Below are 144,179 nucleotides of genomic sequence, written 5' to 3' on the forward strand. Positions count from 1 at the left end.
AGTTGGAGGAATTTAGCTATGCTCGTAGGGTCCTAATTCTACCCTTTCAACAAATAAACGCTATCTGTGTGGCGGGTTGCGTTTCCGTTCTAGTTGCTGAAATGAAGGCGCTACAATCTCTTTAACGACTTTAAACTCACGATTTCGATTTGCAGATTAGTATTGACAAATACATTATTTTCAAAAACAAGTTAAACGACACTATAACAACTTAAAAACAAGGATAAGTCCTATTATTGCTATTATTTGGTATTCTCTTATTTTTTTAATTCCACCACAATCAGCACTGTCACAAAACAGACTGATTTTAGCGAGTGTGATGAGTTATTTGGGTCAATACGATTCCTGAAAGGAGGGTTTTACCCATGAGTCACAGGAAATGTTTCCGGGACGCAGCGCATAATGCTACCCCGCCACCCCTCCCGCATATCACCACACACTCAAGGTCACGCGCACAGCTAAAGTCCTAGAACTGTACTGTACTGTGACTCAGACTGTGACTAGTGCTTCTTTCAAGTGTAGTACCCAACTAGCGCTAGTAGCTGCAGAAGAAGTATGAAGTCAAATTAGAATTACCTTTGAAATTTACAATTTTTGGTGCAAGTTATATTACTAAAATAATCCAAAACACTAAAATATTAAAAAAAAATGTTATAATTTAAATTCTCAAATGCAGGTTTTTTTTTTTGTTCCTGGAAAGAAAACTTGAAATCACAGCATTTCTTTAAGGCTGTTGAAGGCCCTCTCAAAGAGATAGTCTTCAACTCCTCTTGAAAATCGACAAGTTTTAGGACGTTTTACTGTTAGATGGTAAATTGTTAAATAAAATAGGACCAAGATATAAAGGTTATTTTCTTGAAGCGGCAAAGTAACAGTTTTCAGGAATCAAAAGATCTTTATTTCTGGTGCGGTATCAAGAGTGTTAAAGATTTTTAAAATTTTGAAAGATGAAATGTAAAGTGTGATAAATTATTAAGGATGGGAATGTTAAGATTCCATGTGTTTGAAAGTGTTGCCTACAGAATAGTGTAACAGGCCTCCTCCGAAGCACAATTTCGCCATGTTCGACTGGTTTGTGAAACCCCAAAAAATAATTCCTGTCATCAAGGACTGAAAATACGGAAATACGCAAGTTTGAGACTCTACCGGGCACCAAATGAAATTAGACACCTCAGTGAATAAATCGAACAACTCAAATTTTTTACACAAACTATATATATATATATATATATATATATATATATATATATATATATATATATGAAAATTTGGGATTACTTTGAATATGAAGTACACGGAATTTAACATTAGAGGACTTTTGAAGAGTATTATTCACAATTAGGATATTTGAAGCATAACCTGGTTTTACAGATATACAGAATGTAGCAATTTGTGTTTTGGATATTATTAAGAAACAATTTATTTTCTTTCAACCGTTTGAATAACAAAAAAGAATGACAATGTAAGATTTAGGTCATTTCAGATGAGGTCTCGCAGGAAAAGAGAGTAGGCTTGTGTCATCGAAAAACAAACATCAGATATCATAAATGGTTCTGACAAAATGAAACTTCCTCTTAAAAACGCACTTTTAAAATATGTACTTGCGGATTTTATTTTCATATTTATATTGTTTGGGCAAAATTCTTACTAAATATAAGAAAATTAATTCTAAGTGTGTCTTGAAATAGGCGCTAATATTTATCAGGTTACAGTTTCACATTATGCAAAAAAACAGAGATATCAGAGTTCTTTAAATGCACGTTTTACTCTCAAGCCTTTTAAGTAAGCACCTGAAAACAAGTAACCCTCAGGAATACAGCTCTAACCGACCAGTTTACGCCTTCTTTTAAAAGCAAACGTATGTATTTTCGCAGTTGTAACTTTATTACATGGAATGAAATGTGAAGTAGGGAAGTCCATTACACAGTGTAAACAAGGCGGAGAGGTGAGTGGTGGTGAGGGGGGGAAGGAGGGGGTCAGGTGGGCGAGTGACCTGCAGGTCCGCCGCGAGCTATCTACTGATTGTACAATACAACCAGGCCACACCGCACAGCCTCGCTCTGCTACCACCTCCCCGTGCTTCACCCCGGTGCCGAACTTGGCGGGTTTACTAGGGATAGACGAGTGACCTGCAGGTCCGCCGCGAGCTATCTACTGATTGTACAATACAACCAGGCCACACCGCACAGCCTCGCTCTGCTACCACCTCCCCGTGCTTCACCCCGGTGCCGAACTTGGCGGGTTTACTGGGGATAGACGAGTGACCTGCAGGTCCGCCGCGAGCTATCTACTGATTGTACAATACAACCAGGCCACACCGCACAGCCTCGCTCTGCTACCACCTCCCCGTGCTTCACCCCGGTTCGCTCTGCTACCACCTCCCCGTGCTTCACCCCGGTGCCGAACTTGGCGGGTTTACTGGGGATAGACGAGTGACCTGCAGGTCCGCCGCGAGCTATCTACTGATTGTACAATACAACCAGGCCACACCGCACAGCCTCGCTCTGCTACCACCTCCCCGTGCTTCACACTGGTGCCGAACTTGGCGGGTTTACTGGGGATAGACGAGTGACCTGCAGGTCCGCCGCGAGCTATCTACTGATTGTACAATACAACCAGGCCACACCGCACAGCCTCGCTCTGCTACCACCTCCCCGTGTTTCACCCTGGTGCCGTACTTGGCGGGTTTACTGGGATTAGGCGAGACAAAATTGTATAATTTATATAAGAATATATTCGACTATATTAATAATAAATAGAGTTTAATTTTGCATGAAGTCAGGTAGTATTTTCGCGAAGGCGTTATTGTGAAAAGTTATTAGCGATAATTAGCTGAGCGTTAGCGAAGCCTATCACTCGAGGGCTAGGAAAAATTAAATATCTGTCTGCCTGTCTGTCTGTCTGTCTGTATGTTTGTTCGCACGATGTCAGTGAATACACTGACCTATGGACTTCAAATTTTACATGAATCTTTTTTTTCTGTGTAGACAAAACTGTGTTCGATGGTGGTGCTTGTCACTCCACGGAATTTGGCTGAGCGTTAGCAAACACATTTTTACACTGTTTTGTGGGGAACAATGATGGCAACGAGAAAATCGCAGAATAACGAGATTTTTAAACTTACTAAATACAATTAGATATCGTTTGACATAGTAACACATGAAGCCTAATTAAATGAGCTAGACTTGAAATTATGCATGCAACCTTAGCGAAGCCTGTTACATGACACGTGATGTGTTGTGCTCCTGCCTTGTTTTAATCACAGCAGGTAAAACAAATTAGTAATAAACAACCATGCATTGACATATTTATGCTATTTGTTTAATTTATTAAGTGTGAATGATATACGCTATAAATTAGACACCAATAGCAATTCGTTCTGTCCGAGTGATTTATACGGAATTGGCATTGTGATCTAGGTTATGTATGTTGATCTATGATAGTAGAGGTGGTAGATTGTATTCGTTCAATACATCGAACAAAAGCGCGCGTCATGGCATACTCGTTTTAACAAAACACGCTGAATTCTCCAAACAGAATATTATTTCATAATAGACTTGTGGCTGCTAAACTGTGGTCAATGTTTTGGAGAAATTAAGTAATAAAACTGGAAGCCGCTGTGTCGCGTTGTTGGACGAGACCCTCACTTTGATATTATGTGCCTTCATCACTTCATTGACATTTCAACAGTCGGTGACTAATTTATACAGTGGTCATTTTGAAAAATGATGTCATTTGTGAGTACCAGTATTTAAACGGGTTGTACATATAAATGGCAGAGTATAATTGAGAATTGATCCAAATGAGAGCATTGACAGGGTAAAGTGAAAATTATTTGCGCATTGAAGTGTAGCTCATTAATTATATAAATCGATTTCAGGCGCGTAGCGTGAAGAAAACTACAATTTGTAAATTATTTCCGATTTCGGTTGTAGTTTTCTACCTTTTTGTTTCCAAAAGAAAAAAACTTATAAAATGTTTTAATAATACTGTACGTGTAACAGTAAATATTAACGTTTTGATGTATATCCTAATAATATTATAAATGCGAAAGTGCCTTTGCTTGTTTTGATTTTACGCGTAAAATATTCAACCGATTTTACTGAAATTGACATGGAAATTTTTACATTCCGAATATTCCAAAAATAATTGATATAAGTTTATTATTGTATAGTTGTATTTCAGTTTAACGTCTGTCGATCGACCACGGTGCACAGTGAAGCAGAAAAATCTCAATATCTGAGTTATATTAATACACTTTCGACAGGGTGTGAAAACAGACAATAATGAAAAATGCATTATGAAAAAAATGAATAAAATGCCATAGTTATTTTGTAGGTTTGATAAAGAAACACGAAGACATTTATAAAATTTCAATGCCCTTTTTCTAATGTTCAGTTTCTCTGAGATAACCTGACCTAAAAGTTGATAATCGTAAATACGCTGTATGGAGGAGGTGGATTCCTAACAATTATGGCGCCTGATTAGGAGTTCCTAAAATAGGAGTTGCAACGCTGAGCGAGGCAGTACTAAACCCCCCCCCCCCACTGTGGGGGTCGCTGCCCCCTTATAATCTCACTTTAGAAGTTACTCAATAATACTTCATATCCAATCTTAAATTCATAAAAAACACAGCTATAACAATTTGATAAAATGACCTACTTAGGCCCTAACCTTTGCAATGGAAAAAAAGAACTTCATGGTTCCATCATTATAACAAAGTTGGACATAGGCAACTTTGTTATGTGGCATATATCCTTCAAAAAAGAATTTCCTTAAAAAAACTTTCCAGATTCTCTACAGTAGAAAAAATGCGACACTAAGGAGGAGACACCACCACTGTCGGTGGTGTCTATTTGCTCAAATAACACATTTTACATTAAACATATATTTTTACAATTTCTTGAGTGATGTTCCCCGTGGGCTTGAAGGGGGAGGGGGAGGTACAAATGTTTCACAGAAGTCTTAGTTTGACTTCTACAATATTTCTATTTTCTTTAGAGGTCGGTCGGATGACGTCAGATACACCCTGTAATTTTCTGTAACAATGCTATGTCCTTATCGTCCTTAAACAGTAGTCAGCTTGTCACAAGTGTTGACTGTCACTGAAGTGGCAGCCGTTAAAAAGATCCAAATATTCGTGGTGGAATGGAGCGATATTATTGAATGCTAAACGACCTCTATTCGTTTTGAACTGATGAAAGGAGAAAGGGTGAAGTACGTGTCGGAGGCAGCACGAGAGTGGAGAGCGTCGCGACGCAACTGCTGAGTGGTGCTGACGCCGTGCCCCGGGCGTCGCCAGCGGTCAGGTAAGCCCCGAGGCCAAGCTATATTGAGTTGCCGCGTTTCTATGGAGATGCCGTGCCTCGGGCCTCTATTTACCCTTTGCCTGCATAATTCCACCCTCTCCCTTGTTTTTAGCTCTCACAGCCTGACGCCTATTGTTCCGCCCCACACGTATTGTTTTTACTTCGATTTCAAGTTACATATGGATGGATCCGCCCCCAGTAATTATCACCTTTTGTGCATCTTCGCTGTCGTAGAATCCGCATTATGCATTGTCTCACTAATGATCATTGCCCACCTCCGCGACAATGGCTATTTATAAATTGTCAAAACCATTATTGTCTAATCAGTGCGGTATTGGGTACATTTCGCATTCATACTTCGTTTTGTTGCTCTGCTAATAATGATGGCGTTACTTTTATCCGGATTCCAGCTCGTTTTTGGAGCGACGAGATACTCATCCATCTCCTACAAAAATATCCTGGGTAATGTTTGTATTTTCAAAATAATCATACTAGAAGTTAACAAAACAAGTATTAAACTCGAATGGACTCGAATAAATTGCAGACGTCTTTATCTGGTACAAAAAAGTGCCTATACTTTTTTTTTGTAAGTTAATACAAAATTTAATGATCGTGCCTATGTAGACGAATATAAGGATAAATTAATATGATGTCAAAAAGCCCCGTTTATCTGCCACTGAACTTCTCACCTTCTACAAAAACTCCAACTGTAAAACAGTCATCTGTGTGTAATTTTTAACATATTGTAACAAAAAAGAAAAGAAAATATATATTAAAATACGTGTTTTACATGTATGCCGTCTCTCTCACTTTGTACCGAATGGACGAAACACATGGGGTTGGATACCGCTGAGGTCGTAGAAATGAATACTTATAGGTCGAGTTGCAAAGTTTACTTATATGTTTAATTGTGGCAAATAAACATAAAAGAACCACTTCTAGATGTTAAAAATTCAATAATGTACTGCCAGGTTGCTGCCAAATAGAGTGATAAAAAACTAAATGATATCATAAAGGCGAGCCTAATCGTTCCAATGTTCTATGGAAATGTTTACATTCAAAATTATATGTCACGTATGAAAAATTTATAATACGGAAATATAAAAATTAGGTTATTAATCCGCCAAGAATTTAGTTCCAAGAACATCGGATGTAACTTATATTAACCAGTAACAAGTAAAATGGTGGCGAAAATAAGTATTATACAAAATACACTAAATAACGGTACAAGTTTGTGCAGTGTGATCCAGAATCTGCAGATTTTAAGCGTTTATCTGTCGTTTCAATTACAGATGTTTATGTACATTAGTGTATCAGGCTTCCGGAATAATACAACGGAGGCACATATCATGTATTACGTAACAGGCTTCACTGACCTACATGCAAGTCTGTAGCTCATTTTATTCTCGAGATGTCTTGAGGACAGATAGGCTGTCATACAATTATACTGGACAAAATTCCCCCTCCTCCACAGCCCACGGTAAACAAAAGAGAAATTGTGCCAGCCTATGCTTCACCGACGCTCAGCCAAATTCCGTAGTTTGTAGTTTGACATTCCCCATCATATAAATCATTCTAGTCTTTGTAGAAATAAGGTTTCGTGCAAATTTTAAAGTCTACTGATGCAATCTAGATATCTTGCCACATAATACTTTCAGAGTTGGACGTTGATTCGGGTTTCATAGCAGCGTTTGAAAATCAAATTCAAACAAACCAAATTACCAAAAGATGGTGTTGTATGTGTTGAGGCTACAATTTGTTAATTTTATATGATTGTACTCAACTGTTTATTGAATTTATTTATTAGGATATTCTTTCATTGCCATCACAGTCGCCCTAAGACCAATGTAAAGATATTCTGTAACACTAAGGCAAATCCCGTGGGGTGACATGCACCATCATCGAACTCAGTGGTGAATGAAGCTTTTTGCAAAATTTCAATTCTATAGGTCAGTTCGTTTTCGAGATATCGTGTGGACAGACAGACATAAGGACAAATTTGAAATCTTTAGCCCCTTTTTAATAGGCTTCGCTAACGCTCAGCAAATTAGTGGAATAAAAACGTACCTATTACAATAAACAAAGTTACAAATAGGTGGTCCTTTCTTAGACGTAACTTGTATTTATAAAACAAAGATAGCAGTTCCCGGTCATGCGTAATAAAGTATTTCATTTCAGCTTCAAATCAGGTCATTTTCCCGTTGGTGGAATGGAAGAAATACGGAAATCCTCATAAGCCATGCCGTAACAAAATTTGTCAAAAACTGCAAGCCTGTGGTGAGGTAAAGTAGAACGTTTTCAGCAGAGCGATAGCTTTTTAAATTTTCATTAGTAATTGATATAAAATAATTTTCAAAATACTTTTAGTCCTATGTTTCTAAAATATTAATTTATCGTTGATCTTTAATTTGAAACATTTCTTATTGGCGGTATGATATTTTTGTGAAATTTAAGGTCGTAAGAATATTGTAAACAATACTAAGACTGTTGCAGCCTTAGTATTGTTAAGTCAACGTAAGTCTTGGAGCCTGTTGCCAAGTACTAAGACATCGCAGAAATGTAGTGGTTAAAATTAGGTATTAAAAATAAAAATTAAGTGCATTTCTAAAACTTCAACACATATACAATACACAGTAGACAATATATATTTATTTGTACATTCTTTGAGAATTATAATGACGTCAAAATGTTTTGGAATTGAGTCAAGAATGGTAAATTCACCAAGATGTTCAAGCTTCCAAATTCCATCGAGATCTTCAGTTTGTGAATTCACCAATGGTGTAAAAAGGGTGCTTCACCAACCACTTCTTCAGCTCCCTCTTGAAAGCGATGCCCTCTTCCTGTAATTTTATTTCTTCAGGCTGGATGTTGAATAACTTAGCTCCCATGTAAGATGGCTTTTAAGAGTAAAGTGCCGTTGTGTGTGTGCTGGTAAATTGAAGTTTGCAGCCCAGCGTGTGTTTATATGTATGCAGGTCTCTGCCTCTTGTCAAGTTGTTACAATGCACATACATTATCACTTGTAGTACATAAAGAGACACTACAGTTACAATATTGAGTTCACAAAAGGTTCTTCGAGAAGTATCTCTGGGCTGTAAGTCTGCCAGAACTCGGATACACTTTTTCTCAAGAACAAGCGGTCTCTGTAAATTTGTCATTCTTGAACTGCCCCATACTGAAATACATTAGCTAAGATGAGAGTCAAAACAGCGTAGTAGGCAGTTGTTGCTGTATTTTTGATCAGTTATCGCCTAATTCTTTCGACAACGTAGAGTCCTGGGGAAAGCTTCTTACAGAGATTGTCAACTTGTGTGGTCCATTTGCCAATCGCTGTACTTACGAGAACATTCCTGCGAATATCATTTACTGATTCATTCCATGTAAGAGAAGAGTTGATTCAAGGCTTTGGACTTGTAAGGCAGTGCGATACCATCAATAGACAACGTGTCAACCGTGGTAGAATCTTTAGTGTCCCGTAAAACTTATATGACAAATTATCGTTGGTTCAGTTTTGTTTTGATTCAGACAAAATCGTTGTTTATCAGTTAATTTAGTTTATATTTGTTTTTAAGTTTACTATACAATCATTTATGTAGCAAACATAAAAATGACTGCTTGCTGAGCTTTATAGGCTTTATGACCTCAACAAGAGCCCTCGCCCTTACCGCTTGAATCTTCATAACTTCTCACAAATAAAATCCACGAATATTACAAAAAAATTTGAAGAAGATTACTTCCACATAGCTCAGGAATAGCCAAAGATAAATAGTAAAATAAACTGATCAATTATTTTGTTAAGCATTTCGCTAATATTCTGACTTTGATATGAAAAAGGGTAGAATAGTATCTGTATGCAAATGTTCAGTTTAGCTCCAGTTCACCTTCCTCTTACGTGCAGCATCTGAAATCTGATGCTGTTGCAGAATTGACTCCTGAGTCTGAAGTCATGTTCGTCTGAAGAAATCCAAAGATAGTTGGATACGAAGAACGAAGAAGCTCAAAAAGAATTCTGCATCGTTTCAACATCAGAAGCACTTATAAAATATAGTACAATCTAGGTGAAGAGGCATTCTCATTGTCTCATCAGGTTACGATGCTTCGATGTTAACTTACACGATCCCAAAGCACGGTGGGGCAACAGTCTTCTACACATAACGCAGCTATGGTGGGAAAAGTTGACTCAATCCTTGGTAAAACGACCGTGACTCCAGATTTCAGAAGTCAAATATACGACAACATCAGATTTCAGATGCTGCGCGTATGCATATGTGAGGAAGGTGAACTGGAGCCAAGCTCAACATTCACATTGAGTATCCATTTGTTTGGAATTTTAAAATGTTTTAATACCACAAGGTAGAAAGAAATACCAAGTATCGTAACAGGCTTCTCTGAGGTTGCATACAAATTTTAAAATATATAGTCCATTTCATTTTTGAGATTTCCTGCGGACACATAGACAGACAGACAATTAATTATACATAAAGAAGTAGACACGAAAACGACACGTCATAGAACTTATTCTTGTAGAAAGTTTCATGGAAATTTATGATTTTATATAAGCGTTTAAACAATAAAAGTCTACAAATCACTATAACATGGTGTTGTGTGTTGGTTAAGCTGCATGTGTTAATACTCGTATATCATATGTTTGAACCTCTTTTTATTTTTTTCTTCTCTTTTAATCCTCAGCGTCTTAGCTATGCCGGCCTCGATGTTTTTTTTCAAAGTACATGATTAGACCGCCCCGGGATTTGAACCCGTGATCTCTTGGTTAGAGAGCCGAGACTATAACCATTAGCCTACGGAGGTATTGAATCTCTTATGAGTGTATTGAATTTTTTTTTAACTTTATTTATTCTGATATTTTCTCGTTGCCATCATGGTTAACCATAGTTCTATACACAGTGTACTTTAACACAAGCCACGCGTATCATTTTGATACACAAAACACTCCTTTGTTTTGTGTCCTGTGCATTAATCCTCAATACAGTGCTCATTAAATATTTAATGCCATTGCCGTGTTGCCATGGCCCGGGAGAGTAACTAAATTACATTAGTTTCTAAAATTAGGTTAAGTTGGTAGCACTGGGTACATATGATAATTTGTATCACGTTGATTAATATTGATTTTATATTGATGTTGAAGTAATGATCAGTTGCTAGGCAATTAAAAACGCTTTATGATGAAGTGTAATCATTCTTCTGAATCATTCTTTGGTCTATACCGTGGTTACAAATTTTTCTGTGTCAAATTTATGCACATGGCCTAAAAACGAAGTTTTTCTGTGTGTAAACTGTAGACATGGTAGTTAAAGTGCAAATGTAATGCTTCTGACCTAAAAGGTAACTCATTTCCGTGGACGAAATAATTCGGATTTTATAGTTTTCACTCAAACTAAAGTAACACGCTGATAAATTACGTACATTTTGTACAATCATACAAAATTCAAGTCTTAATTTACCCCCTTGTTCATTAACTCTCCAAAATTTATCTCCAGTATAAAATGTGAAGGTTTTACAACTCTAACCGAACCTGATATTAACAAGAGTTGAAAGAGGTAGACAGTAAGGCGATCCTTCTTAATTAAAAGTTGTTAATCATCTCAAGTTCCCCACCCTTTGATCTTTGTTACTTTCTTCCCTGACACCTGTCGACTTGACGTTCTTTACCCTGTAAGTGCGAGAGCATACTCCAGCTTATCTGAGACAAATGATCTCGTTGAAAGAGGAACGAGATTGGCAGCAATCTTATAGTTAATAGGGTAAGTGAGATGGAGATATTTAGATTGATCCTTTGATATTTTCAGTTAGTTAAAATGGTACTTTGGTAATAATAATAAATAGTTTTTGAAGAGTTTTTCTTACGGGACCTAACAAATTACATCATTGGAAAGAACAGACTTTATTTGACTTACTGTGATAATTACATGTCATCATGGCGATCGGTTCTTGGAATCTGCCTCCCAAAAGGAAGCGATGTGATAAGGAAGCCATCTCTATCTTTATATACAACTTGTTATTGCGCTATAAATAGGTTTAGATTAGGTTTATAAATATGTGTTACCCTTCATCTAGATTACACTGGATAGATTATGTATATACATATATATAGATACTTATGTGTGTATGTATATATATACACTTATGTGTGTGTATATATACAGGGTGTATATTATGTCTGGAAACACCCAAATATATCCTTTAATAATTTAAATATAAATTTGAAACCTCTTACAATCGTGATAGAGATTGGGCATCTACTTTTTGGAACAATGTTTTGTTATGTCACACCAACGGGGGACGTCCTGCCGAGGGTATCGTGAATATTCTTAATGGAAGCCTATACCTTGTGATACATAATCTTAAAGGTAATAGCTTACTGAATTGAATGCCACAAACCGCATCTCAAAGGAATTATTCTATCAGAAAATAGAGCATTTTTAGTATTGAAAATTTACTGATGTTCAACAATGTAATTTTAACATGGTTCTTGCCACAAAATGTGTTACACTAATTTTTTAGCATTTTTTTAAATGTTCAATTAAAATAAAATAAACAATTTATTTTTAAGCTGGTTTCATTAGTACAAATTTACCAGTTTTTATTACTATAGAGGAGATTGCTTTGATAACTGAAGAAATGTTAGGCAACTCTGTCGAATCATTTTACACAAGATTGGCTCATTGTCAAACCGTAGAAGGAACACAGTTCGAACAATTGCTTTGACACCAAATGCAGGTAAAACGTTTGTTGTAAGACTTTTCTAACAGGATACATTATTTTTATTTGTAATAAGAAATCAATAACATAAGTATTTCCATAATTGTACTGTAATAAAAACTGGCAAATTTGTGCTAATAGAACCAGCTTAAAATGAAATTTTTGTTTTATTTAATTGAACATTTAAAAAAATGCTAAAAAATTAGTGTAACACATTTTGTGGCAAGAACCATGTTAAAATTACATTGTTGAACATCAGTAAATTTTCAATACTAAAAATGCTCTATTTTCTGATAGAATAATTCCTTTGAGATGCGGTTTGTGGCATTCAATTCAGTAAGCTATTACCTTTAAGATTATGTATCACAAGGTATAGGCTTCCATTAAGAATATTCACGATACCCTCGGCAGGACGTCCCCCGTTGGTGTGACATAACAAAACATTGTTCCAAAAAGTAGATGCCCAATCTCTATCACGATTGTAAGAGGTTTCAAATTTATATTTAAATTATTAAAGGATATATTTGGGTGTTTCCAGACATAATATACACCCTGTATATGTACACACACACACATATATATATATATATATATATATATATATATATATATATATATATATATATATATGTATATACACACATAAGTTGATGTGTATTTGCCGTTTCTACCGCACCTTTGGGACAGACCAAAAATCAATGTAAAATACCAAAACGGATCTGTAAAATCCAACAGTAAAACTCGAATGTAAAATAACCGAATCTATACTGTTTTATTGATTATTGTTTACTTCTAAATTTCTAAGCTGTTTAATAAAAAATATTGGAAATCGAATGAAAAATTATAAAAAACTTGAAACATTTCTTCCTATTAGTGTTATTGACATTTGTACAAAATGTTAAAAATATTTAAAGAATAGCTTATAAAATATATAAAAAAAAACTTTAGTGAATTTCTCTAATATAATTCTTAATTAGGTACATCATATGATAAAAATTTCTTAAAAACAACATAACAAATCGCATTTGTAACAGTATTTTGAGAATCCATATTGATAATTAAATCGTTCTTTAAACCAGAAATATTTGTCAAATTCTTCGTTGTATCAATGACATAAATTGGCCTATTTACTATAAATTCTTTGGGATTGTAATACATTTCCATATTTTTGTAGTAAACCTTTTTTAAATCTTTATAAATCCGATACATAATTTTGAAAAGACCTCCGGATAATAAGTACCATTCAATTTTACTCTAATATTTTTTACATTCAAATTATCAAACTTTAAAGGATTTTTTTTCTTGTTTGAGACAGAATCTTTCTGTTTGAAAACCTATAATAACGAACTTAGTATTGAAAATATTTCTATAAATATTTGTGATATTAAACTAATAAGTTCTACCAGAAATACCTTTTTGCTCAATACATTACCAATATAGAAAATTAAAAGTCATATTTTGACCTTTTGTAATTTCATAAATCACAAAACTTATAAAAAACTCATTAATTGTAATTTTTCCATCAATTGGCATGTCATTTCCAGTTCTTGTTTTTAATATTGCATCATCATCTTCAGCTCTTATGAAATTAATGTAAACTCCACCTTTATAGTTTGGAAAATTTACATTTTAAAGAATCCTAAGCCAAAATGTGATAAATTGCCACCGATTCAAACTGTCCAAATTTAAAAGTTGATACAAAACTATTTGAAAATACATCACTTTGAGAATAAGATATGGTTCATTTAATTGTATTTAATTGACCACATTTTTCAATTTCTTCTCTCAATTTATTATGTTTTCTTACTTCAATTTTGGAAAACAAAAATGGTATGAAATTATTAATCTAACATCATTTCAAAATATACTTGACCATCTTGTTTTGTTAAAGTTCCACAAATATAAAACTGAAAATTAGATAAGCAAAAGTTATCTCCAAAATCAATATTAAACTATCTTTTTATTTGGCTTGTTCAAATGTTGCTTATAAATTGGATAAACATTTTTAAACTCTGCCCTTTCAATATAGCCTGGATACTTTTGGCAATCCATAATTTATTTAGAAAACATTCCTAATTTTTTAATAAAATTTAATCACAGTTTTTAAAGAATTTATAGACATTTTTAATAAAAGTTATTTTTTATATCTCACATTTCTATAAGTTTTAATTAAATCACTGTAATGTCCAGCCATCTCTATTTATTAAGAAAAAAATGTTAAATTAAACTTTTGTAAATTGACTTTTTTAGTATTAATGTATTAAGTATTATCTGAGTTTGATGACTATTACATTTTCTCAGCACAATATGGAGTGATGTGAAGGAATACAGATAGTCTTTCAGTGGTGAAAAAAATTACTGGTCTTGGCACTGCCAACTGAATATTAGTAGCTTACCTACAAAAAAAAGCCTTCCTACATGGGAGTGAAGTTTCTGAACCTACTACCAGAGACAATTAAAGGTCCCAATGTAAGCAGTACAAGACGTCTATCGGCTTGGCTTGCAGAGAGACCATTCTACTCAGTTGAAGAATTCATCAATTGGAGATCTTCAGCCATGTTCCAGTGACAACCCGTCCCTGCACAGTTGACCACCACCACACTCGAAACACCATTGCATTAATATAACACTGTAAAACAAAATTGAGGTTACTTGTAACTTCAATTTTGTTATTCCTACTCCTGACGCCTATTCTGTTCTTGATGTATACGAATAAAGTATTCTGATTGATTGATTGATTACCAATTAGTCTGGCTAGAATTCCCATGATTTAATATCCATATAAAACTTCAGGAAACCTTTTGATGTAATTAATCATTTGATTTTTAATTAATTAACACTTACTTAGAAGATTGTACACTCAACTTTCATTTATATTCGTCAGAAAGGAGGTATACTTGTGGCAATTGGTACTAGTACATTAATGTGATCCTCCAGCACATATGAGAACTATAAGGAAATGTAAGTTGAGGTAAAAAGAAAACAAAGGAGTTTGTAAAAAGAATTTATTCAAATCAACAGTCAGTTAACTGTCTATTTAAAAAGACCAGATAATCATCCATGTAATAGTAAACTATTGTATTGACATTGTGTCGGCACATTTGCTGCTATTATTTGATTGCTTAATTTCCATATTTTTCCGGACGTAAAACAAATTTTTTATAGTAATACACCAAAATGTATTTACATAAGTACTACTTCAGAACTAAATGCTAATTCATTAATTCTATATTTTTTAACACAATTGAGTCTGTGAGTGGAAATTCTCGTGATGATAGGAGTAAATTATTATCACAGTTATGATAAACAAAAGAGAAAGAAAAATATATTTTATGGATTATAAGACTTGGGCAAGACATCAAATACTTTTTCATTCTAGCAGGCTAGTTTATCTGTCTATTAATGTCATCACTGTTTGTTTAAAAATGTATAGTGTACTTAACAATAAAATTGAAAAATTTTCAATTAATGTTGTATAAATTTTAAATTTCCACGTCCAATAGAAAGTTTGCACTAAACACTATCAGGTATTTAATAAAATTGTACATTCAAATAAAATATAACCTCAAGTTACTCAAATTACTGTTACAGCGGTTTGGAAATATTTGACTTTCACCGCAACAGTTCATCATTTAATATTTTTGTAGACTTGTATATTTTCTATGATCTGTACCTCCTTTTACGCTTCCAAATTTTTGTTTGTTTTAGCTACAAAATTTTAAAAAATACAAATTTTTTGCCTTCAGTCTCCTAAAATCAAATTTTTAGTAACGTAAAACAAGAAACAACAAGGAAACTACAAGGTTTTTATGGTAGTGCTTTTTGATTATTATAGAACTTGCAATTTCCATAGGGTGTCATAATGATGAGTAGAGAGAGGACAATGCCGGTATTGAACCTTATCTGTAAAAGATAGAACAAATAATGCAGCAAATGTTCTCTGATGACAAAATGTGTAGATTACGAGCTGAAGTGGTATAACACAGGAACTACGACAGACGACTAAATTTTACTTTGTACAGACAAACTTTGATTTAGAATGCTCAAAATAATACTAACAACAGAAATAATAACTTTTAACTAAACTTCCAAACAATTAACATTATTAAATACATTTTAATATTAAGTCATACCTATCTATATCAACGAAATATAAAGTCATGAGATAATAAATTCATATACATGATATTTACACAGGATTTTTATACTACTATAAACACAAAAAAACATTAATTACTCAGCTATGTACAATCTTAAAGAAACTCTTCAACAGTGAAAACAATAAATTGAAAATAATATTGTAAAAATGGAAGAAAGAATAGGCTTTAATATGTGTGATCGTGTTGGCAGATCTACTGTGCTGTTATAATCGGAACAAAACTACAGTAATCAGTGAAATTAATCTACTTAGACCTATGAACACAACATGAGGAGTTCAAATGAAACATGACAAATGAATGAAACTGTTACTTCTATTCCAAACTAAAAATGAAGCTATACATTAGCTTCGGCTTGTTCCTAAATAACAATTAACATAAACAGTTCATATTTTACACCGAACTTGTAAACTAGTGTTTTTAAAAATTTCCTACATCTTATAACTATCTAGTTGTCTTCATCTGATCTCTGATGAACATACAGACTTCTACTTTAGATTAAATGTGATGGTTTTATGATATGGACTTCACCTCAGTATCACAGACACATCATCATGGCTTTTTACCCTGTAAGTAAATACCTGCTGCAAAGAAAGTGGATTTAGATGTTCACAAGACAGTTTAGAAATACAGTACACCCCTAAGTGAAGTGTACTCTTACAGCTGGTTCTTTGTCTAAAAGGAATAAAGTTACATGAGTACTATAATACAAAACGTTAAAGCTGTTGTGTTCGCCACACAAGACGCGTTTATTGCACAGGTAATCGAAGAGGACGCTCTTGACTGTTTAGTTTCTAGGACACCTTCACAGCCGGGATCAGGCTCACACTTTGCGCACAAACAGATACTCTGAGAACTGCTGGCCTTCGACTCCGCCACCGTTGCTGGCCGCCACCTTGAACCCTGCGTTCAGCAGCCTGGTTACTGCCTGGACGCTGTTCAGCTTGCAATAGCCGTTCAGGGGGAAGCGGATCACATGTCGCGTGTCGTGCTGATTCCAGGCTACACTGGACCGAGCATCCAACAGTGCTTGGTTTGTCTCGGGGAAAACCTGCAAAGACATGAAAATATTGAATTAATTTATTTGAAAGCAGTACAATTATAATTCATTAAGAACCGCTATAGTGGTGGATATCAAGATTTTAACCACAAAAGAATTTACACCCTTATTTTTGGTGAAAAGATTATGGGATTTATTTCATTTGTAAGGTACAATTAACTAGCATCCAAAAACTTTACAATGTAATTATTGGGTTTTCATGGAAAAAATTAATACTGGTTTGTATTTTACTGTCCAAAAGTATACATACGTTTACAAGAGAAACAAAAAGCGTTAATTAAATCTTTAAAATTAGACATGTGCCATAATTTTAAGAACAAATATAAAGATAAAATAGTATTTGAATGAAGTTTAACATTAATTTTGTATGAATAACACTCAAGGTTGTTTAATTATTCAGATGACTTTTTCAACTTTAAATTGCACACAAAGAGCAAAATTAAATTTTTTGTAAAAGTATAAAGTAAACTATGCAAAGCAAGCAATTTATTAAACTGTAATGTAATTTTGTATCTTGCTTTTATAAGTTTCATTATGCACCTCACTGATAAGACATGTTGACTTAATGGGGCTCTGATACTGTTAAATTACATGTTGAAAATAAATAAACTTAACAGAAAATGCTATTAAAATCTGAGTACATACTTATATTGTCTAACATCTTGTAAGGCGTAAAGCTTAAAGAGATTGTTATATATTTTTACACTCTTCTATCAATAAAATACACGTGAATGATAAAAAATGACAAAACTTAAGGTTTATATAAGTTAACGAGACATTTTTTGACTATTTAAGGTTTTATAATAACGCAAATGTCATCCTTGCACAAATTAATGATGTTGCTCTAATGCTCAAATCACTTCTACTGATTCAAATGGATTTTATGTGAATTTTAAAATATCAAGCATTTAATTAGTAGGCTATAATGATTTTGGTGTAGGCTACATAAAATTTCCAAACTCCCAAAAACTAAAAAGTTAATAGTTTTTGAATTCGAGTCAATACCACACAGGTTGAAATCTAAAATTCAATCATCTACAAAATTTCTCCTAAATGCACACATTACTGAATGCATGAAGTATTATACTGAATCAGTTAGTACATCTAGTTGTATGATATAGTAATTTAATTACTTATATAGTTCAGTAATCTGATTTCCTAAACCCCCTTCCCGTTTATTTACTTTGAAGTTTGTCTTTCAGTTATTTAGTCCGGACTAGCGAGGGTACTAACCTCGTCCAGCAGACCTCGCTCTCCGGACAACATGATTCGCTCGCCCAGGTCCGGACTGACGTGTAGAGCCACGCACTCGTAGCTCGTGTGTCCTGTCAGTCCTCCTCTATCCTTGTCCTCCCCGTTCCCCTGAGGCGGACAACTCTTCACGACCACCGGGCTCGGGCTCTTCTGTCTCTCCTTCTTCAGCTGCTCCAACTGCCTGCACATCGCTGTCAAACAAACATTTGATGTAAGAACAAACTAAAACTATTTTAGCCACCCAAAGTATCATTCTGTGCACGCTACTCTTTAGAAAAGTATTTAAAAAAATATTTCTAGAAAATATTACTTTTTTCCAAAATTCTAAAATGCAGTTTTTGAATTTGTTTTATTATTCCTACGCGTCCTATGAGGGGGGGTTATAATTTAACCCCCTTGGAATTTGATCAACAGTAATTCATTAATGATTAATGGGTAGCATATTAGTAACTTTAGGAAATAATATATATATATAGTGTAATTGTATATTAATCAACAATTGACGTCATGGTTGAAATTTTAAGAGATACAAAATAACAAAAAAATTAATAGTGTAGGATAAAATAATTATGATTGGAGCAACACAACATAGATAGTTTACAACCTCTTTACGTTAAAAATGTAAACACACAACTCTTAATGCTCATACAGATATCATACAAGTGTTTATTAACTTTCAGTAGGAAATTTAAAACTAGGTGGTCACACTTGTGACAAAAATTATTTAATGTGACAAAGCACTTTAAATAAATTTTGAAGAAGTAAGTAAAGAACTGGACAGGCTGGCAGTTTACGCTCAAACGAGCAGGCTCTGGTTTTTGGTGAATTAACGAAACCTGTTCAATTAAACTTTGTTAAAATTGAAACATTTAAATAGTGGTTTTCAGAATTACAGACCAAAATAATGGTTTTAAGAGATGCATAACGTACCCAAAGCGAACATTTTTTTGAACCGCCCGGTCAAGAATAAAAGATAGGATTGTAATTTAATAAGAACTATTTATAGAGTTCTAGAATTCTAAAATTACATACTTAAAAACAGTGCAGCTACACATCTTATACAAAAATCTGTTCTTAATCAGATCACAAGTTTACAAGTTATGAGTGTTGAAAGTTGCAGGTCTACAGGTTAGTTTGTGGTAACTTTCAAACTCAGGTATTTATACTTTTTGATCCGAGAGAAGTGACGATCTTTTCAAGGGTCTATACAACGGTAGCTAAATAGCCTGTGGAGTTGAGATTTCACAACTTGCTCTACATCTGTTACGAAAGGTGTTCTTACAGATGCCTTCGTTATATTCAGAAGCGACAACATACTGAATCGGGACTCACGTGCAATATCGAAGTACTTGGCTTCCTCCAGTAGCAGGTCAATGTCCGCGAAGTTATCGGGGATGAGGAGCCTCGAGTTGCGCATGAAGTTGAGGATATGCCTGAACATGCCGCCGTCACGGTCGATGAAGTAGTGCTGCTTCAGGGAGTCCAGGACTATGGGGATACTGCCGTTGAACAGCTTGGCGAGCCTGGAGTCAGGGTATCTGAAACAAAAGTAAAATAATGTTAATGGAAGGGTAAAGTATGCTCGTACCACCTTTGATCTATATGTATTCTACTGGCGATATTAATAAATTGTGTGATTGATAAATGAGAAAGCGCTCTCCTCCTAAAAGTGATTCAATCCAGTTTGTGGTGATCGTACTTTTATACACATCCTTTCTTCACATCCAAATCCAGCAGCAACAGCTAAATCCGAAATAGCTAGTTTACATCTTCTAGTTTGAAGGTCAAATTCTTAGGTGAACTTCACTGTAAGTCTAAATGGTTCGTCTTTGCAAATCTTTTAGGCTAAGGATGGATGGAACTCATTAATTATTGATTGCAGGGTTGGAAATACAAGTAGGCCTACACGTTGTCAATGTGCTTCAACATCGCCCTTAAAAACGTAATCCTAATTCAACGACAAACTGTCAGAAAATGTTCGGTATACAGTGGGAAGACACCACCAATGAGTTAATGACCCAGATTCAGATGGAGCAAACTAGGGAATAAATAAGTTAAAGCTATTTTTGGAAAATAAAAACATAGAGAGATACAGGTGTTCAGTTCGCGATGATTAAAGGTGTCAAGAACGGAACCGAGCCGTAAATGCGGGAGACTGGACACAAAGTCGACAAAGGAAGGAGCGGCCAAAGCCTCAGTTTTAAGGCAGTGTGGGAGTGGACATCAACAATAGCACATATCTCACGGAGAGTGATGAATCAGGGCGGCCCACGGCCAGACCGGGCGAGCGGCGGGACCACGCAGGCGGCCTCTGCCCCCGGCAACCCCCGCCCTACCCAGGGTATCATGGCGAGGTGTGATGCCAGATCTGGCACACCGGGCGAGGAATGTCTTCTCCAGATGTCTTTATGGCAGTATCGATACAATGGTTTTATGCGGCGGCCACTCTGTCTTTATCTACTACTAATTGTTGTTCCGCGAATTACGAATTAGATTATCTAATCAACGTAGTTAGTATAGCTAAAAGTATCGTACCGGACGCAGGACCTGTCTCGCGCTACATGCAGTAGCCACTCTGTCTTTATCTACTACTAATTGTTGTTCCGCGAATTACGAATTAGATTATCTAATCAACGTAGTTGACATAGCTAAAAGTATCGTACCAGACGCAGGACCTGTCTCGCGCTACATGCAGTAGCCACTCTGTCTTTATCTACTACTAATTGTTGTTCCGCGAATTACGAATTAGATTATCTAATCAACGTAGTTAGTATAGCTAAAAGTATCGTACCAGACGCAGGACCTGTCTCGCGCTACATGCAGAAGCCATTCTGTCTTTATCTACTACTTGTTGTTTCGCGAATTAGATTATCTAATCAACGTAGTTAGTATAGCTAAAAGTATCGTACCAGACGCAGGACCTGTCTCGCGCTACATGCAGAAGCCATTCTGTCTTTATCTACTACTTGTTGTTTCGCGAATTAGATTATCTAATCAACGTAGTTAGTATAGCTAAAAGTATCGTACCAGACGCAGGACCTGTCTCGCGCTACATGCAGTAGCCACTATGTCTTTATCTACTAATTGTTGTTTCGCGAATTAGATTATCTAATCAACGTAGTTAGTATAGCTAAAAGTGTCGTACCAGACGCAGGACCTGTCTCGCGCTACATGCAGAAGCCACTATGTCTTTATCTACTAATTGTTGTTTCGCGAATTAGATTATCTAATCAACGTAGTTAGTATAGCTAGAAGTGTCGTACCAGACGCAGGACCTGTCTCGCGCTACATGCAGAAGCCACTATTTCTTTATCTACTAATTGTTGTTTCGCGAATTAGATTATCTAATCAACGTAGTTAGTATAGCTAGAAGTGTCGTACCAGACGCAGGACCTGTCTCGCGCTACATGCAGAAGCCACTCTGTCTTTATCTACTAATTGTTGTTTCGCGAATTAGATTATCTAATCAACGTAGTTAGTATAGCTAAAAGTGTCGTACCAGACGCAGGACCTGTCTCGCGCTACATGCAGAAGCCACTCTGTCTTTATCTACTACTAATTGTTGTTCCGCGAATTACGAATTAGATTATCTAATCAACGTAGTTAGTATAGCTAAAAGTATCGTACCAGACGCAGGACCTGTCTCGCGCTACATGCAGAAGCCACTCTGTCTTTATCTACTACTTGTTGTTTCGCGAATTAGATTATCTAATCAACGTAGTTAGTATAGCTAAAAGTATCGTACCAGACGCAGGACCTGTCTCGCGCTACATGCAGTAGCCACTATTTCTTTATCTACTAATTGTTGTTTCGCGAATTAGATTATCTAATCAACGTAGTTAGTATAGCTAGAAGTGTCGTACCAGACGCAGGACCTGTCTCGCGCTACATGCAGTAGCCACTATTTCTTTATCTACTAATTGTTGTTTCGCGAATTAGATTATCTAATCAACGTAGTTAGTATAGCTAGAAGTGTCGTACCAGACGCAGGACCTGTCTCGCGCTACATGCAGTAGCCACTATTTCTTTATCTACTAATTGTTGTTTCGCGAATTAGATTATCTAATCAACGTAGTTAGTATAGCTAGAAGTGTCGTACCAGACGCAGGACCTGTCTCGCGCTACATGCAGTAGCCACTATTTCTTTATCTACTAATTGTTGTTTCGCGAATTAGATTATCTAATCAACGTAGTTAGTATAGCTAGAAGTGTCGTACCAGACGCAGGACCTGTCTCGCGCTACATGCAGTAGCCACTATTTCTTTATCTACTAATTGTTGTTTCGCGAATTAGATTATCTAATCAACGTAGTTAGTATAGCTAGAAGTGTCGTACCAGACGCAGGACCTGTCTCGCGCTACATGCAGTAGCCACTATTTCTTTATCTACTAATTGTTGTTTCGCGAATTAGATTATCTAATCAACGTAGTTAGTATAGCTAGAAGTGTCGTACCAGACGCAGGACCTGTCTCGCGCCACATCCTTTGTGCCACTAAGACGAACAGATTTAACCGTGTCATAACGATGAGTAAAAACAGCCGTTAAAATGTGTAAACCCTAATAACGTAATAACTATCGACGTTATGACAGTTTTTAAGACTATACATGTTAACGGAAAGGTTACTAAAATCGGACAGTAAATAACGTAGATACGTTTAAACTATGAGACTTTTCCTGATCGTTACAACATTTAAAAGCTCAAACCTACATGATTTCTTGATAAATTTTGATGTTTTAAATATCAAAATTGTTGTAGTTAAATTTAGAAACTTTGATTATCTTTTGCATATTTTAATAACCTTATTAGTTGTTATGTTATTAAGCTTTAAGGATTTCAATATTCCGCCATCTTGAAACGTGATATTTTTATCTTATTTTGAGACTGCAAGAACAATAACTGTGCCAATTTTTTTAAAATCTTTACTGTTGTTTGAAATAAAAGTTAAAATGTTAAACACACATATAAGCATTTCTGGTTCATGGTTACGTTAAATATTTTGTTTGCTGTTATTCACAGAATACATTCCCTAAATACTATCGAATAGTTCGTAAACACCCTGTACAAGCTATCTACAAGAGGTTTTAGAAGTAAATATTGGCGATATCTATGTTGATTTAATTCACTGAGTTAGGTTATAAATAATAATACTCTTGTCAGAGGAATTTACTATTTCCCTCAGACGGATTGAGGGGGGCGCCCTCCCCCCCCGGACTCCTTCCCTGAGTACACCGCTGACACTGATTGTTACCCATTTAGTAGCTTAGTGCCCAATTAAGTGAAGCGAGCAGCCGAGCCGCCTTGCAGTAAACCAGTCTCGTACGAGTCAAGTCTACTCGTATGATTTGACATTTAGTGTGAGCGGCGCAGTGTAATGTATAGGCCGTTTATTAGTATTGACATAATTTAGCTTTCAGCGAACAGGTTGGGCCTGGTAATTAAATATGAAATGCGATAATGGACAGCTTAGCGCATTATTTTGGAGAACTGGTTGTGGCGGAGGTTCATATTTTGGACACAGTTTTGTGACTGACGATCGTCATCACAGTCAGTCGTGCATTTTAGCTGAGCCGATGGTCCTTGATCAATATAAATAAACCATTAACTTAAGTGTCACCTAAAAAACCTGTGTTTGTTACTTATTTATTGTAAACAATATTTATGATTTACATTGGACTGTAAAGTAGTAGTTAAATAACAGTTAGTAGTTGTCAACCAGATCTTCATCTTGTCGGAAAGGCTTTTTGCAACTTGCATTATTTCTCGGCATTTTATGAATATGAACTTAACATTTATTTGTTTTGTTTGAGTTTGTTTTAGTTAACCACTGTATCTTATCTTATTTTAGTTATGTAATGGATGTACACAAAAACTGTAACTTTCGACTATATTCAAATAAAAATATTTGGTAATAAAACAAGGTAGGACTACGCCACCACGTGTCGCGTAACAGGATTCGCTGAGGTTGCATGACAAATTTCAAGTCTAGAGCTCATTTTAATCTCGAGATGTCCTGCGGACTATCATACAGAAACATACAGAAAAGACATGTTTATACCCCATATTTCGCTAACGCTCAGCCAGTAACCTTAGTTACAATAGTTTCTGGTTGGATTATAATACTACAGTCGGATACTTCGCTAACGCTCAGCCAGTAACCTTAGTTACAATGGTTTCTGGTTGGATTATAATACTACTACAGTCGGATACTTCGCTAACGCTCAGCCAGTAACCTTAGTTACAATAGTTTCTGGTTGGATTATAATACTACTACAGTCGGATAATTCGCTAACGCTCAGCCAGTAACCTTAGTTACAATAGTTTCTGGTTGGATTATAATAATACAGTCAGACGGTCTCTGTCAAAAACAACCCAAATCTAGATGTCTCAATAAGGTTAGGTCAATGGTAATACTAGACCTGACCGCTCTTGAGCGTTATTTCTACTGTACTATCGCCCTTTTCTAATCAATATTTCAACAATGGTCAGGCTTGAATAATTGTTTAGAATCAATAGTGCAAAATACTTATTGTGCAGCTATATTGGAGATGAAGTTTGACTTAGTTTCATATCCATGCAGGAAAATCACATAATCAACTATCTGCTTTATTAAGCTCAAAGCACTGTGTAAATAATGTTTTAATATATTGTTTTTATACTTTACTATGTATACTGTACGTTAGTATTCTAAGTACAAGTTACATGAACATAATTATGTGACGCTTTCCATGAGTCCTAAAGGACCATTTTGGTTGAGCATACTTAGGGGAAAATTAAAAAATGTGAGATTAACCATGCGCAGGACAAACACTGCCTCTTAGGTTACAATAATTACAACATGATACCAAAAGCCCAGTTATGACGATGTCAGAAGCTATTGACATTGAGCTAGTGGCGGAGCAGATGGTCGCGGGGACGATTCGCAGAAGTGGAGTTCCGCTGATTCGCGGCCGGGGAGTGATCATTAGATCGTCCAGATTTATAGGGCAGTGGCAGTGCAGTGAACTGTCAAGTCCGGATACTGGTAGCGGCACGTGACTGCCTTCACAAGGACTGATCCGACCGGCAATTGAAACATGTCTCAGGGAATTTGCCAAGATCTGTCAATGCGTGACGTACAGTCCACACTGTACTGAGAGTCTGCTTGCCGAGCACTGTACTCTGCGCTAGGCCTCCTATCGGCAATCTATCCTGGATCTACACGACTGTCATCTACAAGTAGGTGACCCTGGCTTCAAAGATATGAAGTTGGGATTAACTGAAATAAGGCCCAATAGAGTAAACAATAAATTCCGTTGATGACTTGAAATTTTCATAAAATTACTATTGGAAAGTCACTTAGTGCCACAAAATAAATTAAAGAAAATAAAATCTCCTATAGTAAGAACTTATACACACAAAGCAATTAGAAAGACAGTTGGATTAACAAGTTTGATTAAATTATTTTATCCTTTATAAAAAATATCGAAAGGGGTTGAATACGCCAAAGTTTTGGCATATTCCAAAAGTACTAAATTTCCCAAGTTTCACAAAAAACGCCTATTGTTGATGATAGTTGTACATAGTAGGAACTTATAAACACAAAGTAATTACAAACACAACTGGATTACCAACTAGTTAAATTATTTAATCATTTGTAAAAAATATCGAAAGGGGTTGAATACGCCAAAGTTTTGGCATATTCCAAAAGTACTAAATTTCCCAAGTTTCACAAAAAGCGCCTATTATTGATGATAGTTGTAAATAATAAGACACAATTTACAAATCATAATTTTCGGAGAAAGCTTGGCTTATATCCGCATTGTTTTCAGACTACAAAGGCAGAGCTCCAACCAAAGACAACTGTTGTCAGTAAACAGCTGTAAGTAAAATCAGCCTCCACCGCGATGAAAGGGTATTGCCGTGTCTCTAATTATCGTACAGAGGCCTCAGTCGGGAGGAAACTGGGAAACACGATACAACGTGTTTGCGGGACTTATTGTTGTCCGGTCAAGTTGGAACAAAGGAACAGGAACCGGCGGTCAGTCTTCAAGGCTTTGTCTGCAGCTGTCCGACCGATGTAGATCAGATGACCGCTACCACAACACGGTCTTACAACTTATAACAGAACACGAGGGAGCCCCAACAAAGAACACGCTCCTGTTACTTGCACGGTCTGTTCACGGAAATTTGCGCAACGTTGTGTTAAACTCAACTTCCAGATCATTGGAACATTTCTCTTGGAACATTTTAATGAGAACTAATAACTTCATATTTTCATTTCTCAGATCTTTGCAGTGCACTTTTTGAGCTTCAAGTGACGCTAAGCCTTGTCAGTAATTATAATATTGCATCGCACGCACGCACCCCCACACACATGAGTGCAGTGGATTGGGACCACCCCAGCACCTGCCGTCTTCTGCCCCATCACCTACTTGCACTTACCGGGGTTTTCAGTAACAACCTAGACTTAAGACTAAACAATACTCTACGACAATTTCATTTTATTTTATGTTGTTTGGATCATTTTTCTCGTTCTGATGTTGACAATCTATGTATTAAAAATGGGTGGATGAACTTAAAACAAATCCAAAACAGCTTTCTACAATGATGGTAAACGATTAGTGTTAATACAAATGTTGGGTAAATGTCATTAAGCTGTGTAAAAATATATAAATATATTTTAGTGAAATAGTTATAATAGTTTCAAAATTGACAATTTTTCAAAAGGTCAACGTACATTTACTCACATCACCAAAGCATTAACATAGCCATTGAGTTATTTTGCGGTATGTTATGATGCAGTGACCTGCACAAAACACGCGGGTTAATGTTATTCAAGTTAACAGTTACGTCCTGGCGGCCATTTTGTGATTTTAGAACTATGTTAAACTTCTAAACACTTTCCTTTATTTAGTTTACAGTACTATTGGGTACGCATCATTTTAAATATATAGGTCCTACTTAAGTGTGCAATCCTAAATTTGTTTATTTTTGTCTATGCTTTCATTAGGTTTTTCTAAAAAATAACCTTGAACTTGTTTGTACTTGATCGTTTGAATATTAGAAAACTATGGACTTTGCAATAAAACCATTTTAATGCGTATCAAACATATATTTAAAATGATACACCACCCGAATTTCTACGAGCAGAAGTAAGATTTTAGATTTTTAAATTTTTTGTTGTTGTATACAAAGTAGAAGTCTAGTAGGTCGTTTCGCCAGCCGGCTCCGAGTGTATATATTCCCTAACCTCCCCTCGTTAGGCGAAACGCTCACGGCGGGACTGTTACTATTTTTACTCTCGTCTAGTCTGTACGAGTAATATACCTACTCCCGTCTTCTGGACCTTCGGTCACTGATTTAGGGCCATTTCCCAGCACTCTCAGCTTCCCGCAACTGTTCCCTTAATCCCTCATCTTACTAGCTTCCCCTTGACAAACTTTTTACCAGAATCATACTTTCCGAAATTTGATCAAATATTTGAAGAGTACATAAAAAGACAGGATAAACGATACTAACCAAGGGAAAATTTGATAAAAAAAACAATAGAGATGTGGTCTGTTTAGTTAGTAACAATAAAGTTGGTTTTGCATAACCATATGGCAATGAAATTACATTATAAATGTTTAACTATATTGGAAAATTAATATAATCCAATGTAATTAATTAGCGATCCTGTGTTCTTTTTAACGAGAGTCACAAGGGAAACTTGCGTTGTGTTATAACGACACGGTCACTTGGAGCATTGAACTTCCAAGTCTAACTCAGGGTGGCCAATGTGTTTCCGAGAGGTGATTGATCAAAAGCTAATATTTGATACAATTTCGGAAATTATGTTTCGAGTAAAAGTTAGTTTGTCTAGTGGGGAAGCTAGTTGGCTAGTTATTATAAGTAAACAGGTGCTGGCGGCTGATTTCTGGGAAATAGCCCTGAGGCATACTACAATGAAACATAAAAACAATCATAAAATACAAAACTATATAATTTAAAATGTATATAGAAATGCACTGTCTCTTACGAAAATATTTATAAATACACTCCGAACTTTTAATCGTTTACGGTATCGGAAACAAAATTTTAGTAATTTCTATTATTTGGCCGCATTGATTCTTTCACAATTTTCGATACAAACACAATGATATGAATGTACATTCTGATACTTTACTGATAGGTACTATCTCTGGCACGTTTTCGTTCGTCCTCATTACCGGGGAGTAGGACCGCCGAAAACCGTGCTAATGCATTTCACGTTATCAGTTTAAAAGACGATAACAGGTATTGTTTCCTTATCTTATCAGTTACTCCGAGTTGCTAGATAAGATAACTGCTAGTGCTTGATCCGGTTGATCATGCTGCTGTTACGTCTAGTACGTGAAATTGATAGAAAGATAAGATATTTCATATCAGTGTGTTTGTATAGAATAATAAATTCCGTCGTAAAATAAATAACTCAAAAACATTGTCATTATTTTACGAATTAGCTACAAATTCAATAGTACCGTTCTTTAAACAAACTTGCATCGCATAAACACTTATTGTAAAAACAGTATTGTGAATGTTTTACTGACACGTACACTCGTACTGTTTTCTTAAGCATTAATATGTTGTTTAAACAACAGACTAGTCGGGCAACAAAACACGGGGTATGTTCTGCTAGTGGTGCATGCATACACAAGGTTTGCCCACTGCGGCAGTACAGGAGCCGGCCAAGTCCAGTATAATACCCGGCACACAGAAACTAATAAACAGGACCTTTGTTGCAGCCTATTCAACTAAATAAACATAATTTGGCACAAACTACAGAGCCATTGTGAGAAGGGGTGGCTAGTTGGCACACTATTAACCCCCTCTCCCCCCCGCCAACCACCCACCCCCCGGTACCACACCCCCTTGCTCATTTTACATGTCCGTGACGTGGGCACAACAGTCCTGGGGGAACATTCACCATTATAGTCGCTTGTACATTGCCGATTGCTGATAAAGAACTTCTGGCCGGACTACAATGGAATCCAATTGGCGGATGTTAACATCGATGTGGCCGTGTGTGTCGATTGAAAACACGTGTTGAAATGTGCACGCTTAAAGATTGGCTGTTGAAATAACAATGTTGCACCTACAAGTACAATTCAACAGACAATAACACAAGTGTCGTCTTTAAAAAATACTCATTAGAATTAATATTTTTTAAATGTATCATGCTCTTGCAAATAATTTAATCGTCTTTCTTTCTAAAAGCAGATAAATTGTAGCTTACAATTGTTAAGGACAAGAGTGATGAACAATATATGTTATAATGTACTTTAATTTATTTTATTTGAACACTTTAAATTAGTGATTAAATTATTTTTTTAAATTAATAACATTAACTAATGACAGGTTTATTACGCCAAACATAGATTGAGTTGTGTTCTTAGTGAGAATAAGTACAGCCTATTATTCCATAAAGACCGAACCAAAAGTGTTTGTATTCGGATGATATGAAGGAAATTTCAATTTACATTGCCATTATTACGCATACTTTTAATATTTTCACGAGATATTACTGTGAATAATATGATACATAGGTATATTGTTCAGTAGCATTTGTTAGTGACACAAGCATTGCGAATGCGCGAGCAATTGTATTCATAACAACACGTAATAAATGTCTCTCTTATAACTTAAATATGTTCATGGGGAACTTGAATCAATGGAAGATATTACTATACATTATCATGCTGCTATAATAAAACAGTTGAGAATATGAAGATGAATAAGATAAGGAAATATAAATTTGAAAAATTGAATAAATAAAGGCAACAAAAATTATGTTTTGGCTAGTTGTAAAGAATTCTGTGTAAAATACATTTAGAAGTGACTTAAAATGATACAAGTCGATGATGTGTAAAACCGATGACTGTTTTTACATTAAACGATGGCCAGGGTCAGGTTGGGGTGGAAAGGCAGTATTAAGTATGCAAGTGTTGCCACCACAGTCGGGGCTGTGAGCAGCTCGGGGCTTTAAGATTGCTCTGCTGTACCTTACGTCTCATTCTAGAGAGAACCTTTACTTACAGATGGTAGCTGGCAGTAGTAGTAGTTATAATATATATGCTGTGTAACACCGATGACTGTTTTCACATTAAACGATGGCCAGGGTCAGGTTGGGGTGGAAAGGCAGTATTAAGTATGCAAGTGTTGCCACCACAGTCGGGGCTGTGAGCAGCTCGGGGCATTAACATTGCTCTGCTGTACCTTACGTCTCATTCTAGAGAGACCTTTACTTACAGATCATAGCTGGCAGTAGTAGTAGTAGTAATATATAATGCTGTGTAACACCGATGACTGTTTTCATATTAAACGATGGCCAGGGTCAGGTTGGGGTGGAAAGGCAGTATTAAGTATGCAAGTGTTGCCACCACAGTCAGGGCTGTGAGCAGCTCGGGGCATTAACATTGCTCTGCTGTACGCAACCCTGGATTCTACAATAGTTAGATTGTTTTCTAATCTACCAATAAAAATGTAAAGAATTGTAAAAAAAAGTTTGAAGCTTATTTATAATATCTTTTAAAATGAACATTTTCATTATTATACGATTATGATAAGTCACATAAGTGGTTTAATACTGTTCTTATGGGCTACAACCAAGATTGCCACTAGTATAGGACTCAAATTTTCGCTATCAACATTTGATAAGGTGTTATGCTAGGCTGACAATTTTTTTTACTGATTCTCTGAATGTCTAGCACGGAACCAGTTATCACAATAGTTTTAACCAAGCGCAGGTGATTATTGTCGTCTAATAAAAATATCGTGCCCACACCGGGATTCGAACCCGAATCCCTCGGGTGATAATCTGATACGCTAACCACTCAGCTATCAAGGACGGCCGAATATCTGTACAGCGTGTAACTAACATTGCTCTGGGTCGATATGCGAGTAATTATGTTAACTAAACATTCAACACCGCAATCGTCAACTGGGTACGAGAAGACATCTGTATTGTTACAAGCGGTAGTGTGTAGACAACACAACACGGGGCCGGGCAACCTTCGCTATACAACTACAAGTTGTCTGTGTGGAAGCATTATTGTACGTGTTTGCCGACCATACCCGGTATTGTTTGCCGTGATTGGCCACATTGTTCTCCCTACTCGCTCATTTGCTCTAGTTCCATAAACGATTGGAATATTTCATGCTGCGTTGTTTAAACTCATATAATTTTTGTTCACCGAATGTACGTGGTTTTGTCCAATTATATTAACAATATATGATTATTTTAATACAAACATTTTTAATACTTCCACAAAATAATTTATTATTAAAAGCACTTTCGTCGGTTAAGGCATCATCAGTTATTATAAACAGAAAACGTGTATAAAATAGGAAAAAAAACATGTGATGACGCAGTTAAAATAAAATTTAAAACTAATAATTTTAAAGATCAGAAAATAACAAAAAAGAAAATTATAAATTATTATGTGGTAAAATACGGTTTGAAATTCGTTATTTTTGAACGGGATTCCTTTTTTTACCAGAGGTAGGAATATGTTACTGAAATTTTTTACAGAAGGTTGGGAAATATATCTTTTAAAACCGTCATACATGCACTATCAAATTTGCTTCTTTTAGTCCAGGAAGATTCTTTAAACATTAAACAATAGTTTATTTGCCACGAATCAAGATTGCAATGATATGTTTTGTACTACAGCTACTTTAATATATTATAATACTCGTACATCCCTTATACTTCCTTTGTATTAAGTGTATGGTAAGTTTCAAATTAAAAACAAATGATAGAAGTAAAAGTACAACTTTTATTAAGACAAAGCAAAGTCTATTATAACTTAGGATTGCTTTTTAAACTAACATACTAAAGACTTGCTTAGTTCAATCAAAAGACTCCCCCAGATTAACGTGCGAGTGGTACAGAACAGAGCGAAGCGAGCGATATCATTGCTAACGATCGTTCGGACTTGCTTAGTGCAATCACAATCCTCTCCCAGATTAACGTGAGAGTGGTACAGAACAGAGCGAAGCGAGCGATATCATTGCTAACGATCGTTCGGACTTGCTTAGTGCAATCACAATCCTCTTCCAGATTAACGTGAGAGTGGTACAGAACAGAGCGAAGCGAGCGATATCATGCTAACGATCGTTCGGACTTGCTTAGTGCAATCACAATCCTCTCCCAGATTAACGTGAGAGTGGTACAGAACAGAGCGAAGCGAGCGATATCATGCTAACGATCGTTCGGACTTGCTTAGTGCAATCACAATCCTCTCCCAGATTAACGTGAGAGTGGTACAGAACAGAGCGAAGCGAGCGATATCATGCTAACGATCGTTCGGACTTGCTTAGTGCAATCACAATCCTCTCCCAGATTAACGTGAGAGTGGTACAGAACAGAGCGAAGCGAGCGATATCATGCTAACGATCGTTCGGACTTGCTTAGTGCAATCACAATCCTCTCCCAGATTAACGTGAGAGTGGTACAGAACAGAGCGAAGCGAGCGATATCATGCTAACGATCGTTCGGACTTGCTTAGTGCAATCACAATCCTCTCCCAGATTAACGTGAGAGTGGTACAGAACAGAGCGAAGCGAGCGATATCATGCTAACGATCGTTCGGACTTGCTTAGTGCAATCACAATCCTCTCCCCATTAACGTGAGAGTGGTACAGAACAGAGCGAAGCGAGCGATATCATTGCTAACGATCGTTCGGACTTGCTTAGTGCAATCACAATCCTCTCCCAGATTAACGTGAGAGTGGTACAGAACAGAGCGAAGCGAGCGATATCATGCTAACGATCGTTCGGACTTGCTTAGTGCAATCACAATCCTCTCCCAGATTAACGTGAGAGTGGTACAGAACAGAGCGAAGCGAGCGATATCATGCTAACGATAGTTCGGACTTGCTTAGTGCAATCACAATCCTCTCCCAGATTAACGTGAGAGTGGTACAGAACAGAGCGAAGCGAGCGATATCATTGCTAACGATCGTATTAATCAACTGATTGGAATTGTATCAAATTGGTACTAATGGTGACGATGTTATCTTCCTCTGACCTCGCATGTAATTAATCCACTTGGCCCAATTTGAACATTCGTGCTCGACGTTCAATTATAAAATTATTTTTATCCTGATTTTGATGTATGAAATGCCAGAGCACATGACACTAATTCGAAATTATAAGAAGAGGATATAGCATACTTCTTTATTTCAGAGGGAATTCTGTACACGCCATAAGCATTTTAAATGATTATATTAAACATTTCTAGGTGGAAACGGTTCAAAATGATTTGCAAATTGTTATCGACCTATTAGAAATCGTGATCTTTCCGTTGGAAAGCCTACGCTAAGCTCCCATTTCACACCAAATGAAGTTCTCTCAGGCGGACATACATAGTTTAGCAGTAGCAAAGTTTTCTTTCTTTATTTTTTTTTATTTCTCACTTTCTCGAAATTTGAAATTGCTGAAACTCGTTTATTCTTCAGTAATGAACGGAAACTTAAACATTTTATTATTACTTTAATTTCCGGTCACTCCAATGTGAGTTTCCGACCATATTTAATCAGAATAAACGAGGTAAACCATAGTGTGTATCAATTAAAGTTTGCAATAAACGATAACCTATTGGCTTTTTTACAGTATCTTGAGATTATCAAGTACAGGGTGAACTTAAATTCCGCCCTTTGCTGATTTAAACGGTTATGTTTTTAATGAGAGGTGCGAAATATTTTTAAAAGTACGAGGTTTACTATTTTGTAATATAACATTTTTCTTTTACGGGAGAGGGTTCCTACAAAGTCGAAATGGAAAGCAATAAACCTCCCTCCCCCCCCCCCCCACCACAATTATTTGATAAATCATAAAATAAGAAATTTTACGGAAGGTGTTGGTCAAGTATCGAATAACATTTAAGGTCTAAATTCAATAACGACCTTAACTTATTCTAATTTTTACTGAAACATTTAATAGGACAAACAATAATAACATGATCAAGTACCGAACCTACTAAAATGTCCACATGATATATTAAATTTTTTATAGTCGGAAAACTTTTCTTTTTAAACATTACTTTAAATATTTTTGGTTAGAGTGGTTAGATCTGTAAAAATTGTTCCACTGTCCCAAAACGTACAATTTTATTTTTTTTTTTTTATGTTACAATACAGATTGCAAACTCAAATTACATTGTAACATTTTAATATATTATTCATTTATATCTTATTACTAGCAATTTACAAAGGAAAATCACTTTAAAAATATACTTTGAAATCGCAGTCCATGCTCTTCATGCCTTCCTACATTTAACAAAAAATAACAAATAAGTAGACCCTATTATAGTACAAATAAATGATCAATAATAGTAAATTACACCATGACATTCAGTAAAATAATAGAAACACTAACGTTAACAATACCGTACATATTTTATTATATATTTTAAATTCCTTACAATTGAACCCAATCGTTTGATTACATTTAAACAGCTTTCTAGCTGTTTAATTGTTGAATTCTTTCAAAGCAGTGTCAGATTGTTGCGGTGAATGAGGTCAAGGTCGGCGACATTATATCAACATGATCGGGCAGAGCGTTGTGCAGCCGTATCACTCACTGTATTTATAGGGGAATTTGTACCTAGATTTGAGTAAACATAATTAGGTTCCTTGCTGTTTTCCCAAAGTTCCATTAAAAAATAATCATTTCAGGGGAGAATGTTGAATTAATATCTGTAACTAGAATCCCAAGATTTCATTGTATCTTTACCCGTTGATAATGAATAAATGAAAACGAAGTGTATGGTCACTGTTACAGGAATAATGTCAAAGTATCGTTTAACCGGTTGGCTGCCGTACCGTAAACCTCTACATTAAAACAGTAATCTGATGGTGAACGAGACAGATATACCAAACGTTACAAGTACCCACACCTACAGCACCAGACGAGGAAGCGAATTCATTCTGCCAGCACACCACACTACAGACGAGGAAGCGACTTCATTCTGCCAGCACACCACACTACAGACGAGGAAGCGACTTCATTCTGCCAGCACACCACACTACCCAGTCAGTACGCTGGAAAACCATCCTACATCGGCCGCAAACTCCACAATGACCTACCACAATTACTGAAGTCACTGAAGGAAAAGCAACTGAAAACACAACTACATAAGTGGGTGATAGACAGACCAGCTTACTCCTTGAAGGAATTCCTCGAACTTGAACTACATCAACAACTTTAATAATTTTATAATATTTTTATTTAATACTTTTTACATAATAACAATTTCACATGTTTTTATTCTAAATAACATTTTTACCAATTTTCCTATAAAAAATACTTCTGTATAATACTAGTTTTTCATCATTTGATATAATAGCTATCTCTTAAGTTCAGACAAACTATTGTATCTAGCTTTATATTTTCATATGACGCCATTGCAATTCCTTGATGAAACTGTAAATAAAGGATACTTTGAATTTGAATTTAAATCGGACATTATAGGAGGTATGGTTATGAGTGGGTTCCGAACCGAACGTAGGTGTCACACAGAGATAGTACCGACCAAACACATCACACATCTGTATACTCGTGCACTCCACTACACACACGTGACGTGCGGCAGACATTCGCTGTTTGGACGCTTTATTTACATCCTCGCTCCAACAATATTTGGGTAATTATGAGAACACGCCAGGCCCATCCCGCAATCCGCTTGCCGCCACTCAAATATTGTTAGTTTTAGCCGGCCGGCCGCTAAACTCGCCTCATTACCGCTATTTTATATAGTTTTTAAGTGTATTTTTGTAACTGTGAACTAATTTACCTTAATATTTCCGTAAAGCATGAGATGATGTCGAAATGTCAAAACAAAAATGCAACAGCAAACTGGAATATTGTCTTAGAACATAGAGGGTGTTCATTTGAAAACTTCAAACTCGTATTAAAAGACTTACAGCCCAAATATCAAAATTCTGTAAACGGGTGTGTATAGTCCGGCTTGGCCGATTTAAATTTCTTTTTTTACCAAAATACAGCATTTTTTATGAGCTTCATATTGAGGTGTCACAAGGTATTAGTTGCCATTTCAAAATTTTGGTTTTGAATACGCGGGGGCATGGGGGTGAGTACCCCCATTTTGAAAATGTTTTTTGTTCCCCCAATTAGTATACTATACACTTCCGTTTACAGAATTTTGATACTTGGGCTATAAGTCTTTTAATACGAGTTTGAAGTTTTCAAATGAACACCCTGTATAAGAAATCAATCTGATCTGAAAGCACACTCCAACAAAATTCATTTACAAAACGTAAAAGCAACTGAGAAGTGTGGAATAATAACGCATCATCTATAACAGGATTAATAACATCTGATCTGCAATCTGATCATATAGCAGATACTCGAGAACCAGTTAAGCCGTAGACTGGAAATTTCAATTAATCTTCAATTCTGTACACCAACTTTGATAATATGCATAACCCTTGATTTGGCGATTTGGCGGAATATCTCGAGAATGAATTAAGGTGTAGATTCAAAATTTCACACAAAATCTTATTCCACAGAATATCTTAAGAATGGGTTATAGATTTGAGATTTTGCATAATACATTAGCGAAGCCTTTTCCGGGCCACTAGGCTACGTTTGGCGTACCTTATTACTGGCGTTTCATCTATTACTTTCGTGTAAATAATACCCAAATAATACGTCTTAAGTAGTGCGTACCACTGGATATATATTAAAGTAGTGAGTTTCATATGTATCTAGTTGTCTTAAGTAGTACGTTTCCTATGAATCCAGAGGTTTTAAGTAGTACGTTTCATATGGATTCAGTGGTCTTAAGTAGTGAGTTTAATAAGAATACAGTTTTTAAAAGTAGTGCGTTTAATATGGATCTGGTGGTCTTAAGTAGTGCGTTTAATATGGATTCAGTGTTCTTAAGTAGTGTGTTTCATATGGATCCAGTGGTCTTAAGTAGTGAGTTTAATATGGATCCAGTAGTCTTAAGTAGTGAGTTTAATATGGATCCAGTAGTCTTAAGTAGTCGGTTCAATATGGATCCGGTGTTCTTAAGTAGTGAGTTTAATATGGATCTAGTAGTCTTAAGTTGTGCGTTTAATATGGATCCAGTGTTCTTAATTAGTGCGTTTCATATCGATCCAGTGTTCTTAAGTAGTGCGTTTTATATGGATCTAGTGTTCTTTATGTAGTGCGTTTCATATCGATCCAGTGATCTTAAATAGTGAGTTTAATACATATCCAGTGTTATTAAGTAGTGCAATTAGTATGGATCCAGTGGTTTTTAGTAGTGCGTTTCATATTGATCCAGTGCGCTCAAGCAAAATCGAGAGCTGTTTATTAGACGACATAGGATCAGAAGGAAGAGGTGAGATCATTAGTGCACTATTTGGTTGACGCGGTCGTGTCCCGTGGTGTGTTTATGGTTAATACATTAGTGCAAGCAGCACCGAGAGAAGAGAGAGACAGAGACAGAGAGAGGAGAGAACCGTCACGACAATAATTCCCACGCTCACACGTATGCTGTACCGGGTACCGGTACCGGTGCAACCACTGGTAAACGGTAACTCGTAGTGGTAATATTGAATATAATGGTAACAGTAATGACCAACCGTTAGTTTCTTTCAAGTTTTCGGTGTTCGAACAACCGTTAGAAATTCACAGTTACTGGTAGTTATGTACATAAAGCAATACAATATATAATATACGAATAGTGAAATTGAAAATACGACAATTAAGAAGTCCCATGACCATTTGTAAATGACCGGTATTCGACACAATGGTTGAACAAACATGACATTAAAGTCAATGGCTAAGCTAAAATAATAGCAAACAAATATATCTAAGGAGGCCTCATAATCTGAAATCCTGATTTTATTGAAATAAACTATTGCCAACAACGAGAAAACGTCTATTGAACAGATAAGTAAATTGCATACAATGGCCGTTCCTTCTAGAGATGCTTTTACACATGATGGCAAATTGATGTGGGCCTAAAAATGGAAATCAAAGCACGCTGTTTAACAATTCAAGTTTTGAAACTGCTGACAATCAAATATGCGAACTGTTTCAGTACTTATTTATATAGAGACGTGAAGTGAGAAAGGCGAAGCACATTAAGTATCCATAATACTGATCCGACAAATTTCATTCATTTCTCAAACTTGGAACAAACTCAAAAAGTGGAAACAATATATAACATTTCATGCAGATCTGCCTGATATACATTGATTTGCATATTTCTTACAAAAACAAGTTGAATATGTAAGAAAGTAATGCAAGAACCAGTCGGTATTTAATGGGTACAAATACGTTCGGCGTCAGCATTACTCGATTTGTCACATATTCTCTACTTAGAGTGATGACATCGGCTTCCTGGACCCGAAGATAGTTGGTAGTGGTACAGTACTTAATTAGATAGAGAGGTATATACATCTTGAAAGTTAAATAGCAGGTTAATTTTAATAAATAAATATTTGTAACGATTATTTTAGTTTACTAAAATAATAACAACGTCCGTTCTCTGTGTAACAATTCTTTAACATCCATTGGAGGTCAGATTCCGTTATATGCCCCCAACGCTTAAACTTTTTTCAATGAACTTAGAACGTTATAAAACGATGTAGTTGAGTAACAGAACTAACATTATGCCCCCAACGCTAATTTTTCATTTACGGATGATTATAATGAATTACAATTGATTACCAGCTAAGAAAAAAGGGTACTTACGTATTATGTCGACCACAACCCTATATTTCTCCAAACACAAAAATTCAACAAAAACAAACATTACCAAACAAAAACTAAACTCTTTATTGAAAAAACACACAAAACTTGTTTTTATTCTTGACCACACTCCGCCACCCAAAATGCGAGTGCCTCCGGTGCTGCCCCGCGCTGATGTCAACTAAAGAAAAACATCCCTCGAGATAGTACCTATCAGTAAAATATCAAATTCTAGAGGGGCTAATCAGAAATATAAATTGAATTGTAATGGAAAGGCAATTATGTACGGTGCAAAAAACTTAAATAATCATGTGATGCCGCGCGACCTGCCGTAATCGGGATTCTCGAGAAAGATAAGATAACAGCGACAACAATACCGATCGCAATACCTGGAAATGCTTGTTGATTGATGGAATGTTAGTTCTGTTACTCAACTACATCGTTTTATAACGTTCTAAGTTCATTGAACAAGTTTAAGCGTTGGGGGCATATAACGGAATCTGGCCTCCATTGGGATATTAATTTTTAGTAGTCTATAAAACTTTCTGAAAGTAGTTGATCTAAAGTATGTGCACGAGGTGTGTTGTCTCCCCCATTTCTTACAATAGTGTTTTATTAATATATGCTTGTATAAGTAATTAGTAGCTAATTTGAAGTAAGTGGTTATTTACTGTAATAGTAACTCAGCTATTAACACTATACTATACTACTCATTACAGCATAATAGCGTATAACTTAACGTAAGGCAATAAACGTCACAACTCAAACAGTTGAGTCGTGGATGCGCAAGAAAAAGACTTACATTACAATTTACTGCTAGACAAAACATCACAAAGTCATAAAGGCAACACACTTCAACAATGCGTTTGCTCAGAAAAACGGGCGACATCCCACTGACATCAACTGCTAAGTTCAGTATTAACAAAGTTCTTTATGTAGTATGTAATAGATGTTATGTTGAAACGTCATAGTATGCATAACGTTCTAGATATGTTATGCATAGAAAACTCGGTTGCGCCACCGTGTTTTAGGATCATGTCAGAAACATAGTAGTGCATTCAATTGTGTACCTAGTGAGGCAATGAAAATTCAGCTAGATTACCCTTGTTCAGGCTAGGAAGAACCTCTGATAGTCATGACGGGAACGAACCCCACCAAATCCAACAGTCATCTCCCGCAGTGGACTAGACCTATAAAATTACCCTTGCACCCCAGAATCTCTAACTGCGCAGCTCTTGGACATCCATAAGGTTGCACAGATTTAAATGACACATCGGTTTTTGATGTGCCCAATGGTAGCTTCAACTGGAAGGTATAAACCAGCCTGTGAAAAAATTATCCCTACTGAGTTTTCTTCGTAATTTTCATGACTCCAGATTCCAGGAGTCAAGACTGTAACAGTATCAGATTTCAGACGCTGCACTAAGAGGAAGGTGAACTGGAGCTAAATTCTACATTCACATTGAATCAACCCCTCCTACCAATAGCTCCATTACGTGCAGATAGCTCTGTTGCTCCACCGTGTCAGAAACATTGTAGTGCATTCAATTGTGTACCTAGTGAGGCAATGTAAATTCACCTAGATCACACTATATTTTGTGGTCCAGAGGTCTCAGATGTCAAAACTGTGCTTAGTCCGTTTTGAGCTTCTTCGTCACTTACATGACTCCAGATTCCAGGAGGAAAGTCTGTGACAGCGCCAGATTTAAAACGCTGCACTAGCAGTAAGGTGAACTGACGTTACACTCAACATTCACGTCATAGTATGGTTCGACAAAAAGATATAGCGCATTAACTGTCGTTTGTTTTATTTGTCCAAGTGGATACGGCCTGACATAGTCCACATTGTTATTCTTGGAGAGACTTTCCAGAACGATGACAGATGAGTACACGGCAAAGCACTCGGCCCAGCGGTGTCCGGCTATCTGCAGCGGCGACTAGCGGCTAGCGGCTAGCGGCGTGCAGAGCGGCAGCTAACTAAGTAGGAGAGCGCGATAACCGACAATGACCGTAATGGATGTGTCGCTTACACCGTGTTCATGGCCAGGACACGTGTTACTTCGCACCGCACATTACATATTCCGTGCACACCTGACCTCGCGGTGACATGTACAGGGTGTTTCAGAACTCCAGTCTGGTGTCTAGCTGTGAAACGGCTAACTGCGGAGGTTTAATTAAACACATTCCTTACCTAATCGACCCTGAAGAATTTGTTTAGATTAACTTCAACTCTGTATAAATACAGGATGTCCTAAAAACAAAGAGAGAGGACTCCATGGATGAAGCTCAATTTGTATTTGTGTGAAACGACGGTATAAATGTATAAAAATTCTGTTTTTGTTTGTTATTATTGCTTATTGCTACTTCTTTGGTGCGAACCAAAATAAAAAAAAGGTTTTTCATACTTCATGACAAGAGCTTTCAAATGATAACAAAATAGCAAGCTTATAATTCTAATTTTAACATACTCGTACACTGATAAAAAGCTACACAATGATGTAAATATTATCCACACAATCGTTTTGCCCTCCGAATTAATAGACGTTTTAAATTATCGTGCATACCTATTGAGTAAGCAGATTTAGTTGTCACACCACGAAAATAATTATTGTCTCCTTTGGTTTCGCCTCGGGAGTAAAACATCTTTCAGGACGAAATCTGGGCTTTACTCCCTACTGGCCTAGTACCTACTAACCTCATAATCCCTTGGCTAGTATGGATTCACTGACCACAAGCCTTAACTTCACATTCACTATGTGTCACCAGAGAACGTATATTACTACAGTATTAACGAGAACGTATATTAATACAGTATTAATTAAATAGGAGCCCCAGAAGGGAAACAAAGGGATTTTGAAACTAAACGTTCAGATATTACTATGTATTTTACTTCTAATTGTGAATATTAAACGGACACGATTTCCTGCTAAATCTCACACAAGCTCCTAGCAACACTAAATCTACGGAAGTTGTTTTAAGTTTCTTTTTTAAACGTTAGAAGTCAGTGGCGTATATACAAAAATATTTGGGGGGTGGGGAAGGGGGCACTGGCATACTTTTTGGTGGTTTAGTAGGTATAAAATACTCTACAAAAATACGGGTTCTGGAACGTTACCTAGGGAATTTTTGAGCTTTCAGAGCTTGTGCCTCTTGAGTCACCCCCCTTATATACGCCCATGTCAGAAGTTAGCTCTGTATTAAAATGTTCTTTAAGAAGAAATATTTTCAAATGTCAACCTTCAAGTCAAACCACAGTTGCTCTTTAATATATATTTTCAGTACAAGAAAAATAGTACACACTGTAAAGTAAATTCTTATTATTGCAACGTAAAATGAACTTCTTTGCTACAACTATTCCTGAAGCATCTTTAGAATATAAAAACTGCTAGTAACTGATGACCTTGAATGACTTTCCTGCCTTGGGTGTGAGATGTTACACGATTAAAGGTTGGGACACGCATAACCGCACCGCGCCCGACACGTCAGTCGGCCGTATGCTGGCCATCATACGGTGAAAGAATTGCAGCGCAGTTTTCAACCTGCAAGTCCATACTTGTCCGCACCGACACCAGACCGTCGTGGGCCGCACCGTGCCCGCACCGTCACCGATATGTGGAGTTTGAATTTTGACGGGCACGGTGCGGTCTACGAGCGGCATCATATGTTGTTTACTGTTGCGTTCTTCTTTTTAAAACTATTTACGTAGTCTACACGTTCTATTTTATTGAATTATTTAGTATAGCCTACTAACTCTACATCCTGTGTTCGCGTACAAAAATCATATTTATTGATAAAAGTAGGCTATTACATTTTCTTACATTAGAGTAAACTAGTCATATTTTCTTATTGTGCATATTTTCTTATTACAAACAAATTTGAAAACCATGTTGTACATTAAGTGATTTTTAAACAACTAAATTCGAACTATTAAAAAAGTCTATAAACATTTTTCATTAATTAAAAAATAACAAGCATGTAATTATTTGAGCAAAAATCTATTTTTCTTTGATGTTTTGAAGTTACTTGATAAATTTATTCCGGTATTTTGTAAGAGTCATATTTAGAATGTCTCTATGACATTTTTTATTTATTATTCTTTTCACTTCAATAAAGTAAATATAAAATGTTTTTTACAATAAGATTTTCAAACAAGAAAAACCCATGTTAAAATAAATAATAATAATACTAAATCATTTATTTCCCCATATAATAACAAACTGAATATTACAAATAAATATTATTGCCAGTGCTTAGTAATAAATAAGACTATGACATAACGTATTTACAATAGCAGTAAATAACAAATAAAAAAATGTTTTCTACTTACTTTATTTCTAATTTATGTACTTAGAGTAATAAAATATAAAAAGTAGGTTACATCCTTTTAGATTTTCTTTTCTTTTCTTAAACCTAATAATTAGGCCAATAGATTTACAAAATAAGGGAAATTTAGGTACCCATAAGAGGCTGTTCCTGTGTTGGGGATACTATATACAAAAAGGGGTAAAAATCGAGCAAGAATGAAATGATAAAAATTAGTTTATTGTAACTTATGTAGTAAATAATGTACTATTACGTTTTTAAGGTTTAAATTTAGTATAACTATTGTGCTGTATTAAACAAAAAAGCATTTATGCATGATTTACAATTCAAATATTAGGCTTTACACATGTAGCATTAAATATTATATTATAAATAATTATTTTATAATGTTCTAACTTTAAATATTATTATAACTTAGCAGACAAGACTAATCATACACTAATTTATTATCTTAAACATATACTCAATATCATTTTGACCAATCAACCATACTCTAATTTTTTTAGAAAATATATTTATGTTTCTACTATTTTTGACTAATTCTGGCAATAAATTATTTGTCCTCGGAGCTATAAAAGAAATAATTTTGTTAAAATTTGTTTTTTGTATGTTCTCCAGTATATATTTTACAAATATTTACTATGTTTTACAAATTATTATAAACGGGCTTGCAACATGGCAAACTCTCTGGCAACACACTATAGCTCTTGGGTTTAATACAAAAAACACCAAATACACTGTTTATAGTGTATTTGACAGAAATTCACTGCAATGAAACACAATGAACAAGAATTATACATTATACATTAAACATATAACCAAGATAATGATATTATTTACAAACTTTACACACTAGCTGATTGTACAAAGCTTTACTGTAGCATTGCAATGTATCATTCACCACAGCTATTAATAAACATAACAACAATGAAATTAACAATTTTCTCAAGCAATACTTAATCTTCCAAATATTTTTTAAGTATCTGTCACTTTGAATTCAAAAGAAACATGCTCTAGTACAAACAGTGAGATTGTTGCGCTCGGACTGCATACGGACATGTGTGGCCCTCACGGTAACCGAGCCGGGCCCGCACCGACAATCGGCCGACTCACGTGTCGGGCACGGTGCGGTTATGTGTGTCCCAACCTTTAGGCCATCGAGTATTGTATGCAGTTAGAAGATACACAATAGAACGTCCACTTGACAATTTACTAAAACCTCAACAACTACCAAAATGCCAGTTAATCATTCTTCTCAGGGCCACCAACCACTATTACCAAAGAAATTAGATTTACCGCAGAAACTAGATCTAAGCGACGGCGCTTGTTTTTTTTTAAAAATAAACAAAAACATGAGACAGCTGTCAATTAACATTGCACATATGTATTCTGTCTGTGTAGGACTATACAAAATGTGTACTGACATATGATTGTTGTCTTCAAACGATACAGAAAACATAACAAATTGCACTGTACTAAAAGCAATGCTAGCTACGACTAATCTTTAGTCTTCCGTTACTTGTAGTGCAGGAAATCCCTGACCAGGACATAGCCCTACAAAAGCTGATCCTTTCACATCGGCTACGTCATCAGTCTTTTTAGGAACTTTGGATGTTGTGGCACCAGTTGGTTCTAGAAATACACCCATTCATTTGAAAGTCACGACATAATTTGTCAAACTTTGGGGGAAATACTTTGGAACAGCTATACCATACTACTGTTTTAGCTTCTAACTCTAAGAAACTTTGAGCTGCATTGCACAAGTGTAACATAGGCTGTACCTGCACTACACGGTGTATTTATCTTTAAAGAATAGAATTAAAGGAAACTCCTTTTTATAATTATGTTGCTTGGGTTGTTTCTGTAATAAGCGATTCAATTGTTATTTCCATATGTCCTAACATCTCAACCCCATCCAGTATCTTTGATTGTGATGTAACATGAACTGGTCTGATTGATAGAGGATCCCCACTATGTGGAAATGTAGATCACGCAGAAGACCTCTCTCTCAGCAATGTGCAACCACAATGGAAGCTGCGTGGAGGAATGGAATAGCTGATGTGCAGCGAACCCATCACCATCAGTAAATCATCAATGTCGTGATTCCGCCGGTTACATCATGTTCTCACCACCTCCAAGGCTCGCGTCTTTGCTGCGGCCCAGCTTAATTCTTCAGGATAAGGTCTCCCCTGGGCAGAATCGGAGAATTTGTAGGTTCTGATGCAGTTCAGTGGTCCGGCTGGCAAGACTTAAAGGTCGGTATCTTATCGAGTTAATATTAAAAATACGTTGGTAATTTAAATAAATGCTGCGTATTAGAAGATTTATAATATTTAAAAATGCTTAAATTCAAGCTGTGCATTAAAACCTACGTGAATTTACGAAAGAGTTCTATGATGTGGAAACGATTTAAAGAGTTCAAATTTCGCTTCTTCGTCGCCGAGATCTCTACAGACAAACATGACTAGATTCCATTAGTCTTTGACTGCGTCAGATTCTAGACGCTGCACTAGGAGGAAGCTCTCAATCTTTCCCACCATGGCTATGTTACGTGTAGAAAACTCAGTTGCTCCAGCGTGCTAAAACATCGTAATGCAGTCAACTGTACAACTGATGTGACAATCAGAATTCATATTAATCTAGATCACACTAAATTTTTTAGTCTAGGTATTTCTAATGCCTAAGCAATGTACAGAGTCCATTTTGAGCTTTAGGGTCTATTCAGACGAACTCCAAGAACATGACTCCAGATTTAAGAAGTCAAGTCCAGATGCTGCACTAAGAGGAAGGTGAACTGGAGCTAAACTCGACATTCACAAATTTAACGTGTGTCCTACAATTTTACAAATCACAATACACACAGGTGTCTGTGCCATAAACATTGTAAAATGTTAATTTGCAGGTAGATATTTGTTTCAGACGACTAGTCTAAACAAATTAATCCATCAATACAAACAAATATTACAACAACAAAATAGTTATAAGATGAGACAAAAAGTATTGAAGTTGGTTCAATTATTTGACAATCATAGACCCAAGTTTACCAAGATCAAACATGCTGTAGTCGAGGCATCTAGCACAAGTATCTATGTGCGTAGACAGACCGCGAAAAGTTAACCAATCTTCCACCGGTGAAAAGACACATGCCCAGTGAGAATCCAGCCCGGTCCCAACACCATACAGAGTGTGAAGATGGAAACTGCCCCGAAACGGCAGTCCAAACTTAATTTTGACAATAGCAGAAAATGATGCAATTTAACTGCTGCAAAATGTACTTAATATAATTTGCTAACCAATAATATTATTCACCCTTACAAACTTGTTCTGTTTTTTGGTATTTGGTATTATCCGAAGGTCAATTTGTCTGTATAAGTAGGTTTACGTATTAAAAATAGAAAAAAATAAATTTTATATTTACGAGCGCTCGCTGTATCTGAGCTTGAATTTAGGTAATGTACCATCTCGAGGGATGTTTTTCTTTTTTTCGCCAGAAGTGAGGCACTAAAGCCCGCACTGATGGCCAGAGGCATTTCCGATGGGTACTTTCCCGGACTCAGATCACGTGCCAGATCGTCCAACGCACTTCTGGAGGAAAATTAAATACATCCCTCGATAAAGTACCCAAATTCAAACTCAGATCACGTGAGCGCTCGTAAAGGGTACCTTTATATTATATTAACTTTGGTACTACTAGTAACATATTTATGATAACCTACTCTAACCTACTTTAACAAGTAGTAGATAGGGACAGAGTGGCCTCTGGATAATACCAAAGTACCCCCGCTGTCACCCCGGACTGCTGAGTGAGAATGTCACACTGTGTTAATACTGCATGCACTGCAGAGTCCACATACTGTACTGGGTTGTGTTGGGTTACATGTACTTCTAACCGTAGCAGATTCATCACCTACGTGCAATAATACTTGCTACATCAAAGATGTGAAGATAGTGGTAGCGATGGATGGACGGAACAAGATGTCAAGTATGTGTTATTGTTGGTGAGGACGAGTTGTAAGCGTGCCGTGCGTGCCGTGTGACACGCGCGTCCGTCTGTGACGCCGGTGTCAGGGGATCTGGAGTGATGCGCGTGAGAACAGACCTCGTGACCCCCAGAAGGGCTCTCACGCGGGCTGGGAATCCCCCGCAGCCCGGCAGATCGCTATCGTAAGGTCCTGGCGAAATGGTACCGTGCAATTTGGGGCCCATTAGAGCCTCCAGATTTATTGACATGACCCTCGACACCCGATTATGCAATGCAACCTTTTGAATCACTGATTTTGACATTACGGATTACCGTCCCGCGCATTTCCCGCATTTGATGTCCACGATCACCGACAGATATGCCGTTTCTGTGCGTCCGGCGCGGGGTGTATCTGGCGGCCGGATCTGTTTACGGCTCACGTCGTATTTTGTACGCTCGAATGTGCACGTTTACGACTTCTTACCTATCGCGGTGATTACTCGCTAGCTACTGAAGGCACTCAACATTGCAGTATACTGCAGTCAGATAACTCGCTCTGTACAAGTACGATCTCTTAATACGGAAACGATAGCGTTTTAAACCCAGGAATTGCTGTGTATGGATTTTAGAGGAGACTTTTTATCGTCGTTTTCTTACTCAATACACATTAACCATCTTCTCCGTGATCTCTAGCAAATCCTTCTGGCTAGATAATAAATTGAGATTGTATAATTTTATATATGGCAAATTCCTGTAAATATTCATAATAACAGCTAGGATTGTAATTTGCCATCTCTGGTTTTTTTAAATTATCAATAAACGCTATTTATTTTACCGGTTTAAGGATGTTTTCAACATTTCCTCTCTGCTAAGATTACTTAATATATTGAGGTTCTGTGATCACCTCTGTTCTGTAATTTCGAAAAGCATGGCTGCCGCTTGGCCGGGTGACCGCTGAGCGATCCTGTCCTTGCAAGCAGTCCGCCTGCCCGGCCATTGGTGATGGTTCGGAAGTCACCTTTTGAGCTATTGGTTCTCAAGTTGTGTTAGCTTTTACTTCGTCTTTACTTTGTAAGGTTTATTTTTTACTTGGTTTTGTAGTCTAAGTGTCTTTGATATTGAAACGAATAACAGTTTTTTGAGCTTCTTCGTCGGTGACTATTTTTTGGATCTCTTCAGACGAAGATGACTTTAAGAGTCAAGACTGTGAAAGCGTCAGATTCTAGACGGTGCACTAAGAGGGAGGTGAACTGGAGATGAACTCAGTATTCACAACATTGTACAGGTACATATAATTGTACCAAGTGTCTGGGCTAATTGAACAGCACAATTAATTTGATCGGATGTTGCCTGGAATAGTGAGATATTCTATGATAATAGCCAGATAAACTAACAATCAATCCAGAGTGGGACCACCATAGTTTAAGTGCCTGTCCTATCTAGTCGTATTACTTACGATTCCTGTTTGGAGTTGCCGAGTGGGAGATTCCCAGCTCTGTGTCATCTGTGGCGCCCGAACAGGTTCCTCGGCCCGGCTAACAGATGGCCCGCGATATTGAAACCTCCCTCTCGCCTCTCTCGCGCGCTCCTCGTGGCGATCTGATAGCGTTGCGAAATGAGATCCGATAGCCGACTCAGGTTAGGTTTGTCAAGGAAGTGAACCCTATAAACAACTCTTGGATTAATTGCGTCCAGCGAAAGCTGTGCCACACTAACGGATGTATCATCTCGATAAGGGCCGCGAAGAAATTCTCATTAAGTTATTATCACTGAAGATACGGAAGTGTTCAAGTGTAACAGGAGAAACGGTTCCAGCGAGTATCGTGTATTGGTTGTTTGTAGAGAAAATGGTCCAAACTAAGTGTTCAGCGTTAAGATAAATATAGTTTTTATCTCTATGGCTTACCATTTGCGATAAGATAGTATTTTAAAACGAAGGGCTGCTGATTAACTGCGAAATTGAGACGATAAGAACCGGCTGTACTGGCGATCAACTTGATTTAACCCGTAAATAAGAATCGTAGAATTATGGAACATTTCCCTCATTTTAAAGAGATGAATAATACACATCTAAACGCCTTTTAGTATTTTCAATATTTTCATTTGTTATTTATAAAAATAATCTCAAACATTTTTGTATTGCCTTGTATGAATACTAAAAAATTATTCTCGTTAAAGAAAAGCTAAAAAAGTGGACGAGTATTCATCATACATTTAAAATGAGAAATCTCCAATCATTTAACGACTAAGAAAAAGGCCGTCAAATATTTTAATATTAATATTGCTCTTATTGTCTTATTAACACAAGGTCGTTACTCTGCAGCTCTGTTGGATTTTGGTTAGGATTTGTTTTATCATATCCTTAAAAACTACATTCCCTGAAGACACGAATAGTAGACAAATTAGATTCTTACTCCAGGAGGACTACGAACATTTAAAACAGGGAATGTAAACAATTTTGTAATCAGCCTCAAATAGAAACGGTTGAAGAAGTTTTGTAAAAAAAGAATATTTTACAGCGTGCGCGTGAGTTGTAGCTTCAGCATGTTTTTGAAGGATCATGTCTCAAGGAAATTTTATTTTTAAATGAATTATATTATATATTGACGAAAATTGTATGTCTTAAAATAAACAATTTCTAAAGGGAATAAATATTTTTAAATGAATAAAACTTTCCCTCCGGCCATTTTTCATAAAACACTTATATCCTTGTATTCAACCGTTTCTATTTGGGCCTGACTATAAATGGCTTAAATTATGTTTCAAAAGCCTTCGATCATATCACTTTATTTAGTTATACAAATAAAAATTACTATATATGTTTAAAGTAAAGGAAGTTTTTCTTAGATATTCATCATCGGCATTTCAGTCAAGCAATGTCTACTTGCTTGGATATAAAATATATATAGGACTGGTGTGATCATTAGGTTATGGATAGGACAAGTAGTCTGCAAGTCTGTAATAAATCGGTCTGTAGAATCAACTCTCCTATCTGATTTGTAGCGCAAACACACACAGTTTGAGGTTAGGTTCCAAACAGTTTCAACGAATGCTGCAAATTCCACCTTGTGATCTTTTAAAAAACAAATAAACAAATGGATAAAAAGCGAGATAATTAGTTATATCGCATTTTAAATAAAACTTCTTCAGGTTACATCCAGCAAACAATCTTAATGCCCATAAAATATTCCAGCAACGTTGACATCCATAATGAGCGACCTTACTGAAGGTAAAGTGGCTACACCGAGGGTATTCATGTTTCTCGACAGCTAATTGCGACAGATTCTAGAGACGTTCCCGGCATGCCGCGCGCGGTCCGCGGGATTTGCATTGCTGACGTGACGGAACCTCATCCCTCATGTGACGGACCACCGCCCGCGTCTGCGAGGTCCTGCGAGGGTACAATCATCTCCACCGGCCACTCGTGTAATGGATCTCGCCTCGGCCCTTGTGTGCGACCATTACGGCAAGTGCGATGATTAATGATGTCCCGCTGTGTCGGTGTCGGTTACTCTCAGAATGGACGCTGTGTTGGGTAAATGTGACGGTAACGCTGGGTCGACCCGAAATGGTGTCCTGGAACCTCGCCACCCAACGGAAATACCAATCGCCTTTGCATAACTGACGAGCGATGACCACTTTCGTGTGGAATCCCTGGCCGGATATCTCGACAATGAGCCGTTGACCTTAAAAGCCTCGTTTGGCAGATGAAACAGCACTAACATTAATTTCGGCGACATCGTTTCAATGATAGGTATGTCCTTCACGCGGCATGCGATGAATGTGATATTGTGGCTCTGTAAAGCGTAGTTTCCACTAATAAACGTGCATCATCATCTAAACAGTAGATCGTATACGTCCTACGTTTTCCCACAAAGTATTATTCGGAATAAACACAGCTATAATTTTAAAACTTGGTTGAATGTACTTGGTGGAGTATACTTAATGGAATATAATTGATGGAGCATACTTGGAGAAGTATACTTGTGGAGTATATTTGATGGATTATAGCCTACTTTAAGCTCCAAAAAGTCCAAGATCGAGATCTGGTTAATGGCATCCTTTTTTAACTTTGTATATAAAGCACAAGGCTGTGATTGACTCATTCAATAATAATCACTAATTCTGTACATCTGGGAAAGTAAAATTTAACATACGAATTTATGTAGTCCTATATTATTAAAAAAGAAAAGTTATAGTTTTCATACATTTCAGTCCAATTAGACCCGCTGTTCCCAAATTAGAAAGAAATCTTCACATGCATTAAAGATGTTAATACAGCCAGGGAATTATTTTCCTGATAAGTAAACAGTTGGTCAACCTGTAACCAACAGATGACACGGTATATGTTTCTCAAATAAGCTGTTACATCAGTTGTCAGGTGCAGTTTTCGAGGTAATGTTTGTTGCATCATAGATATTTCTGAAAGGTGTTTATTCATTATAAACAAATGTTTAGTTTGTTATCAACAAACATTGAAACGTACTTTATATAAGTCTTAATTTGTTCGAGAAGGAATCATTTTGATATAGCGATTAAAAACATCATTATTCTCCAACAGAGCGTTGGGTTTGTTGGGATTGTGTTCTTATACCCAACGAAGTTGGAGAATAATGATATTCTTAATGGCTGTATCAGAATTATCCCTTCTGGAACACAGTAAGATGGAGACAGTGCAGAAGAAGACGACAATAACCTAGATCTTCTTCTTAAAATTCTTCGTTTTCCTGCCGAAGCTTCAGAAATGCGTTTTGTTGATGGAGAATTTGTAAAATTTGCAATACCTTCACTTATTATTATAAATAATGACAGTAATTGTTATGATGAAGGATGTGATAAAAATTAAATTTGTACACACACAGACTAGAGTTGTATACAACATTAAAATAAAATGTTCACATTTGTTATCAATTCTCAATTTCATATTATTCCGATACAAACATGACGCGAAAATACACCAGCTGTATACCAATGATGTTTTACAGCCTATACTGTATTTTAACATATATTGTATAATTATTCACACTTCCTATTATTTATGATTTTCCCTTACTGTTTTTATAAACAAGACCAACAGAAGAACTTACATACGCAGACATTACATAGGATTTGTTATTTTGGTTAGTAGTAGGCTATTGTAAGTTTATGTTTTATATTGGCTAATATTAATACGCGTCAGGAGTGAAATATGGGTGAAAACGTTTTTAGGAAACATACATTATTAATATTAAAGCAGTCACACTTACAATCAATGTAATAATACAATGGCAACTCAAAAATATTCAAATATGTTCCTATTTCATAGTAATTATAAATACTTTGATTTAAAAGGAGGAAATGGAAGATGTATCAGCATTTGTAATGTGGGGGCGAATTAAGGCTTTGTTAAAGAAGATAAGTGAGATCTTCAATCCAAAACTATTACGAGATGTCACCAGGCGCGGGCGATATGGCAACAGCGACGACGCTCCGTGCTACTATTGGCCGGTTCTCAGCGGTCTTCTTTCCTGCTCCCGAGTGTAGTAGTAAATAGGTCGCGCGCTCCGCAATTACGTCAAATTAATCTGGTCGTTACTTGAATACAAGTCTAACCTTGTTAGTTTGTTAGCTAGTCGGCTATTACTCACGCAAATAAATACTGACTGCTTAGTTTCATTTTTGATGAAATTTTAAAATTAAATGTATTTAAGAAGTCAAAACTAGTTAGAAAGTTAAACAATCTTATAAAACCAGCGAGCGTCGTTAACTGCGGGTTTGCACGATAGTTCCAGGCTGGCCAACCTTTGACTTGAGCAAGATGGCCTCAAAGCTAATTGGATTGCTGGTTTCCAAGAGGATAAAGGCGTCAGGATAGTTTAAACGTGGGATGGACATAGCGTAGGAAGCAATTTGGCCCCTACCTAAGCATTTATATTACTAATGTCTGCTAGCTTATTACGTATTCACCTTATCTTCATATCTGTTTATAAGCTCATAACTACGTGTGATTTAAAGAGGCGGTCGGTATAAAGTGGTCGAAATGAAGGTAATCGATAGGCTTATAATAACTGAAACCTTTTTGTATTTTTTGGTGTTTTTCTACAAAGAGATGGACGTAACAGTGACGTCTTGTCGATTTTCTGACCTGACCCGAGATTACGTTCTCCATCCTTTAAATGAGTAATTTCGCCAACAGATAAACGATAAAGGCAACAACTTACTTGGTAAGGGTCTCCAGGGAGGAGGTGTAGATGGTGCCGCCGACGTCGATGTGGACGGGGGCGGTGTAGCGGGAGGCGGCGGCTACGCAGGGGATGCCCGTGATCTTGTGGTTGTAGTTCAGCTGGGGGTGGGAGGGCGGGGTGGGGGTGGGTGACGACGAGTTGGACATGGTCGGTGACGTCGCAGGAGACGTGCTGCAACAATAACATTATATACGTTATCAGATGAACACATTATCCTTTGGATCTCTTTGCAGAAATGAAGGTTAGATATATTTCATTACGGCTTCGAATAAACTAAATCTGTGAATATATTATCCTATTAAAATACATTAATGCCACTAATAATACAATTTACATGTATTGCAATACCATTTAAAATACATTAATATAGTGGTAGCCACAACTTAAAGGACTTCAAAAATGTAATCGGTTTAATGAGCAAAGCCTGCTTACGTCATTCTAAAAATAAACAAGCATGAATGCTGTGTTGCCTTACGTTTACATTTATCTATCCGAAGGCAACAGGAATTTAAAACACTTTTTAAACTGAGGAACACAATCGGTTAATGCAGTTTGGTCACTCCTTTCCACCCAAAAAGGGGAAAAATTTGAAAATAAATGTTTCACCAAACAGATAATTTCTAATCTGAAACAAACTCATCCAAATCTCCTTGGGAAATTTTCAACGCACTAATTTGAGCAGAGAGATAAGTAATGCTTTAATAGATAAAAGTAACCAAATAAATCACAATTGGTCACTTGTAAAGAAAACAGCCAAACAAAAATGACAAAATTAAAAAAATTGAGTACTTTGCTCGGCAAGTGAGACATCCAAGTTTTAAGTTCCAGTGAAGCAAGTACTTTTTGTTAATTTATCTTACAATAAATTAACTAAGGGTAGGGCCAAATAAATACATAATTGTGATTCTGTTTTGAAAAATAATTTTACTTCATAATACATGTATTCATAATTACAATGCTTCAAAATTTGCCAATATTAATTTAAAATAACATATTTCTATAGATATTATTTTACATAACTAATACAGTGTTACATTAAAAACAGTTAAACGATAGTGAATAGAGAAGAAACACAGGAAAATGTGAGTAATTATTATTTATGAAAGCAGTATTATACGAGGTTGTGACAACAGTAATTTATTGTTCTCTTGGACACAAGGTGGATGGGAGCTTGTATAAATTAGCAGGGAAATTCATTAACCCCACGGTGTGATAAGTGGGCAGATACGCAGAGTGCGATATTTATTAATTCGTTGCGTTGCGTTACGTCGCGACCCGCGGTGTGTCGAGCGAGTTTCTCCCGGAGAAATGATGTTGCCGGCGAATATCCGCTCCAATTAATCCCGTGTCGAACATTTAACCGAGTTAAATGTCAGTTGTCCTTGGCGAATGGCACACAAACAGACCTGCAGAGCACACATCGCCTATCGCCAGTCAGGATCTTATCCGCTCAGCACAACAAGTGATCTGTCAGTGTCAGCGCCCAGAGCGGTCTGGGTGGCAAAATGGCAGCCGAAACTTACGTCATCCGTGAAGGGAACGATTTTTCACGAAATAACGCTCCAACTACTGTTCAGATTATTAATCCACAACTTGTTCTCCCATTGCTTCTCAAACTGAGATTCAAAAATAAAGAGATTTAATATTAGCAATTAATGATTGCGGCTAGGCCCATGTAGAATCACACACACGCACACACGCATGCAGACTCCCCACACACAATCATCGGCCCCATATCCGCCCTGTATTCAACTAGTGCACTTCAAATCTAATAAAGGGACTAATATACCGTAAAGATCATAAAGAGAAAAATGGCACCACACCTATATAATTCACACAGGCTACCCGAATTCAAGAGCAGTTGCCCAACTTCAAGAGCAATCTGACTTGTAAGTATATAGAGGATAGTATATAGTAAGTACATAGTGTGATCTCTTAGAGATATTTGAGTTCAAGAACAAGTGATTATTGTTTTTAATGGCAATCTGACTTAACTAACAATATTGGGCCAATGACAAGCCTTCCTGACTTCGAAGCCAGTGAAACTCCAAGGACAATCTGACTTGTAAGTATGTATTGGAAACCAATGTCTTAGAGACAGTGCCGCATTTCCCTATAGGCCCACTAGGCCCAGGCCTAGGGCGCAAAAATTTTAGGGGGCGCATAAATTTTTAAAGTACACAAAAGAAAAAAGTTGCGGGGCCAAGGTCAACTAGGTCCGGGGTGCGACGTTGACTCATCATTCATTGGTTCATTGCTTTTATTTATTCAAAACACTCCTATATATATACTATTGTAATTATCGTTCATCAAAATTACGTAATTAAGAAATTTACTGGATTTCTACGTCAGTGTAATCAGAGTCCTCTGGGGGGGGGGGGGGCGCTCTTTGGTCTGTAGGCCTAGGGGCGCCGAATTTGTAAATGCGGCCCTGCTTAGAGATAATTGAGTTCAAGAGCAAGTGATTATTGTTCTTAATGGCAATCTGACATAAATAACAATATTGGGCCAATGACTAAAGTCTTCCTGACTTCGAAGCCAGTGAACCTCCAAGGACAATCTGACTTGTAAGTATATAGTGGATAGTATATAGTAAGTATATAGTGTGATCTCTTAGAGATAATTGATTTTAAGAGCGTGTGATTTTTTAATGGTAATCTGACATAACTAACAATATTGGGCCAATGACAAGCCTTCCTGACTTCGAAGTCAGTGAACCAACGTCCAGGGACAATCTGACTTGTAAGTACAAGAATCCATTAGGGTTATCTGGATTCCAGATTCCAGGAGGCGTCTGTGACAGCGTCAGATTCCAGACGCTGCACTAACAGGAAGGTGAACTGGAGCTAAACCAAATACTAACAACTTCAAGGATAATGTAACTAATAAAATGCGACCACTCGATTTTGCTTTTTTGGTTTATCATAGTGACAGCAAGCCGTTATCAGCAGATTTAACGGGTATTAGCAGTTTGGATTGGAGGATCTGTTAGTAGAGAAATGTTACTCAGCGCAGCCTGAGCGTTGCTACTATACATCGCGGCGGCGGGAAGGTTTACTATGTTTGTAGATGTTTGTAGACGTTTGTAGCCTCGCGGGGAGCTACCGGGTTATTAGATGGTACGCACCAGGGTCGCGACGCTACCGACAGCGGTATCGCTTTCCTCGCTAATGGGCGAGCTGCAGGGCACACATAACGAGCTTTTAGCCCAGGAATGTGCCTCCGCTGCTATCACGGTCGTGAGGACTACTAGCAGCACGAGCTACTGCTGCTGATGTACGAGCATATGTCATTTCCCGAGAGCACGATCTCGCGGTCGCACAAAAACGTGGCTTCGCAAAATCCTTTTATCCTCAAGGAGCTGTAAATCTTCCCCGTGCCAAGAGCACGGCCCAGTTCTAAGCGAGATCTTAGTCGGGCGTTGCGAGAAAAAGGAAATGTATCAAACGGGTACGTCATTAGATAAATGTAGTGGAGGGAAAGTAAGAAATGTAATTACCTCATTTTAATCTGCGTGGCGGGAAACATGGCTCGTGAAGTCAGATCCTTTGGCTCCAAAACCTCTGCTTCTCGTACTTCACATTTCCTCCTGAAACAACAAATTACCCAAAATTAAAAAAACCATTCTAAGGAATTGTACATACAACAAAGAAATTATAATATGACCTTTATATGCGTTCAGTTGGGCATTTCACTCATTTTCTGAAAATTTAACATTTCTAACAAAGATTAAAATTATACAAAAATATTGCTTTCCACACTTTATTGGAACTAAACTATGGACTGTTGATTGGAAAGGATGATAAACAATTAGTTTAAACTGTTGAAATCGTGGCGATCCGATGATGAAATTTAATTCCAGTTGAAAATATAAATCACTGTTTGAACAATTACACGCTTTACCAACAATAATCGGAATTATTAGATAAACATCAGCTTGATCAGACGTATTGAACTTTAGTTTTAAATTAAAACAATATAATGTTTGCATTTGTTCGGATAAACGTCTAGTGTATTGCGTTGTCTAAATTTTTATGTTATGTAACATTTTAGATGAATCTTGTAACAAAATGGAATCGAGATTAAAAATTTTCGTTTTCAAGAAAACGGTAAAGTGTTATTATGAATTTGCAGACTATGTATTGTGGTGCCTAGAAGTGAAAACATTTGCAGAGTAGTAAAGTGAGTATTACTAGTACATTTCAATGAGAGTTACATAGTTCATTAGCCACCCCGTGTGATGTCTAAGGGTAGACTACTGAGGAGGAGGGGGTGAAGTGGGTGGTGGAGGATCCCCCGGGGGGTTCCTCCATGTTGTTTTAATCGTTCCATGGCTTTGCAAAATTCCTGGAGCAATGGACGTGATATTGAAAACGTTGTACGCCCGGGGTGCCCAACCCCTCACTGCGCGCCCCAAGCGCTCGGCGATATCTTGTCCAAACAACCCCTCTCCCTTCCCTTCCTACAGTCAAATTGCCTTTCCTTCTTTCTACCAACTTTATTCGTTGACCACCGCTCTTTCTTACTCACTTCGCGTACGCCTCGTCTATATATTTTGGAGTGTACCTAACGGCATAATAACGTTTTTAGCGTGAAAAAAATCGCAGTTGCTTAAACAATTTCAAAGAAAAACGATTTTATAAAAAATGTTTTAACGCTAATTGAGTAAAATAATATTCTAAGGATCTAAAATTCTATTTAATTAAAGTAGGATTTTATAACCCATTTGATTTATCCTATAATTATATGCTACCATTTTGCACTCAGAGTAAAGCAGGTGTTTTGTGGGAAAATTACTCACACGAAAATTACAGTCACGAATTAAATAGTAAAGTAAAACAAAGTAAAGTAAAGATTTCTTATTTTACTATGCGAAATTAGGGCTAAGAAGCCCTCTCAAACACTTAACCTGAGGACCAACGGCAAGGTGACTTCCGAACCACCATCAACGGCCGGGCAGGCGGGCTGCTTGCAAGGACAGGATCGCCTCAGCGGTTACCCATCCAAGCAGCAGCCACGCTCGACGTTGCTTCAACCGGTTATCTTGCGATAACCGTTGTACCCGCTACACTACGCCATTGGCAATAGTAGGAGATTACTAGTGAAAATATTTCAATTGAATCTTAAATTCGGCATTCGTAATAGTGGAGGGAAATATGATGGAACACAGAAATTATGCTTCCTAAAACGAAGAAAGTTGGGACATCTGTAGACACATCTTTTCCACTGAAGGGGTTAAGCGGACATCAAGCATAAGCAGCCCTGATGTTAAAAAACACAATTTACATCACAAATGCGGATGAGTATACGGAGCCCTATTTTCCGGACCTTACGTAGAGAAAGCTGACCTTGATGTAGTAAAACTCATGACAGCAGGGCGGTGATGTGTTCTAATATACGAGTATTGAGCAGTAAATAACTAATGGCGTTAGCTGAGGATGTACAACTGCGGTGCGTTGGGCTATAAACCCCCGCGGACATAATCAGTGTAATAAAACTGGCAATTAATGACTTGTACGACTCCCGGCCGTTCAGTCGGGGATGTGTGAGTTAGTTATAAAGTCTGTTACAGCGGGGCAGTAGACAAACACCAGTTTTGTGCAGAAACAGTGTTCGAAATGTGTTTATGTGTGTTTATTCTAGAGTAAACACATTTTCGTCTTACCACGCTTTAAACTGAAACCAGACCGTCAAGTCGTTAAAGGTGCTGTTTCCATTTGGAAATATGAAAACAAAACGTTAAACAAGATTTTGATCACAGCCCTTCCCGGCATCTCTTCTGAAGACAGGAATTTAAAAAGAGGTTGAATAATTCAATGAGGAACAGAAGACATTTGGAGCAGCATTTAGGAGAGCGTCTCATAATCAGGCCTAATGTAAATGGCTCAAGATAAGGGATGAAATTTTACAGTGTAGGATACATACAAAACAAATCGGGAGAAAAAACGTGTTTTATTGATAGTAAATTTAATTTTCCTACGGAAAGTTTTGTTAAAAACAAGTCATATTCCTAAATTGTGTTTAATTAAGCAAATGTAATTTCCGTAAGTGATGAATTTTCAATAGCTATTACTTGGGCCTGATTACAAAATTGCTCAAATTTCCCATTTTAAACGTTTATAACATTCCTGGTTGAGAAACTAAAACAATTTCTTCTTCCTCTACTGTCTCCAGGGAAGTTAACATAAGATAGCTGAAATTTTAAAATAAAACATTCCAAACAAAACTTGGCGTAACAACTGTGGTAAACAATTAATCCATTATAACAGTTAATTAGTTTACTGAGTTTATTAGGCATTTGTAAAGTCCAAATTAGAAAAGGAAATTAAATTAGAGTGCTACGAAATGGTGTAATATTATCTAAAGATTTAAATAAAAATACAGTAGAAAACGTCTTGGATTGAAATACGAGTCCAGGCGTATCTGAAATCGCCAACGATGCGTGGAACGACAGCCATCGTTAATTGCAACTTTGCTACCTAACAAATCACAGAGCGGGACGTCCGGTTCCGTTTACTTTCTTACTCACACGCTAAGCAAACACGGAGTATGGCGTGGGGGAGGGGAGGGGGCTGAAACAACAGGACCTGTAGTTGTTTTACCGAAGCGATCCACCGCGCCCCGCCGCGCCGTCTGGCCAGTCGGATCAACAGAACAGAACAGAACAGACAACTCATCACCGAAATTACACATGATACGTATGCACGGTATCTGACCATAAAGTTAATGATGGGGCCAGTGCAAACACGTACCCAGCACAGTCGGGCTCCGCGGCTATTGTTGCCTGGCAAATATGTCCGGCTGTTTGACGGGAACACGGCCTTGTTAATTTGATGTTTGGTCGGTCCGGCCCGGCTGTGTACCGCACCCGCGTTTAGATTGGCTCTCTAGTTTTGAACGTTTCCGGTCGGACTTTGATAGCGTTCTAGCGGCGTTGCTAAACAAACAGCGTTGATGGATCGACACCATGAGAGTACCGTGCTATAAGAGAAAATATCGATTTGCAGTCGGCACAGGGGAAAATATAATTATCGTACACATATTAATTTTTTTCAGTAATATAAATGTTCCTTGTATCCAATACCAAAAAAGGTATTTTAAAGTCTGCGCTCCTATGTATACGGAAAAAACCTAAACAAAATATATGCCACAAGTTGGTGTCCCGAATTGAATTGATTTCACACCCTTTTGAAGGGCTTCTATGCAAATAAAGGGCTGTCTGGTAAAAACAATAATTATTCTGAGAATAATTTTCCGCAACGGGAAATATACATAATTATATAATATTATATCTAATTTTTGTGTGAAAGCATCACTATTGTGTCTGTATACACACTAACTTTACGCGATAATTGTACTGTACAAGTGCACGAAAATTGACAAACTATTAAAACATTTCACAATGATGTTTTAATACAGAGTAGTGTTAAAATATAAGTGTCATACAAATATTAATTTTTTGGGGTAATATATAATGTTCTTTGTACCCTACACTCAAAGGTTGATCTGAAGTCTGTACTCCTATGTATGTAATTATGTAGGATTAACCACCTGACCAACTTGAAAAAAACCTAAAACAAATATATGCCACAAGCGGATGTCCTGAATTGAATTGATTTCACACCCTTTTGAAAGGCTTGTATACAAATAAAGGGCAGTCTGGTAAAAACAATTATTCTGAGAATCATTTTCCGCATCGGAATAATACGAGTATGTACAAGTTGCACGAAAATTGACAAACTGTTCAAACATTTCACAAAGATGTTTTATAACAGGGTAGTGATATAACTGCCAACGAGATAAAGAACCTAAAATTCGATATTTTCAACCTATTAGCCGGTCTTTTTAAAGCACCATATAGCGTTTTCAACTTGTATTTACACATACTACGATTAGTTTTACATTGTGTCAGGCTAAACAGACTGATCTAAAAAATGATCGTTTATCATTTTTAATCATTTTGATACACTCCTGTTCCCCCCCCCCTCCAAAACTAGAGTGGCTGATAACCAATTTCTTACTTTAGCGATTGGGGGAAATTCCCGTATTGATTTAACGAAAAGGTGTATTGTAATACAACTAAAATTAGCTGTCTACTAGTGGACAACAGCTTTCCAGCTTTCTGAAAATATATTGTGAGAGTAACATTACAACAACATTAACGCTGAAAATACTGAAGAAAAGTGACAATTGAATAAAAGCCGAACCCATAATTTACATTATATTATAACTAGCAGTTACTCGCGGTTTTGCACGCAATTTTGTAGGCTTTACACGTACACGAACACTTCTGTACAATGAAATTTTTACACCGACGTCGATGTTAGGTTTGCCTTGTTGCCACGATCAAGAAATTAACGTCAACACGCGCATAATATTTATGGATATTGTAATCTACTCCGGTCTTAGAATTTTGTATGTGTCATAGTTGATATGCTTTGTTTCCCCGCTCAAGAATATATATATGTACAGGCACAAGTCTAAGGAGCCTACCTCTGTCAAATGACAACTAAGATGGGTTTTATAATAGTCTTTAAATGTATGGTAAAATTGAGATAGTAGTTTTATTTTTGCTATCTGTATTATAGTACTGACCAAGCACTGCATATTTAATATTCGCTAAAATGTACAGTTAAGTTTATTTATACACCTTGATTGTCTTATCTGGATATTTTTTTACTCTGTGCTCAACAGCGGTTGCAGAAAAGGTTGAAATAAGAAGTGTTGTTACTATGTCCATGTAAAATTTCAGTACAATCGGCCCAGTAGTGTTTACGTTACTGAGTAACCCGGACACGAAGACAGACACCATTAGATGTTGATGTGATACATATCACACTGCAGAGCAAATAGTGTCATAAATAACGGATGTTAAGAGTGATACGCGTAAAATCTCAATACGGAATTAAAAGCAAGAATCAATTGAAGTTAAGAGCACTTAAAGAATATCGGTGGACGGGTCATAACCGCGTTTACGAGTCGCGTAAACCTGCAATAAACCGCACCTCAGTTATTTACGTTGCGCAGATCGCGAGTAATTGAAACACGCACAGCAGTGCGCATGCGCTGCGCCCCGAGCTTCTACTGCGCAGTGCGTTGTAGGGTCGGGACCATAACGTCCTAAATTAATAGTGTTTTGTTGGTTACTTCAAAATGAGGTCATATGGTGCAATAGCGGTTGAGTTTTTTTTAACTAGTTTTACATAATATTACTTTCATGGTTGCAATACCGCGTTGCTGTGATAAAAACAATGATCATTTTAAAACATTTTGGTTATAACTCCTCAAGATAATTTTTCTTAGGACATAAAAATACATATTTTTCCTACCATTTCCCAACGGGTTGTATGTGAGCATTTGAAATAGAATTTAGGGGCATCTTATGGTCAGGCCTAAAGCAAAACGGTGGAAGGAAAATTACACGAATTTGATACAATTAGTAACCTTACAAGTATTTGGAATACAGTTGGGGAGTTGTAATTTGTTATCTATAAACATGTTTTAAGTAATATTTTATTAAAAACCTATAGGTATCTAAAACTATTTTTAGTTAATAATTCATTTTTTTAATTAAGTAGCTATAAAGCGTTATATAATTTCAGAAGGCATAGTTCCTACACATACTGTAAGAAATTGAAATTCCTGTCGATCAGGTTACAAACATACCCAATACATCTATCTACTTTAACTTCTTACAATTTGTTGTAGAGGAATGTAAAGAAGTGTTATAAAAAATTGTCTGTCTTCGAGTTGGTCTTAAAGGACTGTAATTATAAAATTAAATACAAATAAAATCTTAGACCAACAAAACGCAAACTGTAGCAGTCTTGCAACTTCTAGAGTGAATGCCGTTAAAGTCTTTTTGAATTATTACAGAAATAACAGATTGTTTTAAAGCAGTATGTATCACATGTTTATAGTATGGCAATGATATGTTATACACACCTAGTTTCATATGTTCAATGCGTTTATATATGTTTTTATCATTGGTCACCTATTACATCTCTGTTAGTATTATTAATACACTGACAAAACGTGTTCAGTAATACTTATTCTTCCCTATTACACTTGGCCCTTACTTATATAGCAGCGCTGTAATTGGGCATCACCATCCAAAAGTTTATATCCCCTAGGTCTAGGGGACATACCTGCTCGCTCCACATTTTAATCTCGATTACTGTACTTGTTGGATTTGCAATATTGGACATTTTTATACATATCGTTGGGCTGCTAAATAATACTTATTTCCATTGTAATTAACATATTATCAAACAAGCAATTTCCAGGCATTAACTTAATTCGTGATGAAACCTCGGGAATTTAATGTTCGGTCATAATGTAATATTTATTATAATCTTGAAGAGTGAGTTTTTAAGCGTACTTCATTTACTAAACAGACAATTTACTTAATGCCAAAGTAATTTGTGGTAGTAAAATTACATGTTGTGGTTAAATACACATGGGAAACTATACAATAGCTAGCATTTTAACATAACATAACATAAATTTATATACAGTTTATCCAATTCTACAAAAAAAACCAATTAAGTCAGAGGATTCCTCTGAAGCAAAATTTAAAAATCGACAGTATATAAAGAAGAATTTGTTTAAAATAACAGAGTTGTTTATTTTTTTATATATTGTACAATTTTTGATTTCAGTGGACGATTAACAAAACGCACGAAAAATGCACACATTCGGACTGTAGTAGTTGAGAACTGTTGAAAAAGGTTTTGGGTCATTCATACGAATAGAATGGAGTTTTCATAACGCTAGCGATTGTGTGCTGAATGGTAGCGCGTCAGTAGTCGTGTGAATAATCGCGGAGGCCACCCGTACACCAGTGAGCTCTACCGTCGCTCAGTAATATACTGCATTATCATTTTATAGCTAGGGGCGACCCTCGCCTCGCGCTCAGCCTCCTATATACTCGCGGCAGTGCAGTGCTGATCCTACAGGGCGTAGTTAGTTCAAACACAGACTAACCGGTTAGTTCATCTGACCGATTGTGAGCTGAATGGTAGCGCGTCAGTAGTCGTGTGAATAATCGCGGAGGCCACCCGTACACCAGTGAGCTCTACCGTCGCGTCGCTCAGTAATATAGGTACTGCATTATCATTTTATAGCTAGGGGCGAGCCTCGCGCTCAGCCTCCTATATACTCGCGGCAGTGCAGTGCTGATCCTACAGGGCGTAGTTAGTTCAAACACAGACTAACCGGTTACTTCATCTGACCGATTGTGTGCTGAATGGTAGCGCGTCAGTAGTCGTGTGAATAATCGCGGAGGCCACCCGTACACCAGTGAGCTCTACCGTCGCGTCGCTCAGTAATATACTGCATTATCATTTTATAGCTAGGGGCGACCCTCGCCTCGCGCTCAGCCTCCTATATACTCGCGGCAGTGCAGTGCTGATCCTACAGGGCGTAGTTAGTTCAAACACAGACTAACCGGTTACTTCATCTGACCGATTGTGTGCTGAATGGTAGCGCGTCAGTAGTCGTGTGAATAATCGCGGAGGCCACCCGTACACCAGTGAGCTCTACCGTCGCTCAGTAATATAGGTACTGCATTATCATTTTATAGCTAGGGGCGACCCTCGCCTCGCGCTCAGCCTCCTATATACTCGCGGCAGTGCAGTGCTGATCCTACAGGGCGTAGTTAATTCAAACACAGACTAACCGGTTAGTTCCTCTGACCGATTGTGAGCTGAATGGTAGTGCGCCAGTAGTCGTGTGAATAAACGCGGAGGCCACCCGTACACCAGTGAGCTCTACCGTCGCTCAGTAATATACTGCATTATCATTTTATAGCTAGGGGCGACCCTCGCCTCGCGCTCAGCCTCCTATATACTCGCGGCAGTGCAGTGCTGATCCTACAGGGCGTAGTTAGTTCAAACACAGACTAACCGGTTAGTTCCTCTGACCGATTGTGAGCTGAATGGTAGTGCGCCAGTAGTCGTGTGAATAAACGCGGAGGCCACCCGTACACCAGTGAGCTCTACCGTCGCTCAGTAATATAGGTACTGCATTATCATTTTATAGCTAGGGGCGACCCTCGCCTCGCGCTCAGCCTCCTATATACTCGCGGCAGTGCAGTGCTGATCCTACAGGGCGTAGTTAGTTCAAACACAGACTAACCGGTTAGTTCATCTGACCGATTGTGTGCTGAATAGTAGTGCGCCAATAGACGTGTGAATAATCGCGGAGGCCACCCGTACACCAGTGAGCTCTACCGTCGCTCAGTAATATACTGCATTATCACTTTATAGCTAGGGGCGACCCTCGCGCTCAGCCTCCTATATACTCGCGGCAGTGCTGTGCTGATCCTAACTGTCACTAATATTATATTCTAAAAATTCTCTTATGGAGTAAAATGCACGACTTGACAGCCAACTAGAAACCTGCCTCTTAAATGGATTAAAATCTAATAATCTCAGGGGATATTATAATAAGGATTCAGGGAGTTTGTTAAAAAATTTTATTTGTAAATATTTATGACTCTTCACATATTTTTCTAGTCTAGGAATAGGCAGGACTAAGTTGTTTACATTTCTTGTTTGATAACTATGCATACCATTAAAACAGAGGAAGTCATTAATATTCTCTTTTACATAAATTAAATTTTGAAAAATGAAAATACAAGGTACAGTCATTATATTATGAGTAGAAAAATAAGCCTTACAACTACCCCCTAAACCCTAAACTAAAAAGGATTCTTATTGCCTTTTTTTGCCATAAAAAAACTCTTTCCGCACCAGTACTACCTCCCCACAAAATATTTGAATACAATAAATGAGCATGAAAAAAACTAAAGTATGACATTTTCATCAACTCTTGGCTTACACAGGTCTTTAACTTTCTCAATAAAAAACAAACACGTGCCAATTTAGAGATTAAGTTGTTTGTATGATCCTCCCATAAAAGCTTCTGATCAATAGTGACACCTAAGAGTTTTATTGGCTTTGTCATTTTACTATCTATCTGCATTTGTCTTAAAGTAAACACTATATGTTCCGTTTTACTTTCATTTATTTTAAGATAGTTAGAATCAAACCATACATTGGCTGTGTTAATTACTCTATTAGTTTGATTGAGCACTTTATTTAAACAATTTCCATTTACTAAGATAGAGGTGTCGTCTGCGTACAGTATGGTACCACAATTTAAATTAACAGGCAAGTCATTAGTATATAGTACAAATAGCAAAGGACCTAGGACAGAACCCTATGGAACTCCAGCAAGAACCTCCTTAGCAGATGAAATCTGATTTCCAACCGATACCATGTGCAATCTGCCACACAGATACGTCTGAAAAAATTGTAATTGCTCGTTATTTATTCCGTAATATTCAAGCTTTTTCAAAAGGACACCATGAGAAATTCTATCGAAGGCCTTGCTGAGGTCTAAAAGGGTCATTCCCACAAGTTAATGATCCTCAATTGATAATGTGTTGTATTGGAATTTTGTTTTATTACTGTACATTTTACTACAATTGTATATTTTATAGTCAAATTTGCTCCGAACGTATTGTATGAGAATACGTAACACAAAATAGTTCAAAATGATTATATGAAGCTAATTATAACACTCTCTAATCCCCCAGTTAACGATAACGTTTTATAAGATTCGATTCTTGTAAAAAATTAAAATTCTAAATAAACCTATTCAAGTACAACAATGGTAAATTTTATCATTATTATCAGCAAATCAATTAGTTTATGGAATCTGTTATATAAGGTTTTAGCGATTTCGTTTCTTATGGTCATTCAATACAGAAAATCCTACCAGAAAGAAGCTTCTATTTAATATTAGGTTAGCACTGAAACGGGAGATAAATTACATTCTCCTAAACGAGGGCTTATTCCTGACCAAAAGTTGTTTTTAAATAATAAAAATTAAAGTGATTATTTAATAGAATAATTTATAAGGCTGAAGGCTGTTCAGTAATATTAACCATATTATTTCTAACACATAAACTCGACTATATTGGTTAAATCACAAGTTACTATAATGGAGTGTACTATAATGAGTAACAGAAGACAACAGATAAGGTAATACATTGATTAAGTCAAACAATAGTGGTCGGTGGGTCAATCATGATTGTGTTTGATGGTGCGATAAAGATTAGGTTTACCCTCGAGTCCGCTACTTTAGCCCCTGTCTAGAACTCAACAATATTGGTTGCATAACAGGTTACTATAATTGAGTAACTAGAGACAGCAGATACGGTAATACATTGATTGAGTCAAACAATAATGGTTGGTGGGTCAATCTTGATTGTGTTTGATGGTGCGATAAAGATTTGGGTTACCCTCGAGTTGAACCGACACCACATCAACGACAGATTAGATAAATGTAGATTATTCTCCTCAAAACTAATCGGGGTTTGCTGTTTTATTTCACTACACGCGTGACAGTTATTAAGATAATATAATACATTATTGTTCATTCACATAATGCAATATTTCGAGCATAGGTATAATGTATGTATAGTTTTAAAATACTATCATCGTTTAATCTTAATCTTAAAATACAAAGATAATTTTCATTGCAGTTAAATATTTCGTGGAACTATCTCAGAACGCTAAAATTGAGAATGTTTGTTTTATTAACATATAATTGAAATCATTGATTACAAACCATTAATGAGGTGGTCCAAGGCACTTCCTGCATTACCTGGAAGGGGGCATGAGACTAAAACAATAGTACGTCAGCATTTTGAAAAAACGACTGAAATTTAGAAATTGAATATTTCATTTTACATAATTTCCAAGTTTATTTACATATACGATAAAAAAGTAACGGTTCCAAGATCAACCACTGCAGGACCCCCACAGACCAAATTATCACATGGACGCGGTTTTTTACGTTTCTTGGACGTTTTATTTATTTAAATTAGTGTTCTCAAGTAGTTTGTAATTTGGCGTAGGAGTTAATAGTAGTCTACGTCCATTCTATTGTATTTAAGGGAAACCTTTTGAATAATTCCTTATAATCCCATGAAGATCCACTACATATATTTCACAAGCTCTAGTAAAGTAACCACCATGTTACAACTGGTATTGTACTGTATTCCCAGAAAAATTTGCTTGTTCGAAAAGCTTTTGATTTAAAAATCTTTCACCAAAAAAGGTGTTTTATTCAAACATGATTTTTTTTAAATCTTAGTTCGAGGTGTATAATTGACTTATTACTTATAGACAATTAGATATTTATAAAATATGCAAATAATCTATAATATAGTTCGAACCATTAAATTTATATTATGTATTAAAATACAATCAACTTCGTAATGGTATAATTTAATACGTCTAAAACAAATTAATTATATATGTAAATTTAATAAAAATCCTAGATTAGGCTTATTTAGAAATTTACTAGATATTTGAAATTTTTAAGAATATTTAATTGAAATTATTAAAATTACAATGTAACTGTCAAGGTATTCAGTTTTTATCTAAACATAATTAGAATCTCGAGTTATTTCGCTATAAGGAACAACTCATATATTAACAAACTGTGTAAATGATAAAATTTAAAATAAAGTAAATAATTAACGTGGTAACATAGTTACACTCTAATATAGAAATCACATGACGTCCCATTGGGCTTCAAGCGACGATTTTATTGTACAATAATTGCGACACATCTCATCAACACAGTCACCCTGGGCACAGAGGGAGGATGTTATGGGGGCGGAGAAAATTCAATACACTTTATAGCACATTAAAAACTACAGTAAACTCAGAAAAGGGAGCGTAATGTTTTAAAAGATTAAAGTAGGACATTATCGGGTTATGATGTAAGTGTACCTTCCAGTCACCTGTTTGTTTGCAAACCACTTAAGAACGTATTCAATGAAAAATCATAACTTCCTTGTAGATAGAGATGTCAAGTGTAGTTAAGCGACGAAGTAGGAACCAGATCTAAGATGATCGACACAGAGGTATAAGTGTCATATACCTGTATACTGGATGGCATGTGGAGCTAGTGTGTTAAGTTGTTTGTACGCTGGGAGATTAGTCAAGTTCGGGATAGCCAATCACCAAGACCACTTCAAAAGTTCACTTTCTAGGTCAAAAACACCATCTTTTCAGCACCTTTAGATTTCGGAACTTCGTTAGCCACAAGTAAGGAGATCTCGACTAGGTTCTATGAGATTGTCATAAGAACTCAAGTAGTGGTCGTAATTGTAGAAGAGTAAGGTAATCTACCCATCTTTCGTGTGTTGGTAGATTATACACGGTAGTGTTGAAAGTTCTTTATTGTATTTTTTTTTATTAGGTAGATTTTGTATACAATGTCAATTGTTTTCATGGTACCACTTACCAAAAACTTCAAAGAACACGCCCTCAGAGTACAAACCCAACGCCCGTTCAAAATGCTACATACGCGGCTTGTAGAAATTATAACTGTCCCAAAAGATTTAAGTTGAAACGTGGTACAAGAATTAACCTTGTAAATATCTCTGCTAAGCTCGTCGGATAGCTTATTACTCCATTTCGCTTCAATGCGGCGGACAGTCAACTATAAAAAATTCCCAACACCGTTATTTATGAACCTACACAAAAAAGAAAAAGGTGTGCAAAAATGCTTTTAACATTTCCTAAACGTTTTGTTACAAACAATATTTTTATATCTTACTCGATTTTAGAGTTATGTAATACACGTAAATCCTACAAGAATAGAATACATTCATAATATAACAGTTGTGACAAAACTGACTTCCGACTGACCTGCAAAGGACTATTTACACTGTCCTTCTTGTTCTTTAAGAGAAGATACTGTCTTTCTTGTTCGTTCTTTATTCTGTCTTCTGTTTTCTTTCCTTTTGAGACCAAACTATACTCACAGCCTGGCTGAAGGTAAGCCCTTCTTCTTCTTCTAAGGGACGGCCTAGTAGGTAGGCCTTCGCTTGCTTCATCCAATCTAAATTTTTCTGGTGTCGCCACTGTTGCCCACCAAACAAGTGGATATCGTTAACAAAACTGAAGAATTGACCAGTGATATCTTCGAACTCAAGGCGCTTGCTTGAGATCCTTAAAATGATCTCAATATTAATGAACAAATATGGCTAAGAGTGTAGCGCCTGTGGACGGATGATGACTCACAACTCGCCTGTAGGTGTAGTAGGTGCAGGTGAGCGAGGGAGAAGGAGGGTGTTCTCACGGGGTCACTCGGAGGGAGGGAACCACCTCAATTAAGGCTGACCCTGCATTAGCATTTCCCCCGGCCATATATAAACTATGACGGCGGCCGGCAGCCTTTTGCGCGACCCTTTCAAAGGAGAAATTAATTAAGTAATGAACCAATAGACGACTGCTAAAACTGAAAATATCTGCGACGAGCGTCCAATTTTACAGGTTGTCCTAGCAGAGTATATCGAGACTGACACAATCCTATGCAACCCAACGTCGATGTTCCAAAACATCACAATTATTGTAAAAGTAATTTAATTAGTCATCGCGAAACGTTGCAGTTTGATGACGTCGACTGTCATCGCGCTCGCCGGCTTTGTGTTTGTTTTCTCCTGGAAATTTGTTTTCTGAAAGCACGGAAAGGCTTTGTTTTTGACAAATTTAATTTTCAATAATAACTAGTCCACTACCATACAACGTCAGAGGACAGGGGTTTGAGTTTAATGGCGATCCATTTTAAAAACACGCGATGGTGACATTTCAAACGTTTTTGAAGAAGTGTGTTAATTGTAATTTCTCTAAAACAACGTTATATTAATTTAATTTATTATGTACACAATAATTATGTACGCATAAAAAGAGTATTTTTTCAAAAAGTTTTTTCAATATGGTAAAGAAAATTGTGTGGAGTTGGAACATTGGGAAAGAATCAAAAGTATTGATGTATAAATCTTATTTCCAACCAATTTTATTATATGGAGCAGAGACGTGGACGTGGACTAAAAAATGATTTAAGCAGATTGCAAGCTGCAGAAATGAGATTTTTAAGAGGGATAGAGAAGACTACAAGAAGAGATAGAATAAGGAACGAAATAACTAGAGAAAGATTGAAGGTAGTTTCACTGCAAGAGACAATGGAAGGAAGAAGAATACAGTGGATGGGGCATGTGAAGAGGATGGGAGATAATAGAATGCCTAGAATAGCACTGGAGAAGGAGGAAGGAGGAAGAAGACCAAGAGGAAGACCGAGAGGAAGATGGGAGGACCAAGTGTGGAAAGACATAGAGAGAAGGGGACTACAGAAAATACAGGTGGATGAAGAGGAGACCTGGAACGATAGACTAAAGTGGAGGAGGCTGTGTATGACGACCCGTGAGAACGGAAACGTCTGACGATGATGATGATGAAAAAGAGTATTCTAAAAATATGAGTGCAATTACATCACTGAATAGTCTAAATTACTTCTCTGTATTTTGAAATTTGATCTTTGCCTTCGATGTTTTCCAATTCGTGTCCGACGAGCGCAGGTAAATATATGCAAAGCTTTTGACAATGCGTAGCGCAGTGTGTACATTTAAAACAATGGCACTTCATCAGAAATGAAAATATCACACTTTTATCCGGAGCGAGCAATGAATATGAAACTTAATATTTACTGGCAAACATTCCGCTACAAATTCATTTGTCTTCACCAAATAGATTGCACTTAGTTTACACGAAATTGTTAAATAAAGGGTAATATAACATTTGTATGTACCTTTTTCTCTCAACAATAATTAATTGTCTTCATTTTGTTACGTAGATGGCAAATTATAGAGGATATATGATAGCTTACTCCCTTTTAAGAAATCTGAAGCACCTTTTCTGGAAATATAATTAAGAGCGGCCAACAAATCTGGGTAGTCTTAAACATTCAAGTTGTATTTGTCTACATCCAAATGCATTAGTTTCTTCGGGTAGAACATATAATGAAAATATTAACAAGACACACAGAAAAGCAGTTATTAATTTGTTGTCACTGACTGTTTAAATAAAATTAATTTATGTATCAAAACTTCCAGTATGTTTGAAAATCTAGGTCTGATTCAGTCACAGATATAAAAAGAAATGTTTTTTTTAGGTCAATTTTTTTTTTAGGTCTGTAGGTGCAGTAGTTCAAAGGGTGGGGGCGTAATCGACTCAACATTTTCGAAACAGCCACTCCCTGCAAAACATTATCTGAGAGAAAAATCCAATAATTGTGGTACAATTTTTTGTACAACATAGTGAACCGCTTAAATAAAGTTTCCTTGTTCTAAACAAAATTCAAATATTGTTATGGTGTGGCAGTCATTTATTAGTCCTGCGAAAGTCTTTATCTTTATCACTATGTCCAGACGAAACGCCTACACCTACTTATGATATCGGTCGTAAAAATTGAGAAGTAATAATTATTGACGCAATATATATTTTTTTTAAGGAGAGGCCGATCCCCTTTTAAGCCTTATTCTGTCCGTCCTCATTGACCACTGGTCTGTGCGAGGATCTTATCAAACAGAATAAGGGGGAGAGTCGATACAGTACAAGGTTGATTGTACTGATAAAAAGTGCAACGGTCACATACAGGATTTGAACTCATACCCAAAGTCCAACGACTTAGACCGCTCGGCTATCGGAACTCCCAACACACATTATGGCTACGAGATTGACTTTTCATATCAAAAGTGAAGCCTTCAAGTTTTAACTAGACGATTGGAAGTCTAGTTACCACCCCAGTAACACCGACTCGAATCCCGTTTGGGCATGGAATTTTTGCGCAGTAACACAAAATCATCTGAGCCTAACCTCAAGTATTATGGAACGGTTCCGGGCTAGAGCGTTATATAACTACACATACAAATTTTGAACGATCATTATGATTTTTCCATTTGCCATCGTTCAGTTATACAAAAAAATCAGTAAAACTACGTTTCGAAATTTGCAATCTCATCCCTTCCTCAGGTGAATAACTAACCGAACACCTAATTAGAAACTAAGTTAAGATAAATAAATCATACCAGAGCTTTCTGAATGACTGAATAACTCAATAATGACAACCCCCATGTTGTGTGTTACCTGCATTCAACATAACTAAAGTTTGCATTTGTATTTGTTTTCTGTTGTAACTGTTACTACACCTGCCTGTATTATTTTGCGTAGAAATGTCACGTTAAACTTGTATCATACGTGAATCTCTGCTGCAGTTTTATATAATATCTTATCTGACTCCCAAACTCCAAAAACTATGTAATAGTATTAATATTTTTGATTGATTAAATTCAAGTATTATCTTCCTCCTAAATAAAAAAAAAAATGAGAAGTCTTTATTTCGTACATTTTGAAACAACTTTCGACAGTTAGTTTAAACGATTAAAAGCACAACACTAATAATTTAAATTTAATTACATAATACAGTTCATAATAGGTCTGCAATCACCGACCAACCACATAGAACTGACCAGAGGCCAATAGTAAATGGCGATCGTCACGGCAGAGACAAGATAGCGGCAAAAAGGGAGGAAACGGAGGTGAACCTTCTAGATGAACTTCTTAAAAAAATACTGTGACTCTGCGTTGGTTTATTGCAATTCTCTAATCTGTTTGATACTTAATGTTTCCTTGTTAGTTCATTATCTACAATCGGTAACCAAATTAGCCTAATTAGGATTGATCGGTTGGTCTACCGACCAATCCACACGCAATCAATCATCCATCGTCAAAAAAATTTTAAACAAACTGTCGTAAGTTGTTTCAAAATGTACGAAATAAAGACTTCCATTTTTGTTATTAGAAGGAAGATAATACTTGAATTTAATCAATCAAAATTATTATAATACCATTACATAGTTTTTGGAGTTTGGGAGTCAGATAAGATAATATTTCAAACTGCAGCAGAGATTCACATATGATACAAGTTTAACGTGACATTTCTACGCAAAATAATACAGGCAGGTGTAGTAACAGTTACAACACAAAACAAATACATTCATAAATACTGAGCAAAGAACTTCACTGTGCATTGGTCTCGCTTTCAAGCAGCGCGTCCATTGGTATAATTACCGCTCGGGATTTATTGTATGGGAGGACCACGGTGACGCAAGTATTAAATGTCACTAGGGCGACCAGAGTGGACCGGTCACTACCGGCTACCGGTGCGGCCGGTGACCGGTGACCGTGGTGTCAACTGACTACTAGCTTGCTGCTAAACGAAAATCGCTGTCTGATCGCGTCGCAATGCACCATTAATATGTTCCGGTGCAACGCACACCAGACTATCGCCTGCTTGACATGCTAATGGTTATAGCACGGGGCCGATACATCTGGATTGATACATTATGCGGGAATGGTTTGCTTTATTTTTAGCGCCCCGGGAACGCTCCCGTGTAAACCGAACCTGTCCCGGTTCTAAGCAGAACGGTAGTGTTCCATCCAAACCATTTAACAACGCAGACACCGTCTACAATACCTGTGGATCCTATTGGTTCAAACTGCTTTAACTCTGCAAACACGTCAAGAATTTGGCTAGAAATATGATCTTGGAAGTTGAGAGAAAAGGTTGACCTGGTTTCCTTGCAGAACTCTAGAGCAACAGACTTTTCTCAAATGTGTCCATAATTTGTGGCCCGGGGGAGGAGGCCAGTGCTCGGAGATGTTTATATACTCGGTGCACGACCCAGGGTGATCAGGTGGATGTAGCAGACAAGTGGGCAGACAAAGTGGCCCGGGGAGGAGGCGAGTGCTCGGAGGTGTTTATATACTCGGTGCACGACCCAGGGTGATCAGGCGGATGTAGCAGACAAGTGGGCAGACAAAGTGGCCCGGGGGAGGAGGCGAGTGCTCGGAGGTGTTTATATACTCGGTGCACGACCCAGGGTGATCAGGCGGATGTAGCAGACAAGTGGGCAGACAAAGTGGCCCGGGGGAGGAGGCGAGTGCTCGGAGGTGTTTATATACTCGGTGCACGACCCAGGGTGATCAGGCGGATTTAGTAGACAAGTGGGCAGAAAAAGTGGCCCGGGGAAGGAGGCGAGTGCTCGGAGGAGTTTATATACTCGGTGCACGACCCAGGGTGATCAGGCGGATGTAGCAGACAAGTGGGCAGACAAAGTGGCCCGGGGGAGGAGGCGAGTGCTCGGAGGTGTTTATATACTCGGTGCACGACCCAGGGTGATCAGGCGGATTTAGTAGACAAGTGGGCAGACAAAGTGGTCCGGGGGAGACGTACATACGTAGCTGCCGGTGTGTGTGCGTGTGAGTGTGCAGGTAAATCTGTCGACCAACTCAGACCCCGGGTTCGTTACTCGCGGGAACAATGTGGCTTGATTATTGCGCGCCATTTGCATCATAAAGGTAACCAGTAATTGGGCGACGCCATTGTGTGCAAAGACTTTAGAATATGTAAACGTGCATCAAGCCACGCCACGCCGTTCGTATCTATTTGGGAGGCTGGCGTGGCGCGGCTTATACAATTTTTGAGCGAGGTGAGATGGTGATTTTCCAATGGTGGAGATTCACTTTTATAATAAAATCCGAATTAAAATGGCATTAGTTAACTGCGGCATTTCATAAATCATTTATCTTTCATTTATAATAAATTATAATATAAACCATCTAAAATAATGTTCTTACTTTATCTACATAATATGGTCATCAGTCACTCATTAATTAATTTCAATCAGCTCCATATTAGTTCACATCAATCTCCTATTCATAATATAATCTAATTGAGTTTAAAACACCATAAGTATTACTCATTATAACCGGCAAACACAATGAATGTTTAAATTATTTAATGATTTTATGTAAATTTTTCAAAATGTATCTGGTTTATTGAATATAGTGATGCGTTACTCTAAAACCAACAAAAAGTCCTCAAGGTAAAACTAGATACATTGTTCCGTACTTCCTCTTACATCTTCCTTCTTCTCATATAACAATAAACATTACGGATTGCATGAGACGATGAATTAAATTTTCATGCAGATAGTGGTATACAGTTATGAACTGATTATACAAAGAATAAAGTATTTTAACAGTTACATGAATTGTGTTTTACAGTATTTAACATTACAATTTATTATACATAAGATCACGTCGTCACTTGATAGCCATACCTCGTATGTCATCATGTGTGTTATTCTGCAACACAATGCTTCAATGGCATATGGAGAAGATTATTTGGGGGGTGGGGAGTATAAATTAATACTCTGTACTGACATGACCTTGTCCTGTTATAAGTCAAATTAACATAAAATGTGGTGTAAATGTATACATATGTACTTGTCCATCAACTCTCAGCATCACCACCCGTGTCCTGCCGAGCGACGATAATGCTGGACCTCCACGTCGCAGTGTCGGCCAGAAACTTACACGGGCAATGAAGTAAAATATACATATGTACTTGTCCTTCAACTCTCAGCATCACCACCCGTGTCCTGCCGAACGACGATACTGCTGGACCTCCACGTCGCAGTGTCGGCCAGAAACGTACACGGGCAATGAAGTAAAATATACATATGTACTTGTCCTTCAACTCTCAGCATCACCACCCGTGTCCTGCAAAGCGACGATACTGCTGGACCTCCACGTCGCGGTGTCGGCCAGAAACGTACACGGGCAATGAAGTAAAATATACATATGTACTTGTCCTTCAACTCTCAGCATCACCACCGGTGTCCTGCCGAGCGACGATAATGCTGGACCTCCACGTCGCGGTGTCGGCTACAAACTTACACGGGAAATGAAGTAAAATATACATATGTACTTGTCCTTCAACTGTAAGGATCACAACCCGTGTCCTGCCAAGCGACGATACTGCTGGACCTCCACGTCGCGGTGTCAATATACATATGTACTTGTCCTTCAACTCTAAGGATCACAACCCGTGTCCTGCAAAGCGACGATACTGCTGGACCTCCACGTCGCGGTGTCAATATACATATGTACTTGTCCTTCAACTCTAAGGATCACAACCCGTGTCCTGCCAAGCGACGATACTGCTGGACCTCCACGTCGCGGTGTCAATATACATATGTACTTGTCCTTCAACTCTAAGGATCACAACCCGTGTCCTGCAAAGCGACGATACTGCTGGACCTCCACGTCGCGGTGTCGGCTACAACTTACACGGGAAATGAAGTAAAATATACATATGTACTTGTCCTTCAACTCTCAGCATCACCACCCGTGTCCTGCCGAGCGACGATACTGCTGGACCTCCACGTCGCGGTGTCGGCTACAAATTACACGGGAAATGAAGTAAAATATACATATGTACTTGTCCTTCAACTCTAAGGATCACAACCCTTGTCCTGCCAAGCGACGATACTGCTGGACCTCCACGTCGCGGTGTCAATATACATATGTACTTGTCCTTCAACTCTAAGGATCACAACCAGTGTCCTGCCAAGCGACGATACTGCTGGACCTCCACGTCGCGGTGTCAATATACATATGTACTTGTCCTTCAACTCTAAGGATCACAACCCGTGTCCTGCCAAGCGACGATACTGCTGGACCTCCACGTCGCGGTGTCAATATACATATGTACTTGTCCTTCAACTCTAAGGATCACAACTCGTGTCCTGCCAAGCGACGATACTGCTGGACCTCCACGTCGCGGTGTCAATATACATATGTACTTGTCCTTCAACTCTAAGGATCACAACCCGTGTCCTGCCAAGCGACGATACTGCTGGACCTCCACGTCGCAGTGTCAATATACATATGTACTTGTCCTTCAACTCTAAGGATCACAACCCTTGTCCTGCCAAGCGACGATACTGCTGGACCTCCACGTCGCGGTGTCAATATACATATGTACTTGTCCTTCAACTCTAAGGATCACAACCCGTGTCCTGCCAAGCGACGATACTGCTGGACCTCCACGTCGCGGTGTCAATATACATATGTACTTGTCCTTCAACTCTAAGGATCACAACTCGTGTCCTGCCAAGCGACGATACTGCTGGACCTCCACGTCGCGGTGTCAATATACATATGTACTTGTCCTTCAACTCTAAGGATCACAACCCGTGTCCTGCCAAGCGACGATACTGCTGGACCTCCACGTCGCGGTGTCAATATACATATGTACTTGTCCTTCAACTCTAAGGATCACAACCCGTGTCCTGCCAAGCGATGATACTGCTGGACCTCCACGTCGCGGTGTCAATATACATATGTACTTGTCCTTCAACTCTAAGGATCACAACCCGTGTCCTGCAAAGCGACGATACTGCTGGACCTCCACGTCGCGGTGTCGGCCGGAACGTACAAGTAAAATACGAGAGGCCGAGCTTGAATACAACATATTCAGATGAAATATAGCCGAGTGTCCGTCGGTGATGTGAATTTATAATGTTGACGCGGGGACAAAGCCAGATAGTATCGGCGGCCACCGCGAACCATTGTGTGCTAACTCTCCACCCTGACAACGGCACCTTAAATCGCCCGGTGAAAGTACGGGGTGGGCTACATCGTATATCGGAACCGCCTGCAGGTGTGCCCACGGCGAGGCCCGGGGCAGTGGTCGCGGACAATGGGCGTGGGCCCGGGGCCTCGCCCCCGTCCACTGTCACCCGCACCGCCTCGTCTCGCCGATCGTATGCAAAACAGGAGTTGAAGACCGCTCACCCACCGGCGGGCGACAGGCGCGGTAATCCTACGACTGAAGGGATTGCTCTCGCCGTGCGGTCTGCGCGGGAGGGGAGGGGCGCCGGCAATTCATTCTCATTCAAGATTTGAAACAGATGGTTGCTATTTAGCATTACTGAAGTACGTCAACAGATTTTTACAAGATTGTTTCAGCAAAACCTCGCCTTTAAGTCTTTTCTCAATCATAATACGACTCAGTATCACTTCATCTGTGGTAGCGCCTTCACCTTTATACGGCCAAATAGCCTAAATTCGCAAATATTCATAGTTTACAAATGTCTTCAGTTTTAAACTGAAATGGTGTGTTTTGTTTAGTAAAGGGCCAAGCCTTAACATAATGTAGAGCCAAAAAGATTCTTAATGAAAACAGCTTACTTAAGTTTATCTTAAATTTATTACTTATTGATTCGCCAAAAAATTGTACATGAACATTATTTAGGATATTTCTTGCCGCAGAGTGAAGGAGATCTCATACGTTAAAATGAACTGACAGGATGAAAGCCGGAAGTAGCAGAACCGCACCAGCTACGCAGCCTCATCCAGACCCTGATCCACAGCCGGTTATCCCTCTTCTCGTCTAGTTGGCGGATGTAGCGGGTACCGGAGAAGTGAGGCGCCCGGGGCACTCCGGTAGCCGGCTCCTCCTGCCGTGCCTTTCTTATTGCCGCGTCTCATTAGTCCACTTGGGCCGCGTCAGCTAGCTACTAACAGCTGATCTCCTTGTCGGGGGGTCGTGGAGATCGTCATCACAGCCTGTCGGCTTGGAGTTTACACGGCGACTCCAGAGACCAGTGTAAGACAAGGAGCACAAACGATCTAGAGACGTGGGGAATTCGTATTCTGGAAACTAAACACCTTTTAAAAAGGAAAATCAACAAGAATTCCAAAAAAGAAGTCCAATGAATCTGTATTTTGTGATAGAGACCTAAATCCTCCCTAAGTTGAATACTCCCTAATATAAACTTGACGGATGAAACGGATTCACTTGGCTTCTGTTAGAATCCACCCATTAATTCTACAAGATTCTTAGTACAACCATTATCCTGTTTAATGAAAGATGACTAGCATAGACTTTTCATCATTTGGGTTCTGGAGGAATCCACCCATCAATTCTACAAGATTCTTAGTACAAGCATTATCCTGTGCAGTGAGTGAAAGATGACTCAAAGACTTCTTCAGATGGTAATGGTAATTACTGTTGCATAAACAGATCGCAGGCGCTGTTAGTACATCAAGTACGTGTATTCAGTTCTGGCGCAGGCGCACCCTCAACGACTTCCGACTGAAAGGTGAAACGCTTGTTCTTCACCGAACGCACATCATCTACCCGACAGCCTCCTCCCACTTCGCCCCGTTTCCACGGGCCGACCGGCCAAAAGAGCTGAAAGCATTTATTGATCGTTTTATTGTCCGGTGACGGAACAATGCCGATAGAAGTCGAAGGCTCAATAAGCGGACACCGGGTCGGAATGTGGGCGGGATACGGCGGCCAATCTGTCAGCTGGTCAATGGAAGTCCCAGTCATCACCAGCTGGGCCGGGGCTGGTAGACGCTGAGGCTTCTGCGACGCTTAACTGAGTAGAGGGCATGACTGAACACTTCTGGCAGGCGTATTGTTTGTTGCTACGTTCATTCTTGGATTCTTGATAGATGATTTTATGCTGAGTAAATGTACTAAAATAGTTTAGAGTCGAAATAGTAAAAAGGTGAGGATGTCAACATCTTCTCCAACTAAGGTTGCGTTAAAGCTCAGATAATGCAGAAATTAGTTGGTGACAAGCTTAAGATCCTTAGCAATCCTGTAGTACTAAAAAGCTCGCTACTTGTCCTAATGAAAAATTCGAGCATAGCTCACGAAGAAAGGACATAGTGAAGGAAACGGGATTTTCCGGACATCTACCATCGTTCAGTGAAACAAAAAATCAGTGACATTACGTTTCGATATCTGCATTCTGATCTCTTTTTTCAGGTAAATAACTAACCTAACACATAATTCACATATATGGATTGAACAAAGACGTAACCCTTACAAATATACATATGTTAATAAGAGTAGTTTTGTTTCAGCGAATGTCTTCCGAGGCCTGGAATAGATGTGAATCGGTTGCTCCTTCTGGTATGTCCAATATACTCACCAGAATCGTAGTTGTTTTAGGAAGAGCCGGTACATTTCGTCTTTGCTCTGTTTGTCCCAACGGTCTGCACAAGGATCCGATGAAATTCAGTAAGATTGATTCGGGATTTGAAGGTACGCAACCTGCAACCCTGACTCAAAAGTTCGACACCTAAGACGATGCGGCAACCGGCACTCCCACTAACGCTAATTACTACCTATTAGTTAACTTAATATACTAACAATTACTAGCCGTACTTAATTATTAAGATTGAGCCCGGCGTTTCCATATGGCCTCTCATGAATGTTTAATGACTCGCTCTATCATCGAGTCGGTCACCGACGGTATTGTCATTGCCCAATCAGTCCGCCAGATATATGGCACCGTGTGCTGTGCTGAGTCAGACTCGGCTAGCTGTGGGCGCGACACAGCTGTCCTTACCGGGACTGTCACCACGAGATGTCCCTGTGTCGTGTCCGTGCCCGACACGAGACGTAGGTGTGAGGCCTCACGTGTGCACCGACTTGACTGATCGACACTGTCACTGACAATAACATGAATTATTGCACCTCTAATGTTACAACGTGCCCACCTTACAAGGCAGATAATGTCCGGTAATTCGTGACTGGAAGTAACATATGGTAGCCGAGAGAGAAGTGATTAATCTGTCATTCGTTGCTCAATTTTTCACTTATGTACTATCCAAGTATCATCCTTCTCCTTTTTCATCTTTGCATTTCTTTTGTTATTCGGTAAGACCCAAAACTGACAGTCCTGCTCACTTATCTCCAACACTCATTGCGCCTATAGCCTACACTAGATAATTAGCACACACATAATTGGTCCTTCACTATGATTCGGAATTATTTATATTTAGTCCAAGCTTCAATTTTGCCAATGGCGCAGTGTAGCGGGTACGACGGTTATCGCAAGATAACCCAGAAGCAACGTCGAGCGTGGCTGCTGCTTGGATGACCGCTGAGCGATCCTGTCCTTATAAGCAGCCCGCCTGCCCGGCCATTAGCGGTGGTTCGGAAGTCACCTTTGAGCCGTTGGTCCCCAGGTTAAGTGTTATAGAGGGCTTCTTAGACCTAACTTCACCAGGTAAAGTTATCTTTACTTTACTTTTATTTCAAATTATCAAAATCTCTAATTTTAACGGTAATATTATGGAATATCAAAGATATAAAAGGAATTTCTAGCACACAACGGCGGAGTAGGTTTTTTGTAGGGGTTTCCTCCAATTGCAGCGTCTGGAATCTGATGCTGTCACAGACTTGACTCCTGAAATCTAGAATCATGTTCGTTTAAAGAGATCCACACATAAAGTACTCCGGCAAGAAAACTCGGTTGCTCCACCGTGCTTAGAGATCGTGTCTATCCTATCGTAGTGCACTCATTTGTACATCTGATGAGAAAATGAGAATTGCTCTTCATCTTTATTACACTTTATTTTGTGGACTCTTTGATGCCGAAACGAAATAAGGAGTTCATTTTGAGCTTTATCATTGCAGAATTTTCTTTATCCGTTCAGACGAACATTATTCTAGATTTTAGGAGTCAAGTCTGTAAAGGCGTGAGATCCCAGATGCTGCACTTAGAGAAAGGTGAATTGTTGCTTAACTTAACAATCACACTAATAATTGTATTACAAAAATAATAAATATGATAAAACATTACACATCTGGAATCTATTATTCAGTCAGTATATTTTTGACCCCTATCTGATATTAGTGTAATTAACTGTTTAAAAATGTTCAAAACAGATAGTCAGCAAGCAAACATTCGCCAAGTGTAAATATGCCTTGTTGACGATTGAGAGACTAAACAGGCATTCACCATCAATGGCAATATTTCCCAACTTGGAAATTATGCGATTTTGTTATCCCGCACTGAGGTAATATTGCAGTGTAGCCAACGTTATAATATTACCACAATGCGTGTTACTGCATTTTACCAATACTGTATTCATGTTGCATGAGGAGATTAAACATCTAAACCACTAAGCTTATGATTAAAATTAAATTATGTTTTGTTACAATTTATATACATAGTATATGGATTCACACAGAAACATTAGCACTATGTACATTGTTATAAATTTAACCTTCTTTGTTTGAAGGATTACAGTTATCAATTCACAAACTGTATTTGTATAGTTTTCTCTTATATTTAGTAGGTCTTTTAGCAACGCATCTAGGAATATAAATTAATGAATAGGTCTGAATTAAATCAAAGATGATTTAGTACAAATTAAATTTGTTGTCCTCTATTAAAAATAATATACCTTAGTCTATATTTGATTTAATAGTCGTGTGAAATTTAATGTTTTCGCTCAATAACAATAATAACTTAATATTGCATTAATCAATTCACGTGCTGTATCAGTATAGTTTACTCTCATATTTAGCAGGTCTTTTAGCAATGCTATGCATCTAGGAATATAAATTAATGAGTAGGTTTGAACTAAAATCAAAGATGATTTAGTACAAATTAAATTTGTTGTTGCCTATTAAAAATAATATACCTTAGTCTATATTTGTTTGTAATAGAGTGTTTGGTGCAAATATTACTAGATTATCAATTACTAAATTGACATACATTCTTGTGCTATATAGGGGCAGTCAACTATAGGCTAGTTATTTATTTTTTATTTCAATTTTAAGATACGGTTTTCAGTGTTGTTATGAGAATGTTTATTTTTGTCATAACGTTATATTTTTTATAATAAACAAGTGCATACCGACAAGATATGGACTTCCCACCACGCACAAGTCTCTGAGGTCCCATCCGGGGCCAATCTTTTTTCTTTTTTTTTTTTGAAATTTTCAAGATTAATTTTATTATGATTCGATTTAATAGTCAAGTGTAATTTAATGTTTTCTCTTCGTAAGGACCTTGTAGGCTGACTTGGATCTAGAATACAGAATAATCTGTACGAGCACTTGTGCCTGGCGGGAAACACGAGTGAACACTGCGAGAAAATATTCAACTGGAACTCCGCCTGCAGTGATGTAGGTTTCTAAATGTTAGCCCTTCATTTGGTATAAAATAAGAGTGGAATGTTAGTGAGCAAGGATGTTTGAGCAGCAAACAGTCGGCACAGCGGCCGAGTAAATACACCTGTATTGTTCACAGATCAGCGCCAGCACGTGTTACTCTACATCCTGCGGTCGCTGTTTGAATAATGAGCGAAAATTCTGTTCATATTTAAACAGCAGGAACCCCTGAGACAAAATAAACCGCGCGGGTACCGCGCTGGGCGCGCAGAGCAGAGCCCGGTATTTGTTTAACAGGCGGTAGTTTCTCCGACCTGGCGGTATTGCTCTGTACAACTCGTCCGGCTATTATCTCAGATCCTGTAACTGGATCTCACAAGGGGGATGTGTAAGTTACTTAAGCACGAAGAGTTTAAAAACAGAATTAATTCGTTAATAGTAAACTAGTCTGTTTACAATAAAATTACAGTTGGCCTTAAATAATTCAAAACGTTTTAATTCGAAATTTAGGATAATTTAACGTTCCTCCCGGTTCCTTGACATTCATATGCAATAATAAAAAATTGTAAAACAATAATATATTTACATTTACCGTTGAACTTAGACGATGTGACAATTTTAAATTCGGAATGTTTACACCCCCCCCCCCCCCGAAACAACTAGTCTGTATTAATCAAAACCTTGGTAAGTACGAAAATTTATTGGTCCCTAGAATTTTGAACTATTTAATTTGCACTGTACAAATACATGCTATGAGTACAGACAAGGGATATGTGTAAATTACTTAAAAACTAAGATGTTAAAACAGGATCCAATTCGATCACAGTAAACGAGTCTGTTTACAATTAATTACAGTTGGTCTTAAGTAATTCATAACATTTTTAATTCGAAATTTCGGATAAATTTTACTTCTCTCGTGACTCTTTAACGTTCGCAAACAATAATAATGAATTTTTCATAATTAAACAAAACATTAATTTATTTACAATTACTGTTGTACTTAGATAATATGTCAATTTTAAATTCGGAATGTTGCACGATCCCCCTGTCACTTTCTTACAGAACAGCAACAGTCTGTATTAATCAAAACATTGGTTAATATGAACTTTTATTGGTCACTTGAATTCCGAACTTTTCAATTTTCAATGTACAAATACATGGCAGGAGTACACAGACAAAGGAAGATGTGTAAATTAATTTAAAAAAGTAAGATATTTAAAACAGGATCCAATTCATTCACAGAAAATTAACCTAATTCCAATTACAGCTGACCTTAAATAATTCAAACTTTTATCATTGTAAATTTTGAATAATTTCATCTTTTCTCCCGATTCTTTAACAATTATATACAGTAATAATAAATTGTACATAGTAAACAAATAATTTATGTACAATTACTCTCGTTCTTGGATAATACGAACATTTTTAATTTCGAAATGTTAGACGATCCCACCGTTACTTGACATTCAAATACAACGACAATAGTCCATCTATATTATTACAAATTTCTAGTAGTTAAAATTGTTACTGGTCCCTTGAATTTTGAATTATTTAATCCCCACCGTATAGATAGATACATGATAGGAGTACGCGATATGTTTAACAGGCTTCACTGAGGTTGCAACGCAACATTTACTACCTATTGTATACATGCAGCCAGTTAGACATGAAAAAAATTAAATTTGTACACCCCCTCCCCTCCCGCATACAAATAGAAATTCTGCCAGCCTACTGATAGGCTTCAATGACGCTCAGCCAAATACCCTTGCACCATTACACAACTCCTTTTTGTGTATGTAGAAATGTTAAGTCTGCAGGTGAAATGTCTCTAGTGATGTATATTACCACATGATACATTAACATTTTTTTTTCATAAGAATAGTTAAATAATAAAAGTTTCCGTCAGCTAGGGAGCGTACTAGAACGGAAGGGTGCGTTGAAATAAAATATTATCACCGATTAGTAAAACACTTTCCACTGTATAATTTCTTTTTGTTTTGATCTACAAATAAAATGCACGTGTTGAAATCTCATACGGATTGTACTCAGTTTGTTTACAAATTTATTTAATCGTTTCCACCAGGGTTGCCCATAAGACCAATGTAAAATTATTAACTAACGCTCAACCATATCGTATGGAGTGATATGTTGCCATATTATCCAATTTAGTGTACATACAGATTGTTTCATGAAAGATTTCCACTTAAAGGTAAGTTCGCTCTCGATATATTGTATGGACAGACAGACAGACTGAAATTTTTCTAGTTCCTCGAGTAATAGGCTTCGCTAACGCTCAGCCAATAAACCAAATATCTTCTTGAAATGGTTTAACAATTTGATTAATGGCCACCGTAGTAAAGTAATTTTGAGAACTTCTGGTAAATAATCACTATATTTACCCCGTTAAATTCCACTGTTGTCATACCAAATTAATATTCATATATTTGAATAACGTATATTACGGGTGGTTGTTTCTTGGATCTCTTTCTCAAAACAATTTTACTTTTTCATGTGTTTTAGGTAGATTTAATATACAAAATAAGCCTATTGCTACTGTTGTCATGGTAGCACTTATCAAAAATGTCTGAACAACTTCAAAGAACACGACCCCCGAACCCAAAATACCACCCCCCGTTGAAAAGTTTACATATTATATGCTACATAACACATCTTTTGGAAACAATAATTTTCCAAAAAAAATGCTGAAACTCAGTACAAACATTGTTGTTATAAATATCTTGCCTAAGCTATTTGGCTAATTCGTTTTCGTTTCAAAATGGCGGCCATTCAAGTGGTAGCAAAATTCATGTATTTATAAACCTAGTAGTGTTCTGGAATGCTAACAAAATTTGTTACATATTTTTTTCTTTTCAACACATTTCAAGATATTGAGTACAAGTAAATCCAACAAGAATAAATTAATAACACTTCAGTTGTCACACAATCTACCAACTTTTTCCGGCTGAGCCGGGAGGACTTTAAAACCGCAAACGTCCCTGCAGTGTGGCACCACTTGACGGTAATGAGGGGGTAAATAATTACTGTGGCTAGCGCAATACAGTTCAGGCCTGGGCACGGCGGGGGTGCCGCGGCGCTAGTGACGTCACTGACGCGATGGCACCGAGCGTAATTAAATTAAAGTTAGAAAGGAGGAGGGCGCCACGGGCGGCTACTGTGTGGTGTGTGTGCACAGTCGGGACAACGTCATCACACGTGCACTGGGCGCAAGAGCGTGTGTGTGCCCATATGTCCAGCAGTATATCACAACACCAGCAGGGATCCTACAGTTGTGTCTTAGAGCTAACCTATAAATTATAATGAATTGAGTAGGGAATAAATACTACTAAATGTAAATAATACAATACTTTTCAAACTTACTTATTTTTTGTTCGAGGCCTTTCGAAACCAAAGGTTTCATCATCAGGCGACTCCACAAATAAATATTTACATTATTTTTATTACAATCAAAATACCATATGGTGTAAATATGCAAATACAAAAATGTTGACAATATTTCAGCCAGTATGAAAAATTAGATATAACTAAAGTGTAATTTGTGAATAAATTGAGAAGAAAAAACTGGAATTTAGTAGAGAATGTTATTATTATAACTGCTTGATCCAGCAATTGGTAAAAAATCACTCTCTCTTTCATTGTAAGAATTATAAAATACCCTTTTAAAGGGCCAAAATATTCTGGCGCCTTTATGAATTTTTACATTAATAGTATTTTTATATCCGAGTTAAATTCTAAAAAATCTTCCAAAAAGACTTTATTTGATCTGTATGAAATAATAAATACACGTAGAAAATAAATCTTCTTTAGGGTTGCATACTTTTAGATTTTAAATTGCCCTATTTCACAAAACCACTCACTATTTCTAGTAAATCTACTCGTATATGCTTTGCAACGACGTCAATGAATGTTACATTTTCTGAAGACCATTATCTACATTTGTTAACTTCAATTAATACCGTAAACATATCTACATTGAAAACCGAAATACCGACGAATTGTGAGCCTTAGTTTTGAAAACTGGATTATGTGCCATTTTCAGAGTATCTGATGTCATAATGTAAGGATATTTAATCTTACAGAAATATGTTTACAGAACGATAACAAAATTAAGTTTAAGATACTTTTTTTAGGTTAGCACACTTAAAACCAACCGTAAGTCAGCTAAATATGATGATATAACTCATCACACCCTTAAAGTAATGAGGTATCCGATAGTGAAACAACTAAGTATTGAGCTGGAAAAATATGATTTGAGACTAATATTGTCGTTTCCATATCTGTAACCCTTTCGATACTCGCTATTTTTCTACTTCACCAAAACTGGAATAGCTGACAATAGCTTTCTTTCTTGCAAAAATTTCTTTATAGATTTCAAGAAGCATGCTATTGAACACACTCCTACACTATTAGAAACTTACAGAAATTTTTGAAATAGAAACCAAAAGATACATTATTATTGCAAAGTAACAATACTGTTACAATATATGAGGAGCAGCCAACTGCCTGTAGATTGATTAATTATTACATAATAGCAGTGGTAGGTTATAGTTTTTCATTTTTATTGCAACTTACCTAGCTATTTCTTTATGATCATAGGTTATTTATAGACAATCCGACCACTCGCCATTACAAAAGAATTTTGATAACAAAGGTAAATTCTAAGCGAAATCTAGCCAATATATTTTCAATGTCAACGAATCTCGTAGATTCAATCGACAACGCAAAAAGCACTAATATCGCGAGTCTGTGCGCTGTTTAATTGAACGTGAAAGCACTGCACAACCGATCTTCATGCCAAGTCACATTTCAATTTCAGTACGGCTGACAATGATGAGTACCCTTGCCCCTATACAGGGCTAATGTGACATGGATGGATAGAGGAGAATGAAGAAGAGCACGGACTCCACCGCCTTCTACGGCATGGCCGGGCAATCGCGTGGGAAGCTCATCAAATTGTCTTCCGATCGGTCTCCGACTTTTTTTACCTAGCTATACCTGCAATACTACCTATTAGCCTGAAGGATTGCATCGGTGAATAACCCGTACGTTGGTGAGAACTGAAGTGGAAAACGTCTGTTTCAGGATAATGTATAGTTAAGACCAAGTTGTTGCTATTTTAACATAGATTTTGTATACAAATATTAGGAGAGGATCACTGGGTTGAATAATAAAATTCGATCTTATCTAAATTCTGAAACAGCGGACTTTTGTTAAACCAAAAAATTGCATCCAGCAAAGGTTTGTATCGGCGAGTAACCAGCGGATTGGTGAAGTGGAAAACGTCTGTTACAGGAAAATGTTTAGTTAAAACTAAAGTACTGCTATGGTAACATAGATTTTGTACAAAAAAGATAAATCAAGTTTAGGAGAGGATCACTGGGTTGAATAATCAAATTTCATCTTATCTAAATTCTGAAACAGCGGACTTTTGTTAAACCAAAAAAATTGCATCCAGCAAAAGGATTGTATCGGCGAGTAACCAGCGGATTGGTGAAGTGGAAAACGTCTGTTACAGGAAAATGTTTAGTTAAAACTAAAGTATTGCTATGGTAACATAGATTTTGCATAAACACAATCAACCAAAATTAGGGAAAGGATCACTGGGTTGAATAATCAAATTTCATCTTATCTAAATTCTGAAACAGCGGACTTTTGTTAAACCAAAAAATTGCATCCAGAAAAGGATTGTATCGGCGAGTAACCAGCGGATTGGTGACACCTGAAGTGGAAAACGTCTGTTTCAGGATAACGTTTAGTTAAGACCAAGTTGTTGCTATGGTATCACGGATTTTTCATAAAAAAAATAAATCAAAATTAGGAAAAGGATAACTGAGTTGAATAATTTCTTCTTACTTAAATTCTGAAACAGCGGAATTTTGTTAAAACCGCATCCAGTAAAGGATTGTATCGACGAGTAACCAGTATATTGGTGGACCTGAAGTGGAAAACGTCTGTTTCAGGAAAATTTTTAATTAAGACTAAAGTATTGTTATGGTGACATGGATTTAGCATAAAAATAAAGAATCAAAATTAGGGGATTGATCACTGCGTTGAATAATCAAATTCCGTCTTAATTGAATTCTGAAACAGCGGGCTTTACTGATCCCTACTACTGCATCCGTCCATTCAAGAATTTCAGTCTCAAGACTAATGCTTCTAAATACAATTTTTAAGGTCTTAAGGTTTTGGTAGAAGATGTACGGAGTGTACTGTTTGAAATTCGCCAGAAAGTACCTTGATTCCGGGGGATGACTTGGCCACGTCGATCGCGTTTACTCACAAGTCATGTTTTGAGGTCCATGGCCACATACTTTCCTGTCCAGGTTGTGATGGCGGCGTAATATGGAGAGCTTGTACAAGCCATCATTATTCATGGGAGCATTTCACTTTGCATTTCAATCACTTCAAAAAAAGCTATTCGCGTAATTGCACACTTAAAACTCGAGTCACCTAAAGCCTTGCTAAACCATTATTTATTAATCATTATTAATTTTTGCATTACAGTCCACTAATTAATAATAATCAATCACGTAGATGCTTTCCATCGTTTGTTGACAATGAGTAATATTTGTTATATAGATATATCGCTTCTAAATTTGCATTATGCTGTGTGTAATGAATTTGTTTCCGTGGATAAATGGAACAAAATAGAAAAAATTGCATTATTCTATAAGTCACATTAGATCTGGTGCACTTATGTCTTTGCAGATTAACTTATCTGCATAAGCAAATAAATCGATATTTGCGTTATACACATTGGCACAATTTGTACTCATTCGATATACGTTATCGATTCATAATTTATATCGATTTAAGCAAAAGAAATATTGGTCACGTAAAATCTTTATAGGCAATCTGGTACTTTTAATTTCTTTATCGATACGAGTATCGATTTCTTATATAAACCGACTTGTAATGCACAGTTCGGAAGGCGTTACTCTCGGAGTAATTATTACTCGCAATCAAAAGACCGACGATCGATAGTCACCCCGGGACTCGACTTTCAGTTCAATCACATTAGATCGATTCCCGTCGCGAATGTAACAGTCGAAAGAAACTCCACTCTCTGTGTGGTCCGAATCGAAAGAATCCATTTAGGGTCGAATTAGAATCTCGACAAAATTTACGGATCGGAAAAAATGTTATTTCCCGCGTTACCGGGCAAACGCGACCTTTTCCATTTACAATTAAAACCGGCCAAATTGAAACAATCAACAGCGAATTTCAAAGGGCGGCACAAACGAGGTCACCACCCGCATTAAATGGTGTAATAGAATTGTTAGCCGCGGAACTAGAGAATTATACATGGACGTGCGCTCGGGGCAAACAAAATGGCGGACAAGCTGAGTGCCCGGGGCGGACTACAATTAAACAGCGAGCATATAACCCAGCTGATTTATATAGGCCGAGCTGTGCTCGAGGCGAGCCGCCGGGGGTGAGCTTTTAATTACCTGCCCTGGGCTGTGCCCGTGTCATTAGCGACTGTGCTGCCATCTATTTTGTTTCACCGGAATTATCGCCGATACTGTGTATTTTGTGTTCCGGACACTCTCTGTATTTCCAGAGGTACAAACAAAAATGTTTGCTTTAAAAATATCTAGTTACTTTGTACCCGACTTGTTATTCTACTGGATGGACAAAGCGGAGCGCCCCGGGGAGCCTCGGATACAAGATACAATTTTAGGACCGAGTTTTCCAATTTGTCGTATTTTATGATTAAATGTGAATCGCCATTTCTGCGTAAGACCGAGCTGTGTTTGTCTTGAAAACAGAAAAAGTGCGCAGAGTCAGTTGACGAAATTACGATATTATACACAGTGAATTATTATTTTTGGCAGATGAATCAATACTGATTGGACACGATTGTATTAGACCAACATTTACGTAGTCCCATACCTAATACAAATCAAGAACGATTATTTTCGTCACTTTTTTTCCGACATTAAATTTACAAATACCAGACATTTTCCAGTTAAGTTATAATAATTGATAACGTGTTTTGTTACGGAATTGTTTATTTATAACAGTTAACTTAATTCCTTGCAGTTTTAGAACCAGAGTTTTTGCAAAACTAGTTTAGATGATATTAAACTTACTGAAAATAGTAGTTTGTTTGAAGTTTGTCTTTGACGGTGGAAGGATTGTGAAGGAAACAGGATTTTTCCAGACATTTGCCATCGTTCTTCAAAATTCTTATTTTTGTATCACTGGACGATGGCAAATGTCCGGAAAAATCCTGTTTCCTTCAAAATAGTACATTTACAGTGATTAACATTAAGATGAATGCATCCGGTGTTCGAAGGCAGCAAAAACTAAATACGAGTTGGCATGTGAAACGAGTAGGTGTTTTCAATAGAGTTTAATTATACTTTCGCAAATATATTCGGTACTTTGTTATTATACGGAGACCACGCTGTCCATATCTATTACTTTTTGTTACTCAATATAAGTAGGTACCTATGTATTATGGATTGAAAACGTTAAAGTTAACCTTTACGAGCTCTCAAAGCTTGAATTTAGGTAATATCTTGAGGGAATATTAAATTCTTTTTGCGCCAGAAATGTGGGGTGGAGCCCGTCACAGATGCCCGCACTGGTGGCTAGGGGCATTTCCGATTGGCGATTCTCCGACGTCAGATCACGTTGGACGATCTGGCACGTGATCTGAGGTCAGGGAAGTAGCGATCGGAAATGCCCCTGGATTTGGCAGCACCCCGCTTTCTGGCGAACAAAATACCTCGTGATAGCACCCAAATTCAATCTCAGATCACGCGAGTGCTCTTGACATTATCTTTAAATTTGCTACTACTACGAACATATTTATGTTAATCCAATCTAAGCTTAATTAGTAATACACAGGGGAAAATTGGCCACAGTACTACATTTTTAAACCACGTAAGAAAACAATTTTTTTTATTCAACTTTGAAATTGGAGAGCTCGAAAGTAAGAACGTTTACAAGAAGTCGAATTAGGTAGATAATTTATAGCGCAACATGACAAAATTAAATCGAAATACATTCAATTCCACCCAATTAAGAATATTCATTTTCGTAAGGATTAACTCATTTTGACTTTTCTAACATTAGCAAAACAATCTATTGTTCATTTAGTCATATTGGAGTAAACAGTAGTGAAAACAACATGACTCAAACATACTAGATTTTTAGTATTTAATTTTTTAATGGGATGATGGTACTAAAAATTGTAAGATTTTGAGGTGAATATTGTTATAAACTTCACCGAATGAAAGAGTTGGAAAAATAACAAAACTAATTGTAACAATATTATAATGAATATAAATAATAATACATTGACTACAATAACAGTAAAAAAAAAAAAAAAAAAAAAAAAAAACACGTCAAATGTATTAGAGGAACATCAAGTAATACAATGGGTTAGTTAGTAATGAATCAGAATTGTGATGCTAGTAATACTCGTATCTGTAATTGCACCTCAAGACAACATTTAGGTTAAAGTTAAGACGTAAAAAAATCAATTTCACATAATCTGGATGTGACATAATACCAGCGTCACAAGAATGCAATCTGTGGTTGTCACATCCACACCGGGGTCGAATTTACAATGTGATATTTAACTCGCGTGGATATAAAAAACAGGTTTACACACCACTCAATCTACCAAAAACCGATTTAATAAACTAATAAATTTTCGTGCTGTTTACAAGCCCGGGCAAAATTGGACACGTGATCATTAGCATCATTGTTGGCATCAGCTGATTGGGAGATTTAGCGGTAATCAGCTGATTTGGAGCCCCCTCCACCACTATAATTGGACCCTGCCATCAACACCCGCCCACCGGACCCATTACTTATCGAACCGACTTCCGTAAATCATGTAAGTCGTCAGCTCGCAACTGAACCACGGTCTGCCGATCTTGGTGAAATTTTAGCAATGCGAGTCATTTAGCCACGTCGAAAATGTTATAATATCTAAGAGATAATATAGGTTGTGTGTATATATATACACACACAACCTATTATCTCTTTAATTTTACATGCTGAACATAAAATCTACTTATGCTCTATTTTGAACTATTTGTGTACCTTGCATGTAGAACTTTGTTTGCTTATAATTTTTAAAAAAATTTCTACATGTCAACGATTAATAGTTTTCTAAAATAAGCCATGACCATCATATCAGAATCTCCCGTAGCACCACATAAACACAAAATTACACATTTTGAATTTGTTGTCAATAAGATGTCACAATGTTTTCATTATAGTATCGTTCACGCCTTGCGCTTTGTGAACAAATCTCAAGTTACGTCGAAGGCTACGTTTTCTTAAAGAGGCTAACACAGATTTCCAAGACTGCAGACAGATATGGACGTACGGTTCCACGTCTCTGTGCGGCAATCGTTGTCGATATTCAGGCGAGATACATTGTTATGTGCCGCCGTGGGGCAGTTGGACGGTCCATTCCCACGTGGTGGGAGCACCCCTAATGGTATTCAGATGATTAGCCGAAGAGGAGTGACCGCCCTCAGGAGAGGATCTCCGCGGGCTCCAGGACAACGTGGGAAGGCCGGGGCTCCGCCCCGCTGGATTGTGGTGGGAACTGTCAAACTTTGGTCCTCCGGGCCGGATCCGGACGACATAAAGTCGGAGTCAGATAAAAGGTGAAATGTTTCTACAAATCTGATAACACATTATTAATCAACACTTTTTTGATTAATTTGAGAGCTAACACGATACCATGACTAAAGCGTACAGCTTGCCGTGACGTAACAACAATTAAACAGCGCCAAAAGGACGCACGATGAGACACTGCACCGCCATATGACGTCACCAGTGCACTGCTCACAAACGCGCCGCCAACGACACTGTGTTTGATGGCTACTGCACACAACACGCGACACACAACATTATACATAATCCACGAACACAACACACTTTGTTGGCGCCGATACGCCCTTAGGCGCCGCCGCGCCGAGCACAATTATGTAACTGAACATTTTCCCTCAAATGAGTGACGCACAAATGTACCCCCAGGGGGCGGCTGCTGGCTTCGCCGAGCCAATCTGGCTGCTTTTTAACTCGTGGAAAGTAGCGTCATATTTACATGTTACTTTATAAATATGTTTCATTAACAGTCTCCACCCATATCACTGTGCTTTTATGTGTTCTATATCGCAATAAACAATTCTGCATCCAACACAATACTGAAAATTGTTGTAACTTTTTTTATTGAATTTTAAATTACTTTTATTATATAATGCTACTTTTTTAGTAAATCACTCCCTTCATTAGTGGTGTTATTAGTTGATGACATGAACTTTAGAGTAGATATTATTTTAATTCATGCAATATAAGTCAAGAATTCGTGATTTTTAATATGTTTAAACCTTTTGAAATATTAACGGTTGTATCCAATCATTTAATTGTATTGCCATAAAATTATTTACACCTTCTTACAAGTGAGTTTTGGTAATGTTTAAGATTATTTCTGAGCATTCGGTAGTCTACTCGATTGATTAATTAAGACATTGCAAAGTTTTCTATAATCGTCAATACTCCTACAGTGTTCTACATAAGCTAATCAATATCTGAAGAGATTAGTATTGTATTATTAAGCGAACTAAAATCGTGCGATCATGCGACAGAGATTAAAATATCTATAAAGTTTCTTAGTTCATGTTTAGGGCAAAATAAAAAGTCAATTAATTTAGGTGTCCCTCGTGTTCTTTCCAACGAAATACATCGAAGGAACACTAATTAAACAAAATACAATAATATGTATTCAATTACTATTACCAATAAATCACTACTAACTACATTTTATTACAGATTAAAATAATATGTTTAGCAGCTCTGGAAAATGTTCACTAATTATAGCTTAATAAATAGACAAATACAGTAAAAACGATATCAGTGCAAAAATAAAATCATACAGCAGTAAAAACTGTATTATGGTAAATTTTAACCGAATTTTATATTAAACATTTTACCTTTTTGAAGTAGTTTCTGCAGTAGGAGTAGCTTTTACACAGGACTGTATTATTTACCTGTAACACAAAAATGGCTATAAGTAAAGATTATCATATGAATCTAAATGAAAATGTTTGTGAAGTAAATAGAATTACGGCTCATATTTTTCAAAGTTAACACTATAGTGATGTACTGCCAGCTTTCGATGGAAATCTACGGATAAGAGGTTGGTTAATATTCAACTATCGATGCGATGATTCGGTTAGTTTCTGGTACAAAAATGGTCATTCGAGTGAACGGTTCAATGACGGATGGATCACGATCTGCAAATCACAGACAGACGTTATTTTTAGCAGAGATCTCAGTCACTAAAACCTATACAAATATTTGTTAACCAAATACTTTTAATATTTATTTAGACAGGCCAAGTTGCTCAAATTGAAGCAAAATATTTCTTCATGAAGACGTTTATGAAAGACTTACTACCGAAACGTAAAATTGTCAAGTTCTGACCAACTATTTGAGAGTAATCGGAACTTTTGTTATTTAATAGAGTTCACTAGATCAAACATCAGGATTTCTTTCGATCACTAGCCTCTGAAATGAAAAAATGCAACGGCAAAATGCGTCTTTTACTTGTTGCTGCGGGAAGCAGGACATGAGGTAATCTAACTTGGACATTGCATATTCATAATTGGCTGAAAGTTAGCGAAACCTATCACTTGATGGGCTGGGGAAATTTCATTTCTGTCAGTCTGTATGTCTATCCGCACGATATCTCGAAAACCAACTGACTTATAGACTTGAAATTGTGTCTGAAACTTCATTTCAATATGAGAAACGCTGAGTTCAATGATGGCACATGTCGCTGTCAATGGGAACTGGCTGAGTTCCAGATGCCTGTAATGGTTTGCGTTCACATGAAAAAGAATTACTGAAAGACCATTTCCATTAGCTTCTTTTCACGGCCACTGTATCCAGATGTACGCAATTTTACGATGAAGATCTGTGGAATTAGGTAAATTCCGGTTAGCAAGTCCGAATTAAAGTTCGTTCAAGCTCTTTCTATTTTATCTTCAACTAAACTTACACAATATCAAATTTGAGGCCTCTCAGATCGTCTAAATGGCAAACAGTTAACTAGAACGACAGTACTCGTCCATCGCTTTGCCCTCCGCTCACAATTTTCATCCACAGTGATGGAGCTATGGGTTTATATCCGCAAATATGCAAATTACAGCTGAACAAGCATGTGCTCATCATGATAATCATACAACATTCCATCATGTTTCCTCAAACCTCATTTTAACCCAAACTCGTAAACATCTTAATCTGAGACCTCTACAATGGCACAAGTGCCAGTTGACATGAACGATGGAAAGTGTTCGTCCATTATCATTCCTTACCCTCTACACAACGCCTTCATCCAACGGACATTACGATGATTGCCGCACTCACTTTAGTCTTGGTCACTAGGGCCGGTGATGGCATTGTAATAGCATTTCATCAAAGTAATTTGGTCAGATGACTCCTCTCCAAAAAATGGACCGTATTTTTACCGAGTGCCCTAAATCGAATGTTGAGTTGACTTTTTGTACAAAACAGCCTTTATCTGTTTACTCACAAAAACAACTATTTTCTAAATTAAGCAGTGTAAAGACCTTATTTTATCAATATCCTGTAGTATAATAATATTCTTACCTAAATTAAATTTTAGTTCAAATTGTATATAATAATGTTTCAATAATGTGGAGTACTAAACAAAAATCCTATTGGTTAAAAATAAAATATAACATCGCTATAGTTATACGTTACAAAATGTAAAACAGTACGTTTCGAGGATTGAAATCTAGCCTCTTCTCTAGGTGTAAAGTATCCTAAGACATTAAAAAACTACATATGTGACAATAGACTGCCACTCAAAGTTTAAATGGTTATAAAGTGATGCCTGCCGAACTGTGTGAAATCTAGACTGGAGAGAATGAACCTAAGTGATGTCACTGCACAGTAGCTAAGAGCACAAACACACAACACTAGAACTAGCAAAGGTGAAGCATTGCTTCTAAATAACTAACCAACTACCCTACAGAACGAAACGGTCAAACCCAACTAATCCAAAGAAGTAATTTCGGAAAAATCATACTATTGTGTCCAGTTTCTTTACAAATTTGAATGTTCTACATCTTTCTCATTGTCATTAAGGTTCATATAATACCAATGTAAAATTATTTTAAATAAAATTGTTACCATTTATTTAGACCTTCGATTCCACAATCAGTAGAGTTCTTCCTTGCGTCAAGAACAACCTATGTACCATATTTTAAGATTAGGACCTTTCAATCAAGAGCACTGAAGAACAGATACAAGGACGTAGCCAGCGAGGGGATCCAAGGGGACCGGAACCCCCCAAATTTTCAATTACTTTTTTAGTAAACGATTATTATGATTTAAATAATTCAATACTACTGACATGTTCTGCTGAAAGATCGTTCTCAACAAAGAAACGGGTCAAGAACTTTTAAAGGAACAAAATGGGTCCTTACACGCTGTCCACTAAGACAGTAAACAGAGGCAGATTCGGTCTGAGATGTTGTGGGCGTGACACTGGCAGATGGATGGATGTGAGATTGTATGTGTATAACAGTTAGGAATTATTAGCAATAAATAGTTACAATAACTTCTTTAGTTTTTATTTGTATATTAAAAGTATTATTTTACTTTATATGTTTAAAGACTTACAGAAGTAGTTAATTTATTAAATTTTCATTTTTACGGGTTAAAATATATTAATTTCTCCACATGCTTTAAATAAGATTAATTATTTAACTTTAATTGTAAAGGTAATATTCAATTATTTTTTTACATTTTACGTTTCCGCAGGTTAAGTGTCAGAAAGGGCCATGCGGCCCTAACTTTGCCTGTATAAATAAAGAATTTTTCATTTTCACTACGTTATCTGGACCTCCCCCCCAAACTTTTTCCTGGTTACGTTATTAAACATATCACGATTTAAGAAGTCGTTGATCAAAATCATATTTTAATAAAGAAATTATGTTTGATTTTGTCTAATTTCCATTTGCAGATATCCCGCCCATTTACAAAGGCAGAGGAAACATAAAGGGCGGGAAGGATTTGTTTATGATATTACCACTAAAATAAATGTAACGTAGAATTCCACGAAATCCATTCTCTCCTGACAACGTAACCAAACCATATTATAACTCTGACATTCTTTTGTTCGGCATCGACTCGGCGGAGACTCGCCTTATAAAACATCCGCAGAGACAAGCAGAGACAAAGCATGTATGTGAATGCGACTTGTCAAATATTATCAAAAGGAGGTGAAATTAGATTTTATAAAAATCAACGCGTCTTGCCTCGTTGGTCGTTAATAAACCTCTGTGCTCGGTATATGGTATAAAGGAAGAATAATTAAAGCCACGGAGATACAGTGTGTCAGGCACTTGTCGAGACACCGCCGCGAGCACAGCCCCCGGCCGACAATCCCTCCTAATAAAATACTCTATGTTTCTCTAATGATACATGCACTCGTGGTTCGATTAGTGGAATTATGGGCTCCAGTAATCGCAATAATATTCGGAACCTTGGAGCCCGGCCTGGCAGGTGCTCCTCGAGCCCCGAGCCCTTCCAACAATCAATTTAAAGCACTAATAAGAGGGCAGATTTTAAATTATTCTAATACAGAATATATTGCACAGGACATTCTAAAAGGTTCGTTAATTACAGGAACTTCGCCACTTTAAAAATAAAAACCAAATTAAATTTGAGTAGCTTCCGGCAAGCTCGTTTTTCATACATTGCTAGTGGACGTTTTAGTTTTATTTTCCAACTCTTTGTGATGAATTACAATTTTATGCACTCATTAGCTACTACAAGCATCAATACTAAGGCAAATTTTAAATTTTGAAATTGATTTTACAACAAGCATGCTTTTGAGACAAGGGTCTATGATAATCGATCGGGATGTTTTAATTATTACTAATTAAGGAACTTCAGTATTCTCTTAAAAAGTATCATTGATTAAAAGCAACGAGAAATAAATACCGTATCATGAGTGACAATTGGATGAGAATTAAATTATCGACGAATTGTAGACTAAAATTGTTGTGTAACAAATTACATTATTGGCTGCTGATACCAAACGGCTTAGTCGATTTCAATTGTTTTACCTAAATACGGCATTTTTATGAGCTTCAATCTGAGGTGTCACAAGGTATTAGTTGCCATTTCAAAATTGGGTACGGAGGGGCATAGGGGTGAACACCCCCATTTTAAAAATATTCTCCTCCAATTAGTACTATACACTCCCGTTTACAGAATTTTGACACTTGGGCTTTAAGTCTTTTAATACGAGTTTGAAGTTTTCAAATGAACTAATAGAATAAATGTAAATAAATTAATACTGATGTGAAACAAATTCTTCATCTTCACGATAATACTCAAACGTCCACTTCAGGTGTAGAAAAAAATTTGTTTCCTTTTTAAATACAACTTCAAACGACAACAAAATCATGTATGAAATACAATGTTATTACTGTAATGTACCTTCACTTTAAACTCAATTATAATGTACCTTCACTTTAAACTCAATTGCAATGTACCCTCATTTTAAACTAAATTGTAATGTACCTTCATTTTAAACTCAATTGCGATGTACCTTCACTTTAAACTCAATTGTAATTTACCTTCATTTTAAACTCAATTGTAATGTACCTTCACTTTAAACTCAATTGTAATGTACCTTCACTTTAAACTCAATTGTAATTTACCTTCATTTTAAACTCAATTGTAATGTACCTTCATTTCCAAAATGAAGTAAACTAGTAGCGACAGTTCGAGAGAGTGTCCATGTCGCTCTAGGCCGCTGACGGTTGCTGGCCCGCCGCCCGCAGTGCTGTAGCGGCCCCTGGTACAGGCCCGGGGACTGATCAAGCTTTCACACCAAAGGTCAAATGTTGACCCGACCTTTCGGCGCCCGCCCGCCCGGCCCCGGCCCGACTCCGGCTCAGTTTCTCCCGCACACTTCCGGCTGACCGGTGTCATCCTCCGTCCGGCCGGTCCGGCCGCTTCCACTTCTCGTCACCACCTGTCACACTACCGCTCTAGACCAGTTTTCTCTTTGTTTAAATCCGTCTTGTTGGCTCTTCTGCGTTGCCAACTGAAAAGTCCCTTGAGCTATGGATGCGAATATGTGTAAGGTAAAATCTTCATCGATAAAGATTACGTACATGAAATACGAGGCTCTGAATGTGTAAATGCTTTTTCCTCCACAGACGTTTGATACAGTTAGCTGGATTTGGTCGATAAGGGATTATCTATAAAAGATTTTATGAAAAATCGATACTCCACAGAAGTCGTTTACTCAGAAGTTGTTAAGTTGTTAAGTTGTTGGTTTTATAATTGCCAACTGAAAAGTTCCTAGAGTTAGGGATACAAATATGTGTAAGAGACGGTAAAACCTTCATCGATAAAGATTACGTACAAGGCTCTGAACGTGTGAATGCGTTTTCTGCCCACAGACGTTTGATACAGTTAGCTGGATTTGTCGATAATCTATAGAAGATTTCAATGAGTAACTTCTTTTACTCCACAGAAATCATTTACTCAGAAGTTTCTAAGTTCGTGGGACTAAAAACTAAAATTTTCACTTACCTAAGGACACACAGTCATCTAGTGCCAGTTGGGTAATTAGGATGTCTGAGTTACAAAGATACAGTCATATGATTGATGCTTACTCCAGTCACATTGGGCTTTCAGACGCAACCTCGAGGACGGATTTTTAAAATTTTGCTTAACCTTGTGCTTTGAAGTTTCTTTACACCTGATGAAGAGGATAGATTCAATTCTCGAAACGTTGTGTATTTTGTAACATATAACAATGGCAAATGTCCGAAATTCTATTATCCCTTGAAAAACATCGTAAACGTATATGAATTGTTGAAATATATGTAACTTCATGTATTTATTTCAAACCTAAAATCTACCGGTTCAGCAAAACGACGTCTGAAGTCACGAGTCCCCATAATCGACTGTTACTGAAGACTTTTATTTTGCTATTTGCTGCATATGAACTAATGAGTTTAGAGATCAAGGGGGATTAGAGGAAACCTTATAAGCAAGTCTTTATTTATATTTTATTTATAGGAGTAGGAACAGCCACCGGGGATGAAATTCAAATCCCCAAATAGAAAACAATAGCGTTTTACGTTATCACAAGCAGATGGAGGATACAATTAAAGGTGGAGTTGGTGTGCATCACCCAGCTAATAGACTGTCCCCTCATCATTAAACGCGTTTTCTAAAGGAATTACCCACCAGTATTTCAGGATTTCATTTCTCATGCCATGACCTATTCAAAATTCTAACTGTAATTGCTTTCAATATCACGATAAATTCCCAAGCACAAGAAACCGCGGTTGTCAAAAGTTCTTTTGCCACTTGTAGTGAACAATCTCAATGTTTTAATTTCGAGCTTAATGGGTATTTCCACTCAGCCAAGACGATGAAAACCCATAGAGAACACTACGGGTGATATCTGGGGTATTGAGTATTGGGAAGGAGTATTTTTGTTCGAGTAGTACAATCAACCGAGGAAACCTCTTATTGCGCTTAGTCCTAAAAATACCTTTACATTTGATTCTGGATATTTAGGATAGGTGAGGTTGGGTGAAGGGGCCACCTTCTGTCCAGATCCCATGGAAAGGATAGCGGACTCATGTCACCTTGGAAGAAGGAGAGCCTGGATCTGATTTCTACTCAAAGTGGGTAGGAAATGAGCGTCACGTTACCATTGCACCCAGTGTTTATCAACTGCACATCACAAATCTTAGCGGAATCTCACAGGGGATATAGCTGTGATTAGTGATGTTGCGCTTAAGGAGGCCATGGGACCGGGGTGTCCCCGTCTGGAGTCGTGCCGGTGTCAGTCCGTACCGCCCGTAATGATGGCAGGCCCGTGAGACCAGAGTTCCCTGACGCACGGGCACGTCACGGTACGCTGCGATGGGATGAGAGGGAAGTGAACGTCTCCTCTCAGATCGTATCGCTTCACCGAGACGCTCTGGACCGACTAATTACGGCGGACACATATAGATCACTCAGGGCCGTCAACAAACATATCGGGGGTTTCCCTATCGACAGAATGTAACCTATCGCAAGGATACTCAGTCAGTCTCTTGAGTCCTGTAAAACCAACTCAGCAGCGTTGAACGCAAGAAACGTTATGGTATCCATCCCTCTGAAAGATCTTTGTCGATTACTTCCAAATTACAATTTCTTGACAAACAATTCAGACATTTAACCGCTTCTTCCACAATTTTTAAAATTTGGGATTGGGATACTGTAAGATGGTTAGGCCTATAACATGGCTCACACTATACATTCATTCATCAAAACGTTTATGTCCAAAATTTGCATTGTCAAAAATATGTTCCGACACTAGCTAGTTATTTTATTTTCTTACAAAGTGGTAATATTATTATTCATTGTTCAATCAATAATACCATTTTAACAGTATTTACGTCTTAATAAGGCGTCTTCCATGGAAAGAATTTTACTAGTTTGTCTACATACAAAAATAGCTTTTTTAATATTACGTTAGTTTTCCGGAAAATTTTTCATGAAAAATCCATCTGTTTACCTCTCGTCATTATCCCTTCTCGCCCATTTGTTTCCCTTTGTCTAGCTTCTGTAGCAATAGCATTGGAAATTAGAGTGTGATCCAACAAGAATATATTTTTATACAATTAATATCTAACAGTGTATTTGTGAAACGCGAGATTCGTTTAATTAGCAATAGAAGTACAATCTCTGTATTCAGTAATAATACGGAGCGCAGTTAATACATTCAGTACGACCTTAGGCTCCCGGAGATATTACTGTAAAGTAACAATTATTTGCGACTGGCTCAGACTTTCTAAACAAATTAGCGGCGACTTGTGGCAATATCCGAGAGCACTCCGCGGGGAGTAGGTGGGTTCCGCGCGGTGAGCGGGGCCCAAATTAAATATGACAGTCGATTGTATCGGAGATATCCGGGACGGAGGTACACTGATCACCCACTAGAGAGCACCACGGTGTCCACTAGCGGTGACTTGTAGCAATATCCGAGAGCACTCCGCGGGGAGTAGGTGGGTTCCGCGCGGTGAGCGGGGCCCAAATTAAATATGACAGTCGATTGTATCGGAGATATCCGGGACGGAGGTACACTGATCACCCACTAGAGAGCACCACGGTGTCCACTAGCGGTGACTTGTAGCAATATCCGAGAGCACTCCGCGGGGAGTAGGTGGGTTTCCGTGCGGTGAGCGGGGGCCAAATTAAATATGACAGTCGATTGTATCACAGATATCCGGAACGGAGGTACACTGATCACCCACTAGAGAGCACCACGGTGTCCACTAGCGGCGACTTGTGGCAATATCCGAGAGCACTCCGCGGGGAGTAGGTGGGTTCCGCGCGGTGAGCGAGGCCCAAATTAAATATGACAGTCGATTGTATCACAGATATCCGGGAACGGAGGTACACTGATCACCCACTAGAGAGCACCACGGTGTCCACTAGCGGTGACTTGTGGCAATATCCGAGAGCACTCCGCGGGGAGTAGGTGGTTTCCGCGCGGTGAGCGGGGCTAGCGGGGCCCAAATTAAATATGACAGTCGATTGTATCACAGATATCCGGGAACGGAGGTACACTGATCACCCACTAGAGAGCACCACGGTGTCCACTAGCGGTGACTTGTAGCAATATCCGAGAGCACTCCGCGGGGAGTAGGTGGGTTCCGCGCGGTGAGCGAGGCCCAAATTAAATATGACAGTCGATTGTATCACAGATATCCGGAACGGGTACACTGATCACCCACTAGAGAGCACCACGGTGTCCACTAGCGGTGACTTGTAGCAATATCCGAGAGCACTCCGCGGGGAGTAGGTGGGTTCCGCGCGGTGAGCGAGGCCCAAATTAAATATGACAGTCGATTGTATCGCAGATATCCGGAACGGAGGTACACTGATCACCCACTAGAGAGCACCACGGTGTCCACTAGCGGCGACTTGTGGCAATATCCGAGAGCACTCCGCGGGGAGTAGGTGGGTTCCGCGCGGTGAGCGGGGCTAGCGGGGCCCAAATTAAATATGACAGTCGATTGTATCGGAGATATCCGGGACGGAGCAGCACTGATCACCCACTAGAGAGCATTACGGTGTCCACGGCCGCCTGGCGGACCAGCGCGGCGAGGGCGGATCGCCACAGTCCGGCCGTCAGGACCGGGAACATGCGTCAATCACAGTACGAGTGCGAGACCTTGAGGTGTCACTGGCATCAGTCGTGTTGTGGGTGTTACTTGGGCAGTTCCGGTTACAAACGATAAAAAAGACGAGTAATGTCCTTTTAAGGGAGAGCAGTTTGTTATATAACACCCTCTTTCGGCAAATTTGACTTTGATCAACTTTGATCAACTCGGCGTGTCTGCACTGTTTACCTTTATACACGTTTATTTAACGCACTGTTGCAGTATATTACACCGGAAGAAGAAAGTGAATAGTAATCACGAAACGTAGCGTTTTTATTGTTGTGAAAAATGTCCTCAATCCTGTTATCCTTTCTAATAATGTCGCATTTTATTAAATGTTAATGTTTGGTGCGGTTTACATTTAAAATTATATGGTGTAAAGTATTATTCATACTACACGTTAGTATCGACGGCGAGTAATACATTTGTTGGAGATTCAGCTTAACGTTTGGCAGATTATGTTATTGGGATAGTTTCTATTAGTAAAATACTAATAGAAAATTTGCCAATGGCGCAGTGTAGCGGATACAACGGTTATCGCAAGATAACAAGATCTAGCAATGTCGAGCGTGGCTGCTGCTTGGATGCATGATCACTGAGCAATCCTGTCCTTGCAAGCAGCCCGCCTGCCCGGCCATTGGTGGTGGTTCGGGTCACCTTTAAGCCGTTGGTCCCCAGGTTAAGTGTTAGGGCTTCTTAGCCCCAACTTCGCCTGGTAAAATAAGACATCTTTACTTTACTTTACTAAAAACAAGTACAAATCAGATAACTATAGAATTGAAAATTGTTTCTTTTTAAGGGCCTTGTGCAATGAAACTACTTTAACCCAATCGTAACGATTTAAATTTTTAAAACTGTTGAATATTTTCTTGAAATTGTAATACTATATAAAATGTCCCATTTTAAAGATATCCCTAATACGTATCCAAAAGCTTTTCAATCACTCTTGTAGCAGTTAACACTTTCAGAATATTTAAACGATGAGATACAAACAAAATTGAGATCTTTCAATTTGAGATAATAACAACAAGGAATAAACCAAAAAAGCGTTCTTAACATTTATTTCAGAGAGTCATCTTCCATACGTATACCACAGTATATTAGAGATTCAACAGTTTTTAATGCATTGTTATTATGGTTTTAAAATCAAAACGAGTAATATTATAGACTGCTCTTGACACAAACCTTTTTAAATAATTAAACTGAATTAAAACTCAATTTAGTTGTGTGAATGTAATAACCGTCATGAGTAGGAAAGTGTTTAACTCGACTACGCCAGTGTGCCAGAGCAGAGTGCTTGGGGCCGGCCCAGAGGCGGCGGGAACTGCGGCCCAGCCCGACGCGGCGCTGTACAGATTGTGCCCGGGGGCGGCCTCCACCCAGCGTCGAGCCCGCAGTCCTCCCCCGGGGCGGGAACGGTATTTTATCCGGAGAAAATACCCTACCCTATTATGCAGACGTAACAACCATCATTTCGAACGCCTAAGGTGACCTTGATTCGGTCGCTTGAGGACAGCTGGGTCACCTAATTATACGGAGCGTCCACAAACTGATACCAGACGTTCTTTGTGACATTGCCATCACGGAGGGTAATACTTCAAACGTGTTCTCAGAAGCCATCAACGCTCTGGGCGCGATCCGCTAAATTGCAACGCTCCGAGTCCTGTATTGAGAGTGCGTAGCTAAAGGAGGTTGGCCCATAAATATGATATTTGCATATTAGGGACGCCGCACCGCTGAAAGATTGTTCGGGTCGAGGATTTACGACGGTTACCTCGATTCGATTTATTTGGCCGAGTCGAGCTACCGGGAGTCATTGGAGCGCTGACCGCAGTGGTCACGTGACCAAACCTCCGATTTCGGGACGCGTTTGTCGCCCTTCATCGTTAACGCTTCATCAGAGCGAGTTACGTACATAAATCATGTTGTTTTCTCCCCGAGCAAAGAGGCCCAGAACGAAAGTTCCCCTCCAAGACACGGTGTAACGCCATTACGTTTCGCTCCGACGGTGCAAACCCAATACCGCTCATAAAGCCCTTAATCAGGAAATTCCCTTATGTTCCAGACGAGTGATATTAACCCGCAGAGTCGCGCGGGGCGTTCCGGGCGAGAGATGGGGGTGTAATCTGGGTACGTGTTGGCCCCGCCCGCCTACAGACGCCAATCTCCAACTTACTTACTTTGCACTTTGTTCAGAATTAGGTATGTTCAAAGACAAACAGTCAGAAATAATTGGGAGAGTGAGGTGGGCGGGGGGAAGCGGAACTTGTTTGCATTGCCAGAGTCTGTTTCCTTCCCCAACTTTCTTCAAGACACGTTACGATCATTGTTTTCTCGCTGGATTCATAATGACTTGCACAGGCTTTGCTCGGCAGCGCCCAGTCAATACTCGCTCGCTACAGATTCAACTCTGATGAAAAACTTGTAACAAATGTACAATTTATACAAGGTATCATGTGTCAACTAATATGCCAGAAATAAATTCAAAACGAGAAAAATAAACATAAAAATGAATGTAATGTGTCCGAGAACGTTTTATCTCCCGTATATTTTTAAGTGTTTTATATACAGTATTTTCATCTCAAAGTTGGTTTAAGCTAAAAACTCCAGAACGGCACCATTCAGTAAACTATTAAGTGCAAGAGATTGTCAAAAACTTTTTATACACTACAAATTTATCTTTTTATTTTTTTAAAAATTCACAATAGAAACAAAACTATAATTCTAAAATAAACAATTTTTGAAAAACATAGTTCAATTATACATTACCCTAATTATTGATTATATTTCAGAATATTACATTTGACGTGTTGTATATACAGTATATTAATCTATATATATTTTAATCTTAAAGTTGGTCTAAGCTAAAACGCCAAAACAACACCATTTAGTAAACTATTAAGTACAAGAGATTGTCATAAGTTTTCTTTAAACTACAAATTTACCTTATTATTTTTCAAAATTCAAAATAAAAAAACATCACTATAATTAAAAAATACATAATTTTGAAAACTATTGTTCAATTTTACATTACCTTATTGATTATATTCCAGAATATTGCAATTGAAGTTCTAAACCTACTGCTATTCCAAAATAGCAATACAGGAGGAAATTGATAATTTTGAATTATTGGTTTTGTGACAAACGTCAAACAAAACGAAGATTTACGCTTGAAATTTGATATTGAAAGTTTTAAAACTGTACCAATTTTGAAAATGTAAATAATATATTATTGTTATGTTTACCGGTTAAAAATTGGATATCCATAATGAGTACCAAAGGCTGGTGTTGTAGCTTAAGCAGTTTATATATACCAATCTTCAACACCCCTGCCGAAGATGGAGTAGATGTGAATCGAGGCTATTCTAGTACACAATGCTGATTAATAATATACAATTAAGATAAAGATTTGAAGATTACTGAAGATTGATATTTGTCCAAGTCAACTATAAATCTACACTAACAAATATTAGGCCTACGTATTACATAGAATGTAAAACCTAAATATTTGTTTCGCGAATGTTAACAAATGAAATACTCAATAATTCCAATTAATTGATAGCACGTTGTTGCTGGGAGGTAGCAACCAACATTTTCAAATTAATTTCATAAATTGAACGAAGGGAAATATATTTAAAATATCAAAAGTGAATATACGATTTTGACATTACTGAGTTTTTACAATAATATCCCTACGATAATGAATACTTCATTATCCTCCATTAGTCTGTTACGGCGATCAACTCGACAAGTAATATACCAATAGAAAACTTATCTGAATAAAATTTAGAAGTGACCACAACTTCAATCTGCAACAGATAACCAATAGTTGATGACGATGGTGGATGGTCATTGCACCAAATCGATGACTCTTTATTCAGCAGTCATGACAGATCGCTTCTACAAGTTTTCTGATAACGAGAGCAATGAAGACCTACCAGATTCGTACAAAGAAAAAGACAGGTCGGGCGAAGGTGGGCGAAACACCGCAGGGGTCTGTGGCGAGATTTCGTGAAGTAGCATAAATATGCAAGTCAGCTGATTTATTTTAGGTTAGCTCAAATTTATTGGGGAAGGCAGCTGGTCAGATGTAGTTTATCTGGAGCCAGTTCTACCAACAGTGTAGCAGCAAAACACTTCATTAATCCAACGAGACTTTTTGAGGTACCAGGCGACTAAAGTAACCCGCACCAAAGTAGTCCGATTGCGGTTGTTTTTCTCGTCAACACTGTTACCGAGTTTGAAAAACTACTGTTACGTCTTTGTATTTTTTGCGATAAACAAACATTATTCTACATTACCATTAACATGTGTACATTTGTTTGTTTGAAGTTTATTTTTGACGATGGAAGGATAGTGAAGGAAACATGATTTTCCGGACATTTGCCATCGTTAAGGGAAACAAAAAAAATCAGTAACACTACGTTTCGAGACCTTCAATTTGATCTCTTCTTTAGGTAAATAACTAACCTAACTGACCATCTCAGTCGTAGGTGGTTGATCTACGAATGCAGACATATTACTGTTGTGTTTATTTTTTTTTATTATTGCTTGTTTTAGAGTTAGTGAAGTTGACACACAACATGGTGGTTGTGATTCCTGACTTAGGCGTGTCACAACGCTCTGGTATGATTTGTTTATTTTAGCCTAGTTCTTAATTATGTGTTAGGTTATCAGAAATTCTTTATTGTCAGACAGTAGAACACTGCAAAATAGCGTCAACAATATTATGTAATAGATAATTACATTAAGTTATTTTCAGAATAGCTCAATAAAATTAAATATAAAAACGTCAGATTAATTTAAAACAGCACTAAAGTTTTTGTCAATGCTAAAATAAATCAAACTAAAGCTTACATAGGTGGCTAGTCTTAACATAAAGCTTAATATAAGCTAGTCTGACCAGAGCACTCGACAAAGTCCCTGACACTGTAGTAAGCCCGCTGTAACAAATGCCGCTTGACCTCCCTCTCAAAAGAAAGTTATTTGAGAGGGAAAGTTCCTCCCCTTCGGAAAAGTTAGTTATTTATCCGAAGAAGAGATCAGATTGCAGATCTCGAAACGTAGTATTATTGATTTTTTTGTTTCATTAAACGATGGAAAATGTCCGGAAAAATCCTGTTTCCTTCATGTACAAATGGTTTCATTCATCTATTTTTCAGACAACATGTAAATCAAACCATTAGTGACAGTAATAACCATAGATAAGTCATAGCGGGAACAGCTGGTGGTCGCCGGCGATATGGCAACACCGCCTCAAATGTCATCGGACTATTTTAGTGCGGGCTGCTCTAGTAATAATCAATATTTACGTCATGATTAACTTCACTGAAGAGACGCAGTGGTTATACAAGAGGTCACTTTAAATTTAGATCTTTCCAGGACCAACCAGGTAATGCGAATGCTGGAGAAGTGTACACCCACAAGATAAGGGTTATTTTAACTTTCAAATATACCAGTTCCAGATTTAACAATAGCATTATCGTCGCACAGTGGAATAAACAAGATGTCGTGGACGCTATAACTTGGAGCGGAAACGGGTCAAAGGTGGGAGGCAGAGAAACCCGGGCCCATAACAAACCCACTGGCCGGGGCCGTACATCGAGTGAACCCACCTCGGGCCCGGGTTGTCGCCGAACTCGACACATTAGCCGGCAGTGGGCGGGATGCATTCATTTATTCAAAGAATCATTAGCATAATGAGTTTTACTTCCCGTTCCGAAACGCCTGGACGCTCAGGAGGACTGACGACTCGCCTGACTGATAACGCTAAGTCGACGGTCACTACGTAGTTATTCTCGCCGTCGGAGGAGTTTCAATTAGCATGGTAATGCGGTACGGGGACACTCACCTCCGTCCTGGCGGTGGTGGCGCTAACCCGTGCAGTGGTCACGCTCACAAACACTTCTCCCACTGCTAATGACAGTACGTTGTGTAATGGATAGTGATATACGGTGGTCTATACCCTCCAGCGTCGAGCAGGCTCTGGGCGCTAAACTGTGGCAAACAATGGTTCATTGTTGGACTGTATTACATTTCAACCCAGATGGGTTGAACGTTTCTTAAAAGGTGTGACGTGAACGTTTGCTCCGAGGCTGTTATAAGTTGGAAGTTGGACACATGGAAACAGGATATGAACAATTTACGAAGGAAAAGTTTACTGAGTAAACTAAACTGAAAAATATTTTCCAACCTGAACACAACGAAATATGATAATTATTCACTAACTGTGTAGCCAGTTTTCAATCGTGCTTCATACATTTAAACGTCCATTACAGATGTAACTTGTACCTAGCTCAATTATGTGACGGCATTATAAAGAGTGCGACAATTAAACGTCCGTCCAAACGGAGACTGTACGGACGATCAAACGGTCCAGTATGTGGCGGGGGTGGGGGGTGGTAGTGGTGTTCGTCAGGAGATCTCAAATCAAGCGTAGTAGGCGGGCGGAGTAAAGGCTACCAGAGGAAATGGACGTGAATACGCCTGGGTGATAAAAACAATGGAGTGACGAGTTGAAAATAGCCCTTTTGTCCAAGTCTGTAGTGACATAAGTGAACTCATTACTCTCAAAGTAAGGCTTCAATAAGAGGGGATTGCGAGGGAGTCGGTCTTTGTGACCGTGGTCCGTCACACACACCTGAGAAAAAACAACAAAGCCTTTAGAAACAATTGACGGCCTCGGCTTCGGGGATAAAAAGCAAATAACCGAGTCCGAGGAAAAAATCCTTTTCAAAGTGGCCGGACAAAATGAAAAGTTTGCGTTGTGCTGAATGAACGGAGCGGCCCCCGGGGAAAGGTGGGTTTTTAATAAATCAGACATTTTGGGCTAGAGTGAAACAAGGCGGCCCGGGGCGCTCCCAGACCCTCAGACGACGACGCCATAATTAACTGCTCTAGCAAATTCTGTTTGATTTAGCCTAGAGTGCGCATATAGAAATTAATATAAATATCCCGTTTTGTTGCTTTCTGCTTCCCAGTAGAGAATTTAATACAAAACTCCTTATTTGACTTTGACTCTTGTTCCACCGTTATTATTATACAATGTTTACTTCCTCCCTAATAAAACCCTCGCTCTCTCTCACTCGGTCTCAGTCGCTCTCTCTTTTCACTGGATTTTCTTCACCCCACCCCCTCCTTCCCTCCCACCTGGATTGATGAAACTGTTTAGCCGACCAGTCGTCAAAGTACGGTACTCCATTTCCCCACCCTTGATTGCGAACGTTCGCCGCCGCGCCGCTCTCCGGAGCCGCCACGGCTGCGGACATAGGCCGTAACGTCTACTTTCCACTCGGATTTATATTCGGCCTTAAAATGTCGATCCTTTCACTTTTTAGCTCGCTACTTCCCACTTCTTAATCAGCCTCCGGTGGTCCGGCAGAGGCTTGAGAATGGGCGATTACAGTTTCGGCCACCAAATAACCGATCTCATAACCGTATTTTATTGTTAACAACTCTTCCCATCCTGCGAGATCTGCAGTTGAAAGATGAAAAAGGCAGTAGATACAAGATAACTACTCAACGATGCAACAAATTCAACGGAAATTCTCTATCTACAACACAATAATTCAACTTGAATTTCTGATAAAATAATAGATTTATGTGAGCAGTAAACTCTTTCAAACAGTCAGTGACTTTTTGTTAAGACTTCTTCCCATCCTGCAGTTGGAAGATGAAAACGGCAGTAAATACAAGACAACTTTCCAACGATGCCAACATATAACAGAAATTCTCTATCTACAACACAACACATGAATGATGATCTACTTAAAGATGAAAATGGAAGTCAAAGCTGGATACTATCCAACGCACATAAAATATTCACAGGAACTTTGCTCATAGCGCCATCCGACGGCCACTCCTAGTAACTACATTGGCGTTACTAACGAAGTCTGTCGACTGATCCAGTTATTGATCCCAGTGATATGTCTGGGTTGGATTAGTCTTATCTATCGATTTCTCCACAACAGTCTTCATTAGAGCAATTCAAATTTTCATTTTATAATAAAAAAAACATTATCTGCATAGTTTTTGTAACAAAACGAAACCGCGTAGAACGGTGGTCAGATGTATGCAGTGTATATTATGTGATAAGTAAGGACTAGCACCTTCTGCCTGACTGAGTATTGACTCTTTCCGGTGACTGGAAATATCAACAAGTATGACGGTCCCGGCTCGCAGGGCTCTCTGACAAGCGGTTTGACAGGCCTCTAGGATAAACGTCCACTTTGCTTCTAGTCGACATTTCAGAACCAAAATTACGTAAACAGTTCGGGTGCCTTCAAACTTATAAATCGTACAGGAAATTACTTAATAGCCGTTTATGAAATTGTATATGAGCAATGTTCTTAACTCACAAGACTCAAATTATTCGACAATTGAATTTATTTGTTTAATCGTTTCGTATTGAATACCACTCTGTGTTATTGTTAGGTTTATTGTCGGCTTTGTTTTTAAATAATTAAGAAATGATATTATTGTTATTCTTGTAGAGTATTATGCCGTAGTATTTCCAAGGTTTAATTATATAAGAATATATAATATAGGATTCAAATACAGAAGTGTGAATTAAGGACACGACTTGGCTCATTTTACTGCAATGTTAACGTCTGTCCCTTTTTCTAATGAACTATAAGAGATATCATAATGATTAAAAAAATCTTATATCGTCTACTTTTTAATATTATAAATATTTTTAAATTTCATTAAAAAAACTTTAAAAAATATTCTTTAAACGGAACAATTTTTCATATTTTAACATAATTATAGTACCAGTACCTAGCTACCTTTTTATGCAAAAAAAGAGGGTGATACCTCTTATGCTTACTGAGAAAAAGGGGCTTAAGTGTTATAAAAGTCTGCTTTCGGAAAAATCGAAAAAACCACAAGAATTGTTTCACACACCTGTATTAATACATTCCTGAGCCGTATGTATTATGGCTCTTATTATGGATGGTCCATTAGCCTCTTCTTCCTGAAACTGGTCCTCCAGTCTTCATTTTAGTAAATGCTATGTTTCCTAAAGGCTCACGTTTTTTTTACAATGTATGCACCATTTAAACTATAAAATCCTTATCTATCAAAATATTGTGTTTTATATTGCTCATATTTTTAGCCAAGTGGTCCCCAAAAGTGTAAAACGTCCTTAAAATATTTTATAACAATGAAAAATAATGATATCAAGTACTAAATAACATTTCTATAAAATGTAATAACCTCACGATGGGTTGTACAAAACATACTTAACTGCGTGTATTTAAAAATGTTATAGTCTAGTTAATAAATAAATGTCTTGAAGTAAAACTATTAGAACGGGAATAGAATTTACTACTCATTTATAGCAAGTAAGCGTATTAGTAAATGAGTGAACAAACAAACATACCAATATTTTAGGTGATAAATAAATAAAGAAGTTAAAAGTAATTAACCAACGAAACCGTGATTATATAACAGACAGTTATGTATTTTAAGAATTGTAAGAGAAACTAAGCATAAACTGTAAACGTTTAATGCCTCTGAAAAATATTATTATTTAATCAAACATATTATATGAACTACTTTTATCGATCTCAATAATTATAATAAACTGAATAATAATAATTAAGTTTCACTGTGAATAATAAGTTAAAAGCAAAGATTAAATAACAGAAAAGATAACCAATATCGCACGGACATTATACGTTCCCCACCCCCCCCCCCCCCCACCCCCCCCCCCCCCCACCCCCCCCCCCCCCCACCCCCCCCCCCCCCCACCCCCCCCCCCCCCCACCCCCCCCCCCCCCATAAAAAGATTTTTATAATGTTGTAAACAGTGTGAGGTAGATGACTTTTTATTTTAAATAGAAGCCCTTCATGCCACACTTTGTCAAAGGCTTGACTCACATCGAGAAATGCTGCAGAACAAAATTTTCTTGATTCCAAATCTTGCCTTATTATATTAGCTACTCTATGGACTTGTTCGATAGTGGAGTGGTGCACTCTGAAACCAAACTGATGATTGGGAATTAAATTGCATTCAGTTATAAAACCTGAAGTCGTTTTTAAAAATAACTTTTCGAATAATTTAGAAGGTATAAGTAGTAGACTGATTGGCCTGTAGGACATTACTTCGTTTTGAGGTTTTCCTGGCTTAGGAACAACAATAACTTGAGCCACCTTCCACTGTGATGGGAAGTATTCAAGCCTCAAAATAGCATTAAATACGAAGGTAAGAAAGAGTATGGCTTTCCTAGGAAGCTCTTGTAGTATCTTACCTGTTATTAACTCATAACCAGGGGCCTTTTTGGATTAAGATTTTTAATCTCATCATATATTTCAGATGGTTTTAAAGGAGCCAATAGGTAGTGAGAGTTGGTTAGGTGAATCAAGAAACTCCTTTACAACATGTCTATTATCAAAGTTGTTTATCTACAGGGTATGGTTTGAAAACATTACTAAAATATGCAGCAAACAAATCAGTTTTCTCTCTGTTACTTTTCGCCCAAGAACCATCTGGTTTAGATATTGGAGGAATGGGCACTTGCGGTTTCTTTGTGCTTTTTGTTACTTTCCATAAAGAATAGTCTGTTGCTTCAGTTAGGGAGAGATTTGAAGTGAATTCTTGAAACCATATGTTTTTTAAGTTTTTAAGCAAAATCTTTAACTGTCTTGATGCTCTGTTAAACATTGTTTTATCTCTTACATTTCTAGAATTTTGCCATATTTCTTCGTAAGCGACGTTTTTGAGCAATGTGCTGTTTAATATATATTGGGTAATTGATATTGCCACACGTTGTATTATTAAGTTCAGGCGTTGCACTCCAAGCAGATTTCTGAACAGTATAATTAAAAATTTCCACAGCGTTGTCTATTTCCTCTCTTGTTTTAAGTGATATATTAAGACTTAAACTGTCATTTAACGTTTCACGAAACTTCACCCAGTTTGTGCCTTTATTCGATAAGGACGCTGCCTTTTTCTTTCAATACAAAATGATGAACTTATTGATAGGATGACCGGAGAGTGATCGGACGACAAATCAAGAGATGAAACAGCCTCCATATAGTTAGGAGAAATACCTCCCGTAACAAAGAAATCAAGAAGATCTGGAATTTTGTTGGGATCTGAAGGCCAATAGGTTGGTTCCCCTGTAGATACGTAACTCAAGTGATTGTCATTCATGCAATTTAACAAATTTCTACCTCTAGGGTTAATCAACCTTGAACCCCACATGACATGTTTGGCATTAAAGTCACCACCTGCTACAAAACGAGGCCCTAAAGTTTCGAAAAATTCGTTGAATTGAAGTTTGGTAATATTGTGCCTCGGGGGACAGTAAACAGCAGAAAATGTAAGTGGTCCCATCCAGTCCTCGACCACTATGCTTGTAGCTTGAATATGATCTTCTTGAAATCTAGGTAATTCATAATGTTTTATTTGTTTTCTGATTAGCACAGCGCTACCTCCATGCGCCGTATTGTCAGGGTGGTTTGTAGAATAAAAAGTAAAATTTGGGATTTTGAAAAAAATTTAAGTTTGTAAAGTGGGTCTCAGAAATTAACATAATATCTATTTTGTGTATTGAAATAAAAAGTTGAATATCTTGGCCATGTCGGGCCCAAGCCATTGGCATTCCAGAGTCCAATCCTATAAAATCTATTCATTTTAGTTTTGATATGACAGTTGTCAATAGGTTAATCAATGTACCTATTTGCTGGGCTTGTTGAGACATCATCATTTCGAACTTATTTAAAAATCCATCAATTATTTGATTCAGATTGTGATTTGCTTCTACATTTGATTGACCTGATGCCACTCTAGCATACGATAAGGTTGGTGATACTGGTTGAGACTGATTACCTGTTGAATTTTGAGTACGAACAGATATAGGTCTATCTACTTCTCGATCTTGCACTGGAGGAGGAGTGTCTTTTTTTAACGCTGGTCTTAGAGGTGGAAAAGCCTTTTTCTTAATATCTTTGTAAATAGAGCAACCTTTATAGTTGGCTGGGTGCTCACCACCACATAATACACATTTGGGAGGAACATTTACAGATTTATTACAGCTGCTAGTATCATGATCTGAGCCGCATTTTACACAGCGGTTTTGGTACCAGCAGTAAGCCTTTGTGTGCCCATATCTTTGACACTTTTTGCACTGCACCACATCATTACGTTTGTAAGGGGGCTCAAGTACAATTTTGGCATTTAGTAGGAATTCAATTTTAAAAATGTCTTTGTTGTTTGATGCTGGCTCTAAGTCTACAACAAAAATTGACAGTGGATCTTTACATTTGCTACTTCAAAGGTTCGACATATTCCTAACTTTGTGGTTATAAGCTTCTATAGCTGTTTTAATTTCCTGGGGTTCCGTAGAGAAGTGCATATTCTTAAGCACTACTCTATAAGCTCTGTCACCCTTTATTTGGTATGTATGGAAGTTTACTTTCATGTTAGTTAAATGTTTGACTAATGCGCGGTAGGCTTCAATAGTATCAGTGTTAATTTTTTACTTTATCTCTAGCTATGCATTTAAATGAATATGACTCTTTTTTAATTACTTGTTCAATGTTTACCATCATTTTACTTATGTTGACAATGTTGGGGACAAATATAGGTGGAGGCCTCACCTTCGTCCTACATTTGTCGTCATTCATCGTTTCTTCTTCAGAGCCTAGGTTGGCGTTACTCAGCATTTCAAATCTGTTGTGCAATTCAATAGGTCTAGCAGTTTTTGCAACGTACTCTGTAGGTCTACAAGGTTTCTTAACATCTGAAACGTTGGCTGTTGACAAATGTCATTTGTTTCTAGTTGTTTCGATTTGCCACTCGTTTTGATTATTGACATCGTCATTAGAAATAGTTTTTCCTGAAATGATGTTCATTGTTTGCTTATTAGAACAATAATTGTGATCATTAGTTATGGTATCAAAATCCAAACAGTTTGAGTTGTTTGAAGGGGCAAATTTTAAGTTGTCCATTACCTTCTCACTTGAAAAACTACTAATAGTAAACAAACACTGAAAACAATTAAAGTTAACGGGTAAGGTTAGTTGTAGGAAAAGTACTGGAAAAAAAAGATTACGAAAAAAATCTAAACATTTTTATGTAAATTATGAACAAAAATGTTTTAAGAACTGTTTTATATAGTTTTAACCACTAATTGGGTAAAAAATCTACATTTTTAAATTAAAATAAAGGACACAACACTGAAACAGCACCGCTGGGGTTCATACTCAGTAAAAACATTCGATGCATATGAAACAATTTCTATAAAGAATAACCAAAATAATCTAGTAATCGAACCTGGGCCTTTTCAAAATTCACCGTTACTTTATTTGATCTAACTAAATATCAACTTTATATATATATATATATATATATATATATATATATATATATATATATATATATATACACACACACACATAGACATACTGTACTGTAGAATATTATCTCTTTGTATTTTTAATGGCTTGTTTTTTATTTAGTACAACATTGTTTATGTTATTATGGTAACCACTTTTATTCAGTTATGTGGGTCTGAAGATGTTCTCATTGACTACTAAAGGCCTCACAAAAATAAAAAACTTTATATCTTCAAAGTAATAAGCAATATTCAAATTTTCTTTTCATTACAAAAAATGTAATTATCAATTAAACACATTCTGTATTGTGAACACATGTCCCTTAATTGTTATGAAAATGTACAATTATAAACCTAGTTTCGGTTGGGGCATTGGGAGCATACACTAGGCCTAATCAGATTCACCACTGTCATGGTCTACTGGTTCACTTTCTAACAACTATCACTAGATTGATCTAAATAGTTCCTATCCATTTCAAATGCATATAATGTTGGTAGAATTCATCATGTAAAATGAATAAAACTTGCTAAAATACAAACTTGACAGTCCTAACCTAGGCCTACATACGGAACTTGGGTTATTTTGAAACAAAATGCTAATTATTTGTTTCACTACATCACTCCTGTGAAAGAGAAATATTTTTCAAAACATGTTTATACCACTTGACTAAATAATGGCGTCAAATAAAATTACATACTAGCAACAAGAAATATAAACAAACTAACTAACCAATACGTAAACAACGGCAAAGAAATTACAAGAATGAAAATTAAATACGATATTATTTTTCCCTCCTACTTGGATCAAAGATCGAATAGTACCGAACTACATATTAATCGATAGATTTATTTATCCGCTATCGATTTCTACCATTACTTTCGTTGAAAAGCATTATAATTACTTTATAAAGAGGCTTTTTCGCGGTGATTTTGACCAATGCTGCAGTGATCGTCACAAATACCTGGGTTTAATTCTTCACATATTCTTTAACCTTAATCCTTTGGATACGTTGATAAAGACATGAAGCCGGCAGCGATGTATATTTTATCTTCAACGATATTATAAGCGTTAACGACAGTATGCTACCCATAAGAAAATGTGTGTTTTGTTGATAATGGCGTTGTTGTTTATAGCCATCTGGAGCCATCAGTCGATGTGACAAGTGGATTGATCACGGACAAGTGAGTCAAGAAGGCCGTGAGAAGGCACGTCACACTGTCGATGATCTTATGAGGGTTCGTAAACCGTTTATTTAATCACATTAAAAACATTTTTAATCACGAAGTGTTTTTATGAAGAACAGACTAACTTTACGTTCCAGTTGTTTTAATTGTAACAATGTAAAAACGGCTCAAGCCTGACAGTTTGGCATATTTTACACTTGCTACCTACCCTAAGGAATAACACATTGAAAGTCGATAATTCTTAATTTTATAGTTTTTAAAATTGAACAAAGAAAGAAAGAAAGTTATGGATTCTAATAAGTAATTTCTATTTTTAAAATACATCATATAGCTTACTATATATTACACAGACAAAAATGTTTTGTGAAAGTTTGCGTGATGCAAAATAACATTATTTGCTTATAATGATCTCTAAACTAAATACAGTATGTCGAGGTAAAAAGTCTTCTGTTTCTAGTTTTTCTAATTATTTTCTGAATTTAGATTGTCTGGGTTCATCGAAGTGGTTTAATTTACAAGTAGGTGAGTGGCTTACTTGAAATAGGTGTTTTCGTAAGCTCTGTATTTATCGTTTATATATAAAAAGCATGTACTTACAAAGAGTTAAAAGCGGGAATGTGTATTAGTTACGTCTTGAAAGTGAGATTTCTCGCAAAACATTACCACCAAAAATTAGGACATAAAACTTAATGAGGTGTAATATTGTTCTTTTGGGGAAAACTCAAGGTTATTCACTTCATGCAACTCTTAACTGCAAATATATTCCGTGAGCTTTGGACAGCCTGCGCATATGTAAGAGAAGCAAAGCAAATAGGAAAAATACAAAGACAACTTTCTCGAAATAGAAACTTGAAATTGAACTATTGGTCGAGACTAATTGACTAAAAATCACCTATTGGCCAAACACTGATTCAACATTCATTATTTTCCAAGACCTACTGTTTATACATTCATTATTGACCAATGCGCATTAATCAGGCGTTCGTAACTAACCGAAACCAATTAATTGGATTCGTTATTAACCAAGATCAATTGATTAGATATTCATTATTAACCAAGATCAATTGATTAGATATTCGTTATTAACCAAGGCCTATTGGTGAGAGATTCGTTACTAACCAGAAGCTATTGATTAGAGATTCGATTTTAACCTATTCATTAGAGATACGTTTACGTTTTATCCAAGACCTATTGATTATAGATTCGTTATTAACAAAGAGCTATTGATTAGAGATTCTTTATTAACTAAGACCTATTGATTAGATATTCGTTATTAACTAAGACCTATTGATTATAGATTCGTTATTAACAAAGCCCTATTGATTAGAGATTCGTTATTAACAATGCGCTATTGATTAGAGATTCGTTATTAACAATGCGCTATTGATTAGAGATTCGTTATTAACTAAGATCTATTGATTATAGATTCGTTATTAACTAAGACCAATTGATTATAGATCCGTTAATAACTACGACCTATTGATTAGAGATTCGGTATTAACTAAGACCTATTGATTAGAGATTCGTTATTAACTAAGACCTATTGATTATAGATCCGTTAATAACTAAGACCTATTGATTATAGATCCGTTAATAACTAAGACCTATTGATTATAGATTCGTTATTAACTAAGACCTATTGATTAGAGATTCGTTATTAACTAAGACCTATTAATTATAGATCCGTTAATAACTAAGACCTATTGATTATAGATTAGTTATTAACTAAGACCTATGCATTAGAGATTCGTTATTAACTAATACCTATCGATTATAGATCCGTTAATAACTAAGACCTATTGATTAGAGATTCGTTATTAACTAAGACCTATTGATTAGAGATTCGTTATTAACTAAGACCTATTGATTATAGATCCGTTAATAACTAAGACCTATTGATTAGAGGTACGTTATTAACTAAGACCTATTGATTAGAGATTCGTTATTAACTAAGACCTATTAATTATAGATCCGTTAATAACTAAGACCTATTGATTATAGATTAGTTATTAACTAAGACCTATGCATTAGAGATTCGTTATTAACTAATACCTATCGATTATAGATCCGTTAATAACTAAGACCTATTGATTAGAGATTCGTTATTAACTAAGACCTATTGATTAGAGATTCGTTATTAACTAAGACCTATTGATTATAGATCCGTTAATAACTAAGACCTATTGATTAGAGGTACGTTATTAACAAAGATCTATTGATCAAACGTTGTGAGATCCAAACTGAAACCTTATAGTTAGTGGCATTGGAAACTTTATATTGACGATTAGTTGTCCAATATCACCTCTAAGTTCAGAAAATATACAAATTATAAATGATCGCAATTTCTTTCCACTTTTTGCCAAACAACATTCCATTACAGAACCATACCAGAGTCGTCAGTGGACGGTGAGTTCTCAGAAGAATCTCTCGTCTCTGCAATCCTGTATCTCACTGCACCCACTTTGACCTTCAATAGGGATATTTCTCCTCTCACTGTGAGGAATTTCCGATCATTCAAAATGTCACTACAGGTAATGCATTGGTCTTAGTAACACCCCTACACTACAGATATCTATTGGATTAGTTGTATTGAGTAAACTTTATTTTTACACAATATAACATTAAAGATTTCTGTGTCCGTCAATTACATAATTATAATACTAACAATATAATAAATGACAATAGTCAACCACAATTATTAGTAGTAATTAAATTATCTCATTCAAATAATTTTGAGAGATTCGTGTTAACTATAAACCGGCTTTCCAACCAGACATTTCAATTTTGTTTTAAGTTATATTATACTGGAAGTTATTATTTGAAGAGGCAAAAAGTTAAATAACAAGACCAAAGTAAAGAGTTGAACTTAAACACATGTCATATCTGGTGCGAATAATCTAATGAATCTCAGGTAACGTTGTAGAGGTTATAAACACTTTTAGAGCCAATAAGAATTGATGTTCTAGATCATTTGTAGGCTTTCAAACGGTGTGATTCTACATTAGTATGCACTAGAGTGTGCAGTTGAGGGAGGAGCCTATTTGGCGCGTGACCTTGGAACAGCCAATGAGGACTGAGCGACGTTGCCAAACTCTTTCCCAGCTAGTACCATAGCGCTCTGTGCTGGGCGACAGTTGGTTGACATGTTGTGTAGTTGACAACGTCAAGCGATTCCATCCATTCTTCTATTGGTCACCGATAAATGCACTCTTTCGTGGCTCCTACTGTAAATATTAGGTAATCTGTCACGTTCAGTGATTTTAAACCTTTGTGGCTAAATTTTATATTTAATTTGTCTGATTTGTATATACTGCTTAAAACTCAATGCTATAACTTTTTGTTTATATTTATAAACAAGGAATAATTGTGTTGATAAAACATTGGTATCATTCAATTATATATAAGGATTAACTTTGGAACTATTAAGTTTCAGCACATTTTAAATTTGATTAAGGCTTATATTTTCATTAAATCTTATTTTGAATGTTCGGGCGGTTATTGCAGTGCAGTGGTTTTTAAACTCTTTGCATTTTAATTTGTATATTCCAGTATTGTTGACTTTGGTTTATTTTGGTTATGTTTATATTTTTACTATGATGCCAAGATTATTAGTTTTGAATATTAGAGAAATGATAATTGATAAACTTAACCTGCTACTGTGCCTAATGATGGATTCAAAGAATTTGAAATTTACATAGTACACATTAAAAACATGTAAAGTGTTAAATGTATTTTAAGTGTAGATGTATGTCTATTTTCGTAATATAATTTCGTTAAGTCAAGAAAGTGCCACCTTTCAAATGATAACTTATATACATATTGTAAAAATTCACACTTTTATCTTCAGCAGTTTTTATTTGGGCCTAATTACAAAATTGCCTGTACATTAGTTTTTCGTTAGAGCTTTACTAATCCAATAGTGTTACGACTTTAACATTAGATCAACGTCAACTGTACTTGTATACTTCACTGAATATGAATATGACAGTTGTCATGTTATGTGTAGTAGAGCCCACAAGTAGAGCCATAAATACACTATAAAAATATCAAGTCTTGACTCCATTGACGTGTTATGTGCTTTGATTGCACTATGTATATGGTCGAGCTGACCACGCAACTCTGTCACCCGCCGTACTACAATCACTGGCCGGCACGACCCAACCCATCGATACGGAAACCGCTCTCAGTCACAATACAATCGCCATAGAGATTAATTGGAATTCATCATCATTACCATAATTCATGCACAAGCCGGGCCATAAATACACATGAGAAAGTATCGCGTATCGCCTCCATTGTCCAGCTGTGTGCAATGGGTCTGGAGACCGTACTACCGCTGCAGTATCTAAGTAACTGATACTGCTCCATTACGGGAATTAGCAAAATATTCAAAAATAAAAATGTCTTACACTACTTTTTCTATATAAAAAAAATAATAATTAAATATATGGTGTTCCATAAGACAAGGTGTTTACTGTAATTTTAGGAAATTGAGGTCGTTTTTAAAGTTTGATATAAGTCATTCTTGAGACTAATTTCTAAATCTTCAAAACGAGAACACTCACGACCGTTATTTCTTCTTTTCAAGATATTACCGTTAAAAAATGTGTTTGTGTACAAGGTTCTAAAATTCTTTTATAACAGAAGTGGTGACTTATCCGTGCAAAATAATCCTTACAAGAATAAGTTTAGAAAAGTTGAACAAACTGTTGTTCCTATACCTAATAATTACAAAAATATTCAATTTCTTAGCGCCTCGAATTTACATTAAACTGCCTGATACCACAAATGCACAAAAAATGTAACATGAAAATTCTTTAGAATGCTTAAAAATTGGTATTTACAAGTTGAATATTTTGAACAATATGTTGCCATTGTGTCCTAAACTGATATTTACTATCTTTGGTTCAAGAAGAGTATCTCATATAATATTTAATTTTTGTTTTATTTTTTGGTGTCCACTTCACATTTTCAAGTTATTTTGTATTATTTGATTAATCCTATTACATTATCATATAATGGATAACACCTTTTGTTTACCTCAGACTGTTAAAGTTATGTAATTATCAACTTTGTATAGTAACTACAATCGTGCTCATTTACAGAAGACACTCTATATCGTATGCAATCGAGTATTTTATAGCGTCTTACAAGTCAAATTAATAATTAGAGATTACGTTTGAGACGAATTTCCCTAAATACGCTCTGTGCCTTTATTCGTTCCCAAGAAAAATACGTTATACACATTAAATACACTACTTATAATGTTTACTTTTTAATGCGAAAATTCAGAAATTTTTCCAACAAACTCTTATATTACTAATAATATTCTTTATTTGCGCATACCTGAGTTCCTTCGGGGTAGCAATACCTGTAGTATACCCGGAGTTCTTCAATCAGATGATCACATTTATGTTTCAGTAAGGCTCGATTCAGTAAGGTTCTAAGGATCTCTCACTCACCTCGACCGCATCTTTAAAGGGGCTTCTTAAAAAAACTTGTATCGTTTGAAGATTGTAGGTGAACCGCCTGCTATTCCAGGGGTACGAGTCGCGATCACTGCATTTTGGGATGGGTTTCTGAGATATACTCTGTCTAGATCAGTTCTGAAACATTCATCCCTTTTGGCGACTTTCTTGTTCGTTTCTTCTGTAAATAGGTTCCATCTAGCACTTTTGAAATTAAGACGTCTCCTCAAGGGTTGAAACGAGCAGCAACAATAAGTAAAGTAAAGATGTCTTATTTTACCATGCGTAGTTAGGGCTAAGAGGCCCTCTCTAACACTTAACCTGGGGACAAACGGCTTAAAGGTTATTTCCGAACCACCACCAGGCGAGCTGCTTACAAGGACAGGATTGCTCAGTGATTACCCATCCAAGCAGCAGCCACGCTTGATCAGGTTATCCTGCGATAACCGTTGTACCCGCTACACTTCGCCATTTCCATCAATAGTCACTGCAATGATGATGTCTACGCTGTATCGGGGACAAGAGGGTTTCATCCGACTTAATAAACTGTTTTCTGCACAACTCTATCGCTGACACAGTTTCCGAACTATACTCCTGGCCGTGCTCGCTTATCCGTTGACGGATTTCGTTGAAAAAAGTACCGTTGTAATTACCATAAAAATTTCAAAATATGAGTTGGTATAAGTTTTCAGATTCTGGAGGTCGTAATCAGGGAAAAACCAAAAAATCAGACAAAATTCCTTTATGAGCGAGATTGGAATAGGCAATATTTGTATGACATGTTAACATTTTTACATATCAAAGCAAGAAAGTTAACCGTACAGATATAAAACACTCACATAAAAGGAGACATTAAAAAATAAAAGTGGAACTAAGTGGTGTATTAAATATGATTGAAATTGTTCTTATGGGTGGAATGAGGGACCAGTCTAAGCGGCTGAGTGATAGGCCCCACTGATTGGTATTACCTCAAGTGTGCAGTGATGCCAAGTGTGCCAGAAGAGGAATGCCGGCGCGTTATTAGAAGGTGAAGGAGAGAAGATGTAACCAAGGATCTCTCTCCCTTCCCACGAGGAGACGGCCGAACATGGTGCATCTTCCTCGTGCTTCACAGCCTGCACATGGCGTACATTTCGGCCCATAGCTGAACTCCAAAATCTTTGGAGCGAATTAAAGTCAGTTTGATCAATGCAAAACTATGGGCAGTGCTCAATTAAAATCTTTTATTATTGTAAACAATATACATTACATGGTAAAAGTCAGCTATTTAATATAAATGTTTGCAATCATGCCATAGTGTCACATTCACACATACGAGTACATATTTGGCATTCATTCACTCCAGTCACTCGCCAATTTGCCAGGATAATTCACTCGCCCGGGTCTGTTTTCAAAATGGGTGGTCTCCCAGTTGTATGCCAATCATGTATTTGTTTGAATTAGTATACTGTCTATTTAAAGCTAGCCGACCAACAGTATACATAATAATTGTAAGTATTACAGTAAAGTTAGACTACAAAATCAGGGTTTGTTCTGCTTAGCTCCAAAGATACCGAAGATGGAATACAGGGACACTAAACTATGTCGTCTAGGAAGAACATGAGCGAAAATCCTTGTTAGATGGGGGACATTAAGAATAAGATATGTATAGATCAGAATTTAGCTAAAATTTTACATTGAGGATTAGCTCTGTCAAATGTCTTCCATGGTGGGTTTAATTTTAATAGTTGGCTGAGCGTAACGAAGCCTACCACATAAATGCTGAATACATTTCATACATACCTGTTTGTCTGCACTATATCTCAAAAACGAATTGACCTATAAAATTTAAATTTTACATGAAGCTTCATTCTTATATAGGTAACACTGAGTTTAATTATGATGCATGTTACACCGTAGGAGTTGTCTGAGCGTTAGCGAATATTCTTACAGTGGAGTAATCATGATCGCAAAAAGAAATCAGGTTAATGAATAAATTTATAATCAGATACGATTATATGAGATTTTAACATGTAAAACGTTATACTTGGAGTAAAAATAAAAACATAATCTAGTGGAAAATGTTAAATGTGGGTGACGCACATATTGTGTTGTACTATCTTCCTAGCTCACAATTACTTTTATTATTTTAACAGTTCTACGATAGCTAACTTAATGAACATAAATGTGTACCGTATGTATCATGTGGGAAGATATCTCAAAATAGAATAATCTGTAGACTTCATGAAACTTCATATCTACGTATACAAAGAAGTTAAATTGCATGTCCAACCACGAAATTTGGTTTTTATCTCTTTGTCTATACACCCGTAGGACATCTCGGAAATGACATAATATATAAACTTTAAATTCTGCAACTTTAGCGAAGCATGTTACGTGACACGTGGTGTGACATCTATCTTGAAAATAAATGTTGTGTGGTTAATTAAGTGGTTTAATTTACGTAACCAATCATTTTCTTAGTTTATTTGAAATTAAAAAATTAATCCCCGTATTCCAGTGTCCAATTAAATCTTTGTTTAACTCTAAAAATCGTACAATGTCTATAAACCAAGACGACATAACGACCATGTTTCAGGTTTAACAGAACATCGTTGTTAAGATATTCAAAGATCAAAGATATTATAACGATGGGTTAATCTCATTTCTAGTGAGTTGTCTTCCAAGTGATTGGTCCAGGATGTGCGATATAATACTAGTAAGTTGTATAATAAGTTCAGTTATCTAGCTAATTGGGTATCTAGATAGAAAACGAATTGTGAGCTCTCGAGACGTTTAATTAATGGGAAGCATCAATTAAAATTCTTAATTACATTTTGGCGTTACTATGATGAAAGCCTAATAACTTCGTTATGTAAATAAATCCGTAATTGAAGTCGCCAATATTTAACTATTATATCTGCTGGTGTTCATTAGTTCGTTTTTATTAGAATAGCTAAATAAATCAAAGCAACTTGTGCAAGTAATTAATTTTATCACAATGCTATATAAAGTAGTTCGGTTATTGAAAGTTAAATAGTTTGCGGAAGTTTCACGTCCCCATTGGAAGCCGCAATTTTGTTGCCTTCATGTAAAGGGATGAAATTAGGCGGAGATGTAAATATGAGTATGTCTAAAATTACTATCTGTGGCAAAAACAGTGTTCCGACACATCCAGAGTTCTGTACATATTCCAGGTGAAGGCAACAAAATCTTGGCATTGTTACCGCCGACCGGAAATTTATCAGGTATTAAATAAATAGTCTAACGATGACGGTCTAATGGCCGATGAATGGAGATGCCACGCTCAATTGTGTAAACCTTACTCTTCTTAATTACTAATATTTAATTCTCCCTGAACGAAAGACTTCTCCGAGGTGCAAAAGTAAAGCTGTGGTTGTTTGCACAGTCAGGAGATTGAAGACAGGAATGCATAGTAAAATCAACGTGTTCAGGCATCGCTTGAAGACTTAAACGCAGACTATGGTAATATGTGAAATGGTCGAAAGAATTTCATACATAGTTAAATCGGCTATTTTCTTGTTATCCTAGAGAATCGGCACGATGTGGGACCTGTGGACTCGATGGTCGTGGTGTGGCCAGAAATGGATACAACGAGGCGAGTAATTTGGCGTTCTCACAGCGAGCGCGAGTGCGGGCAGGCGCTGAGCGGGGCCGGGCCCCGGGGCGCGTGGGAGGACGGCCGGCCGGGCCCGCGGGCCCAGATACCATCTAGCGATATTTCGAAATTATTGCGGCCCCGGGCCCGCCACAAATCAGACCGCGCTCGACGGCTTTATGAATCCTTACACAACACATTTCATGGTCAACGATCACGGGGTATCTGTAGCAATGCGCCTGCGCAGTGATGAGGATGGACATGCGCTCTTCCCACAACCGCGCCTGAGAGTATTTTGCCGCTATAACACGCTAGGCGCGTGCTTCCTGTCATGGTTGCATTTTGTGTCTTAGACCACACGTGAGGTACTGCAAATGTCTTTTATCTTCTCCCATACCTATAACACCATCTGTAATCGCCCGTCAGGCAGTGTCTGCCAATTAAAATGCACGGGTTGGCTATGATTCGAAATATATTGTTTTCTTGGAATTTTTCTATCATATATTTTAGTGCAAGTGTGTATGAGTATGTATTGTGATATGTGGCAACTCTTCCTGAAACCAAATTGCACCATTTATAGACGTTCGTCAGTAACAGTGAAGAGATGGGAAACGAATATTATTCATGGAAAAGGGAACCTTTATACTTCTAAAAGCTTCCGGGCAATGGTAGTGTATAGTCTCTTTGGAAGAACGTGACTTGAAAAAGGATACAGCGTTTGGACGTTTTGGCCACACAGCATCTCCCTTTCTCTGGGAATTCCCGATCTCTTGAAGCATTCGATTTCTTCGAGTTTCCAGTTTTGAGTATTGACGAGTCATAAGCTTAAAAAACTCGGTCTCTGAAATATTGAAGCCTAAGAAGGTTACAGTCTCTTTGATAACTGCAACTCCTGATATTTGTAATATCTAGCAGAGTCTTCTATAGAAGTTTCTAGTATAAAAAGTATCGAAAAGCTTTTAGCATAGCTCTTAGTAAACTATGTTGATAATGAGTAGAAAGTTGTTCTGCAAACTATGCAGCTATTTAGGGTATGTGCTCATGTAGAATTACCAATCTAAGACAAAGTAAGTAGTTTAAGTCCGTTGCTCATCTGTACGAAATGGGGAATATGGGGAAATAAATAGTCAACACACCATTGTGCTAATTGCAAGTTACATGAACGGTTATAGAGTATGTGAGAAATGAAAAAAGATACAGCTATACATAATTTTTAATTTCTAAATATAATAAAAGAACTGTAATTTTACACTAACCTAAACAAAAATGGTAGCCATTAGCATGCCCAGGCAAACAGTTTACAATAAATATTCTATTTGGATATTGAATTAAAATGAAAGTCTATCTATACAATTGCCAGTAAAAACCCATAACAAAGAGAACATAAAAATTAATTCTGGACAAATGTAACATAAAGACCTTTTGAAGTAAATGTTTAATACCAGTTATCCTACCACAGAGTTCCGGACTTTCAACAAATAGTACACTCAACCCAGCACGGCAAGAATTAAGTACCCATAACTGGCTACATTATTTTACCGATAAATTAACGTCCACATAGTTCAGTCAGCTAAACGTAATTGTCTCTAGATTATAACTGAAGTGGTAAAGTGGGGTGTGGAGTTCACAAGTCATTAACCATTTTATTAGTGTGGGCCACCCAAGTGAGATATTAAGTTTTATTGACTTAGTATCTTTAAACGTACCTTTTAAACTCGGAATGCTCCATTAAAAATAATTTTATGTTTAGAATCCAGCATTACGAAATTGTCTTATCATATATCTCATCATATATCTTATCATATATCGAATTTATCATATATCTTGTTTAAACCGATGATTATTTATAGAATATCTCTATTTCAATTTTGAAAGGAAAATTCAAAGAAAAATTTTAATTTTAATTTCACTTTCTATCGTTTTGTACAAACACTTAGGTTTCTACAAACTGTAGGACTTTTGAATTCTTTAGGTTTCAATATTGTAGAGTTAATTAGGACAAAACAAATTCAAATATACAAAGTTGAAACTAAATTTGAGGCGTTGACGATCTAGATGAGGTAATAGAATAGTGATTCTTTGTTTGAAGTTTGATTTTGACGATGGAAGGATTTGTGAAGGAAACAGGATTTTTCCGGACATTTGCCATAGTTCAGTGAAAAAATCAGTAACACTACGTTTCGAGATCTGCAATCTGTTCTCTTCTTCAGGTAAACGACTAACCTAACGCATAATTACAAACTGGGTTAAAATAAACAAATCATACCAAAGCGTTGTGACACGCGTCAGTCAGGAATCACAACCACCATGTTGTGTGTTAACTTCACTAACTCTAAAACATGCAATTGATAAAAACTAAACACAACACCAATTATTAATAGAACAGTGACTATAAATTGTGTGGCTAATCTTAATACAAATGAAATGTGTACTTTTGTGAATTTAAAATGTACAGTATTAGCAATAATATTTATATTATTATTTTACTGTGTTTTGTTGTAAACATGTTCGAAATTTAGTGTACAGATTTCACTACGAAGAAGAGCTTGCGAAAAGGAATGTTTTAAAGGAGAAATAGAAGTTGTGGATAGATGTGAGTAAAAAGCGTCTGATGAGTTGGAGAGTGAGCACTGTGAAGAGGTTGGGCCGCCTGTGAACAGGGCTTAGCGCCCGCGGGCAGCTCGCAAGGACAGCGCCTGTAGCGCCGCGGGCGGGTCTGGGCGGGTACCAACAAGCTTGCCGCCGCCGCAGCCGCGCCGCACCAGGTCGAGTCGAACCGGACGACAACTTTTTATTTTTATCCCTAGAGCACATTTATCCTTTATTCACCTGGAACGACGATCGAGCCGGTTTAGAGTGTCCTGTCTCCGACCTTGGGCCGAGTTATGTGCGGATGTTCCAAGGTCACTCAAATCAGTTCGCACTTTCACGTGCTTTTGCCTTCATCTGGGACAGCTGACGAGTTATCCTGCAACACAGCGCAGATCAGTATGAGGCACGATCGTAAGTTTTAACATCAGGATCATGTTTCATAATCCAGGATAATTATAATCCAAGTTCATACTCTTAGGAAATCACCCTCAATTTATTTGTTTGAGGGTTATTTTTGACGATGGAAGGACTGTGAAGAAAACAGGATTTTTCCGGACATTTGCCATCGTTTAGTGGAACAAGAAATCAGTAACACTACGTTTCGAGATCTGCAATCTGATCTCTTCTTCAGGTAAATAACTAACCTAATATACATAATTACAAACTAGGTTAAATAAACCTAGTTTATTAGATTTATTTGTATCTCTCACAGGATAAAGTTACATAATATGTAAAGTTTCTACTTACCTTAAAGGTGAAAAACATTTTAAATTCCTTTTCACTCACAGGAAATGAAAATTTTGTTTTCACATTTAATTTATCGTGTAGAAAAAGTACAATAAAACCATTAATTAATTAATTATCTATCTTCCAGAAAATATTTCGCAATCATATTCGAAGATACGATCAGACAACTTCTTGAACGTTTTTTTATACACTGTATTTCTCACAACCCTGGGTTAGTGCTTTTAGACTTCAGACCCTGCACCAAGCGGAAGGTAAAATGGAACTAATCTAGACAATCGCATGGAATCAACCCTTCCCACCATAGCAATGTTATGTGCAGAACACTCGGTTGTTCCAGCGTGTTTTGGTAACGTGTCTAAAACATCGTAGTGCACTCAATTGTACACCTGACAAGTGACGAGAATACCAGTAGATCTCCTTGCCTAGATTGACTTTTAGTCCAGGAGAAATAGCAGTTAAAAATGGTCAAATAAATAAATGTTTTCTTACAGCAAACTAATGGCAAAATTTAGTCAAATACATCATAAATAAATAAAAAACCATTCCGAACCAAAAATCGTCTATTAGGGGTATAGGAGGGGTGGTTTTAGGTGTGAAAATGGTTTTTTGCAATTTGTGAGTAAACAATGCATCCTATTGAAAACAGTCAAATGTAAAAGTTGTTGGAAATAAAAAAAATCTACAACTTATGTTGTAATCATTTTTGCCCTAACCTCAAAAATTTCCCCAAAAAATTCAAAAAACCGATTTTTTGGTTTTTATTTTTTTTTTCTTTTACAAAAATGGTTTGATTGAGCTGAAAGTTTGATCAAATATACATTGTGCTATTCTAAAAATACTGTATTTTTTTCATTAAGAAATATTCAGCCGTCATAATAAAATTTCACTTTAAAAAAATATTTTGATAATTTTCAATCACCATTTTGAAACATTTTTTTTAATCAAAAAAGATTCTCTGACGGCTCATTATTTTCGTTTTTTTTTTTGTTTATTTTGAAGAAATGAAATAAAAAAATATGTAGTTTAATTGAAAAAACTGCAGAAAAATTGAAAATATACAAAAATATTGACATTTTTCATTATACATTGTATTATTTACGTGGAAAAATTGTTATTATTTATTTAAATTAAATTTTTTTTTTTAATATTGAAGAACACTAGATCTCGAGGACTTCTTGGTCGCAGGCATCACTCCACCAACTTCGATTACAATAGTCCTTTGGCAAGATTTGCTCGATTGGGTAATCGAATTGCATGTGAATGCGATATTTTCTGGGACAGTATCCCTTGTATCCGTCGTCATGCTTTGACTGTGTTTTCCACTTAGTGCATCAATTTCTAGTAGGCCTATTATGCTAACTCTTTACCTAATTTGCACAGTATTTAATTTAAATATTTCATGTCAGTTCCTTGGTTACAATGCATGGTTATGTTTCTGTTATGTTTTATGCTATGTTACGTTTTAGACTTTTATTTTTGTTAATCATTTATATTTTTACATGCAAGTTAAAATCTGTTGTTCTTGTTGGGTTGCATTGTTGTCACCGTAAAAATTTGTATATCTATATACCTTAGTAACTTAATAGCAACTGCATGTCTTCTTCAAACTTGCAAGTTTGTATAATTTATAAGTTAGCGTATTTATTAATTAATATTTATAGACGTACTAGCAGTTGCCCGCGGCTTCACACGCAATTTCCCGTTGAAAACCGTACACTATATTCACTTATTCTTTTTCTATCACATTCTAAACATTGCTGAGACAATTGATAGTCGATCCTTCGTGAGCCTCTTGGGCGCATTATGAAGGTATGTATCATATTCCTGCCTCTATCTTTCGTGGTTTTTGCTAGGTGTTGATAAGTTATTCAGAACAATTAATGTATATGGATGAATCTCGGTAAACTAATTAGGTTATAAGAATCAAATTCGGTCTGTTAAAATTAATTTTCTGTCTAAGATATTTCCAGTATTATTTAGGAGTGTGCCTTCAAGAAAATGTATCAAAGAAACCCAATTTCGATCATAAAGTGTCTTCTTTCGGCTTTTTCATTTACCTTCGATGTAACCAAATTCGATTACCTTATGTGCAAACATTCACGGATTTTTACAATGAGGTTGTTTTCATAATAGCGTTTTAATAGTATTTTCATTGCATTAGATAGTTTATTGATCATTGGTGCAATCTGAATTTAAAATTAGGCAATGACGTCTTCTATGCAACCTGCATTACACTACTAATCAAGCACTTTACAATAAAAATTTTATACATTTTAAATGTAAACAAATGTTTCTGCCTCTTTGATGAACTTCAGCTGAAAGTATTAACAGCTCGCTTTGTATTACGGGTCGTAGCGCAGCCTGTCGGATCCAATATAAAACACTCCAACATCAACAACAATTTATAATTAAAAAAATTAATTAAATAAACTATTTAAATTGGACCAAATTGTGAATTTAAGCCATTCTCGAATTCCACTGAAAACACATACACAATTTCATCAAAATCGGTCCAATAGTTTCTGAGTCTATACAGGACAAACACACAAACATTCATTTATATATAATTATATAGATTGTCGTTTTGCTAACTTGTATTATGCATGTACTACTTATTGTAATAATGGCTGCTGCCGTTGGAAATAAATAAATAAATACCTCTTCGCCTAGATTACACTATTTTTTGGGTTTATTTACTCAGACGGGCGTGGACAGATTCCTGTAGCCAACTCTATCGCATTTCAGATTTCAGATGCTACTCTAAGAGGAAGGTGAACTGGAGCTAAACTCAACATTCTCATAGAATCGACGCTTCCCACCATAGCTACGTTATGTGTATAAAACTGGGTCAGTATGATCATTACACAGCTGTGAGATCTTTATCAAGCTTAATATTGCGTACATTTGCTGTATCCGACTTGGGGTGTCCACACGATCTGACCTTATTAAACAGCTGTTAAGTTCTACAATGACACGTATTTGTGACTTATTTGTACAAACTGTATTCACTTCTATAAAAAGGTTTAGGGAAGGGAGTGTAATAGGATGTGACCGACAAGGTAAGTATAGTTGTAGCAGTTACGTAATGATTGCTTGGATTAATATAATAAATTAACTACTCAATTTAGTTGCTATTTGAAACTAATCATAGTGTATTGGAAGCTAACTAAGTTTTCGGGGACTTTGCAATTGTCAAGAGAATCTAGAAACAGTAATAATATGTTCCTCCAGTAATCTCAAATCTGATCCCTTCCTCAGGAGGATAACTAAACTACCACAGACTACACTAAATAAATAACCTAACTACTACGTTTTGAATACTACGTTTCGCCAGTAATCTCCAATCTGATCTCTTCCTCAGGAGGATAACTAAACTACCCTAAATAAATAACCTAACTACTACGTTGTGAATACTACGTTTCGCCAGTAATCTCCAATCTGATCCCTTCCTCAGGAGGATAACTAAACTACCACAAACTACACTAAATAAATAACCTAACTACTACGTTTTGAATACTACGTTTCGCCAGTAATCTCCATTCTGATCTCTTCCTCAGGAGGATAACTAAACTACCACAAACTACACTAAATAAATAACCTAACTACTACGTTTTGAATACTACGTTTCGCCAGTAATCTCCAATCTGATCCCTTCCTCAGGAGGATAACTAAACTACCACAAACTACACTAAATAAATAACCTAACTACTACGTTTTGAATACTACGTTTCGCCAGTAATCTCCAATCTGATCTCTTCCTCAGGAGGATAACTAAACTACCCTAAATAAATAACCTAACTACTACGTTGTGAATACTACGTTTCGCCAGTAATCTCCAATCTGATCCCTTCCTCAGGAGGATAACTAAACTACCACAAACTACACTAAATAAATAACCTAACTACTACGTTTTGAATACTACGTTTCGCCAGTAATCTCCATTCTGATCTCTTCCTCAGGAGGATAACTAAACTACCACAAACTACACTAAATAAATAACCTAACTACTACGTTTTGAATACTACGTTTCGCCAGTAATCTCCATTCTGATCTCTTCCTCAGGAGGATAACTAAACTACCACAAACTACACTAAATAAATAACCTAACTACTACGTTTTGAATACTACGTTTCGCCAGTAATCTCCATTCTGATCTCTTCCTCAGGAGGATAACTAAACTACCACAAACTACACTAAATAAATAACCTAACTACTACGTTTTGAATACTACGTTTCGCCAGTAATCTCCATTCTGATCTCTTCCTCAGGAGGATAACTAAACTACCACAAACTACACTAAATAAATAACCTAACTACTACGTTGTGAATACTACGTTTCGCCAGTAATCTCCAATCTGATCCCTTCCTCAGGAGGATAACTAAACTACCACAAACTACACTAAATAAATAACCTAACTACTACGTTTTGAATACTACGTTTCGCCAGTAATCTCCATTCTGATCTCTTCCTCAGGAGGATAACTAAACTACCACAAACTACACTAAATAAATAACCTAACTACTACGTTTTGAATACTACGTTTCGCCAGTAATCTCCATTCTGATCTCTTCCTCAGGAGGATAACTAAACTACCACAAACTACACTAAATAAATAACCTAACTACTACGTTTTGAATACTACGTTTCGCCAGTAATCTCCATTCTGATCTCTTCCTCAGGAGGATAACTAAACTACCACAAACTACACTAAATAAATAACCTAACTACTACGTTTTGAATACTACGTTTCGCCAGTAATCTCCATTCTGATCTCTTCCTCAGGAGGATAACTAAACTACCACAAACTACACTAAATAAATAACCTAACTACTACGTTTTGAATACTACGTTTCGCCAGTAATCTCCATTCTGATCTCTTCCTCAGGAGGATAACTAAACTACCACAAACTACACTAAATAAATAACCTAACTACTACGTTTTGAATACTACGTTTCGCCAGTAATCTCCAATCTGATTCCTTCCTCAGGAGGGTAACTAAACTACAAACTACACTAACTTAATAACCTAACTACTACGTTAACCTTAATTACTTTGTTTACTACGTTTCGCCAGTAATCTCCAATCTGATCTCTTGAGGAGATAACTCTGAGCATATTTTAGGAGGATTACTAATCTAACAATAACTACACTAACTAAATGATTTAACCTTACCTAACTACTACGTTTAAAATACTGTGTTTCTCCAAAGTTTCTTCAGTAATCTCATATCTGGTCTCTTCCTAGATAGATAACTAAATAAACACAGGCTAAAAACTAGACTAAACTGTACAAACAATACTAGTGTCGTGACGCATAAGTCAGAAATCAGAGAATGTTTTGCAAGTACACCTCCAGTGCATGCGCTTAATAAAACACAAACTGAACTGAAGTAAACGATTACAGTAAGTTTGCTCTCAATAACCGACCAATGACAACTCGTGGCTGATAAATAATTGATAATTCAATTTAACCACAATCACTGAAATTATTGTTTTATAATTCCTTGTTCCATAAATAAAACTAGATTTACCTCTCAGTTAAAATGCCAATGCATTACTTCCACATTTCTTGTAAACGCCACCAAACGGGTTCTTTAGCGTAGAGCAAAATATTTACGACCACGATTCACTCTGAACACCGACCTACCAAGATGTAGAAAACTACTGCAAGCAACTCTTTCTTTATGAAAAAGTGCAAACGTAGCTGTCAAATGTATTTTAAGTTCACTTTACTTTCTCTAAACGTACAGCTATAAAAAATAATCTTTATTGAATACTAGTTTTAGGTCACAGCTACTTCTAATTGGTATTGAAATATGTTCAGTGGAAAATACTACTAGAGTATTTTAAGTGACTTGTCTGTGTGTGTGTGTGTGTGTGTGTGTGTGTGTGTGTGTGTGTGTGTGTGTGTGTTTGTGCTGTATTATCTCGAGAACAGTTGAAGTATAAGGAGGAGATTTGCTACCAATCTTTTTTTATTGAATAGTAAGGAATAGTCAGAAGTTAGAGTTTTTTATTCAACTCTTAGGCCGGAAGTAAAGTACATCCGCGTGAGGTTTGTCTGCACATTATACCAAGAACAGTTCTACGTGCAACTTAAAAAAAAACATTTAGCGCCAAAGTTGGTCTATTGAATTGTAAGACACGGCAGGAAATTGAGACTTTTCACTCTTTCCATTACACTGAGTTCGTTTGCAGAGTTCGTTTTGAACTTCTTCGTCACCGCCTTTGTTGGATCTCTTCAGATGAACATGTCTCCAAATTCCAGGATTCCAGTCTATGACATCGTCCGTTTCCTGACACTCCACTAAGAGGAAGGTGTCCTGGAGCAAACTCAACTGTCACATGGGCATTGTAGTTCTCAATCCATTCGTATTGGTAAACTGATGTAACTTGCGGAAATGATGATACCGGCTTGAACAAACCAGGGATGGTGAAAGCCATATAGAACACACGTACTCCACCTAGGTCGCGAACTGTAGCCTGGAAAATACTTGCACACATTTGACAGACGCAATAACCATCAATATGGAGTACTAGCTATCGTACCTCTTCCAACTGCTACTTCATCTAGGACAAAAGTACGATCAAGATGTGGAAAGAGAAGATCACAAAGTTTAAAGCTATGCTGGGGTCTCAATATCAGGCCATGATACATATCAGTCTCCCCACTCATATTCTTCTATTGTTAAACTACCTTGAATGACACTATTTCTTCAAAGAAACCGATTTAAACTTTCTCATAAGATGAATATGAGCGTTTCCTCTTTGCTCTTCTTAACTTTTTCGGCCAGTACATAACATTACCATTGGTCAGAATGACAATTAGCCTTACGCAGCCGCCATCTAATGACGAGTTATAAATCCTGCTTCGAATCTGCAAACGAGAGAATTGTTAGGCGAGGTCCTCAAAACAATGCCCCCCCAGGTAACACAAAAGCAACAATATAACAACTTGCCTTACACAACGTCCATGGGGTTTGTACCTGGCATTTTCCACCACTATCATAATTTTATATGTATTTTAAAACAAATTTGACAATTCTACTACTGCCAAACCCTTAGCGGTGAGAGTTTCTCTTCTTCTTTAAAGCCATGTTTTTTAATCTCCTTGTGAATGAAGTTCTTTCGTCTCTTAATGTCGAAGGAGCAAGTGCCGTTCGTCGTAGTTCACCGCTTCTTACGCTCACCTCTTGAGGAGCTTCTACATTTTCTTGTAAAAAAGTGAACAAAATATCACTTGGATTTGAGAGACGATGTACATCCATAGAAGTGATCGCTGGGTCTTCAAACCCTTATTATTGGACAAATTCTTTTTACGTAATTAAAGCAAAAACAAAACAGCAAAAAAAATTGAACAAACAATGCGCCATTGATGAAGTATTTTACTACCCTTCGTTTTCTACCATGGTTCGTTAATAAATTATCCACTACAAAGTTGAAGTTTGGTAACATTGTCCGTGTTTGGTAGTAGTTGTAGACATTCTATGTTCGCTACCTTGTCTATGCACCTTCTATTGTTCGATCTGAGTGCGGGGAGTGAAACCCCAAGTGAGCGAGACTTATGTATGTTTCCTAAACAAAGACGCCGCGCCTAATGTCTTCTACAATCGACAACTACATTGTAGGGGTGGATCTGCCATCATGCTCTTCTGACCACCTAATTAGTATAGTAAATACGCGTTATTATACTTTTATTTGTGTGTTTAAGCAGTTGTGTGTACTTCTGTAAATTGTATAAATTGTTTTTATCCTAAGACAAGTAATAAGAAAAGTCTCTCACATATCTACTTTGTAGGCCTGTAAAATGCTATTCCGTAAATTTCCAAGAATAAAAATTAAATTTGGGGATCTTTTAGATATGCTCAACCTGCTGCGGAGAGAATGTGTGGTGCACATTTGAAAGAAAGAAAGAAAGAAAGAAACACTTCTTTATTGAGGCGAAATTAGGACCACATGGTCCTTTCTTACATTTAACCTCTTAAAAAATTAATCTTAATAATGCAAATTAAGGCTAATTAACTATAACACATTTGAGGCAGAAAAGAAAAACATTACCCACTTAAGGTATGCATTATTAGTTTGGATATAATCTGCACGATAACTTTAAATTTTGGCATGTTAATATAATTGTAACCCTTTCAAACATTTCAAAACTACAAATGTTAAAACCTTTCAAGACAAAAATTGTTATAACCATATAAAGTTCTCTAAAAAAACGTTTGTTAACTTGATTTAGTTACAATTAATCCAAAGTTATGTTCGGAAACATATTCACTTTTAACGGTTCAACTGTATATACTTTTAATAACTTTAAACGGCCACAATCTTGAAACCTTGAGAGTTACCGAAAAATAAGTAAGAATGTTGAAATTGCTTTAAAATTTTAAGAAAAGTGTCAAATTTTATTTATGTTTTGAAATACCCAGGATATAAATGTTGCCCAAATGAGAATAACCGACAATGAAAACTTTTATTGTTGTTAATACGACATTAACGGTAATACTAGCTATCGAAGTTATCCAAGGTTAAGAAGTACTGTCTCTATACGAAGTATAGTCTGAATCTATTAAGAACTATAGTGGTTATCCGTGTTTCCAATAATACTGTATACTACTAAAAACTCTGTACCACTATCTAGATATTATACTAAATATAAAATAAACACGAGAAAACAAATATCATTGTTATAATTAACTGATAAAACGCTTAAACACTTTTTGTTTTGTGCTATTAGCACAATAACATTATTCTTTTTCCAAACTTTGAATGGCCGCCAGTTAGAAACCTTTGGGGATATCACAAAAAATGAAAGAAGGTCCTGAAAGATAAACAGAAAAAAAATTCCGGCCTATCGAGTGATAGGCTCGCTAACGCTCAGCCAATAAGTGAAAAATCTCAAAGAAAATGCGTGTACGTTTTCTTCATTTACCCGTAGACAAAGAATCCTTTGAGCTTAAAGAGGATATGTTGAGCATGCACTGAGGCAATTATCTCACCAAGTCATCCACAACTACTTCGTCTTCCTGCGCCTCCAGAGTGTCCTTGCCTTCTCTGACCGTGTCCTTCTCGTCTAAGAACGTCATTTACTCGTAGTACCAGAGACGAGTTCTATATATCCGGGTACTACCTACTCCAGTAGTTTCACTTTCTTTTACCTGCAACAGAGGCTTATTGTTTAAATATTTGAAAAAATCGTTAATCAATTATTAAATCGATAATTTTTTATTTTGTTTATAATTTTTGTTGCTTTGTTCTGTGTATACAAAAAACTTACATTTTATAAAATTAGCGTATTTTATAAAAATGATCCTCTGTCTTATTTTGAAACATGTGCTGTTTTATTTACATACAACAATGAAACTAGATAATTTATTCTTGCTTTCAAATAATAATTGTTGTCATCCCTTTGAAAAAGTTTTTAAAATATTTGATCCTGAACAACTAACATGAAATTTACTATAACAAGTTTTAACAAGTTATTAGTAAGCACCGAATTTAAAAAAATGGAACTCTTTTATAGTTGTTACGAGGAAGAACTACGCCACGACACAAATGTCGCGTAACAGGCTTCACTGACGTTACTTGCACAAATCCAAATCTATAATTCATTTCATTCTTGAGATGTCCTGCCGTCAGATAATTATGCTCACAGATAGTTGTACATAATTAGAATGTATACATCCCCCTGCAGTGGCAGGCTATTCTTGTCTAAGTTTCATGCAGAATTAAAGGTTTACAAGTTAAATATTTCTCAAGATATCTTGCCACATAATAAATTCACATTTTTTATTCACTAAGTTAGGTTTCGTAGCATTGTTCAAATAATAAAATATACCACGAGCTAAGGAGAGTAAATCAACGCAAGAGTGCGCTGAAATCAAACGTCGTGACTAATTTATAACATTGACTTTCCTCTCTAGTATTTTTCTTTTACCTCTATGAATAAAAATGTTGCATATTCAAACCTTATATTATTGTACTCAGTGTGTTTGCAAATTTATTTATTCTGCAATTTTCTCGTTGCCATCACGGTTACCCATAAAACTAATGAAAAATATTCGCTAACGCTCAGCCAAGTCCCGTGGAGTGTCATGCACGATCATCGAACTCAGTGTAGCTCATATAAGGGTGTCCCATGAAGAAAAGGAGAAACTGTCAGAACTTGTTCTTACGGTGAAAATAACGAAAAAAGTTCATATACACATAGTGGACCTAGTAACCGATTTTGTCTATTGACTATTATTTATTTAATTAAAAATTGATTTTCTTAAAGTTTACGTACAATTTTTACTGGCTTATTTTACATCATTATCTTAAGAAATTAATTCTTTACAAGTTTTGTTAAAGAATTTTACGTGTTTGTTACACATTTAACAAAGTTAATCTACTTCAAACCTAAATGAAACTTGTTTTTGGACACCGAATTTTGCGTATTTCTTCAGATATCTTAAAAATTACTGCAGCTAGAGGTCTGGTACCAATTTTATTCAATTTTTCAGTTCAATTTGCATAATATACATTAAATTTTACGTCCTGGGAAACGCCCAAAATAATTTAATAGGGCTCCCTTTTAACGGTGGCACTGAAATCTGGGCGAAATCTTTCACCCTGTATAGCTCGCTAACTAAGCGTTTCTGGACTATGTCTATATGAACTTTTTTCGTTATTTTCACCGTAAGAACAAGTCCTGACAGTTTCTCCGTTTCTTCATGGGACACCCTGTATAAGTAAAGCTTCATACAAACTTTCAAGTCTAGAGTTCAGTTCGTTATCGAGTATCTTCGCTAACGCTCAGCCAAGAACTAAAATCCTTGTACTGAAGGTACAAAAGGACCTTTTGTAACCATAACGATGGCGAATGTCTGAAATCCTGTCATCCTGTCAAACCTTCCATCGTCAACAACAAACTTTGAACAAAGAACTAAAATCCATTTAAAAACTTTCAATAGTTGAAAATAATTTGTAATTTTGCACTTATATAGTTACCTTAAATAGTTTAGACGCTAAGTCTAAAAGTTGGTGAACGAGTTTTATGTTTCACAAGAGGTATAGCATATCTGGACTGGTAAAAGACATTTATACGCGTAAAAAAGTTGCATATTTCACAATGTCCTTAGAATTAAAATGCTCTATTCACACTTAAAACGTTAAACTTAAATTCAAGGTGGCCGCAAAAACTTAAAAACTGGTCAAGCTGAAAATAACTTCGATTTGTGGACTCATAATAAAATTAATGGTTCATTTCACGTCGCTATTAATAAATCTTAACCAATCCTAATTCATGGACACGCTATATACAGGGTGCCCCAAAATTACTGGACCAAACTTCACCAAATTGTTCAGGAGGTCAAACTGAACGAAATGTTTTATATAATGTATAGTGCTATCTTGCTTAGTTTACCTTAGATCGGCCATTTTGTTTTTTACATACAATTAATTTTATTTTCAATACGGGTTTACCGATTTTGTTTAAACTTGGCACAAATATTATAAACATGAACATAAGTTGTAAAAAAAAATATTTTTTTTTAATCTTATGT

General features: G+C 37.0%; 1 protein-coding gene across 1 annotated transcript; it reads right to left on the minus strand.

The window, feature by feature from the left end:
* Nucleotides 1-15,026: 15,026 nt before the first annotated feature.
* On the minus strand, nt 15,027-96,463 carry LOC124357395 (BTB/POZ domain-containing protein kctd15). The gene is made up of 6 exons (XM_046809156.1): nt 96,412-96,463; nt 57,219-57,308; nt 53,696-53,890; nt 19,833-20,038; nt 18,480-18,691; nt 15,027-17,237 (listed from the first exon to the last, which is right to left on the minus strand). The coding sequence occupies exons 2-6, from the start codon at nt 57,245-57,247 to the stop codon at nt 17,010-17,012; spliced, it is 870 nt and encodes a 289-aa protein (XP_046665112.1). The 5' UTR covers nt 57,248-57,308; nt 96,412-96,463; the 3' UTR covers nt 15,027-17,009.
* Between the last annotated feature and the right edge of the window lie 47,716 nt (nt 96,464-144,179).

Source organism: Homalodisca vitripennis, chromosome 1 (genome assembly GCF_021130785.1).
Source record: "Homalodisca vitripennis isolate AUS2020 chromosome 1, UT_GWSS_2.1, whole genome shotgun sequence".
Lineage (NCBI taxonomy): Eukaryota > Metazoa > Arthropoda > Insecta > Hemiptera > Cicadellidae > Homalodisca > Homalodisca vitripennis.

Bases quoted from the DNA above. Each gene is read 5' to 3' on its own strand.
- LOC124357395 (XM_046809156.1), bottom strand. From the start codon at position 57,247: ATGTTTCCCGCCACGCAGATTAAAATGAG. The intron at 53,891-57,218 runs GTAATTACATTT...TTATTGTTGCAG, and splicing joins GCCACGCAGATTAAAATGAG to CACGTCTCCTGCGACGTCAC. The intron at 17,238-18,479 runs GTTAGTACCCTC...ATGTCTTTGCAG, and splicing joins AGCGAGGTCTGCTGGACGAG to GTTTTCCCCGAGACAAACCA.